The following is a 121,896-nucleotide window of genomic DNA, read 5'->3' on the forward strand; positions in this document are numbered from 1 at the left end:
GTACTTATTTTCTGAGAGTTTTTTTGGCGCAAACATGAATTTGATAGGGTGTGTGTGTGTGTGTGTGTGTGTGTATGCAATCTTTCATCACTCTGTGCCTACCTCCTCTACACTTTCTTGAATCCACTGGTTAAGAGAATAGTGTCCTGACTACCTATTAGCCATTTGTACTTTACCTTATTTGCTTTTAGAGGAAAAAACTTAGGGTGCCCAATGTACTTTGCCACTTTTATTCTGGTTTACATCTCAGCATGTTCTGTTCCTTTCAAACCTGTAGCTATGGAAACATTTATCATTTTTCTTGCTTTTCACGCAATAGTTGGACATAATGTTTCCTTTTATTCAGTGACATTTAGTAGTATTAGATGGTAGAAGTGAACTCAAATTCTGAATGAAGGATCAGACAAGTATTATAGTTCCTGAAAGTACCTGGAACTGCTGATCATGATGATAAATGGCTCACTGTGAGTTGGTAGAAGAAGTACAATGGATTGTCATTAGATGCCTTTTGAGTTACAATTGCTTTTAAGAATGTTAATAGTACCTGACCAAATGCCAAAATGGAGAGAATCACAAATGAAGAGGCTCTTATACCTATGTTTTGCTTTATCTTGTTTTGAATTAGAATGCACAAACCATGCCAAAATACATTTATTTTTAAATCAGCCAAATTTCAAATTATTCTATACCTTCTCTTTATTTAGAACAATGTGGCCTGAGTATCAGTAGCCCATGAAAATATATGAATTGGGAAGACTTTTTTTTTTTTTTTGGCAATCATTACCTCCAGTGTACTACTGATGAATAATTCACATGGAGTATAGCAGGACCTTGGGGTAGATTTACTCTTTTTTAATTTAAAAAAATTTTTTTTAGATTTACTCTTGATAATTTCTTGAGGTGGAAAATGTTATTCTCAGTTGATAGATGAGGAAACTGAGGTTAAGAGAGATTTAAATGATGTACTGCAGAGCAGTACAATATATGTTTCCTGATACATCATAATTTTACAGTATATGTTAGGTTCTTTTCCTTCTGATCAACTCATCAGTTTAAGGTTCTATTTAGTTCTGTCATGAACTATGTGGATGCCAATTGGGGGACTGTTTCCACAGAAAATGTAACCAGATGCTCCTTATAGTCTCCTTATATTCTCTAATTCCAATTATTCAGACTTATGGACAGGATTCTAGACTCAGAGGTACTATTTCACAAGCAAATCTATTTGGACACAAGCAGGAGAAAAGAACAAAGCAAAAACAAATGTCACAAAACAAATATTAACTTTTAAAAACTCACTAAATGGGGACTTCCCTGGTGGTCCAGTGGTTAAGATTCCATGCTTCTAATGCAAGGGGCACAGGTTTGATCCCTGGTCAGGGAACTAAGATCCCACATGCTGTGCAGCGTGGCCAAAACAAAAATAAAATAAAAAATTTTAAAAACCCCACTAAATGCATGTATATAATTCAGAGGAGACCCTTTCCACACCTCACTTGAAATCACTTTCAGTTGTTTTCAAAATGTGCTGAACATCACAATTACATGTAAAATGTTGTCATCCACACCCCAGCCCTCTGCTGTGGAAGAGGCAGTAAATCCAAGTGGTAAGAAACCCAGTGCCTGAGTCAGACAACCCAGGTTTACATTCCAACTTTACGCTAATTAACTCTTAAAGCTTCAATTTCCTCATCTGTATAAAAATCACAAAGCCAGGACTATAAGAGGACTATCATTCTATCTTATGTGTAATTCTAATGAAGCTTTTAGATTAGAGAGTTGCTGCCAAAAGTTATTCATACTGCCAGCAGAAGTGCCAACCCATAAGGCAGGAGACAGAACTACTACACAGGACACACACACACACACACACACACACACACACACACACACACTTGCTTACTCATGCATATACACTCATGCATATGCATATACATCCACAGAAAGAAAGAAAGAAAATGATAGGTTTAATACTGAGATTGTCTGCAGTTTTATTAGTTATATACTCAAGACTACAGTTATTGAGTTTATACGTATTGAGTTGTATTACATATTGACAGGCCAGAGAAGAGCATCAGCAGGATAGAACTATGTGCTTTGGAGCAGATAGTCCTTAATTCCTCAGAAAATCCTGAGTAGATCACTCTATCCCTCTCTATATAATACCATTGTATACATGATTGTTCCCAATAAGCAAAAGCAAAAGCTTATATACATATCTACTTTCAGAATTAAATGTGGTAAAATACTCATTAACAGATTTTGGAAGTATTATATTTAAAATATTCTATTTCAAAATTTTATTTTAAGAGACATTTATAAAACCGAGGTATCTAGACTGACGTGCTTTGAATGGGCTAGTTGACCAAGGATTTGATGACACCATAGGAGAAAAACACATATTTATATGGGACCCTTACTAACAGGTATTTATATTTTGTTCTAGGATCGAGTATAATTAGGTCAAACATCAGGCATTTATAATTTTCAGAATCTCCAAACACCACATCTTTTTTCTTATTTCCTTCTTTGTCCCCTAATTAAATTCTTGCATGTATTTAATTAAGGCTTTGAACATCTAACCTCTACTCTCACAGGTACAGATCTATAAAGAACTTGTCATTGAGCATGTCAGAAGCAGGTATAGTTTGAGGTCTTTTAACATATATATACTTTATGTACCTGTGAATAGAGGAACTTTGGGTAGCAGTTGTTTCAACTCCTACAATTTTGTAATCTTGAGTCATGCTTTTCACTTTTATACAATTGACATTACTCTAATGAGACACTGCATACCATTTCTTTGAAGGTGAAATCGCAGAATAGGAAAAAAAAGATATTGTAAGACACTTGAAAGTGCATATATTTTTTGTGTGAGACAGTTTATACAAATTAACTTGTCAGTTTTTGCACTGAAAGATCCTAAGTGTGTTGCTTTGTAAGTTGGCCACAAGTGTCTAAATTCCCAATTATTGCTCTGGTCTAATATTCTCCAACACTAGTAGACATGATAATTACAACAAGAGAGTGTTCTGTAAATAATAATAAATAATAAAATAATAAGAGCGTGTTCTACATAATAAATATTCTGTAGCTTCACCATCAAACTTTGATTCTTGTGAAATAAAGAAATAAGTGTTTTTTAAAAAAAGGAAATAAGTGTTTTTACCAGTTGTCTCAAGTGATTCTGATACTTCAGGCTTGTTAACTGACTGACAACTACCCTCTAAGAAGCTCTGGGTTAGTCCTCGCAGAAGCTCTGTGTTGCCCAGTATTTACAAAGCCATTTACTCACTTTCATCTCAAAATTAAAGAGTTTAAGCACCTAACTTACTCTCTCATGTGATCAGGTTACTTTAGGGAAAATTCCCACACTTTCTGCAGAAAAGATGGGCAGAAATGCATGACAAGCCTTCTGGAGTGCAGGTTGTCAGTAGGATTGTTGCTTTCCTTGTCCAACATTTATTTTTCTAAGTCAACCTGTTTGTTTAACTGGGGCATGAAATATATATCCATATATCCAAAATAATATTTATCATAAAAATTTGGAGATACGTAAACTACAAACGAAAACTATCTTATTTTTTTGCTGGCTAGAGAAAGAGGGAAATGATTACTCAGAGTAAATTACCTTTTTTTGAAGGCACAAAATAAAATAGCCTCCCTAACACCACCCAAATAGCTAGTCTCTCTGTGAAACTAAAATTCAGAAAAGGAGATTTTTTTTTTTTTTAATTATTAGCACCTTTAATTATTATATATTTATTTATTTATTTTGGCTGTGTTGGGTCTTCGTTTCTGTGCAAGGGCTTCCTCTAGTTGCGGCAAGCGGGGGCCACTCTTCATCACGGTGCGCAGGCCTCTCACTATCGCGGCCTCTCTTGTTGCGGAGCACAGGCTCCAGACGCGCAGGCTCAGTAGTTGTGGCTCATGGGCCCAGTTGCTCCGCAGCATGTGGGATCTTCCCAGACCAGGACTCGAACCCGTGTCTCCTGCATTAGCAGGCAGATTCTCAACCACTGCGCCACCAGGGAAGCCCCAGAAAAGGAGATTTTTTAGCTGCATTTTTATAGTTTGATTGCCATATCTACAATTTCCTTTCTCTTGCAAAATTCTGAACATATATTCTGTTATGTTCCATGCCTCCCAGATGAACAAGGAGTATGACTTGTAGTAAATGTAAATGGAGATTTGTTCTCAAGGTTTTATATAAATAGAAATAAGGAAAAAATATCGCTAGCCTATGAAACTTGGAAGGTTGTTTGGTAGTTCTTAAAGAAATAATATCAAAGATTATATGGCCTAGACCCTTCCAAATCTCATTATTAATTTAAATTGTGAAGATGTAGCCCTTTAGGAACTTTGGACACCGAGGCACATCAGAAATTTGATAAATATTATATACCAAGTTTCAACACTTGGAAGTCTTAAAGGTGTAGGATTCACACATTTAAAAATTGTCTTTATTCTATACGAATGTATCTATCATATTGGTTTTATAAAGGAACTTTTAGGTCATCATGAATTTTACAAACTTGTGGAGACAGATAGAGTGTATGGGATCTTCTTTTGCAAATAGGACAGGATGTATTTTTATTTAATCCAGATGTTCTGTCAAACTAGAGATGGCACAGTGGATTTCTTACAGTCTTTCCTAATAATCATATGCATACTTGTGTATTCTTACATTTCTTTAAGAAAGAGCAATGAGGTAAATGCAGCAAATTGGAAGAATTTTGTAAAAAAATAAGTATGTGTTTCACAGAGAACACTGAACCATTATTTACTAATAGAATTGCAAGCATCATGGCCTGAATGAGCTAAGCACCACACAAATATGAGTTATTCTGTTATAATTGTTATTATTTTAAAAATTTCCTAAATACTCTTGAAACTGTTTACTATCACTTAAGATTATTTAAAATAAATAGGAGGTTGTTAAAACATTTATGTTAGGGTACTTTAATAAGTCCACTCCATCTGTCATAGTGAAAGGTCATCCACATATCACAGAAACAGGGAATGTATACTATAATCCCAACCTCTGCAATTTTATTGTCTTCTGTTTCTTTCTCCGGAAAGTTTAGTTGTTCTCTTCAGCGTCCATGAATCTTCTGGTCGGGCAGACAGGGCCCGGGGTTGGTAGTAACGTGGTCCAAGTCCTTGTCCTATCAGTACCACTCTTCCTCTCATGGTCCCGAGTATCTCAGGCAAGTCTTTTAACTTCTTAGAGCTTCATGTTGTTTTGCCATAAAAAGAGAGCATTAATATTTAGCCCCTTCCTAACTCTAACCATCAAAGCTTCCATGATCCCAAGACACTTTTCATGGTCTTTTATTCTGGCTCTCTTGAGTTATCTGCTTACTGTCTTTTCTTTGATAACTTAAACCCAATTTTTACAGCTGATTCGCTTTGTTATAAAGCAGAAACTAACTCACCATTGTGAAGCAATTATACTCCAATAAAGATGTTAAACAACAACAACGAAACCCCACTGGTTTGCTAATAGTTCTCAACATTTTCTTTAACAAATTTAATAAATTTGAAAAGTTGTAGACAACTGCAGTTTCTGTCAATACACATAAAGAGAAATGAAACTCTGACATCATAAGGTCCCATGAAATAAATGTGCTAGTGCATGCATGCATTTGTGCGCTCTGGGGCGTTGGGAGGGCCATGTGGCTGGCAGGCTCTGTGGAGTCAGAGCCTTGAAGTCCTGCTGCTTTATGTCCTTCTTTTCAAATTCCAGTCCCTGCCCTCTCAGCAACATGATGTACAACAGAAGCTCCACACACACAGGTGACATTACCATTGCATCCATGCTCTGATCCCCTGCCTGCAGAAAGCCAGTTAAAGGAGCCAGTCGACCGTGTTGGTCCTTAGATATGTATTTTCTAGCTTAAACAGTTCATGGTGATCTGGAGCAGAAAGGACTGTGATGAATTCAGAATATTAGGCTCCTTTCTTGCCTCTGCCTGGTGGGCAAAATCAGAGAAATAACTTAGAAAGTTCCCACATGCCTCTTCTCCTTTTCCCTCTTGCTTCTTTCCCTCTTCCAGCCTTTTGACCCTTACTGAATTAGCAAGTGAATTTGGTGTTCCTCTTAAATATACCGGTTGAGATCCGGATGATCCAGGTGTGGGAACTGCTCTACAAAAAGGTGCTTTGCTTTGACAAAGCACTTAAAATTTCACACACACACACACACACACACACACACACACACAAAAACACTTCTCATCCATTGCAATCAATAGGAAGATTGCAGTGTGTGTCAAATATGTTTTATATTTATTTATAATTGCTTCAAGGACAACAGAAATTACATGTATGTTCACTTAATGCCAGAGAATAATGTTGAAAAACTAGAGAGTAGTAAGATGTGTTTATATTTGTGTGTGCGATGCAAAAATTAACCAGTTTGGGTCTTCCCTACCCTCTACCCCACCCCAGCTGCCTATTTGATTGAACAGTTCTTATTCTTGGGGTTTTTTTTTAATCTTTTCTGAGACAGAAATCTAAACTTAATCAAAAAATTTTTTAAAAGGGCGGTTTACCAAACATTGATATAAACCGCATTTAAAATTTGATTATAAGCCAAAACATTACTTAGAAACTGTTTTCTTTGGTTTTCTACAATCAAGTATAATCAGTCACCATTTTTAATATAGTATTCCTCTTTTTAATTAAAAATGTCACTTCTCTCTAACTATACATTCTTTACCTACATGTCTACATAAATATCCAGTTCCAGTTAGTCATCAGAAAATCTGCTAGATTGGGGCAATTCTTTCAATTATTTTCAAACAGTATGTTGCAGGAAATTCAGCATCTTCAGCTTCTGCCCACTAAATGGGTGACAACCAAAAAACCTCCCACAAACTTCCAAATACCCTTAGTGGGTATTTTCTCTATCAAGAACTACTGTTTTAAACTTGGGCATGGGGGTATAATTTTCCTAAAGGGAAGTGAACACCCTGTGGACTCTAAGAAGGAAGTACTCTCAGAGATAATAGTGAGACCGAGGTCAGGAAAGTGGAGCCAGGGTCTGACTTAAGCATGCAAGGAGGATCTTTTTGAAGGATTTGCTCTTTTTGTCTGTTTTTCTCTTAAATTGCCAGGGTTGAGATGGGATGGTAGGCAGTCATGATTAGGCAATATTAAGTTTTCCCTTTTGTATGGGTAATTTTCTTTAGTCCACTCATACTTTGACTTAACTAATCATAGCCTGATTTGAATTCTCTCCCTCTCCATTAAAGATGACCCATACACATAAACTTATATAGAGGTGTGTGGGAAAGATTCGGAAGAAAAAGAAAAGCATCTCATCCCACTTACTCTCCTTTCCTGAGGCCCAAGGGAAATTGACTGCCTCTTATGGAGGACCAATATTCCAACATTCTGCTCAGTGACCGGCATGAAATGAGAGGTGGCTCAGAAACAGCAGGGAGGAGCATGTGGTTAGAAAAGGAGCTGTCAAGTGAAGGACTGTGGGCATATGGGAAACAAAACTCTTCATCCCAAAGGTTCTAGGTCCTGCTCTGTCCAATGTGGTAGCCGCTAGCTGCAAAGGCTTTTGGGCTAGTTCAAACTGAGATGTTCTTACGTGTAAAACACATATAGAATTTCAAAGACTTACTGTAAAAATAAAGATGCAAATTATCTCATTAATATTTGTCATTGATTTCATGTTAAAATGGCAGTACGTTGATATGTTGCAGCGGTCCCCAAACCTTTTGGCGCCAGGGACCAGATTCGTGGAAGACATTTTTTCCATGGATGGAGTTGGGGGTGAGGGGGTGGAGGGGATAGTTCAGGCGGTAATGCGAGCGATGGGGAGAGGCAGATGAAGCTTCACTTGCTTGCCTGCCGCTCACCTCCTGCTGTGCAGACCGGTGCCAGTCCAAAGCCTAGGGCTTGTGGACCCCTGATATATTGGGTTAAATAAAACATATTATTAAACTAATTTCACCAGTTATTTTGTACTTGTGAACTGTGGCTACTAGAACATTTTATATTACCTACGTGGCTCATATTGGACAATATTGATCTAAATGAGGGAAACTTTTCAAGGGAAGGAAGGAAGGTTAATACTGAGTTATAATTCATTCAACAACTACTAACTGGGCTTCTTTTCTAAGTCAAGCACTGAGCCAGGTGTTGGATAAATAGCTGTGAATGAAACAGACAAGTTTCCTGTACCAGTACTGTCAACAGTGTCCTCAGGGGACAGAAGCTAAATGTGTAATTATAAAATTATAAATTTTGATAAGTATCATTAAGTAAAAATAATAGAAAGACTATAACAGAGGCTACCAGCTTAGATCAGAAAGTCATGGAAGAGTTTATGCTCAGTGAAATAAGTCAGTCAGAGAAAAACAAATACTGTATGACATCACTTATATGTGGAATCTAAAAAATAAAACAACCTAGTGAACATAATGAAAAAGAAACAGATTCACAGATATAGAGAACAAACCAGTGGTTCCCACTGGGGGGAGGGAATGGAGGAAGGACAAGATAGAAGTAAGGAATTAAGAGGTACAAACTACTATGTATAAAATAAGTAAGATACACGGATGTATTTTACAACACGGAATATGGCCAATGTTTTATAATAACTATAAATGGAATTTAACCTTTAATATTTGTGAATCACTATGTCATACACCTGCAACTTATATAATATTGTACATTAACTATACCTCAATTAAAAAAAAAAAAGTCATGGAAGACCTTTCTGAGGAAATGACATTGGTTGAGAACTGAAGTGTGATTGGAAGTTAGCCAGGAAAAAACATTGTAGGAGGAAGAGCATTAGATACAGAGGTAACAGCATGTGCAATGATCCTGGGGCAAGAAAAAGATGACTAGGGCCATGTGCTGAGGTGATGCAAAAGAATGTGTCCACAGATGGTCGATATAGAGATAGACATGGACTAGATCACTGTTGACCATTTAACATTTCGGAGTGGATTTAAGCAATAAAGTAAAATGTTTTGCCTTATATTTTTAAAACATTCCTCTGTGTGGTGGTGAACTGTCAGAGCAAGCAAGCATGAGTGTGGGAAGAGCAACGGGAGGATGACTGCAGTTGGCCCAGGTGAGAGACCAGATGTTTGGTCCAAGCAGAATGGATGGTGCCGTTATTCTCTGCCTTGGCACATGCTGCCTGATTTTGTTAACTTAGGTCAGATATTTCTCTCCCTTGGGTGGTGATTGCTCCATATTATACTTCTTTCTGTCCATGTTCTATTAGTCTTCAGAAATTACTCCTTTATTTGTCCTCTTTGGATTTTTGCCAAAGACAGAATGCAAATTTTTGATTCCCCTGTGCCTTATTATACTTGATTAAAGCCTCTTTGCCTCCTTTCTCAAAAGGGACATGTGAAAAAGAAGCATATTTTCTTTGTTTTTGTCCTGAGTAGGTACTACGAATTTCATGGAGTCAGAACACCACAGAACCTGATTGCTAATACCTGGTGCTAGCCCAGACCAGGGATTGATTTTTTGTTGTTAAAAGTGCTTGGAAATATTGTATTCTCCTTACACTGGATGATGGAAGCTTTCAAAACATGTACCAAATGAATAAACTAATTTAAAATATATTTATCAGTTTATTAGGTAATGTTTTACATGGTTAAAAAATTTAGAAATTATAAAAATGTCTTCAGAGAATAATTCTCTTTTTCTGCTCATTTCATGATCCAATCAACCCCTGAACAGGTTAGCATTGCTATTTGTATCTTGTATATTCTTCTGGAAATTATTATTTCATACAAAATAGAGTATTTATCTAAACAAGAAAGCCCCCCTTATATTCTTCACACATGGGGGCTTATCATAAAAATTGTCCTGCACAGTGTCTTTATTATTACTTTTATTTTTACTGAGACATAGTTTCCATATGGTAAAATACACAGATCATAAGTGTACAGCTCATTGAGTTTTGGAAATTGCATATACCTGTGTAACCCACGGACCTAGCCAATCCATCAGTAAATTACCTCAGCCCCACCTTCAAATTCTATCCTGATTCTGACAGCAGCCCCACTATTACCTACACTGAGTTTCCATCATCTCTCACCTGGATTAGAAATGACCTCCTAACCCATTTCTAGGCTATCTCAAAACAACAGCAGAATCCTTTAAAAATATAAAGAAGATTATGCTGTGTCCCTACCTCTTCTCAAAAACTTTCAGGGAATGTCCTTAAAACGAAGAGGCTGTAAGGTCCTAAATAATCTGGCCCTCCCTTACCTCTCTGCAGGACTGGCTACATAATTTGTGAAGCTCAGTGCAAAATGAAAATGCAGAGCCCCCTTACCTACATTTCTAAGTTCCGTCAAAGTACTGAAATATAGTTTTTTTTTTCTTTCTTCCATGGTCCCTCTCAACCTGTCATGGTGTTCTTAAATTGTTATTTAATGTGACACTCCCTTGGGCAAGGGAAGGCCCTCACTGGTGCCCAGGAGCCCTGCCCCACTACTGAGTGTGCATGATACTCACTGGCTCCTGGGTTCCCTTTCCCTTCTTTCCATCAGCTGCAGGACCCAGAACCTGTGCGCCAGCTGGGAGCAGGAGACCCCACCCAGGCATCTCCCCTTCCCACAGGCCCACTGCCGCAATCCACAGCTACAGCCAAGAGTTGGGCGGCAGGCAAGAGTACTGCAAACTCTGTACCAAGATACCATAGGTACCCGGATGTGGGATGGGTGAGAGGCTTTCCCTACCAAGTCACCCATGGAATGCACGGGAACCAGATGGCCACTGCTGTGCTCCACCTGGAGACACCTCAGAATGTGCTTGTCCAACCTCAACCCTCCCCACTCCCCATCCAGGCCTCACCTGGCTCCCAGGGTGGAGGGGAATAGGCAGAGAAGTCAAGGAGGCCCCGGAAGACAGGACCATGCATGTACTGAGGCTCCAGACTCTTACTAATGCTCCACTGTCTCATCAGTAGGCACTTATAAAACACAGGTTCAACAACAAAATTATTAATAATTTTAAGAAAGTGGCCACGGAGCTTTCAACCTGAAGCTCAGGGCATTTCTGGGTACAGGGGCCTGTGTGACTACACTGGTCACACACTCGTGCATCTAGCACGGCCAGGTCTAACTCAACCCTATTCCTAGCTCCATCTCTCTCCCTCTTTACGTACAGTGGCCTCTTGGCTATTCCTTAAGCTTTTTTGCCTTTTTCAAGTCTGTATTCACATGCCACTCTCTCAAGGAGACCTTTTGTAACCAATTAATTTACAGTTAACACTCCCCAGTACTCTATCCCACTTACTCTATTTTTTCAAGGTGCTTATCATCTTCTAAAATTCTATAGACTTTAATTATTTATTATGTATATTATTTATCATCTGCATCACCTACTGAAAGATACGCTCCATGAATATAGGAGCCACTTTCTGTTCTGCGTACTGGTGTATCCTGAGGGATACTGACTGCATGAATGGCATGTGGCAGATGCTCAGTAAATTTTAGTTGACTAAATGAGTAAATAATGAGTGAAAGATTTCTATCTGGAAACAAAGTGCTGTAACTCTCCCAGGAAAGACTGTTGCTTGTGTGTGAATGTGTATGAGTGTGTGAGGGTGGGGAGTGAGGTGAGGCAGGGGGCTGCCTAGAGAGGAGGAGGAATGGGTGTCAGTATTTGGAAAAGAATGCATAGCTTAGTGGGGAAGAAGCCATTTGTAGTTACTCAACAACAGCTGGTATTTTCCACTATATTGAAGGGAGCAAGTCTCTGTAAAAATCAATTGATAAATAATAGCTGCTTTCCAAAGTCACATGAGTAATAAATGGCAGAACCAGAATTCAAGTACAGATATATGTGACCCCAAAGCCAGTGCTTAATCTTCTCAGGGGTTATTTGCATTTAGAAAGAGATACTTCTACTTCATAGTGGATTTCTCTTGGCAGGCTGCGTGAGGGACGTATTTTTGACTGGAGGGTCTTCCCTAGTGTCTAGAGCTTTTTGTTCGTTTCCACTGTGCTCCCTTCTTTTCCTATACTTGTAGAGTACACAGGTAGACAGACACAGATAGGCTGTTAATCCCTGAGTTTCATGCACCCCAATGTGTAGCTCCAATTTCAGATTAGTTTACATCTAAAATCATATCATTACTGATATCAATGGAAATTTTGGATGATACAAATTATCCAAAGCAGTGGGTAATTCAAAATTCATTTGGCCCAGGGACATAAGAACATGCTCAGTCTGGAAAATCTCTCTTTTCTCTCTCTCTCTCCCTCTCTCTCTACAATTAAAACTTTTCAAGATAGACTTTTACAACATATTTTCTAAGTGATAGTTAAAACCTTTGGTAAATATTACTGATTCTTATTAAAGGGTCAACTCTAAATACATTTTTTCTAACAGTTTTACTCAAAATTGTTTCATGATAGAGTAGAAAAGAAATCTCCATCCATAGTGTATATTTCATACTCACAACATCCTGTTAATCATTGATTCAGTATTTATAGCTCTACAAATTCTAATTATTAGTGAGGGTTTACATTAAATAGCATTTTCATGAGAAGTTCTAATGTAGATTATTTTAAAATTTTAAATAATGGATGAATAATTGTAGGGCAGTAGAGAATGAACAAGTGGTCAACAGGGCTGGTGGATCCATATGTTAATATGCTGCAACTTCAAATTCAAATGAATAAATATTTACGGAGCATTTATTATAATCTCAAGGCATTTATTTTCTAGTTGAGGCATAGATAATATTCTACTCAAACCTCATGAGACAACAACAATTTATATTGACTATGACCACTAGTTCTAGTTTTATTATAAATGTATTCTAAAATATTTTACTGTTCCTTTTTATTTATTGAGTTTTCATAATAATCCTCCTCCAAATATCTATCATTAAATCCCTCTAGTTTTCCTTTTGCCATCTCTTGACAGATAACCTTGCCCTAATTACTTTTAATAATGCCTGGATTATTACACTAGCCTCTTTGTCTCCACTTATAAATTTAGTCTCAACACAGCAGCCAGAAGGATCCTTTTAGAACGTAAGACAGTGCATGTCCCTCCTCTGCTCATATGCTCCTAAATGCTTCCCATCTCACAAAAAGGAAAAGTCAAGGTCCTTACAATGGCCTTAAAGGTCTATGTGATTTCCCCTTCCTATTCCCTTCTGCCTTCCCTTGCTGCCTACTGCTGGCTTACTTCCCTCTATCTACTCTGCCCTCCTTGTTCCTCTAACATGCAGGGCATCTGCCATGCCAGGGCCTTGCTCTCTTTGTCCCCTTGACTGATACTCTTCTCCCAGGGATGTCGCCTATTCTTCAGGTCTGTGCAGTTCCCATTTCTCAGTGAGGCTTGCAATCTTTTCCTTATTTAAATTGTAACTCCTACCTTCTGTCCAGCATTCCCTTATCCTTCTTCCCAAATTTACTTTTCCCCACATAGCAACATCTGACATGCTATATATTTGAGTAGTTGTTTGTTTATTGTATATGTCTTCATCCTCCTCCATCACCAATAAAAAATGAGTTTCAGGAGGGTGCGGCTCTCTTCACTGTACATCCAGTGCCTAAGATAGTCCTTTGCACAGAATATGTGCCCAGCATACAGGGCATCTGTTTTCTTTTGGTCGTTTCAGCAGAAGTTCAAAATAATGAGAGAATTTGAAAGTGCTTATTAAAGTTTTCTTAGCTTCTCAGTGGATTTTGTTGTGTAACAAATATTTTGTAATCAATGATTCATTTCTACCACATGTGAAACTCCAGAATGATTTGAATAGTGCTGGTAGGTTGATATGTATAAACAGATAAAACTAAACATAGAATTAAATAATAATAACATGTTTAAATGAACTGAATACATTTGGAAATATATCATGAGTTAATACATAAGTAAGTGATATTCTTATTGCTCTACACTCAGAGAGCTGACTCATTTTAATGATTTCATCTATTATTTCTGTAGAGGCAAGTCTCACAACTATGGCTGTATAGTTTTTCCTTAGTTTCAGGTTCTTCCGGATGACTCTATATTTCTATATAGGTTTCAAACATGAAGTGTGTAAAGCTAAGTCACAAGCTTTTTTTTTTTTTTTCCAGTCAGCTCTCTTCAGAATTTCCTATTTATTATAATGGCATCATTATTTTTTCTAGTTTTCCAACCCTGAAACACTGTAGTTAGTTACTTTGGACTCTAATCAATAGAAGAAAGGAATAATATACTTTTTATGCTACCAAGGTAATGAAGAATACTTTATCAAGGGTAAATTTTTCACCAGGATAAAATGATTAAACGGATTCAGAGCAAAGTTCTTTGTTTGGGAGAAAAATAACAGTTAAATAAGATTTGGGGGTCATCAATTTAAGAGTGAGGTCCAGGAATAGGATTTTATAAAGTGAACTCATTAGACCAGCAATGAATATGCAGTGGAGATTCCTTATTAGAATAAAGGACAATGGCCTTACCATATATTCATTCTCTCTTTCCAATCAACGAAGAACTGAGGAATGGAAGATGTTCTCAGACCTTACGAGCCCAGGATATAGATGCTAACACACCTAGAATGATACCTGTTATTGGTGCCCACTTACTGACCTTTCAGTTAGACTTTAAATAATAAGTAAGATTGGGCCGTCCAAGGGGGTTAGGCGTCCTGAGTGAAAGACTAAAGAGTTAGGCAACCAGAGGTCAAACATGTAGCAAGGATAAATATTTCCTTAGAAAAGTTAACCCGTGTTCTTGTGACTCATTTATCAACTCTGCAAGGTATTGAGAGACTATGGTTAGGGGCATGAGATTTGGCTGAAAATTTTCCCAGCCTCAAATAAACACTTCTACCATAGAAAGAAGTTTTGTTTAAACTTTGTAGAAATTCCAGCAGCAAGCAATTCTTGAAAATCAACCAGAGCACATTTCTCAGGTCTGATATTACTTGGCGCCTGGATAAAATCATGTCAAGGCAGGATTGATCAGAACTTGTGAACTGGGTCAGTGTTAGGTTAGTGATTTCTATAGTCTCTTAGTCCTCAGGTTGCCATGAGTTCAACCACAGAGTCACCCTCTGTGGCCATTTAGACCATTGCCTTTCTTTTCAGAGTATGCATTGCATTTTCCAGTGCGAAAAAAGGCCACAACCCTTTTTAAGTAGGCTTCTAAGCACAGAAATAGTTGAAATATATATAAGCCACAACTCCCATTGCCTCTGCTATGATTACTTAATTGTAAAATAAATTACCCCCAAACTAAGTGGTGTAAAACAACCATTTATTATGATCATGGATTTTGCATGTCAAGAATTTGGACTGGGTACAAGGATAGCTTCTTTTCCTGTTCCAGAGTCCTGGGGTCTTAACTGAAAGACCCCAAAGGCAGGGGGAGAAATTATCCAAAGGTGTGTGTGCATGCGACAGAGAGACAGAGACAGAGAGAGACAGGCACAGACAGAAAGAGAGAGAACTCCAGGCAGTTGCCATGAATCTTTAAGACTTGGACTCAGAGCTACACAGTATCTTTTTTGCCCCATTCTCTTTATCACAAAGTCACAAGGTCTGCACAGAATCAAGAGAAGGGGAAATAGATTCCAACTCACCATAGGGAGTGGCAAGTTCCTAGAGGAGCATGTGGGTCCAGAAATATTGCTGTGGCCCTTTTAGAAAAATAGAATTGCCATATCCTATTTCAAACTAAATTGAAGGAGGAAAATTATAATGGATATGTGTGTGCACCTCCTTGTGTGTATATGATAATGTGTGTGAGTGGGTGATGATATCCCACTATATTAATAATAAGCTTATTCTAATGTCAATTTAAGGACAAAGACACATAACTCAGGTGGTTTCTCTTCTGCAAAGTTGTAAACTCTGATGGTAACTAAGTTTATTGCCCTTCTCTAGTTGGAAATCTTTCACAAAGTTTTCTGTTCTTGCTGTGATACTTGCTTAAGTATGTTGTGGATTACCGTGGTCAGAAACATATTTGTATATACTGAGGAATCTGCATTTGCTATTCTAAGGAAGATATTTTTCCACATGTGCATTGGGGGAACAAAATCCTCAAAGGAGAGTAAGCAGAGCTGCTGGCATTTTGCCTTACAATATATATGTCACTCACCATCCTCCATTCACAGCACTTTCCAACCTTTATTTCATCCTTACTAGAAAAGAGGAAGGTAACAAATTGTATTATTGGTATTCACTGCAGACCAAGAATTGTGCCAGGCACAGCTTTAGGTATTTTTGCAAAGGCTATTATATTGAATATGTTCTTTGTTTTTATTTTTTATTTATTATTTTTTTAATTTTTAAAAATTTTCATTGGAGTATAGTTGATTTACAATGTTATGTTAGTTTCAGTTGTACAGCAAAGTGAACCAGTTATACATATATCCATACTTTTTAAGATTCTTTTCCCCTATAGGCCATTACAGAATATTGACTAGAGTTCCCTGTGCTGTATAGTAGGTCCTTATTAGTTATCTATTTTATATATAGTAGTGTGCGTATGTCAATTCCAATATCCCAATTTCTTGCTCCCCCACCTTATCCCCTGGTAACCATAAGTTCGTTTTCTACATCTGTGACTCTACTTCTGTTTTGTAAATACGTTCATTTGTACCCTTTTTTTAGATTCCACATATAAGTGATATCATATGATATTTGTCTTTCTCTGTCTGACTTACTTCACTCAGTATGACAATCTGTAAGTCCATCCATGTTGCTGCAAATGGCATTATTTTGTTCTTTTTGATGGCTGAGTAATATTCCATTTTATATATGTACCACACCTTTATCCATTCCTCTGTTAATGGACATTTAGGTTGCTTCCATGTCCTGGCTATTGTAAATAGTGCTGTAAAGAACATAAATATATTCTTAATCAAAGAATTATGTATAGTTGGCAACTCTAACTGCTAGTGTGGGAAACCTTAATTTAAATGCTTAAAGGACTCAGGGAGATGACTTAAATGTGTGAATCTGACCAAGTGGTACAGAGCGAGTGATGGCACCTGCTACATAGCCCCCTGGAAGGGTTATGAACACTTAAGGTATTCAGTGCAACTGAAAATCAAATGAAAAATAAGACACTGATCATGCCAAACATAAGGCAGGTGATGCTGGATTTGACCTACTGGCTGTTAATGTGTAACCCTTAAGTCTAGGGAGAATTGAATGCCTTGCTTCCCCAACCTGAATTCTCAAAAGGAAAGGGTTTAACTTGGGGACAATGATCTTGGGATAAGGGGAAGGTGGAATGCTGAACTTTGTAAGGGAACCTTAGAGGCCTGGTAGATTCTCAAGTGGGAGTGGTAGAGACATTATAACTAAGATTGCATGAGGCAGCTCTCTATCCCTATGTCATCTGAGTGGTAAGAATTCAAATAGACCAGGGTAGGGCCTACTAGAGAGGAGGCTCACTCAGTTCCATTGCTAGTGCAGGCCTTAAAATAAAGTAGTCCTGAAAATCTAGCTTGGTTCAGAGGAGTTGAGACTAGAAAAGGCATTTGGGTTGAAGCCCTACATAGTAACAATATGCATAGTACCTTACAATAAGGACCCATAGATTTTAATATAAAAAAAGGTTAAGTGTACATTATGGGCAAACAGGGAGAGCCCACAGAAGTCAGACTTCTAGAATGAAGGCATCTTTCATTGTAATTGCCTATCATTATCTTCCTGCTTTAAAGTACATATTCACTAAAGCTTCCACTTAGGTAACTGTTTTGGGGTAAAAATCGTCCTAGCTCTCAGTTCATTTTGTAGAGCAGAACAAAGCCATGCCCTGAGTTTATCAAATGATAGAGACTACCCTCCTGATGGTGTTAAACTTTCCCTCAGCTTGATGAAACTTTAGACAGATTTCTTCCTGACTCTAGGCCCCTAACTTCCCTTTTCTTAGAACATTTTCTATAGAAAGCTTGTAATTGTGAATTCTTTCTCTGCCCATTTGGGATATACATAAATCTTTTTAAAAGCCTCTTGCCAGGTTTATAACCGGAAATGCCTTTCTCAAGGACCTGGGAGCCATCTCTTTGAAATGTAATCATATAGCATCCCTGTCTCCTGGGAGGGTAGGAATCTAACTTCAGTGGGCACCAATTAGCAAATACAGATGGCCTAACCACAGAGAAAAATATTTGCAAATTCAGGAAATAACTCAATGCGCTCATCACATCCCATTGATCAACCTCTCGCTAGTTTTGTCCAGTACTTTTCCACTAGTTCATCCCAACCTTTAAAAGCACTCTTAGCCTTTGTTCCAGTGGAGTTAAATTCTGATTTAGTTCTGATCTCTCTCCCCTATTGCAATAGCTTTGAATAAAACCTTGCCTGTTTAGCTTTGCCCAGGGCAATTTTTGCATCGACACTTCTCTGGATACAGCCTTCTCTATTTGCATTGCCTGGGATCTGAGTGATTCACTGAAGAACCAGCATCTCTTTTTTTCTCCCTCCTTCCTTCTTGGTTCCTTGCTTCTTTCTTTTTTCTTCCCCCTTCCAGGCTCTACAATTGTTTTCCAGAGCCAGTCACTCTAGGTTTATGCTATAAAAATATCATCAACATATAATAATAGTGAGAAGCAATTTGCATAGGAGAAAATTTTCTTTATACATAATTTGAGATAACAATGAGGAATCATAGGTTAAACACGTCTAGACAGATGATCTTGCTCTGCTAACTTAAAAAATATACTGTGCTTATCTCAGAAAATTGTTATACTCTTAAAATGACTTCAAATCATACAAAGTGTTGGGACTTTATACAGAGAGAGTCAAATAGGACATAAAGATTTTGAAGCAAACTACTTAAAAGAAGAAGAGAGGTCGGCTGTGCGGAGATTTGCTTTTTCTAGCTTATTCTGAGCGAACTGTTCTGGCAACACTCACCTGGCCTCAAACAATCCCAGTTTCAGCCTTTGCCAACTTGTGGAAGAATGTTTACATCTGCCCTTGCCTGGCTTCAAGGTTCTGCTGTGGGGAGTTCTGTGCTGCTGGGAGATAAATGTTCCTCCTACTAATTATAGGTCCAACTCTCTTCCTCCCACTTCAAGTGTAAATTACCTCGTCATAAAGAATTCCTTTTAAAACAGGATGTAATTCCCTGTCACCACCAATTGCTTCGCAGCACTCCAGGCAAGCCCCAAATTGTTTGCAAAGTCTGTATCCTCCAAAGAGAAGAAAGGAAACAGAAGAATGATGGAAAAATGCAACAAGGACTCAAAATAAACACACCAAAATCCATAGTCTCCTGCCAATATTTTAGAAAGACACTTTACAAGCTTTTGGAACATTGCCGTATCTGAGTTTCACAGGAATTCTTATTGTCCAGGATAAAATAAAATACACCCTTACAGCAAAACAAATGCCTATGTTCAAATGAAGACTACCCAATTGCATTACATACGTATGGATTACACTTTTTAAAGAAAGTGTTCTTATTAGTAGTAAATAGAAATAAAATTTTTATGAGAGCTAATCTAGTCAAGTATCAAAATTTGAAAATATATTCTGATAAGTGTACTGAATCAGCCTGTCTTTACCCTGAGTAGAACAGGGTAAAATGCTTTTGAGTAGTTTTTTCCAGAATTATATGATTATGAACATGTTGTAAGTTATAATGTATTGGTGAAGTATCCACCAGAACTTCTGGGCTCTAATAGTCACTTGAAATAAATGGACAGAAAAGAAAGTGAGCCAGCAGAATTACTGTGATAAAATGATCAAAATTTGATTCATAGAATTTCTTATTTTGTAACAAACAAAAATTAAAAATTAATAGAATTAAGTAATATATATTTTTTACTAAGGACAATATGACATATAGAGCAATAGCAACCATACCAAAAATATTGGACAGTTCAGGAATGCTGTTTCTGTGGGCAATTTATAACTGTGAGTACTTGGGTGTGGTGATTTTCTGTTTCCTGGTTTTCAGAGTTGTGGCACTCTGTCTTTTTAAAGACAGAGTCTCTCATAATAATAAAGTTATGTCAAACAGAATTTTCATAAATAATTATTTTAATAGATTTTGGGGAAAATATCATTAGATATGGTATGGAATAGTAGAATAAATGCAGTTGCATACTTAGGAAGCACTACTCTAAATCAGAGAGATTAAAAGTGCAGTCCTTGGACCAGTAGCATTGCATCATGAGGGAATTTAGAAATGCAGATTCTTGGACTCCACCCAGACTTACTGAATCAGACACTCTGGAGGTGCAGCCCAGGATCTGTGTTTTAACAAATCCCCAAGTGATTCTCCGAGGTGCGCTAAGGTTTGAGAACCACTGTCTAAAAGAGGGCCGACTTGGGATAAAGTAAAGAGGAGTTTCCCAGGCAGGGACACCTTGTGAGAACTCAGTAATAAACTGATGGGTAGCATGGATTTGGACACTGCCAGCAGCCAAAAATTGGTACTTGAGAAGTCTAGATAGGTCTACATTTTAAAACTACTATCTGGAAAATTTCCTATTAAACCCTAAAATGATGCTGTTGTTTTCCTACATTTATCATCACATATTTTGGAGCTCGTTATATATTCTGTTGAGTTTAAAAACACAGTTAATTTACATGGAGGAAAATTCTGTACTTGAGAACCAAAAGAAGCTACCTATTAATTCTGTCTATAAAACCCTGCATTTTCTTTTCCATTCTAAAAATAGCTTCTGATAAAAAGAGAAACACAGTTTACTTTCCTGACAGTCATTCCCCCTGGATGCAAGGGATTCAGTAGGACACAAACATAAAATTTTAGGGCAACTGGATGCTGCAGGGGAAAATCTTCACATTCTCTTTAGCGAGAAGCAGAAATCATGCCCGTCTGGATGGTATCTAAATTGTCGGATGGTTAAACTATCTTGGCATTGATTTACCCATCCATCCATTTATCTATCTATTCATTCTTTCATTCTATATTCTTTGAGCATTTCTGTCTTCTCTGCATTGGCATCTATTGTCTTTTTTTTCCCTTCAGTTTGAGAGATTCCTGACTTTTGACATGGTCTGTGATTTTTCTATTGTAACCTAGATATTTTAGGTATTACGTTGTGGGTCTCTGGATGTTATTTACACCTTCCTTTTGAGATGGCATCCTCCAACCTGCTCCAGCAGAGGAAGGAAGAGGGACTGCCTCATTACTTCCAGGCAGGGTTAGAAGTCCAGGTTCCCCATTCAACATCTATTGACACATGGAGGGAGCTGGGGGGCTTCTTGTCACTGTAGAATGGAGGTGTGATTTTCAGCTCTCCATTAGAACTCTGCTGATACTTCCTTGGCTGATAGCAGGAGGAATGCCTAATAATTCCTCTCCAGGTGGCCTTCACTGACTTCCTGGGCAAAAGAGGGCAGAGGTCAGCCTCATTTTGGCTTGCTGGTTGTAAAAATCCTGACTCTCCTCTAGGCCTTCTCTGACATCTTTCCAGTGGAGGGGGGCCTCTTGTTACTTGCAGGTGAAGGTGAAAGTCCTGGTTCCCCATGGGGTCTCCACTGACCTTGTGTTTTGGGCAAGGCCTCCTTATCATCTGTTGGGATTGAAAGTTGTGGCTCATGTCTCTGACACCATCACAGTGAGAGGATAGGCTTGCCTTTTTATAGCCTGGTAGCATGGAGGTCTAGGCTTCCAGCTCAATTGCACTGATGTGGTGGGACACAGTTTTTCTGTGGTGTTTGGCTGGGGTAGAGCAGAGATCGACTAAGTGACCTGTCTTGTTTTGTGCTCCTTCCTGGTCCTGTGGCTAAGAGAAAGCAGACTTTAACTGGGGCTTTTTTTGGCTTGTGCCCCTTGGTGTTTTTGGGTTTCAGTTTCCTTAGCTCCAGGTCATGAGAAGGAAAAAAAAAATGTCAGGGGATTCACTACTATGCTATGACTTGAATTCTGAGTTTCATGGCTAGTCTACCTCATTTTTTCTACTGTTCGGAGTTTTGTTGTGCTTGTTTCATCTGTAATGTCCAGGGATTTTTGTTGTACTTAGCTGGAGGAATAGGGAACAGTATAGCTAATCCATCTTCCCGGAAGTGAAAGTCACTACTCTTTCATTTGTAAAAATTGTTATTTTTAAAATATTTGGTTACACTTACTTAAAAAATCAATTAAGTCCGATTGTGAATTAAAGGTAATGGTACTGCAATTTAAACAATAATATATTTGGCTATGGTTATATGATTTAAAGTCAATAATTTATCTCAGGCTAAAGAATTTTTATATTTATGTGAAGTTAACAGAAACCCAGAACACTTATTTACATGACAGTATTTTTTAAACAACAACAACAAATTTCCTGGTAAATCTCTACTTATTAGCATATAGTATTGGTGACACACTAGAGAAAATATGTTGAGTTAAATTTCCAGTAGAAAGCCACTAAAATCTTGATCAGAAAATGCCAGAAATGCTTGAATAAGTAGAATATGCTTTTGGAAAATACCAAATTCCAGACTTAGAGTAATATCTTAATATGATTCTACCTAAAGAGGTACTACAACTTCAGTTTGAATCTTAATTATTTCCTTGAAGGAGATAGAAGCAAGGATATGATAATTTATAAATCTGAAAATATTTGTTTAGTTTACAATTGTTTAGATTACAGTTGTTTAGCATAGCAATTGATAACTACATTCTGTTCATCTTGAACAGTAAAACAAAACAACTAGTTTAAAAGAAAAGGCAAACATCTGAAGTGCTTAAAATAATCAAACTTCTACAAGTAAATACAATTCATCATCAAAATTTATCTTAAATAAATAAATGTATAAATTTGGATGTGTACATAAATATGTCCAGATTATTTATAAAATAATCAGGTTATTCTTGTTCACTTATTTTTATAAATTTTCCCTATTGACTTCCACCTTTTAAAAAGTCCTGTGGATGGATTTGAGATAATGCTTGTGTGGCCAAGTGCCCACTTTGATGAGTAATACCACTTTTACGCTCTCAACCAAAGAAAAATATTTCTTTAATTTTATTTATAATTAATTTTTCAACAAAGTTGATGTAAGGTTGTTTATAAAACAACCTTACAGTAAAATGATATTTACATGATTTAAGAAGTAGGGGTGCAGGAAAATAAGAATTATTCTAAATAAGATAAAGCTAGTGGTGATATCAGCAGACAGATATCAGTAGACAAAACATATGGCAACTATATACTTCATTAGAAACAGACTATAAAATACAGAGAAATACCATCAGTAATATGATTCAAGTGTTCTTAAAACCACAGCTATTCAAAGTACCAAAGCTTAAAAGAAATTTCTCCTGTGGGTCCATAGTATTGAGCTGAATTATTGTTCTCAACATCTTCTTTACAAAACTTCCAGCATAGATTTATTAGATTTTTTGAAATTAAAAATGTAAATATTATTTATTTATTTAAAAATCAAAATGCACATTACTAATTTTATAAATAATTGCTTTTAAACAAATGTTAATAAATAATATAGCATTATGTAACATAATATTATATAACATATATAATATAAATTGTCAATGCCTTCCTGCAAAGAGCACAAGAGTCATATCTGTAGTTTTACAAACTTGGGTTCATTACTCATTGTAACAAGGGAAAACACATTACATAGAAAACCATATGGTGTCCCAGTAAAAGGGTGTTAGAAAGGGCTTACTGTAGGATTTGGGCAAAGTGATTTGGGGGAACAGTCAAGGAAGTTGAGATTTCCTCTGAATTGGAGGCTGTGAGGAAGCATATTAATTCTATGATCTTGGTTAATCTTCTCTAGAAGGAAGGAAAAACCTGGTGAGATGAAAGCTATAAGGACACCACAGTCAGTCATGTTAGTCAGGAGAGAAGGACATTTAGTATTGTGGTTTGCACAGTGACCATGTTTGTGCCCGTGTTTAGACAAGACTAAGAAGCAGTATTGCTTGTTTGTTTGATCTCCCTTCATTGCAGTCAGAGTGACCTCATCTGAGGTTAGTGTTCTCTGAGATTATCTGGGTTCAACAGGGCAACACCATGGCCTGCATGATAATGCCGGGCTAGCACTTAACAACACCAACGTACTACTGCTAGTATGAGGCCAGTTTCTGAACATCAGGATCTACTCTTCTCTTGTTAACCCTCTCTCTATATAATGTTTTCATAATAGCTATGAGTATACATATTCATATTTGCTTAAAAATAAAATTACAGCACGGTGATACATGTAGAAATATAATTTGCTTTTCACTTAACAATATATTACTAAAACATTTCCACATCAACAAATATGGAAACAAAGTTTTCTAAATTCTCACTTTTAATGAGAACCTGGTACTTGATCATATGCATGCAACATGATTTTTTTAACTTATATTTTGATATCTAGCTTGTGAGGTAAACTTTCAAGTGCATTTACTTTTGCTAACTTTCTCTGAGGATAAATTCCTAGAAGTGGAGTTTTCTAGGCCAAAGAGTAGCAATATTTTTAAGACTTTTAATTCATACAACAAGTTGTCTAAATTATGTCACTTTATACACGTATCATCAAAGTATAAGGTGGACCTTTTGTTCCTACTACCTCTTCAACACTGATTGTCGTAAGATTTTTTTAAAACACATCTCTCTAGGTAGATTAGTGATAAAGTTTATCACATAGTTGCTCTAATTTGCTCCAGTAATTCTAATACTAAGTAGATAGTATTTATTGACTGTGTGCTGGGCATTACGCTAAATACTTTACAAATCTCAGAGAGAGGTGGAAAAAATACATATTTCAGTTGAGTAACGAATGGCTATATGCTAAAATCAACAATCTCAAATGAAGCCACAGTCGAATTCTACCAAATGAATACTAAAATTTCATTTAAAGGAACAGCTAATTTTAGAATTTTCCTTCATCATTATTTTATTAATTATTAAAAAGTTTAGCAAATAACATTTATTTTCCAGAAGCAGTAATTTCTCAAAACTTTTAGCTGGTACACTGTTCCTATGATCACTAATTACAAGAATGACAAGATGCCCACTTCAGCTAGAATGTTTTACCACTAACCTCTTTTGCACAGAGCAGAATATATTTCTGGAAGAATATATATATATTTTTAAAAATTATTTATTTATTTATTTATTTATTGTTGGCTGTGTTGGGTCTTCGTTTCTGTGCAAGGGCTTTCTCTATTTGCGGCGAGTGGGGGCCACTCTTCATCACGGTGCGCGGGCCTCTCACTGTCGCGGCCTCTCTTGTTGCGGAGCACAGGCTCCAGACGCGCAGGCTCAGTAGTTGTGGCTCACAGGGCCTAGTTGTTCCGCGGCATGTGGGATCTTCCCAGACCAGGGCTCGAACCCGTGTCCCCTGCATTAGCAGGCAGATTCTCAACCACTGCACCACCAGGGAAGCCCCCTGGAAGAATATTTTTTTAGTGGAATATTTTCTAGAACAAACTTTGTTCTTAAGATTCCCAGCTTAGGAAAAAAATCCCTTTTTTTTCAACTACTGAAAATTGCTGATGGTCTCAAGTAATTACTTAAAAATCAAATTTTTGTTTAAATTTTTAGCTACTATAATGCAAATCTATAAGGAGTGTCTTAAAGCAATCTTGTCAAATTCACTGTTTTAACAATTAGTAAGCATAAAATATGATTTGAGTATTTCTTTTTTCTCTGAATTTTCTTCTTTTCTTCTTACTCTATTGTGTCTGGATGTAGATGATTAATCATAGTTTTTATTGTACATGACATTAGAGTTTTTCATAAAATTTTAAAGTGGCAGAGTTGCTATTTATTCGCCCTCAAAAGATGTCAAGAATACCAGATTTCTTGGAAGACTTATAATTTAAATAAAATTTAAGAAATAAGTATTAATTAGAATTCACAAAGGTTAATTTTTTATGTGGTAATATACCAAAAAATTATAAATATTTAAGAATATGATAAAATCTAATTTTAATTCTGCTGGCATGCCATATTATATAAGTTTGGTAAGCATTTCTTTTATTTAGGCAATCTAGCTAAAAGATTCTACTTACCATAATTTAGGTAGATAATATTTCCTTTCTTTTACCTATTTATTCTCTTTCAATCCAGTTTTGTTAGGATAATCTGGAAATTTCTATCTAGTTTACTATCTTCCAATTACTTTTTATAATAAACCTTCTCTTTTTAGAAACACTGACATCTGAACACTCTCCTATAATTGTATTTACAGCAGTTAATCTAATGCAATGCTTTGGTTTCTTTGTTATTTTAATTCTCATTTTTGTTTGTTTTTATATTTCTTTTTTCTTGGTTTTGTTTTTTTCAACAAAGACTAGCAAAAGACAAGTACAGTCAATTTTGATGTTTGGAACAAAAGATTATTTCCTTTGGAAGTATAAATATTATCATTTGGATAGTCTCAGCATATAAACAATAATTAAAGTCATGGGGGCTGATGATATCACTCAAGGAAATTGTACATTAAAAAAAGAAAAGTGATCCTAGGGCTGAATACTGAAAAACAACATTTGAGGGGAAAAAATGCAGAAGAGAAAACCTAACAAATAAGACTAAAATGGGATTCCTGCTTTTATATCATAAATTTTATTTTTTTCTGTTTCCTTACCATATGACCAAGATGGGCTTTAATGTTTCCCTTAGATTGACTAAATTTTAGCCAAGTTTCTTCTTGATGGTAGGTCCTTTTTTTATAGCATTTACTTTAGAAAATTGCAACTGTAAATTGTTTCTTTGCTCCTTGAGGTATAAATCTTTTTAATAGTCTCTTGACAGTTTTAAAACCCAGAAATACCTTTCTGGACCTGGGACCCACTTTTCTGAAATGTAATCATTATGAAAGATAGCACCTTTATTTCCCTGTCTCTGTGGGAGGGTAGGAGCCTAACCTCATGGGTGCCTTGCTCTAAGTTGTAAAACGACCTCTTCTCATGAAGATATGAGGAACTTTGCTCTTCCTGTGGGTAAGGTCAGTGAACAAACACACATGGCCTCAGATCCCTCATGCCATCTCTTAAAACCACTTCTGCCTTTTGTTTCAGCGGGAGCTCAGACTGGCTTCTCTACCCTTTTGCAATAGCCTTGAATAAAATGTCTTCCTTGTCTGTCTAACATTGTCTTATGTAGTTTTTGCTTGACAACTGTGCCTGCCAAAATCTTTTGGTTTGTTGTAGACCTCATTGCTTGATGCCACAGACATTCTTAAATTCTGCTAACTCACAGCAGATAAAAGGACTTGAATGGAGGTTTCTTTGTAGGTTTTAAGACCTCATTAGTGGGACTTCCCTGGTGGTGCAGTGGATAAGAATCCGCCTGCCAGTGCAGGGGACGCTGGTTTGAGCCCTGTTCCGGGAAGATCCCATATGCCTCAGAGCAACTAAGCCCGTGTGCCACAACTACTGAGCCTGCGCTCTAGAGCCCGCGAGCCACAACTACTGAGCCCGTGCACCTAGAGCCCGTGCTCCACAACAAGAGAAGCCACCGCAATGAGTAGCCTGCGCACCGCAACGAAGAGTAGCCCCTGCTCACCACAACTAGAGAAAGCCCACACACAGCAACAAAGACCCAACGCAGCCAAAAAAATAAAAATTAAATTAAATCTTAAAAAAAAAAAAAAAAAAGACCTCATTAGTTTTCATTCCTTCACCTCCTTCTGGGATTTCTTGGACTAGTGCTTTGCCTTCCAACTTGTAAGGTCTGGTCCTACTTGTGAGAAGTATCCTGTGTGCCAGAATTTTGTTTTCCTCTTCAATCTGATTCCATCTGCACTTGAACTGCCAACTTCTTCAAAGTTTCTGGCTTGTTCTCATCTCAGGCTTCCAATCCCAGAAGATGTTATTCTCCAAACTACATTTTCTAGGTGATTTCTTTTCACAGTGAAGAAGTATGAATCATATGTGTCCTCAAGATGCCATCATTTTCCTGGAATTCATCCTGGGAACCAAGAAACCCACTCAAAAAGCAAATAGAAATGATAGACACATTTTAAATTCATGTTTACTTAAATAACTTATATTCCTTCTTTAAAATCAATCTTTACCCCTTTCCTCCACTCCACCCCAACTCTAGGGCTCAATATTTTACAACTTTATAGCTTCTTTCTGGGCAACCTTTTCTACATACAACCTTTTCTTCCTTGACTGATGTTTTGTAAATGATATTCTATTGTCTTCAAGCTTGTCTTCACTGGCTAAGGTAGTGGGGAAGACAGTGCTGAGACTGACTTTGCATCACAGCAACATTATCTTCATCTACATCTTTGGGCGAAACTTTATGGTTCTGTAGGCATGTACTTTCACCGTTTATAGGAGCCATGTTTTAGTAGATTTCCTTCTTGTCTATGTACATAGATATTCATCTGGATTGTTGAGTGTTTAGAAATCTGAGTGTGGCTGGAAGGCCAATCAAGTGACCTTCTCTTGTTATTTCTGGAGCTTCTGATTTAACAGATTGAAAAATTATTGAGGAAAACAATTCTGAATTACTCGGTAAGCTGTGAGCATGTATGCCAATCATGTTTAGAGAAATCCTTGCCTTATTACTATTCTATTTTTGTTGCGGTGGTGGTTAAAATAAACATTAATCTCTCTATGTCCTCTGTTTCCTCATCTTTGAAAATGGGAATCGTTATGATTACCCCTGGTTTGTTATGAGGACTCAATTATATAATGCGTGAAACTGATAACACTGGTCTTGGCACCTATTATATAATCAATAAATAGTAGCTACTGTGAGTATAATCATAAGGCTGTCCATGAGGAAGGGGTAAAAGAAGAGTATCTGTAGAATTTTAACTTCTCTTTTCCTTTCTACGGAGAAGTTTTTTGTTTTGTTTTTAGCTTAGAGTTGAAGTATTTATAAGGGAATATGTAGTCAGAGAGAGGGAGGAACGTTTTCTTTTTTTTTTTTGGTCGCATGAAGCGGCATGTGGGATCTTAGTTCCCTGACTAGGGATCTAATCCGTGCTCCCTGCAGTGAAAGCACAGAGCCCTAACCACTGGACCAGCAGGGAATTCCCAGAAACATTTTCTTAAATTCTAAGTTTATGTGCATTCAAGTTTTAAAAACATCTTTCCTCCAAATAAAGTTAACTGGAAAACTCTATTACTCACATCTAACTAGAAAAATACTACCATTGCTAACGGCAAATTAATAAGGTAAGTAATAGTTTAGTAGGGGTACTTATGTGGCCATTAAGGCATGTAAATCATTTAATCCCCATCTGTGTGTTGAGCATCATGTTGGATTTAATAAATACATGAATTAGCACTAAAGAGTTTATAGAGTAGATGAGGACATAAAACAAATTATACAAAAGCTAAAATAAAAGCTTAAGAATAACAGAAGCATGAAAGAAGAGAGTTCTCTCTAAAGAAGCTGGAGACAATAGTGACAGGATCTTACATATTCACACTGTACAATGTATTATAACATTAATTCTTTAATTTAAATCTCACCAAAACATACTATTTTTAAATTACGAACTAAAGATTAGAGATGTTAATTCACTTCTAAAATTCACATACACGAAAAGTTCTAGAGCTGAATTTATAATCTAAGCTTTCTGATTACATACCTATACATTTCATCGGCTTGGCTTTATAACAAATAATCAATATGACTCAGTCAGATTCTTCTTGGCTGCTTCTTGACCCATAGTTCTTTGACATTACAAGACAATACTTATACTTTGGTCAATTTTTTTCTTTTACCACAAAACCATTTTGTCAAATATTATTAAGAAATGGCATGTGTTTAATAATTATTATTCAAAGGCTCTGTTAAGATTTTTTTTGCAATTCTCAATTGCTAAAATCTGAACATTTATTTTATAATCCACTCACTTTCTTATACATTCCATTTTATTTTGTTGCACAGTGAAATAGAGCACATTCAAAGTGTTAAAAGAATTCCCTGTTTCTACATGGTTGTCACTGATAAGGAAATTTTATTTCATATAGCCTATGAAAACAGCAAATGAGGGTCAACTCTGAAGGCCATGCTGATGAAGATACATGATGCCTGAAGGCAGAGTCCCTAAATTAGGGGTCAAAGCATCAGTGAAACTTTTACCACAGTAATGAAGAATTCACTTTCTAAAACCCTTCTTCAGCTTTGAAAATCATTGTAAAGATACATTACTTGGCAAATGGTGGAGAGAACACATCATTTTACATTTTAGGATAAGATTACGTTATTAATGACCTCAGTGCTGAGTAAAGAAATTAAAGAGAAAAAGGGAAACTAGGGAATTCTACGCAGTGATATTTTTGTTTAGCATTCATAAGGAAAAACTATGAGTTGTTTATAAAAATTTATATTTTGACAGTACATTTATACTAGTATATTATTAATCTATTGAATAGACTTAGGGCTATCATTTTACAAAGTGGTTTTAAATTCAGTAGTTCTTAACCCTTTTCAGCCCCTGTCTTCTGTGAACACTTAATGAAAGCTATGAATTCCCTCCCCCTAATACTTACACATGCATATACAATTTTATTTATAAATAGACATGGGGCTCATAGAACCTTCTGAAGCCCTGACCATTGAACTATGCAGAATACATCTGAACATATACTATGTAATCACTGAAGTCTCTTCTCTAAATAATTCAAAAGCATTTCTGACAATTATTTCTGATAGACCCAATATAATTTTATGATATTGCAGCATGGGCTGGCTATTGCTCTTTGTGAACTGTTGTGTTTACTTCAGCTCTTCTTTCTAAAAGTAATGGAGACTAAATTCAAAGGTCACTTCAAACTCAAAAAAACAAAACAGAACCCAAAACCCAAACCAAAAAAATGCCAAACATAGTAATGCCCACAATTACTTACTCATTTCAATTTTTAAAAATTTATTGAAGGACTTCATGATGTTAGAGTCCATTGCAGATAACCTAGAAGACATTAGTGGCCCCAGATATACAGCCCTCTATCCAGCGTAATTCCAAACTACTATCTTTCAATATGTTGCTTCCCTTAAATACATACAGGCAGTTGTGGTTAGAAGACTGAAGAGATTAAATTACAAAATTCGAGAACATCCTTCATACAAACAAAATGCAAATAGTTAGGTTTTGAAAAGGCAAAATATTCACTCAGCTGACACAGATTTGTAATGATAATCTTAGGGATGGTGAAATAGCTAAACCTAATATCCAATAAAATTCAAAGACTAAAAACCTGTTAATTGTAAGCAGCAACAATCTTGAGACTGGTGTAACAAGACTGAAGATCTTTGGTTAGGTAATTGTATAGACAGAGAAACTGAGGGTGTCATGTACTAATAGCCCTACTCTTATTTTCCATTTGATCACATAGAGTGATTGACTTTAGTAATCTCAAGGCGTGTATGAAATTTATTGAACGCTAAATTCTAAACACATAGTGTTAACTTATTTACTTTGTAATAATTTTTATTCATTCATTCAAAAAATATTTACTGAGAGCCTACCATATGTCAGGAATTATGACTGATGAAGGAGGTAAAATAATAAATAATACACAATCTCTGTCTCAGCCTCAGGCAAGTGAGAAAGATAGCATGAATACTGGAAAATTTCATACTACGTGACACGTGAAGTGATAGAGGAAAACTCAGATGATAGGTGGGCTCATAGAAGATGAACTAACACTACTGCAAACAGGAGATTAAAATAAGACTTTAACTATCAATAGAAAATATCCATGGAAATGATGGGAATAAGAATAAAGGGGGGCAATGTGTTTCAGACAGAGGAAAAAGCATATGAAAACCTCTGGAGACAGAAGTGAAGGAGGTTCTTGAAATGCTGAAGCTTATAATTCAAGATGGGTGTATTAGTTTTCTACTGCTGATGTAACAATTTACTATGAACATAGAGTCTTGAAACAGTAGAAACTTATCTCCCAGTTCTGTAGGGATAAGTCTTCTGACAGAGTCTTATCTCAGACTTCTGACAGTGATCTCATAGTGTTAAAATCAAGATGTCATCTTTCATTAAATTTTTTGACACTTTTGAAAATTGGATATCTTTAAATGATTATTTTCCAGTTGTTTGATAAAAAAATACAAAATAAAATTGATCTAGTTTATTTGACTTTTATTCTGTGAACTTGCTAAATTCATTTAATTTTAGTTTTTATTTTGTAAATGCCTTAAATGTTTTACATAAATATTCATGAAATCTATAAATACAGACTATCTTAAGTTTTCCTTTGCAACCTTTCTGATTTCAATTTATTTTTCTTGCCTTAGTAAAATTTCTAGGATAACTCTAGCATAATGTTGAGTAGAAGAGTAAGATTGAATGTTTTTGCCTCGTTCCTGATCTTATGGGGAAAGCATGCATTATTTTACTACTAATTATGATTTGATATGTAGGGTCTTTAAAGATGACCTTTGTTATATTAAGAAAGTTTTTTGAATTCCTAGTTTGCAAGAATTTCATTTTTGAATCTATTGAAATGATCAAATATTATGTTAATATGTTAAATTATATTTATTTTTGAATATTAAACAACTCCTGTATTCATGTGATAAATTACATTTGGTATGAATATATTAAACCTTTTATATGTTTTGGATATTTTTGCTAAAGTTTTCGTGATTTAAATTCATGTGGGATGTTGCTCTCTATTTTCTCAAAAGAGGAGGTATGTTTTTGTCAGATTTTGTTAGTTATTAAAGTTAAGCAGATCTCATTAAAAGAGTTGAGAAGTGTTTCCCTCTTCATTTTCTGAAAAAATGTGCCTAAAATTATTTTATTCCTTAGTTAAAAGTTAGAAGTTATCAGGGAAATTATCTCAAACTGGATTTTTTCTTATTGAAATAACTTTTATAAAGCCCATTAGGGATAAATATATATCTTATTATCCTTGATATGGTTATTTGCCTTCTTCCTTTATTTTTTATTGATCTGTTTATCTTGAGGGTTATAAATTTGGTTGATTTGTCAAAAGAACAACTTTTGTTTTTACTAACCTCTACTGTTTTTCTGTTACATATTTTATTGGTTACTACTCTTTGTGTTTATTTTGTGTTTCCTTCTTCTTAATTTGTGTTTATTTTGCATTTCTTACCTAGTTTCTGATGTAAAATCTTGTCATTGATTTCAGACCTATTTTTTTCTAATATGGTATTAATTTCCCTTTAGTCAGTGCTTTAGAGGCATCCAAACGTTTTGATATATTTTCATTATTTTTAGTTCAAAAAGTTTTCTAACTTCCCTTTTGAATTTTTTTCATAGACACATGGATTGTTTAGAATTGTGTTCTTTAATTACTGATACTTAGAAAATTCCTGTATATCCTATTGATTTTTAATTTAGTTTTGTTCAGTAAACATGCTTTGTATGGTTCCAGTTCTTTTAAATTCATTGTTTTATAGACCATCATAATGTCTGTCTTGGTGAACTGATCATATGTCCTTGAAAAGAATGTGTCCTCTGCAGTTATTGGGTATAATGTTCCATAAATATCAATTAAGTCGAGGTGACTGATAGTGTTCTTTACGTCATCTATATTTTTAGTGATATTTTTTAATCTAATTTTTTGCAATTTATGAGAGAAGGGTATTAAAACCAACTATTATGATTGTGACAGTGTGTATTTCTCCCTTTCTCTGATTTTTGCTTAATATATTTTGAAGCTCTGTAATAGGAATACATACAATCATGATTATTATATCTTCCTAATAAATTGACTCTTTTTTTATGAAATACCTCTGAATATCTTTGGTGCTACATTTATCTATCTATCTATCTATTTATTTATTTATTTATATTGACTATCTTTTTAGAGCAGTTTTAGGTTCACAGAAAAATTAAGAAAAATGTACGGAGATGCCCCATATACCCCTAACCCCCATGCATGCATAACCTCTCCCGTATCAATGTCCCCTACCAGAATGCATTTATTTTTGAAGTTCACTTTAATTATGCTTACTGTTTGCACACTGTATCTTTTTGTTATTCATTTACTTTCATTTCCTCTTTATTTTATATTTGAAGTATATCTCTTTTTACAATTTGTAATTAATTGATTCTTGCCTTTTTATACATTCTGACAGGCTTTGCCTTAATTGGAATGTCTAACTACCAACACTTAATGTCATTATTGGTATGATGGATTTGCGTCTATCTTTTTATTATATGTTTCCTGCTTATACCTTCATTTTTTTCTTTGTACACCCTTTCCTATCTTATTTTTGGATTGTTTGAATGATATTTAGAATTTTATTTTAATTTAAATATTAGCTTTTATTTTCTACTTTTTTTTTTTTTTTGGCCATGCCACGTGGCTTGCAGGATCCAGTTCCCTGACCAGGGATTGAACCCGGGCCATGGCAGCAAAAGCCAGGAATCCTAACCACTAGGCCACTTCTAACTATATTTTTGCCTCATTTTTTGGTGGTTAGTCCAGGAATTGATATACGTCATCAACTTAAAAAAATTTTACACCTCAATTGAAGTATAATAAATAGAATATATTTAAAGAATACAATACAATGTGTTTGACATATGTATACACCTCTGAAAATATAGCCACAATCAAGGTAATAAGCATATCCATCATCCCCAAAAGTTTTCATTTGCCCATTTATATTCCGTCCCTTCCCTCTCTACCTCCCCTCTTCTCTCCTAGAAAGCACTTATCAACTTTTTACTACTATAGACTAGTTTGCACTGTCTAGAATATTATATAAATAGAATAGAATCTTTGCTCTTTTTTATTGACTGGCTTATTGACTTAGCATAATTATTTTGTTGTATGCATCAATAGTTGATTCCAGTTGCTGAGTAGCATTCCATGTTATGAATATGACATAATTTGTTTACCCTTTCACCTGTTGATGGACATTTGACTTTTTTTTGATATGGGACTATTGCAAATAAACCTGCTATGCATATTCAGATACAAATGTTTGTGTGCACATATGACTTCATTTCTCTTGTCTAAATACCTAAGAGAGTAATTACTGGGTCTAAGGCACTCCCCAAATTGCATGTCTTTCATTACTCTCAAGTAATGAACCTGGGCACTTCACCTATGGTATAAAAACCTTGCAATTTTCTGGGTTCATTTAATACCTCTGCCCTTTACACTACAGTTGCCATATGCATTATAAGTATGTATATTATAAACCCCTCAAGATTATAATTTTTGTTTTAAACCAGCCTATACATTTTAGGTAGAGTAAGAAGACAAATTGTCTTTAATTTTACCAAGATATTTACCATTTGCAATACTCCTCGTTCCTTCTTGAGGATCCAAGTTTTAAGGATTTGCAGTAATGCAGGCCTTTGGTGAGAAATTCCTAGTTTTTTAATCTGAAATATATTTATTTTGCTGTTGCTTAAATGTTATTTTCTCTGGACAGAGAGTGGAGGGTGGATCGTATATTGTTGTTTTCCAGCATTGCTAGGATGTCTCACTGTCTTCAGCCCTTCATTCCTTCTGAGGAGAAGTCAGTGGTTATCTATGTTGTCATTTCCATCCACATAATTTTCATCTTTGGTATTTAGCTGTTTATACACAGAATTGGGGTTCCCCCTCACAGGCTTTCTCATTTCTGAGATTCACACCTCAATTTCTAGTATCTATGTTTGCAGTGAAGTCTGTTCTCTAATTCTCCATGATAGTAAAACATGGATTTCTGAGTTCCAGCTACCTTCTTGTAGCCACCTGGCAGATCTCAGATCCGAAGCTGTAAAAAAAAAAAAAAGATGAGAAAAAGTGAAAACTTACTCCATGCTCTTCTTTTCTAAATGTTAATGCCTCCATAATATCGATCTAATTTTATTCACTCTCCAGTGTCTTCAGGTAGTTCTTTAATAAATTTTGTCCAGGGTTTTGTTTTTACATACTTAAAGGTTAGTCTGACAAGGAACTTAGTCATGATGAGAAGGGAAAACTTATTTGTTTTTAATGTGGAGAGATTTGAAGACATTTAAAGGATTATGGGAAATAAACAGAAAAGAAGGGGATTTTAAAGATAATGGAGAGCAAGGGAACTGGTGGAGCCTGGGCACTAAAGGAGAAAGACAGTGAGACATCTAGTGAACAGATATATGAGCCTTAGACAGGAGGACACAAGTGGTGAAAGGAGTAAGGGAAGGGATGCTTTATGAAGATAAAGTTTGTAGGTATTTTCAAATAGATTCAGAGTGCTTCTATCGTATTCTTTCTATTATCTGAAGTATAAAAAAGTGTAAGCTGTATTTATGGTGTACAGTCATGTTGGTAATACTATAGAGTACCTTCTGTTAAAAAAAGACATGTTTAAGTATTCCATAATTCATATTCTTTTCTCTAGCTCCCTAACTGAGCCTTCACATAGCTTCCTACACCTGAGATTGGCTTCACAGTGGGATGGCATGTCTACCTACATGAGGTGTTTCTCTACCTGAAACACTCAGGTACCTCACATTTAACATCTTTGTTCACAAACTGGCTCCTAACAAGCAAACTAGCATATGAAAAAAAGAAGGAATAAATGAAACAAAATGAAATAAAACATCCATTAATGATGCAAAAGACCTCAGAAGACATTTACTCTCTTCTTTGAAGAAATTCTTATGAACTGATTTGCAGACCTTTAATCCCTTCACAGCACAAGTGGGAGAAAATTCCATGTCTTTCAGACAGATGGATGAGAAGACATGCCAAAAACAGTCACTTCACTGGGTCTAAAAGAGACCAGCCAAGCTACTGGTGATGACAGGGACAGATGGGAAAGACTGAAGTCTGCAGTATACCCAAAATGCAACAATATTTTGGTTGGTGTTATACCTATCTATACTTATCCCAATTTTGCTGAGAAAAGGGCAATAAAATTGGAATTGAACAGGAGAAATAATATGGACAGCCTCACCCAATTCCCCAGTGTCTGGAACATCCAAAGGTAATTCCTTGGCTCAAAAAGACTTCTGGCTTCAGACTAACACACTATTAAGGCCAACAAGACTATGGTCTCCCAGCAGCAGTAACAGCATAGACTGGTGAGGGTTGGTTTATCCAGAATGACGTCAATCTTCCTGTTACTATGGCTCAGTCCCAGACGAACTGAACACTCGGCTGCTCAGCTTAGTGCAAGACATAGAAATGAGCTCTTCCTGTTGAACAGAACACAAATTATTTCTATACCTGTCTCGTTGTTCTTCTACATAAAACATCCTGTACAATTTTTTTTAAAAGCATAGGAAATAAAAAGAAGCATGTAATATGATATACAATCAAGAATAAAATTAACAGAGGTTAACCTCCAAATGACCCAATCATTGGGATTAGTAGACAAAGACTTTAAAACAACCATTATAAAAATGTTCTCAAATATGCAGGAAAAGATGTAAACAATTGGTGAATAGATGTGGAAATCTTAGAATGAAAAATGAACGATAAAAAAGAACAAACTAGAATGTGTGCTTCAAGAAACCTAAGTAAAACTAAAACCCCTGGACACTATATATGGAAGAAACACAAGAAGATTCTGAAAGGTAAAGAGAAGAAGAGAGGCTGTCTAGGGACATGGTAGTGAATTCTCCTGGGTTTTCTTTTATGTCTCACAGATCCCAGACATGGAGTTGAAGAAAACGACAACCCAGAAATGTCAACAGGCACAGAGAGCAAAAGCCCTGACAAACCCTACTCTCTAATCAACGGACCAGGAAAGGGGCAGTGCAGCCAGATATAAAACTTTTTGCCAAACCCTACAGAAAAATGTATGGCCTCCTACCCACCCGTGCCAGCAAAAGCCAGGTAGGGAGCCTAGACTTGTGCCCTCATGAGGCTACACTGAGGCACTCCCAGCCACTACTGTGGTTCAGAGAAGGCAAGGAAGAGAGCTGAGAATTTCATTCCCATTGGCCAGCAATGAGACTTCCACTGCCTCCCTGCTCCTCAGCCCCACCCACCACTGGAGATCACATGGGGAACCCGGACTTCCACTCCCATCAGGCAGTAACAAGGCACCCCTTTCTCTCTCTGCTGGGATGGTTTTGAGAAGGCCTAGTGGAAGGTCAGTACTTTCACCATCGTCCAGTGGTTATGAGGCCATCTCCACTGTGGTGTCAGTGGAAACAACTTGGGGCACCTGAGCTCCTACCCCTCCCCAGCAGTAATGAAGGACACCTCTTTTCACATGTCAATGGAAGCCAAATGGGGAACTTGGACTTTTACTGCCACCACAGTCATGAAGTTGCATCCCACCTTCCCCAGCTAGAGCAGTGTCAGAGGAAGCCAGCTAAAACTGAAGATTTACATAAGATACAGAGTTTTATAATATAATACAGAAGTGTCAAAGTTTCAGTCAAAAATTACTTGTCATACAAAGAACCAGGAAAATTTCAAAATGAATGAGAAAAAATAAGCACTAGATGCCAATACCAAAAAGACAGATATATTAGAATCATCGGACAAATGTTTTAAAATGGTCATCATAAAAAATGCTGCAATGAGGCGTTACAAACACACTTTTAACAAATGAAAAAATAGAAAACTTCAACAAATAAATAGTCTCCATAAAGAAACAGAACATATAAACAAGACCCAAATGGAAACTTTAGAACTGAAAAACATAAAAGCTAAAATAAAAAGCTCAGCAGATGAGTCAACAGCAGAAAAGAAGGGACAGAGGAAAGAATCAGTGAACTGCAAGATAGAACAATACATATTACTCAAATTGACAACAAAGAGAAAATAGATTTTTAAAAAAAAAGACTCAGAGATCTGTGTGAGTACATCAAAAATTCATGTCACTGGACTCCAAAACGAAAGGTGAATAAGGAAAGGACTGAAAAAGTACTAAAAAAATGATGCCTGAAAACTTCCCAAACTGGGCAAGAGACATAAACATAGAGATTCAAGAAGCTGAGTGAACTGCAAACAGGATAAACCCAAATAAACCCATGTCAAGGCACATTTTTATTAAATATAAGAAAACTAAAAACTAAAAAGAAAAAAATTATTGAAAGTCACCAGAAAATGGCAATGACAATAGGGGAATTTTTTTGAAAGGTAGCAGATTTCTCATCAGAAACCATGGAGGCCAGAGGAAGGAACATAACATTTTTTAAGTGCTGAAAGGAAAGTACTGTCAACCCAGAATCCAATACAAGGTGAAAATATACTCCGTAATTGAAGGGGAAATCAAAGCATTCTCAAATGAAGAAAATGAAGTGAATTTGTCACCAGCAGACCTACTCTAAAAGAATAGCCAAATGAAGCTCTTGAAACAGAAAGGAAACAATAAAGGAATAAAGCTTGGAACATCACAAGAAAGGACGCAGACGAGACTTCCCTGGTGGCACAGTGGTTAAGAATCTGCCTACCAATGCAGGGGACATGGGTTCGCACCCTGGTCCGGGAAGATCCCACATGCCGCGGAGCAGCTAAGCCCCTGCACCACAACTACTGAGCCTGCGCTCTAGAGCCCGCGAGCCACAACTACTGAAGCCCACGTGCCACAACTACTGAAGCCCACACCCCTAGAGCCAGTGCTCCACAACAAGAGAAGCTGCCAAAATGAGAAGCCCGTGCACCACAATGAAGAGTAGCCCCCATTTGCCACAACTAGAGAAAGCCCGCATGCAGCAACAAAGACCCAATGCAGCCAAAAATTAATTAATTAATTAAAATATATATATATATTCATTGTAAAAAAAAAAGAAAGGATGCAGACAGTAAGCAAGGTGCATAAATAAAATTGACTTCCCTTCTCCTCTTGAGTTTTCTAAATTATTTTTGATAGTTGAAGTAAAAATTGTAACACGTTATGAAGTGGTTCTAAATATATGTAAAAGAACTATTTCAAATAATTGTATTACAAATGCTTGAGGATAAAGAGATATAAAGGGATGTAAGTTTCTACACTTCACTTGAACTGATAAGTACCAGTATACTAAGTTGTGTGTATATAATGTAATAACTAGAGTAACCACTATAAAATCTGTACAAACAGATACACTGAAAAACAGAATACACAGATCACAATAGAATTCTTAAAAACAAAAAAAACTGAAGTAATCTACAGAGAGGGAGAATAAACAATACAAAAAATAACATGGTAAAATTAAACCTTAAAACCTCAGTAATGACATTAAATGCAAACAGTCGAAATACAATAGTTAAAGACAGAGATTATATTTTACCAATCTCTGGATAAAAAACATGATAAATCAAACTGTATGCTGTCTACAAGAAACTCACAAATATTATATTGGTTGAAAAAGAAGGATGGAAATAGATGGAACATATATGTTTGTTTTATACATACAAACATATAATATATATTATTTATGTATATTAAATATATAGGTATATATTTAGAATATATATAACAAATATTAGTCAAAAGAAAGCAAGAGTACTGTATTAGATAAAGTAGTCTTTAGAGCAAATAAAGTTACAAGAGACAGAGAGGGATATTATATATAAGAAAAAGGTAAATCTACCAAGAAAATATGGCTATCCTAAATGTGTTTGCAACAAACAACAGAGGTAAAAATATATGAAGCAAAAAGTAATAGAACTTCACCACTATTAATTTTTTAATATTCAAATAGATAGCTAGTGGGAACCTGCGGTACAGCACAGGGAGCTCAGCTCGGTGCTCTGAGATGACCTGGATGGACGGGATGGGAAGGGGTGGGAGGTCCAAGAGGGAGGGGATATATGTATCCATATAGCTGATTCACTTCGTTGTACAGCAGAAACTAACACAACATTGTAAAGCAATTATACCTCGATTAAAAAAATATAATATAATAAAAAGTGATAGAACTACATTGCTTAGACACGTTTAAAAAGTGATTTGAAAACTAGTAACAGGAACTGTTACTTTGTTTTGTTTTTGGCCGCACCGTGTCGCTTGCGGGATCTTGGTTTCCTGACCAGGGATGGAGACCAGGGATTGAACCCACGCCCTTGGCAGTGAAAGCGCAGTCTTAACCACTAGACCCCCAGGGAATTCTCACTTTTTTGACTATAATTAAAGGAAAAGGAAGAGAAATATGAAGACAAAAGACTGTATTATGATTTTGTAAAAAAAAAAAAAGAAAAGAAAAGAAAAGAAAACGATGGAGGCAAAAGCTTTAATCAAATGTTTACTCATATTTTCCTAAAATAAAAGAGATGAGGGGAAGAGTAGGAGGAGAGAGAGGGAGAGAATATAGGTTTTATTTTGGAGGAATGTTTTAGGACTCAGATAAATTTGAAAAATGCCTAGGGTTAATGTAAAGTGGATCCAGAATTGGCAACTAACTGTGCAGAAACTACTCTAAGTACTTTATAGACCTTATCTCCTTTAACACTAACTATATTCTTTCTGAGTGAGAAGTTATTCCCTTTCTGAAGATGAGAAAGCTAAGGGCCAAAAAAGGGAAAGTAACTTGTTCAAGGGTTATAAAACCTAAAAAAAGTTTGTTTTTTTTTTAACTTGCATTGTTTCATATACACATCTTTTCTTACGTGTACATTTCACTGTTTTTTTTTTGTTTTCTTTTGTTTTTTTATCTATTTTTGGCTGTGTTGGGTCTTTGTTTCTGTGCGAGGGCTTTCTCTAGTTGCTGCGAGCGGGGGCCACTCTTCATCGCGGTGCGCAGGCCTCTCACCGTCGTGGCCTCTCTTGTTGTGGAGCACAGGCTCCAGACATGCAGGCTCAGTAGTTGTGGCTCACGGGCCTATTTGCTCCGCGGCATGTGGGATCCTCCCAGACCAGGGCTCAAACCCGCGTCCCTGCATTGGCAGGCAGATTCTCAACCACTGTGCCACCAGGGAAGCCCCATTTCACTGTTTTGACAGATACGTTCACCTGTGTAACAGCAGCCCAGTCAAGAGACAGATCATTTCCATTACCCCAGGAAGTTCTCTAGAAGGTTATGTGATTCCTGAGAGACACTTTGGACATCTATCTTTTTACAACTACACCTCCACATTACTTGCATTAAAAGGGAGATGGAAGTTGTTAGAGATAAGCAGTGTGAGAGCAGCAGTGTTCATAGCTCATGTAAATAGCTCATGGAGAGCCAAGTGATAAATGTTGAAAAAGTAAAAACAAAACCTCAAAAACATACTTAGGCAAATTCAACTCTGTTCTTCATAGTTCATGAGATTATTACTGTTTTGTAAACTAGTTCTACTTTTTAGTTTCATATTAATACTCATACACATTAAACTAATTTATTGAGTGCTTTCTATGTACCAGACACTATACTAGGCGTCTTCTATACATTCCCATTCAATACACCAGTCATTTGAGATAATTACCATTTATTATTCCCATTTTACAAACAAAATTGATGCCCAGAGAGCTTACACAGCTTCAGGATCTGCACCTAACTCTAAAATCAGAAACCAAATTCTTAACCCTGATGGTGTTCCATGGATCATTCTGTAATACTAAATTATATCTGGTACTTTGTTTTTTAGGAGGCAATAAATTATGTACTGTCTAGGAAATATGTAATACCTTTCCAGTAGTTGACTTCAAATCTAGTCAATATGTCTTTGCTTAGTATCTGCCATCGTATACACTAGGCAGTAATTACGTAAAGGTGAAAATATAATCTCAAGGAGTTCAGCATATTTGATGAATTGAAAAACACCATAGTATTTTCAATTAAAAATCCTGTATTCAGGGACTTCCCTGGTGGTCCTGTGGTTGGGACTCCATGCTTCCAATGCAGGGGGCACGGGTTCAATCCCTGGTTGGGGCACTAGGATTCTGCATGCCATGAGGCATGGCCAAAAAGTGAAAAAAAAAAAAAAATCCTGGATTCAATTTCTGAATTATTTTTTTGTCTTTTTGAGTTTTCTTAAACTCTATGACCTTAGATCATATTGCTTCTGTTTCAGTTTCCCTGTCTGTAAAATAGAAGTAACTACTTCACAGGGTTGTTTAGATGATCAAATGAGATAATATGTATAAGAGTAAAATTCTAAAGTGTGAAGTAAAATCTCATGGATTATTGTACTAATAACTACAATAAATTTGATTAATTCTATATGAGAGGCATTGGTTATGAAAGTGCTTGAGTAGCTAAGGAGTAATTCATTTTACTGAAGAAAATAGTATGGGGAGTAAACGTAAATGGTTGGTTAGTAAACATTTTACGGAAGAAGTGGCAATTAAGATTGACAGATTAAAACACTGTCTGTGCGTAAAGAACGGATAAGGTTATCTATTGTTTTTTTTTTTTTTTTTTTCACACCCACACACTGTATTTTATTTTTACAAGAGATAAATAGACTGACACCAAGCATTGTACATGGATGACCACAACAAAAGCAACAATGATTGCAATTACCAAACATGAAACACACTCATACTATGTCATAATATTGACATTCAGTCCAGTAATCCTCCACTGTAACAGCTCCTTTTCTTTGCAGTGAAAATTGATTTGTATATTCTTTGCCTCTGAGTCCTTGTGGGATTTTTTTTTTTTTAATTCAGACAGAAAGTCACAAAAATTATACTCATCCTCATCAGTTCACTCAGTCCCATGTAATTAATTTTTTTTTTCATCTTGATCTTTTGTTAGCACTTTTATGAGTTCATCAGTTTTTCATTAGAGTTCTGAAAATGCTTATTCATTCAGTTCAGCAGTACAGTCAGTTACCAGAAACCTGTACTTGTCAGAGTCTTTTCCATGAATTTCTTGAAGATGAAACCCTTTTATAGGAACATATTTGCAAAATCATCAGAGTACACCCAGAACTGTCTTTAAATGACAAAAGACTTAAAAATGACCACGGTTAAAGATTTGATGAAAGTTCATAATAATGCAGTTGACAAGAAAATTAGTTATTTCTGAGATATACATTTTAAAGTAATAACTAGGATTATTACTTATAACATTATACCAGAACATATAAGATTTTTAGAAATTTCATGCAATGTCTGAAACATTTATATTAACATATTTCCATACATATTTCCATACAAATACAAATATAAGATTTTTAGAAATTTCATGTAATGTCTGAAACATTTATATATTAACATATTTCCATACATATTTCCATACAAATACAAATATAAGATTTTTAGAAATTTCATGTAATGTCTGAAACATTTATATATTAACATATTTCCATACATATTTCCATACAAATACAAATATAAGATTTTTAGAAATTTCATGTAATGTCTGAAACATTTATATTAACATATTTCCATACAAATAACCCAATGAAAGTTTAGTATTAGTTGTTTTGTTTGTTTTTTTATTGTTTGTTAATTGAGATAACTTACTCCTCTTGTGTTTGATAAAAAGTGTGTCGCTATAATTTATAAATTAGAGCTTGAATAAAGATTCTACATGAGGGGGGAAAAAAAAGAAGGAAAAAAAGTGATAGAACTGAAGAGAAATAAAGTCCACAATTATATTGGAGACGTCAATAGTCCTCTCTTAACAACTGATAAAAACAACTGGCAGGCAATTAACATGGATTTAGGAGAATTCAAAACGATTAACAAGATGATTTATTCAACATCTATAGAATACTCCACTCAACAACAGCAGAGCACACATTTTTTTTCAAGAGCTCATAGAACAAATTCTAAGATAGACCATATCCTGGGCCATAAATCAAAGCTTGACAAATTTAAAAGAAATGAAATCATACAGAGTTTGTTCTCTGATCAAGCAATGGCATCACATTTGAAGTCAACATAACTAACATAAGGAAATCTCCAAAGACTTGGAGACTAAATCACATACTTCTAAATAATCCATGAATCAAAGGGTAAGTCTCAGAAGAAAGAGCAAAAAACATTATCAGTAACCTAAATGCCCATTAACAGAATAATGGATACACAAATTATGGTATATCTATACAATAGAAGACTATTCAGCAATAAAATAGTAATGAACTACTTGAACACTCAGCAACAGGAATTAATATCAAAAACATGCTGAGAAAAAGAAGCTAGACACACACAAAAAAGTTAAAGATAAAGAGCACTAACCCAACGATATAGAAATCAGAATGGCGGTTCCATATGGAAGGCGAGGGATGGACAGAAAAGGGGTAGAGGGAAACTTTCTCAGGAGACAGGGATGTACTACATCTTGATTAGAGTGTAGGTTATACAGTTGTATATGTTTTCAAAACTCATCAAACTGTATACTTAAGATCTCAACATTGTATGAAATGGAGTCCTACTTCAATAAAGATACAAAAAATTAAATAAAACAGAATAATTCTTAACTGCATCCTCTTTTCCCTTTTCTTATATATTCTATTTCCAAATGCTGTTGATCTATCCTTCAAAGTATCTCTCAAAGTGTATCACATTCTATTAGCCCTGCTATCACTGCCCTGGATGAGATCTTCGTTTGGATGGGGACAATCTCCATAGTTATCCCCTTGACTTCAGTCCTTCAGTCCTGTTAGTCTTAAACCATTCTCCCCAAAGTTTCCAAATGATTAAAAGAAAAAAAATGTTAATGTCTCCCATAGATAGAGTTCCAGTGCCTTAGCACACAAGGCACACCTTGATTTGCTGTTTGCCAATGACTTTATTTTGTAATCATCTTTTCATATGCTTGCCTTCTCTTTAGACTATGTGCTTTATGAAGACAGGACTAAATCTTATTTTTTTAAGTAAATCTTAATTAATGTTTGCTGAAAGGATAAATAGAGTACATTAGTTGATTCCCCTGAACTGGCTACTCTCTGCTGTGATTTTGAGGTCTTATTTTATCAAAGCAGATTAGATCTCATTGTACAGATGATGCAAAATTTTTGTTAGAACAATATGCTTTAACCTTACCTAACATTTTGACTGCCAGCCAGAGAATGAACCTAAGTTTTTCTTTCTCAAAATTAATTTATCACAAATTGCAATTGGTGAAGTGATTAAAAAATAGCTGTCAATCCACCAAAGGAATAATTTCTAATTGAAATCTATACATTGGCAACACAAAAAGTGTCCTAACAAATTTCTTCATATTTGATTTCTCTCCTCTTATAAAAATTGATTTAAAAGGCTTTGTATTAGTTGGCAATACTAGTCATTTAAGAAAATTAAACAAAGAAAATCCATGCACTAATACCATATTAAATATAAGTACAGCTCATAGCTTGAAACTAACATTCTTTTTAAAAAAATCCTTCAAACTATCAGGATTAAAAGTATTTTAACCATATGTATTCATCCTATATTCTCAAAAGCGTAAGCCTATAAACATTTCAAAGTCTAAAATATTTTGCCAGGTTCCTGATATTTTTTATTAAATTTATATTTTCATAAATAAAGATTAGTATTAAACAAAATCAGTTATTTTGGACACTTTGCTAATTAAACCAAAATTTGCACTCAAGATTTATTAATCTTTTGATGAACTCTACACCACCTGAAGTCTTTGAAGATGAATTGTCACAAGTCCAACGAGATTAATGATTCCTTTTCTATGCTTCAAGAATATAAGAAAACACTGATGAGTATGTGATAAAGCTGTACTTTCAGCATCCTGTAGAACTGAACTTCAATGCAAATGTGGAGGTCTATTTTTGGCCAAAGGATTTTTTTCCTTTAGCCTAAAAAATACACGTGGTGATAAATTTTTGACAGTAAAGAATGTCTCAGTGTTCATTCTTAGGAAACTTTTAGATTTCAAAAATCTAAGATTATCAGGCAAATGATCTTAAATGAAGTGTGTAGTATGTGCCTGAGGTTCTTTTCCATTAAGTAAATGGGAAATAACTGAAGAAATGGCTTAGAGACCCAATGAGATGTAATGTCAGCTACGGGAAAACCTGTGTTCTTGCTTTGGCTTCGCTGCTTATTAAGGTCTGGACTCTGAAGCAAGCCACTCTACTGATCAAAGTTTAGTTTCAATATTTGAAATATGTTTATAATAAAGTTTACTTTCTTTAAAGTGAGGTTCTGTAAAAAAGGGGCCTCTGAGTCAGATAAACCTAGTTTTAAATCCTAGCTTTGTGCTTGCTGTTGCCTGTGTGGCCGTAGGCAAGGTAACAACCTCTCCAAATTTTGTTTCCTCACGGTATACAATAAGGATGATAGTTTCTACATAATGAGGTTGTTTTGAAATTAAATGAAATAATAGTTTTCTAATCCAAGTGTTCCTCTAAAATCTTGAGATATGAACAACATGTTCCCTAGTTTATAAACGATAGAGTCCTCAAACTGCAGCACATGAAATATTGAGCAATTTGGCAGGAAGTCTAGTCTCCTGTCCTTTCATCCTCTTAACCTGCTCCCCCAGTGCTGAAGTCATAGAAACTCCCCGGGTTCACACTGTCCTTTCTCATGTCCAAAGGACCAGTCTTGTTTGTACTTTCTAAGAACTGAATGCTTGACCTTGAACTCAGCTACCCCCTTTTTCTGGAGAACTTCCCAATCATACCTCAAGCTCATTGCTCCAAAATGATCCAGCTCCCAGCTGCTCTGCAGCCACAACAGGAGCCCGGTGTGGCCCCTGAAACAGTCAGAAGAGGTCCCTGTTCACAGGTGCTGCTGCGTCCCTTGGAGTAGCATCTGTACCACTATGAAGTGGTACAGATACTACTTTGCATCAGAGAAGGGAGGTGGGAAGTGAACCTTACAGTCAGTTTATGGCCTCCATAACTAATAAAGCTCACCCTGGCCTGCATTGGTCCCACAAGGTATAAGGTAGGACCATCTTCTGCCAGTGTTGTACTTTGCCAAAATTGAGCCAATGTCAAAATGGAACTGTTTTCCAAACTGCAGCTCTTTAAATAAATCACTCACCTTTCCTCTTAAGCATTGCTTTCTTTCAGGATGATGCATTTGAGAAAATTTTGGTGTCTGTCCTGAGAAACTTCAGGCCATGATTCATCAACTTTGTATTTTCAGCATATCTTTCCCACCTTGATACTTACTACTCTTGCCAGATACCGGTTTTGAAAGAGATCAGCTCTATCCACAGGACAGAGTTTAGTAGCCTCGAGTTTGTGGGAAAGAGGGTACCAATTTAACCTCCTTTCTTCCTAGAAGGTCCTTGGTTCCTTATATAAATTTGAATATGTCCTCAACAAAAACTATAAAAAAAAGTAAAGAGAAGAGTAAGCTTTCATTACCAAACAATAAAATCCCAATTATATTCCATATATACTACAGTGTTAAGCAAAATACTATAGCACATTTTAAATAAATACAATCATATTAATATCTCAAATGATTTAGGTAATACCCAAATAAGTATGGGAAAAATTGAGAAATACATGCATTTTTCATAGTCAGAAAATTGATTAGATATGCCCCTTTTCCTTCTGAAATATCTCATATTCAGCAAGGTGCATAGTGTCCTTGAAATAACATTGATGGCTTCACAAGACCAAGTGAAACCCTTTGAGGTTAAACTTTCCAATAAAATAAAAATGTTCCTACACTTATCTTTTAACATCATTGAATTCTGAATCTAAGATTATCACCGAGTAACAGCCAATTACTTAATAATTTGGAACTTAATACTTTCACAAGAATTATGCTGAACTAAAATTCAGAGTAAAAGTATGGAAAACAACAAAACATATGTATAGAATTCCCTTTCTGGACTAAACATTTAATTAGACAGATTTATTTTAAAAAATGAATATATTCTCCTTTTTCAAATCAACACAGAAACATATTTTTTAAATGCTTGATCCTCTTCTCACCTATTCTACTTTCAAATAACCAAAATAAACAGTTTGATATACATTATTGCAGGTACATATACATTCAGACATATATACACACATTATTTTATTAGTATTAAAGGCTATTATACTGAAAATGTTTTAGAAATATATATCATATTACAAGATGAAAAGATTTTAAAGGGGTGAATTTAACAAAATATTTGTCAGGCCAAAGAGATAGACATTTATTTTATTTTATTTTATTTTTTTGAATTTTAGTTTATTTTTTATACAGCAGGTTCTTACTAGTTATCCATTTTATACGTATTAGTGTATATATGTCAATCCCAATCTCCCAATTCATCACACCACCAACCCTCTGCCACTTTCTTTTATTTTAAATAAAAACAAATTCAATGCAAATTTATAAGTGAGGTCTAGTTTTTATAGAGTGCTATTGAATACACTACCTACTTAAACAGGCTTTTTAAAAAAATACTTGATAAATAACAGAACAGGCCCTCATTTATTTATTAAACACAAAATCATCAGATGTTTGAAAATTCAAAACAAAATTAAACATTTACCATATACCTCTTAAGCATATACCTAGAGTAGGTCCCTGCATACTTCTAAAGATTGCATCCTTTGTATTATTAGTCAACCTGAAATTAAAGTGGCCATGAAATTGTTATTAACATTTCTTTTTTTCTGAGTAAAATGGTCAAATAAATGAATTATTGAATTTATATCATAGTATATCATGATTTCAGTGAGATTTGATTGTTGCTCTAAGTTAATTCAAAATTGGTGAATATTCACATTCTGCCTTTGAAACTTATTTTTTCATTAAATTTTTCCTGAAAATAATGTTTTCATTCTCTGAGTATATTTGCCTCTCTCTATCTCTCTCTATTGTGCTTGAGTAGAGATTATTTAACAATTGTTCATGCCTGAATTCTCCTTGATATCTACAATCAAAAGTTTTAAAATGTTGGCTTCTATCTGTAAATGTACAAATTTCTGAATGTGATAAAAAACTAATTAAATGAACGATATTTCATTCAAATATATTTTCATTGGAAGAGGCTATATAATTAAAGTACAATATATTGTGACAACATTTAACATCAATTCTGACCTTGATTGTACTAATTTTTACAGTGTTCACTCCCCCTTCTCAGTAAGATTATACATCCTTGCCCATTGCCATGTGATTTACTTTTCACCTGTGAAAAGAATACTCATACCTGCCTCAATGCACTCTGACTTGACTGTGACTTACTTTGGCCAATGGGAAGTGAGCCACCATGACATACACCATGTCTGAACAGCAGCTTCAAATACTATTGCATGGTTTGGCTCAGCCTCTGCTCTTCTCTACTGTGGAGACACGCATGTCCCACAAAGAGGCTGCTTCTACAGGGTGGATGTTTTAAGCCACTGAGATAGGGGACGAAGGGCTTATAACACAACAAAGCTAACTAATACTAATACAAACTTTGAGAAATAAATCTGACTGATACCAATTTTGAAAAAGAAAACCAGGTGTTTAGTTCCAAAATAATTATAAGTAAATATGCTTTGTATGGAAATGGAAGCTTGTTCATGGGGCTTGCTCTAAACTACCCCCATTCTCTTCCCTGAGCATCTGACTAAAGTACAGCATACCCAAAATATGTAATTTACCTTTAAATAACAAGTTAGCAGCTTAAAATGACTTCCAGTTGCAAGGACTATAGTCAGAGGTGTAACCATAACATATTCTTCTACCTTTTTATAAGATTATATAAGGTAAAGATGGTTTAAAATACAGAACAAATTGTTTCAAAATCACACAAATTGAGTAATAACTGATAATAGTTTAGAATCTATTGAAAACAATATAAGACACCTAAACAAAGTGATATTACTAATATTTATTTTACCACGATGCATGAAATTTGTGACGAATTCCTGCCATCTTTTTATACTGAGAAGTTGGAAGCAGTTTTCTGAGTTGCATTTAGAAACTATAAAGTCTTACAATGCATAGGAAAGTGGCAATTGGAAAGGCCAATTGGTATTTTAAAACTACTGCTTCTTGATACTCTATATTGGCAATGAAAAATCCTGGTCATGACTGGTTTCTCAGTTCAGCCTGATATCTTATTTCAGGATGTGAAGATCTGAATGTTGCTTTCCTGTTGCTACTTCTCATATATGCCCAGATGTTACCATTTTAGTGCTAAAAAAACATTGCCAACTTTTTCATTGGCATCCTTTTATGTGATGAAGTAGCTAGTCTTGCTTTCTAAGATTATGCATTCTCCCCCTGATCTCCCATAAAATCTTGAATCAGGCCAGGGAATCATGGCCATGTGTAAACAGTCAATGCATTCCCCCTCCCCCTGGAATTCAAAATGATTTTTAAAAGATAAACACTGCCAGCAAATAACTCATCTGTTTACCAGGTCCCTCCAATGAGATGACCGTTTCTAACCTCTGCTCTTTGGAAAAAGAATATTGGATCCTTGATATGTTCATATCACTACAAAAGATATTTTGTCCCTCCCTCAAATTTCTTCTTTGAAGAGCTATATGAGCTTAACAATCTTCAGGAAGTTAATCACTACTGAAAAAACAATAGAGTAGAATTAATTATAGTCACCAATATATTGGGCCCTTCATGCTGCCTGGACACATTTCTATAAATCTGAATCTCATAAATTTGAATCTCCTTCTTCCTACTCACTGTTTCCCCTTACTTCGCAGAGAGATAAACACACTTCAGTTATCAAAAATGTTATCAATGACCTCCTTGATATTTTTGGTCTTTGTCTACTTGAATTCTTGAAGGAATTCTATATAGTTACTTATACCCTCTTCTTAAAAAAATCTATATCTTCAATACTTCCCAAGTGAATCTTTTCTTAAAACCCTGATCTCTTCCCTAAGCTTCCGACCCATCATAAATGCATGGACCTACAAAATTTGAAGTTTCAAAAGTACTCTGAACTCTTTATGCCCATAAGATCTAACCCATCAAATCTGGTTCTCTACTTACGTGAGTAAATAGAGTGAATGGATTCCATTCACCATATGCTTCAACCAGAATCCCAAGAGCCATTCTTCACAACTCCTACTCCTTCACCATATCTAATCTGTCATTAGACTCCTTTGATTTTACTTCCTAAACATATCCCAAACTTGTCATATTTTCTTCATGTCAAATACTCCCTGGTCTCCTAACTATTCATCCTAACTTAGGTTTCCCCCATTTGAATCCATTTCTTTCAAAAATAAAAATGTGACCATGTCGCTAATTTGATTACATCTTCAATTGCTTTTATGTCAATATGTAAAACTTTTTCATGGCCTACGGAGCTGGTGTAGTCCAGACCTTTCCTACTCTGCAGACTCATTTAATGCCACTGTTCACTTTTCTCTCTGAGCTCACACCTTTGGCTTTATTTCTGACCCTCAGACACAACACGCTTGAGTTGTTTGCATGGCCTTTGCATATGATGTTTTAGTCTTTTGGCATGAATTCTTTTCTTCTGGTGATTTCCGCTATTTGCTATTGATACTTAGAGGTAAACTCAAATGTCATTTCTTCAGGAAAGACTTCCCTGATCTTCCAGTCTAGATAGCGTCCCAATTTTATCCTCTCAAATGATTTTTATTGTTAGAGTATTTGCCAGAGTTTACTGATATATACTGTTTAGGTGACTATACAAGTTATGACAATCTCTTACACTGGACTGTAAACACCATGGACCAAGGACCATCTATTTTACTCAAGAATGTATCCTCATTGCTAAGCAGCAACAGGTACTTAATGAATATTTGTGATGAATTTTTAAAAGTGGATGACTCAGTGAATTCAAGAATGAGGAATTGTCACCACATTTTTGTCAAGCTCCTCTGTTTTTTCAGGTAGATGTTATGCTTACTCCTAGATTGGCTTCTAATTTTTAAAAACTGGCACCACACCTATTTTACAACCCATGATTAGTGTTATTTCACAGCCTTTTCAATGAGAATGTCGTGTTGAATTCAGGACTATTAACTACTTTTAAAGCTTCAGTTGGAAGAAATTATATCTGTAGAGACTTGCCTTAAAACTAAGTATTTCAACAATTTTCTAGATCAAAGATGTCAATCAATGGGTCTACATTTTTTCATGGGTATGCTGGTGGGTAGGAGTGGCCTGGGTTGAGGTAGGGAGAAAATACGAAGTAATTGCAGAGAATTTCCAAAATCACACCAGGAATATTAATTAGAGTGAATAATAAAGTTAGTATATGTTTTAAATTTTTAAGTATATAAAGACAGTGTTGTGAAAAACAGCATGTAACTTTCTAAAAATTTTCATTTGATTTATAGTAGTTTTCTCTCTAATGCTTTTTCTGTATCAACTGATAATAACAGCATAATTATATCATGTAAGGACATAGAACATTTTTTAATATCATAAAGCCTATTTAATCATATGTGGGCATTACACAGCCTAATAAACAGCTCCATGATTCAGTGGCTTAAAACATAATAATGTATTTGCACTCATATGTCAGCAAGTCACCCACTGGTTGGTTGCTCTATGTTGGGTTTTTCTGGGCCTCAAACTGTGGGTTAGATCAGGTCTGCTGTGGATCTCTCTCATCCTCCTCAGGCAAATGAACAAGTTTGGGCATATTCTTTTATTAGCAATGACAGAAAAGCCATATATATGAAAGCAAACCCTTGATATTTCTTAAGGAATAGGCTCACACCTGGCACAGTCTTAGTTCTGCCCATATGTAATTGGCCAAAGAAGACTACATGGCTAAGCCCAATCTCAATGGTGTGGAGAAAGAGAATCTGATTCCAGGGCAATAAACTATGGAGTCACATAGAAAGGTATGAAGAATCAGGAAAAGAAAATGCAATCCATTCCACAAAATATTTCTCCTAATTGAGAAATTTGAGATCCATTATTTCGGATGTTTTATGTTCTTCTATAATTAAGCCAGGGCAACAGAGGGGTGTATTCTTGAATTGCATCACCAGTTCATTTATTTATTTATACATTACTCAGTAAAATACACTCTTTTTCAGTGTATTATTTTGTGGGTTTTAACAAGTACATCATTATACAACATTTATCATAATCAGGATGCAGAACAAGTTTGGCTGTTACCCTAAATATTCCCACAAACAGCTTCACTTTTATACTCTGTTAACCACATATATATTAGTTTGGGATTTTCTTCCAGACTGTCATATAAATGCAGTCATACAACATGTAACTTTTCCAAATGAACTTCTCTCACTTAGCATAACACTTTTGAGATTCATTCGTGTTGTATATATCAAAAATAGATTTTTCTCTTTCTCCTTTCAGTTCTGTCAGTCTTTGCTTCACATATTTTGCAGCTCTAAGTTTCTTTAAAATTGCTCTGTCTTCTTAGTGAATTAACCCTTTTATCATTATTTAATGTCTTTTTATTCCTGACTTTTTTCCCTCTTCTGAAGTTTCCTTTTTTGATAATGATATAGCCACTCCAACTTTTGATTAGTGTTTGCATAGCACATCTTTTCCATCCTTTTTCTTATAACTTTGTTATTTCATTACATGTAAGGTTTCTTATATGTAAAAAATATCTTGACTTATCTAATCTGACACTCTTTCTCTTTTAGTTGGTTTGTATGTACCATATTGGATTTAGACCTTCTATTTTACGAATAGTTTTTAGTTTGTCCCCTCTGTTTATTTTTTCAAATATTTTTTCTGCACTGCATTCTTTTCCCTGTACTTCTGGGACTACCAAGATTTGGATGCTAACACTTTTGATACTGTCACACAGGTCTCTTAGGCTTTTTTTCATTATAATAGCTATTTTGCAGTTATATATATAGAATAATTTCTATTGATCATTTGCAAGTTCAATGACACGTCATTTTTATTCTGCTATTGAATTCCTCTGGTTTTGATTTCTTTTAATTTATTTTTCTTCCTAAAGTGTCCATTGTTACATTTTTATAGTTTCTATTTCTTTGCTGATAAGCTCTATCTTCCCATTAATTTCAAGGGCTTTCACTCTTCATAAAAACATGGATACAATAACTACTTTGAAGTGTTTGTCTAACAGTTTCAACATTTGAATTATTTATGGTTGCTGTCTATTGATTATATTTTTTTCTTCAGGATTTTTGACATTGTTTGCTCTTTTTTATGTTGAATAATTTTGTTTTACATCCTAGAAATTTTGAATGTTATGTTATGACTCGGTATTGTTAAAATCATCTGGTGAATGGGTACTTTCTGTCTTTTAGCAGTTAGCTATAGACCACTTGCGTCCAGATTCGCCTTCTGTGTGGCCTGTGATTCCAATCTCAGCTTTGATTTCAAAGTCTTGAAGTGTTATTCTCATCCATTCTGTGTGTCCAATTCTCAGGAGTCAAAATGGCACCTAGGTGGCCATCTACACTGTATTTCCATTCTCAAAGGCTTTGCTCTGTTGTTTTGTATCATTTCCTCACCTCCACAGATCAGAAATGAGTCCAGGACTTTAAATAAACAGGGTTTTAAAAGATCCCTTTATCCAGCTCTCTCCTCTCTGTAATTCTCTCACATATTTTAGCTTCCAGGGGACTGATTTTGGTGCTTTGGCTAGAAAGCTGAAGTTTTTGTCCTCTGTGCTATTTCAAGCTTTCTGTGATTAGGTGTGTTTTGAGGAAAAGTGATGAGAGAAAAAATAGAGAACAAGTAATGGAGATTCCCTGTATGTATTTTGGCCACAGGAGCCTCTTTCTTCAGTTTCACTTGTCAGAAAGGAGGATATTTTTATCAGTATTTTAGGTGCCTGGGTGACTGCCATTTCTACTGCCATGACCATCATCATCGCTGTTGCCCTCCTGACACAGGAGTGCTGCTTCTTAAGAGGGACTTGCTTTGAGGCAGTGCTGAGAGTACAAAGAGAAAGAAAACAAAAAGATGTCCTCCCACTCATATACAGAGGTGGCCCTTCCAACTTCTCTGACCTGAAAGAGGGTGTTTCTCTTGGAGATCATCTGTCGATATCAACTGAACATTTTGGGTCAAGGTTTTTAGCTTTAATTCATGGGAAAGAGAGTATACTTTCTTCATATTACCCTGATCCAGAAGTTGGGCTAAATCATTCTGATTGCTAAAAGGATTGCTCTCATTATGCTTTCAGCCTTCCCAGAAGGATATTATCCAAAAGTCCCTTTAAAAATTTCATTGCTGTGTTCACTGCAAGTATGGTGGTGAGGAACGTGTTTTGTACCACTGTTCTCTTTCTGAAAACTCACAGGACATTTTCACTACCTTCAGCATGTGGAATAATTAGGCTACTTCTGTGCACCTAACTTATCTTTTATTACAGGTGATATGATTTGTGATTTGACCTTGTCTGACATTGCAAAGAAGTATATTTTTCTCCCACATTTGGCAAATTTATTGACTAAATTTTATATTAATCTCACTTTTGACTTTATCATAATCTGCCTCTTTTAATTTTTCTTTTGATTAACTTCATTCATCTGATTTAAATTTTATTTTAACATGTTGTGCTATAGGTATTTATGTAGACAATTTTAACTCTGAAAAAAGAAAGGACATAAACAAATAAATCCATGTACTATAATTAGACTGCGTATCATAACTGAGAAGAAGTCAATGTACATGACTGGAACAGAAAAGACATGAATATTTTAAAACAAATATTATTTTGAACTGTATTAATTTAGTCTGCATTAAATCATTTGAAGTTTACCTTTGTTTTAGAAAGCTTTTATTAATAGGCTCTGGAAATTAATTTTCAGAAAAAGGCATTCAGGTAAACGTTTAAAAGAGATGGAATAAAATTATTTTATATTCTCTTGAAGCTCATCAGAATCATCATTTACAAGTCAATAGCTAATATTATTATGTAATCAACAGATGACTAATGCTTAAGTAGTTGGGACCAATAGGCAATATGCAATTAATTTAATTTAAATGACTACTTTTCAAAATTAAAAACCTTATTAAAGAGTAAAGCACTTTCCGTAAATCAAGTCTACCAGCCTCCTATTGATAGCTCTCCCCAACACCCATCATGCTTACTCTTCCATATTACAGCAAGGTATATATATTTTTTCATGCTGACATTGAGCTTATAGGCACAAACTCTTGATCCGCACATTTTAGAAAGAAATTAAGCAACTAAGTTGTCTAGGAAAAGCAATTCTACAACTTCTCACTATAACTGTGTCAAACATACTTAAAGGAATATCCCTGTGCTTTGCCCCATTATAACCTGTTATTTTTATCTCTAGCACAGAGGATTGGCCTCTTTTCTTAAAACAGACCTTGTTCTTCCATCTACACAAACTTCTTCCTTATTTATGTGTCATTATCAGCTTAAGGGGTTTAAAATCCAGCTTTCATACCATCTCCTCTTTGATGCTATCATGGGATAAAAGTTTTTATCTTCAGAATGGACAATCCCACATATCTTTGAGAATTCTATGGGGTTTTCAAATAATAAACATGAAATGGCGACTTAGCTATAAGCATGAACTAGGAACTACAGTAAAGTGTAAACCAGTCATTTTAAACTCACATCTAAAAGTATCCTATCAAAATTATATTTGCAAGGTCCTATGCTGGGCAGACAAGTCATCTCATGTACTGTTAATGTGTAGACTAAGAGTTGGTAAAGAAAGTGATGTTACAAAACAAGAAGAACAACATGATTCTCGATGTAGATGGCATTACATGTGTGAACTGACCAATAAGGGATTCCCTGATCTCTGACAAAAAAGTAAAATAACAACAAAATGCCTATTGAGTTGAGGGTCGAGGAAATGGATTATTTAAGTTCCACTAAAACCTAACCCTAATCTTTAATATCCTTTTGAATTATGAGAACACAGCAAAATTGTTCCAAGAAGAGTTATTTTTATTGAATCTGTTTTCTTTTTAATTAAGAAAATATGTGGGGGGTGTGTGTGTGTGTGTGTGGCAGGGGAGCTAGAAGCCTGTGTGATAGCCCATGTCTAGGATGGGGGAAAGAAAAATGAATATGACTGCCTCCTGCATTAACTGTGAAAAACCTCCATGGAGAGACCTCAGCTCCAAGAACCTGGGTGTCATTGGTGCTTAATTTAATTTACCCTGCCATCTGTGAAAAAATTAGAAGCCCCTGGCAAGTTTTTACTATCATATTCTTCTGCTAGGACGCCCCCCCCCCCCACAAGTCCTGACTTATCAATCAGAATTCTCCAGAGAAATAGAACCAGTATGATATCTATCTATCTTTCTATCTATCTATCTATCTATCTATCTATCTATCTATCTATCTATCTATCGAGAGAGCGAGTGCCAGAAGGAGACAAAGAGAGACAGAAACACAGAGAGCAACAGATCAGAAGTCAGCAGATTAACTGATTGTAGATGTTTTACCTTCACAACAGCACTTAGATTAGTGTTTGATTAAATAACTGGGAACTATATTTAGCCAAGTGCACACATAAGACTACCCATCACACCTGCCATTTTCTAATATTAAGCAATGTAGCCTTCTCCATGTCCACATCTCAGCTTTAGATGATGATATATTTAGGATTTCAATTTTGTCATTTTAATTTGTAAAGACAAATTGGATTAATTTCATAGGCAAAGGTGCCTTCCTCTCCAATCTCTAGGATAAAAGTGCATATCATCACTTATAGAAATATCTATATACTACTCCATGGAGCTGAAAAAACAGCCTAATAATATAATAAATATTCATCAATTTCTAACTTTGATTTATTTTTATTGGGTTAATATCTAACAAAAATTACTCTATCAGTTTTCTAGGTAATTTTTCTGTGGTCTCTTTTTTGGTGGAGATAAATAATTGCAGTCATCCATAAGTTATATAGCCCAACTAATGTGGGTGCCACCCACCTTAGATAGATAGGGAGGTGGTAGAGAAAATTTATACACTTGGACGAAGGGACTGGATTTGATATTATAGTCTCAAAGGAACTGTTTAAAGTGGGGATTTAAATTTCTGAAATGCTATTTGTTGATGATTATTTCAACTTCAACAATGTGTGGAGAAAAGGAACACAAGAAGTTCAGGCATCATTTAAAACAAGGGTGAGCAAACTTTGTAAAAAAGAATGATGAAGAAATCTACACACTGGATTAGATCCTTAATTGTTTTTAAATTAATTTTTATTGGAGTATAGTTGATTTACAATGTTGTGTTAGTTTCAGGTGTACAGCAAAGTGAGTCAGTTTTACATATACATATATTCACTCTTTTTTAGATTGTTTTCCCATATAGGTCATTATGGAGTATTGAGTAGAGTTCCCTGTGCTATACAGTAGGTTCATATGTTATTTTTGGACTTTCCATGTCTTAAATAGGATTGGGAGAAAAGACGAAACTGTGTGTAGTCACCCTGCCACTTAGGCTATCTCCCTTGACACAGTTAATCATACAAAGAACAAACAGGTAGTTGCCAGAAGGGTAGATCCTTCATTTTGATAGAATTGAATTGTACCAAGGAGCAAATGCTTCCAGGGGACAATATCTCAAAGATCTAGGCACAAACTCAAGGCTTAAGGTTGAAAAGGATTGACTGATAGTAATAATGGGTGCAAATGTCAATATGTAACTGTGCAACTCTTTTGATTAAGATATATTTCCTAATAAAAAGAGTGTATATATATATATATGTATATGTATTTTTATATATGTGTATATATTTGTATTTATCTATAAATATTTTATATGTATACATACATATATGTGTATATATACATGTATATACATGTATATATACACGTATATGTATGTATATATACACATATATACATATGTGTATGTATATCTATATGATTTGATTATGAAGCTTTATCTTTTACTAAGTTTTATTTATTGATTGATTGATTTTTTTAAACATCTTTATTGAAGTATAATTGCTTTACAATGGTGTGTTAGTTTCTGCTTTATAACAAAGTGAATCAGTTATACATATACATATGTTCCCATATCTCTTCCCTCTTGCATCTCCCTCCCTCCCACCCTCCCTATCCCACCCCTCTAGGTGGTCACAAAGCACCGAGCTGATCTCCCTGTGCTATGCGGCTGCTTCCCACTAGCTATCTATTTTACATTTGGTAGTGTATATATGTCCATGACACTCTCTCACCCTGTCACATCTCACCCCTCCCCCTCCCCATATCCTCAAGTCCATTCTCTAGTAGGTCTGTGTCTTTATTCCCATCTTGCCACTAGGTTCTTCATGGCCTTTTTTTTTTTTTTTCCCCTTAGATTCCATATATATGTGTTAGCATACTGTATTTGTTTTTCTCTTTCTGACTTACTTCACTCTGTATGACAGACTCTAACTCCATCCACCTCATTACAAATCCTCCATTTCATTTCTTTTTATGGCTGAGTAATAGTCCATCGTATATATGTGCCACATCTTCTTTATCCATTCATTTGTCAGTGGACACTTAGGTTGCGTCCATGTCCTGGCTATTGTAAATAGAGCTTCAGTGAACATTGTGGTACATGACCATTTTTGAGTTATGGTTTTCTCAGGGTATATGCCCAGGAGTGGGATTGCTGGGTTGTATGGTAGTTCTATTCATAGTTTTTTAAGGAACCTCCATACTGTTCTCCATAGTGGCTGTATCAATTTACATTCCCACCAACAGTGCAAGAGGGTTCCCTTTTCTCCACACCCTCTCCAGCATTTATTGTTTGTAGATTATTTGTTGATGGCCACTCAGTGTGAGGTGATACCTAGTTGTAGTTTTGATTTGCATTTCTCAAATGATTACTGATGTTGCGCATCCTTTCATGTGTTTGTTGGCATCCTGTATATATTCTTAGGAGAAATGTCTATTTAGGTCTTCTGCCCATTTTTGGATTGGGTTGTTCGTTTTTTTAATATTGAGCTGCATGAGCTGCTTGTAAATTTTGGAGGTTAATCCTTTGTCAGTTGCTTCATTTGCAAATATTATCTCCCATTCTGAGGGTTGTCTTTTCGTCTTGTTTATGGCTTTCTTTGCTGTGCAAAAGCTTTGAAGTTTCATTAGGTCCCATTTCTTTATTTTTGTTTTTATTTCCATTTCTCTAGGATGTGGGCCAAAAAGGATCTTGCTGTGATTTATGTCATAGAGTGTTCTGCCTATGTTTTCCTCTAAGAGTTTTATAGTGTCTGGCCTTACATTTAGGTCTTTAATCCATTTTGAGTTTATTTTTGTGTATGGTGCTAGGGAATGTTCTAATTTCATTCTTTTACATGTAGCTGTCCAGTTTTCCCAGCACCACTTATTGAAGAGGTTGTCTTTTCTTCATTGTATATTCTTGCCTCCTTTATCAAAAATAAAGTGACCATATGTGCGTGGGCTTATCTCTGGGCCTCCTATCCTGTTCCATTGATCTATATTTCTGTTTTTGTGCCAGTACCATGCTGTCTTGATTACTGTAGCTTTGTAGTATAGCCTGAAGTATGGGAGCCTGATTCCTCCAGCTCCGTTTTTTCTTTCTCAAGATTACTTTGGCTATTCGGGGTCTTTTGTGTTTCCATAAAAATTGTGAAATTTTCTGTTCTAGTTCTGTGAAAAATGCCATTGGTAGTTTGATAGGGATTGCATTGAACCTGTAGATTGCTTTGGGTAGTATAGTCATTTTCACAGTGTTGATTCTTCCAATCCAAGTACATGGTATATCTCTCCATCTGTTTGTATCATCTTTAATTTCTTTCATCAGTGTCTTATAGTTTTCTGCATACAGGTCTTTTGTCTCCTTAGGTAGGTTTATTCCTAGGTATTTTATTCTTTTTGTTGAAATGGTAAATAGGAGTGTTTCCTTAATTTTTCTTTCAGATATTTCATCATTAGTGTATAGGAATGCAAGAGATTTCTGTGCATTAATTTTGTATCCTGCTACTTTACCAGATTCATTGATTAGCTCTAGTAGTTTTCTGGTAGCATCTTTAGGACTCTCTATGTATAGTATCATGTCATCTGCAAACAGTGACAACTTTACTTCTTTTCCAATTTGGATTCCTTTTCTTCTCTGATTGCTGTGGCTAAAACTTCCAAAACTATGTTGAATAATAGTGGTGAGAGTGGGCAACCTTGTCTTGTTCCTGATCTTAGAGGAAATGATTTCAGTTTTTCACCATTGAGAACGAAGTTGACTGTGGGTTTGTCATATATCACCTTTATTATGTTGAGTTAAGTTCCCTCTATACCTACTTTCTGGAGGGTTTTTATCATAAATGGGTGTTGAATTTTGTCAAAAGTTTTTTTGCATCTATTGAGATGATCATATGGTTTTTTTTTTTTTTTTTTTTTTAAATATAAACTTTATTTATTTATTTATTTATTATTATTATTTGGCTGTGTTGGGTCTTCGTTTCTGTGCGAGGGCTTTCTCTAGTTGTGGCAAGCGGGGGCCACTCTTCATCGCGGTGCACGGGCCTCTCACTCTTGCGGCCTCTTTTGTTGCGGAGCACAGGCTCCAGATGCGCAGGCTCAGTAGTTGTGGCTCACGGGCCTAGTCGCTCCACGGCATGTGGGATCTTCCCAGACCAGGGCTTGAACCCGTGTCCCCTGCATTGGCAGGCAGATTCTCAACCACTGCGCCACCAGGGAAGCCCGATCATATGGTTTTTGAGACTTGATATCAATTACAGGAAAAAGTCTCTAAAAAATACAAACACATGGAGGCTATACAATACACTACTAATAACCAAGAGATCGGAGAAGAGATCAAAGAAGAAATCAAAAATACCTAGAAACAAATGACATTGAAAACATTACGACCCAAAACCGATTGGATGCAGCAAAAGCAGTTCTAAGAGGGAGGTTTAGAGCAATACAATCCTACCTCAAGAAACAAGAAACATCTCAAATAAACAACCTAACCTTACACCTAAATCGGTTAGAGAAAGAACAAAAAAACTCCAAAATTAGCAGAAGGAAAGAAATCATAAAAATCAGATCAGAAGAAATAAATGAAAAAGAAATGAAGGCAACAATAGCAAATATCAAAAAAAATAAAAGCTGGTTCTTTGAGAAGATAAAATTGATCAACCATTAGCCAGACTCCTCAAGAAAAAAAGGGAGAAGACTCAAATCAATAGAATTAGAAATGAAAAAGGAGAAGTAGCAACTGACACTGCAGAAATACAAAGGATCATGAGAGATTACTGCAAGCAACTATATGCCCATAAAATGGACAACCTGGAAGAAATGGACAAGCTCTTAGAAAAGCACAACCTTTTGAGACTGAACCAGGAAGAAATAGAAAATATAAACAGACCACTCACAAGCACTGAAATTGAGACTGTGATTACAAATCTTCCAGCAAACAAAAGCCCAGGACCAGATGCCTTCACAGGCAAATTCTATCAAACATTTAGAGAAGAGCTAACACCTATCCTTCTCAAACTTTTCCAAAATATAGCAGAGGGAGGAACACTCCCCAACTCATTCTTTGAGGCCACCATCACCCTGATACCAAAACCAGACAAAGATGTCACAAAGAAAGAAAACTACAGGCCAGTGTCACTGATCAACATAGATGCAAAAATCCTCAACAAAATACTAGCAAACAGAATCCAAGAGCACATTAAAAAGATCATACACCATGATCAAGTGGGGTTTATCCGAGGAATGCAAGGATACTTCAATATATGCAAATCAATCAATGTGATAAATCATATTAACAAATTGAAGGAGAAAAACCATACTCTTTTTTAAAAATTTTTTCTCAATATTTTCTGTTTTTTCAGATTGGTAGAAGTGTAAGCACTTAAGCTGGAGAAGGCAATTAGATATACAAGATATATGTCTGATGAGATCTTTTAGAATAGAATGAGTACTGTACTCTTTAGTGAATAGGTGCTAACTAAGTATTCAACACCAGTCTGTGCTCCTGGAAGGTTAAGCATTTTGCAGTGGAAGTGGCTATAGTAGCCTAGGTGAGAGGGGACACCCACAATGGTACATGCATAACCACAACCCCTGCCATCACAGTCACTCCATTCAGATGTCCACAGTACAGACACTAGAGTGGTCAAAGGAAATGTCTGGTCACTGCCACATATCCTTTTTTCAAATTAGTTTGTTCCTTCTATTCTAGAGTCTTTCTAGACTCTAACCATAACTAAGCCATTTACCACTGCCCATGGGTTTATGTGCATCTGTATTTTAGGCCACTTCTCCTTCCATTTCTACTATTTCTTGTAAATGTCCTGGAACCCCAAATCATGTGGGAGTTTTTTTTTTAAATGAAGACTGATTACTTCAGAAGTAAGTAAGGCCTTAGATCTGGACCTTAGGGATCTGCACTGTGGCTTTTGTATCAGAAATTGACAAAGACAGTCTACAAGTTTTGTTATCTACTACAGATATCTTAAGCATCATTGGTTCTGTTAGATCACATATTCTGAATGACCATAGGGCATCTTATTTTGTAACCTAAACCTGCTGCATAGTTTCATCGTGTTGTAGGCCAGACTTGAAACTGGGAATCTGAGTTGACCAATAAATGAATTAGAATATCTTTTCATGTTTGTTGCCTCTCATATCCAAATAGGTTTACCAGGGGCTGCAGGTCTTTCTTAGTGATAGAGGAATAAGATGCAACTACTTGAAATTTTCTTTAGAGAGGATTCTGTGACATGCTCTATACCATTGGGCACCTAAAAACATTACTGACATGATTATTTACAATATTCTGTCAGACATGTGTCTTACTATGAGACATCACCATCACACTAGCAATTGAATCCATATAACTATTAAAGAAATGAGTGACACAGCTCCCAAATCCTATTTTTTGGGTTTTCTTTTTAGGGTCAATTTGGTAACAAACATCCTCACCATGATTCCCCAAAAAGGAGAGCCTGAGGTAAAGACTTAAATGATGCTACTTTATTTGGGACTATAAACATAGGAAACAGGAGTAAGGGAAAATGCAAGTGAGCAAGGGAATGAGAGACAAAATTACATAGTTACATTAATAATCTGGCTATCACAAAGAAACCTGAATAGCCCGTGCAATCTTGAGAAAAAAGAGCAAAGCTAGAGGTATCATGCTCCCTGACTTTAGAGTATACTGCAAATCTACAGTAATCAAAACAACATGATACTGGCACAAAAATAGACATAAGACTATACAATGGGGAAAAAGTCTGTTCAATAAGTGGTGCTAGGAAAAGTGGACAGCTACATGGAAAAGAATGAAATTAGAACATTTTCTCACATCATATACAAAAATAAACTCAAAATGGATTAAAGACCTAAATATAAGACTAGAAACCATAAAAGTCCTGGAAGAAAACATGGGCAGAAGGCTCTTTGACATAAATTACAGCAATATTTTTTTGGATCTGTCTCCTAAGGCAAAGGAAACAAAAGCAAAAATAAATTGAATGTAATTCAAATTAAAAGCTTTTTCACAGCAAAGGAAACCATCAACAAAACAAAAAGACAATCTACTGAGCAGGAGAAAATATTTGCAAATGATATGACCGATGAGGGGTTAATATCCAAAACATCTAAACAGCTCATACAACTCAATATCAAAAAACAAACAACATGATTTTAAAAATGGACAGAAGACCTGAATAAACATTTTTCCAAAGAAAATATACAGATGGCTAACAGGCATGTGAAAAGATGCTCAACTTTGCTAATCATCAGGGAAAGGCACATCAAAACCACAAAGAGATACCACCTCACATCTGTCAGAATGACTATGATCAAAATGTATACAAATAACAAATGTTGGCAAGGAAGTGGAGAAAAGGGAACCCTAGCATGCTGTTGGTAGGAATGTAAATTGGTGGAGTCACGATGGAAAATAATATGAAGTTTCCTCAGAAAACTAAAAATAGAACTACCATTTGACGCAGCAATTCCACTCCTGGGTATATATCCAAAGAAAATGAAAACATTAATTCAAAAAGATAAGTGCACTCCAATGCTCCTAGTAGCATTATTTACAAAGCCAAAATATGGAAGCAACCTAAGTATCCATCAACAGATGAATGGATAAAGAAGATGTGTGTGTGTGTATATATATATATATATATATATATATATATACACACACACACACATACACAATGGAATATTACTCAGCCATAGAATGAATTTCTGCTATTTGCAACAACATGGATGGACCTAGGGGGTATTATGCTTAGTAAAATAAGTCAGACAGAGAAAGACAAGTACTGTTTGTTATCACTTACATATGGAATCTAAAAAATAAAGCAAACTAGTGAATATAACAAAACAGAAGCAGACTCACAGATATAGAAACAAACTCGTCTCTTAGGGGAAAGCATAGGCAGAACACTCTATGACATAAATCACAGCAAGATCCTTTTTGACCCACATCCTAGAGAAATGGAAATAAAAACAAAAATAAACAAATGGGACCTAATGAAACTTAAAAGCTTTTGCACAGCAAAGGAAACCATAAACAAGACCAAAAGACAACCCTCAGAATGGGAGAAAATATTTGCAAATGAAGCAACTGACAAAGGATTAATCTCCAAAATATACAAACAACTCATGCAGTTCAATATCAAAAAAACAAACAACCCAATCCAAAAATGGGCAGAAGATCTAAATAGACATTTCTCCAAAGAAGATATACAGATTGCCAACAAACACATGAAAGAATGCTCAACATCATTAATCATTAGAGAAATGCAAATCAAAACTACAATGAGATATCATCTCACACCGGTCAGAATGGCCATCATCAAAAAAATCTACAAACAATAAATGCTGGAGAGGGTGTGGAGAAAAGGGAATACTCTTGCACTGTTGGTGGGAATGTAAATTGATACAGCCACTATGGAGAACAGTATGGAGGTTCCTTAAAAAACTAAAAATAGAATTGTCATACAACCCAGCAATCCCACTACTGGGCATATACCCTGAGAAAACCATAATTCTAAAAGAGTCATGTACCAAAATGTTCATTGCAGCTCTATTTACAATGGCCAGGACATGGACGCCACCTAAGTGTCCATCATTGGATGAATGGATAAAGAAGATGTGGCACATATATACAATAGAATATTACTCAGCCATAAAAGGAATGAAACTGAGTTATTTGTAGTGAGGTGGGTGGACCTAGAGACTGTCATACAGAGTGAAGTAAGTCAGAAAGAGAAAAACAAATACCGTATGCTAACACATATATATGGAATCTAAAAAAAAAAGAAAATGGTCAGAAGAACCTAGTGGCAAGACGGGAATAAAGACGCAGACCTACTAGAGAATGGACTTGAGGACACAGGGAGGGGGAAGGGTAAGCTGGGACAAAGTGAGAGAGTGGCATTGACATATATACACTACCAAACATAAAATAGATAGCTAGTGGGAAGCAGCCGCATAGCACAGGGAGATAAGCTCGGTGCTTTGTGACCACCTAGAGGGGTGGGATAGGGAGGGTGGGAGGGAGGGAGATGCAAGAGGGAAGAGATATGGGGACATATATATATGTATAACTGATTCACTTTGTTATAAAGCAGAAACTGACACACCATTGTAAAGCAATTATACTCTAATAAAGATGTTTTAAAATTTTTTTAAATTAAAAAATTTAAAAATTGAAAAAAAAAGAAACAAACTAGTGGTTACCAGTGGGGAGAGAGAAAGGGCGAGGAGCAAGATAGGAGTAGGGGATTATGAGGCACAAACTACTATGAACAAAATAACTAAGCTACAAGGATATATTGTACAGTACAGGGAATATAGTCAGTATTTTATAATATTAAATGGAGTGTAATCTATAAAAATATTGAATCATGTTATATACCCCAAAATAATATGATATTTTAAACCAACTCTACTTCAATTAAAAAATAATAATCTGGCTGCAACCTAGTGTCAAGTGTGACTACTTGGTGGTCTTGTGACTTATGAGAAATATATATATTTTTTCAGATGACTAAAATATATTTCTCATATATATTTGGTCTTTGTTCACAATTCCTGGCACACAGATCCCAAGATCCTTGGAATTTTCTGAGCAACTAGAGCTATGGGACTATCTTTTTTATATTATCTGGTCTCTTGACTTCAGTTCTTAAGTTGCTTCAGAGCCATAAAGTTGAAATGGGTGTCTTGTTTTTCATAACAAGCCCCTTTTCACCACAACCGGGTTTGTGTTATTGAGGTGACTTTTCACCTAAGGATGGAGGCTTGTTGCCAAGGGAACCAACCATGAATAGAGGGTTGGAAATTTCAGTCGCACACCCCTGACTTCCAGGGAGGGGAAAGGGGATGGAAGTTGAATTGATCACCCATGGCCAATGATTTAATCAACGATGCCTGTGTAAAGAAGCCCCTATAAAAACCCAAAAGGTGAGCGTTCAGAAACCTTCCAGGTTGGTGAACACACGAAGATTTGAGGAGAGCGGCATACTCAGAGAGAGCACGGAAGCTCTGTGCCCTTTCCCCGTACCTTGCCCTATGCCTCCCTTCTGTCTAGCTGTTCCTGAGTTATATCCTTTTATAATAAGCCAGAAATCCAGTAAGTAAAATGCTTCTGTGAGTACTGTGAGCCGCTCTAGCAAATTAAACAAATCCAAGGAGGGCTTCTTTGGAACCGCCAATCTACTGTCAGTCTATCCGAAGCACAGGTGACAACCTGGACCTGGAACTGGCAGATGCAGTGAGGGAGGAGCAGTCCTGCAGGAGCGACGCCTTAACTAATGGAATCTGATGCTGTCTTCTTACAGCAAGTGTCAGAATTGAGCTGAATTGTAGGACACTCAGCTGGTGATCGAGAATTGCTTAGTGATGGGAAAACACCCTCCCTCCTCCAACATTAAAATTGGATCCAGAACCATTACTGCCTAATCTTGGGACAATCTTCTGATGGCTTCTAAAAATGAAAGGCTTATAAATGCTTGCTTCTGAGGCCCATTCACCGAAGGAAGGGAAAGGAAAAACAAAGCAAAACAGACAAAACGATTCACTGGATTCTATATCTTATTGGTTGAAAGTTCGCCTTACGAGGTCTTAACCTCACTGAGTTTCTGGTTTGCACATGAGTGGGCACTGAGTGAGAGTACACGGCAGCTCATGTCTCAACATCGGCAGGGAAGCTCCAGGGCTGGAGGTGAGGAGTCATGCAGCGCGGACATCAAGCAGGACGCTCTTGGCTTGTGTCTGCGCGAAGTCTGTCAGGACCTACACACAGCTGGTCAACCCAGTAGCAGCTGCAAGAGAGATGAGGCTGAATGGACTTGAAGTGGTGCATAAAAAGTTTCTTATATATACACTAAGAAAGGAATAAGCCTTCTTTTCTGCTAGCATGTTTGCAACAGTTTTTGAGCATGATTACACCAAACTTGCCACCCCCTAATATGTGGGAGACTAAAATATAAATACTCCTAACATAGCAGTCTCTCACTTACTCTGACTGCAAAATTAAAACAATGAGATCAGTTAGAACTAGCCTGAGTCATTTACATAACGGATCCTGCAGCTGATTTGTGTGCTGGGTGTGATGCTGTAGGAAACTGCCCCTGTGCTGACAGATGACAGGAAGGTGTTTGTTGTGGGCGGTCATGCAAACAGCTCCCTTGGTGGGAACTTGATGTCTTTCTAAATTTCTAGCCCAGAAATTCTTATTTTTATTTTTATTTTTATTTTTTTGCACAATACACCTTCTCCAGAATATCCAGAACATGCTTCACTTACCTCTTTCCTTGACAATCTCTTCTCCAGGCAACTTTTCCCTCAACTCTCCCTGAAAACTCCATCATGATTTCCTGCCTACAAAAAAAGATATAACTATTTTCTTCCTCCCCTCAGCTTTGGACAAAATTCTGCTGTCATGTTCTTCATGTAATTTTTACTTACACTTATTTACTTTTAATACTTTCATCATAAATCAATCCAGACTTATCATATGACTCTTCATGATCTGACCAAATAAGGACATCCGCAGACCCCAAAATGTATTTAGAAAAGGCAAATTCACTTTCTGTCTGCCTTTACTCTTGCATATCGCAGTGTATCTGTCGCAGATTGCTCTCCTATCACTCACTAACCTAGAATCCCTTCACAGTTAAAAATTTTAAATAAAACCCACTACAAAACTTTGGCTTTCTGAGCCACCTATCTTCATTTCTTCCTATTTTTATTGAAGAAGCTAGTTCTCAAAATGTAATTAATTTTTCTACTCCCATATAGAATTTTTTAAAATATTCCTGACCTGCTGCAATTCTGAACCCCGTATTAATCAACACACTCACAAGTTTTAATAAACTGTGTTCTTGTACTTTCACTTATGACTGCTTTCTTAGCTACTTCTTTTTTATATCGCTAGCTCATACTAGACCTTCTCTCTACCACACCTCTCTCACTTTGCCAGGGCCAGCACTGTTACTTCGATCTTACCTTTTCAGAGTTTTTAACCCCTCATTCCACAATGGAATTAATTTCCTTCCAACTACCATGGGAGTGGGTGTTTGTTCTGATTAGTATAACATATTTAATATATGTCTGGGATTGTTCTAATTTCTTTCAGTGTATTAACTCATTTAATTCTCAATATCATTCTAATGGTTGAGAACTATTTTAGTCACATTTTACCAAATGAGGAGATGGATTGTTTACACAGTGAATAAGTGACAGAGGTAGAATACCAACCTAAGTAGCTTGCCTCCAGGCTGTTCATAATCTCCACAGAAACTAGATGACTGAGGCCAGGGTAGAAAGGGGTGGGATTAAGCACAGTAACCCTAGCAGAGGGTTTAGACAAGGAGACTGGCCACTTGGTCTTAGGGGTGAAGTCATGTAAAGTGCAAGACGTCTGGCTCTTACTGACCCACAGTCTGGTCAAAGTAAAGCTAGTTTGAGAAAGGGTTGGTATTAGCTGATGAATAAATCCTCTTTCAGAAAGAAGAAATCCATTTTATAAATGTAGCTATAACTGTATAAAAAAGAAACATTTCACAATTTGTAAAGGTTAAAGGTCATGACATGGAGAATGTATGAAAGAAAGAAATGATAATTTTTATACTATATTTATACTACATTTAATGGCTATTGCTGTGACTGAGGAATTAGTGGCAGTGACTTCCCAAACAGTGGCTCTGGGAGTGGGGACCAGGGATGATCAAACAGCTTAAGGTGAGAAGGGCAGCTGGTAGCAGTAGTAGCCCTGCTAGTGAAGGATGTGCCTATCTCGAAGGGGGCCAAGATAGGGGCAAGCTGTGATGGCAACAAAGGGGCAGTGATGGAGAGGCCATCAGGATTTGTGGACAAGGCAGAAATTCTTGTTTTTTCTAAGTCAATTTGTCCTGGGGCAAATTGTTGACACTGAAGTATGTCCTTAAAAAAATTCTCATTATAAAAAAGGAGCAGCATTCAATTTCAGTTTATATTTTGTTTACCTTTCCTGAAACCTAAATGACGTTCGGTTTTGTTACAACACTTGTTCAAGTGGTTGCATATGTAGGGTTCCAAATTGTACAGGACAATAATGTCTGCGTAATTTCTTCACTCCTGTCTCAGAAAAAATTCTGTTGAACTTCGTTCTATCTCATCCTCCAGCATCTAGCATAAGGGCATTATTTATTATTTTCCTCTAATAAAATAAAGGCTGCCCTAGAAGGTTTTCAATATAGAACCAAGGCTGTTTTCAGGAAATTGCAAGTAAAAGATTTTAAATGGGTTTCCTAACGATTAAGGCATTCATTATGAGGCTAGCTAAGAGAAAAAATACCCTTCCTTCAAGTCTGCAATTCTTCCCAGAAACAAAAATCTTAAATCATTTTTCCATGGCTTGACAGAAAATGCCAATACTGTTGCAAATGGTAAGTTTTCTAGGGTTATTACAAATCTCTTAATTTTAAACAAACAGCTGTTTCTACCACACTTCTGGAAAGCACTGAATACAGTAACACTTGCTCAGGCCTGATAAAGACTGATGCTTATAATTGTGTATTCAGATGATGGCATTTGCCATGAACGCATTGATCATTGTTCAATGCATGCACACTCTTATTTTAAAGTTCAATTTTAGAGGCAAAGACTTTTCAGCACACCAAGTTTTTATGGCTTGTTTTGATTGATTACTCTGTTTCTCATTTAATACCTGTTGGTTACTAGCATGCTTTCTTTCTATCAATGTATATGACTTACTGAATTTTACTTTCATTGGCCTAATAATTTGATGTATACCTGTCTTTCCTGGCCAAAACAATAACAATAACAATGAGAATAATGCTTTGGCTCTCTTTAGGGTTATAGAGTTTAACGTGGGAACAGAATGCTTTTCAGTTTGAAATCCAATGATTCTGTGTAGGGCTTCAGCTTGGGTGAAGGTGCTGAAAGTTATTTGTCAGAATCACTTAGAGAGGCTTTGCAAACCACATATATCAGTTTACCCCTTCCTTGTTCCCCTTTAGACAATTCCTTTTGTAGAGGACTACCATTAATATATCCTTAGGGGTACTGAATTGAAAAAAATTACTAGCCAAGAATCAATATGGAAACAGAAAAATGACTTAAGCAATTTCCCAAAGAAGAAGCAAGTTTTGAATATTTTTGTTTTTAATCTAAATGATAAAAAATGGTCTTCACTGAGAACTTGAACCCATCCTCCCTGTAGAGAAAAATAATAGACTGTTCATTGATTTCACAGAGACTACCCAATTTAATTAATGATGGGACTGAGCAATAATCTATGTTGGTATGGTGAAAAACCAGCAATGTCTGGAGAGCTGCTCTGTCCTTATATTTTTGTTCATAAAGAAGTTAGTTTACATAAAAAAAAAGACTTTTACGCATGAACTACAGACTTACCCCAGGTTTCAACTATAACAGAACTAAGAGAGATGATTAAATTCTGACACTTTACCTGTAATTATGGAGATCTCATCTTTAAAAATTCTTTTTTTCCTTCAATGCTGCTTGACAAGCAGCTTGATAGTTTGTTTAAGGAGTTATCACAATATTCTAGGAAATGATCCATTTAAGATATGGTCCTTATCTTTAAGTAGTCACAGCTAAGAAAACTTATTGACAATATAAATTATGAAACTTCATTCCATTATTGAGTATCTATTTGTGCCAGACTCCACTTTAGCCATATGAAGACCAACATAGGAATGATGATATGGGCTGAATGTTTGTGTTCCCTGCCCCTCAAATTTATATGCTAAAGCCCTAGTTATCAATATGATGGTATTTGGGGGTGGGGCCTTTGGGAGGCAATTAGGTTTAGATTAAGTCGTGAAGGTGGTGCCCTTATGGAGGTAGTGCCCTATAAGAAGGTGAGGAGACAGGAGAGCTCTCTCTTTCTGCACGTGTGCACCAAGGAAAGGCCATGTGAATGCACAGAGAGATGCCAGCCATCTGCAAGCCAGGAAGGGGCCCCTCATTCAGAACAGAATCTGCTGGCACCTTGATCTTGGAATTTTCACCTTCCAGAACTATGATAAATAAATGTTTCCCTTTAAGGCACCCAGTCTATGGAATTTTGTTATAGCAGCCCGAGTTGACTAAGACAAATGGTTTCTGCTCTGAAGAAACAATCTAATGATTAACCAACCTTGTGTAAGTATATTATGCTTAAAAACCTCTAAGATTCAAGAGGGCACAGCATCCAAAGCATTTGTGGTAATCTTGATCAGGAATATTTTGTCCTTTAAGACAGAAGTGATGGAAAAAAATCTAAAAATCATGTCATGGATCGTGTCGTAGAAGATTCAGTGGAATATATTAGGACTGCAAGGACATGTGACTCAAGGAGAAAAATGAAGTACCTCTTCAAGAGTTCGGAAGGCTCTCAAATGGAGCAAAGAAGAGGTTGATTTATGCTCAAGTGCTAAACTAGGATCAATAAGTGGAAATTCCTGGAAGATGATTTTACTTTCATAATCAAAAAGAATTTTCCAATAAACAGAAGTGTCCACTATTGGAAAGTACTGCCTGCACAATAATTTACTAGTTACTGAAAAAGACATTTTGAAGGTTATTCATGCCTTAGTTGGGGAAATTGGGTTACAGTGCCTCTAAGTTCTCCTCAAATTCTAAATTGTAAAATTTAATTCTGGGATTTTGCATTTTGATTTTAAAGCATGGTATCAGACGCAAGTTGCATTTTTATAGACTGAGCACCTATAAATCATGGACAATGATGTTAAAATAACAAAAGATGATAACTCGATAAAAGAAGTTTAAAAATCATTTCATGTTTTATTTTTTTTATTTTATTTTTTTTTAAAATATATTTATTTATTTATTTGTGGCTGTGTTGGGTCTTCGTTTCTGTGCGAGGGCTTTCTCTAGTTGCGGCAAGCGGGGGCCACTCTTCATCGCGGTGCGCGGGTCTCTCACTATCGCGGCCTCTCTTGTTGCGGAGCACAGGCTCCAGACGCGCAGGCTCAGTAATTGTGGCACACGAGCCTAGCTGCTCCGCGGCATGTGGGATCTTCCCAGACCAGGGCTCGAACCCGTGTCCCCTGCATTGGCAGGCAGATTCTCAACCACTGTGCCACCAGGGAAGCCCCTCCTGTTTTATTTTTTTAATGAAGCTGTTGGAGTCTATTGAAGTCTGTGTGTGTGTGTTGGGGGGTGTGGATGTACGTGGGGAGGTGGTATTTAAGTACACTGTTGTTTTCTGGCTACCCATTTGTGATATAGTTTGCTGATAGACTATAAAAAAAGACCAAAAGAAAGTCAACCTCACCTTGAAAAAAGTGCATGCTTTTTTTCTAGAGAGTTTATGTTAGTATTATTTTGCTGTATCTGTTTGTCATTTAAAACATGATATTCATATAAAGTTTTATTGCTAGTGGCCTACTGTCAGCTGTCACAAAACTGGATGTATTGTGCTATTGCAAGCTTTGTATAGGTGAGAACTTTACAAAAGTAATTAACAAAGCACATTGAGTATAATAATCAATGCTAACAACAGTCATGTAGATAAAATTATTTACATAAACAAAATATCCTAATTATGAATTATTTCTTGATGAAGCATGAGAACTATAGATGATAACCTTTTCAATATCTTTGATTCTCTGAAGCACTTCTAGTTCTGGTAATAGTTTCAGAAATCTGTCATACCAACTGCTTTGGGAGATTAACATCTCTAATGCCTTCTTTGTACTAGTAATATTAAGCTTTCAATAACTGTCTTTTGGATGGTTGCCACTTAACTCTATACTGCATGTAAATTTTAGTCAATGTCTTTTAGGTAGCTGATTCATTCAAAAAATATGAATGCATACTATATGTATCTACACATCAAAGATATAGCAGTTTTTAAAAATAGAATTCTTTACCTTTATTAAACTTATATGACCGTATTGGTCAATTGTCAAAATACTTTATCAAGTTGTTAAGTGATAATAATTTTCTTCATTTCATTTTTTGAGTTCTGCTGGCTATCTTCATCATGAGAGGAGTATCAGTCATGGAAAAAAAATACTTCTCCAAGTATTTAAACAAAAATGAATTTAATAACAGAATATAAATTTGTACAAAATTATTGACATAGAATCATAGAAGAGGTTAAAAATGATTGTTGATTGCTAACTAATTACCAGTGCAGATTACAAAAGCATATATATATATATCTCTCTCACAATTACTAAGTTACTAAATATTAGTATATTAAAGAAGCTGACAATTGCTTACCTCCTCAGACTCCTTTGTCAGAGAATGCCCTTCTCATCATTGATAGCATCATGTGACTTTGATACTTCTGGGCATAGCATTTGGACCAGAACTGGACATTTGACCAAAGGTGAACCAACTCATAGACTGGAATAAACCAATTATATTTGATTCATTCTTTTTTTCTTCCAACTTTATTGAGATATAATTGATTTATAGCCAAATAAGTTTAAGGTATAGAGCATAATGATTTACATATATTATGAAATGATTAGCACAGTAAGTTTAGTAAACATCCATCATCTCATATAGATAAAAAATTAAAGAAATAGAAAAATATTTTTCCTCATAACCATTGGTTTGGCCAAAAAGTTTGTTCGGGTTTTCACAAGCTCTTACAGAAAGACCCAAACAAAATTTTTGGCCCAACCATGGAGTGCTTAGGGTTTACTCTTTTGACAACTTTCACCTATAACACACAACAGGGTTCATTATGGTCATCATGTGGTACATGACATCCCTAGTGCTTCTTCATCATATAACTGGAAGTTTATACCTTTGACTGCCTTCATCCAGTTCCCCCTCCCCCCACCTGCCCCTGCCTCTGGGAACAACAAATCTGACCTCTTTTTCTATGAGTTTGTTTGTTTTTGAAGTATAACTGACCTACAACACTATGTTAGTTCCTGTTATACAACAGAGTGATTCGATATTTCTATACATTTCAAAATGATGATCTATCTGATTCATTCTTTTGGTAGTTTGAACCATGAGATATCATATCCTGAGTTATTTCATTAGGGAATATTTTTTTGGAACCACTGATGTTGACAACTTGGTTCATACACTTCCAGGATTCTGTTTGTTTGGCTTGTTTTATCCTTGAAATTTTTAAAACTTTTTTTTGTGTTCTAAGATATTTATAATCTTACAGGATCTTCCCTCCTCCTCCCTCCTGCCTTGAACAAATTTAAATCAATTTCTCTTCCTTGAAATAATATTTGTTCTGATTAATAAAATAAGTCCTAAATTTGCATTTTTGAATTATGTTTGATCTTCACAAGTGCTAAATCATCGAGTTCCTATAATTCAACATATACCTGTATGGATATATATAGATTTACAGACATACTTTTATGTAGCTTAAGAAACTTTATTTGTTCAAACTTGTTCAAAATTTCCAAGTAGTTTTGATTGTGAAATGAGTTCTTGTTTGTATGAGACTAAGGTCTTCCATTGATATATCTATCTATGTAGGTAGATAGATGGATAGATATATCAATATCTATCTATATATCTATCTATAAAGATATTGATATCTATCTTTCTATCTACCTACACTTCTGGAAACACTACATTTCTGAAAAAGTGATAACTGATACGGTACAGGTTACTGTCTGTCATGCCTTACTTAAATAATCATTGAAACATTTCAAAATATATATATAGTTAGCCTGTCCTAAAAACCACAGATAAGTGGTTTTTGGTGGTCATTTCAGAAAGTTCAGAGGTTGAGTTGGAAGAACAAAGTACAGAGCTACTTAAAAGGGATTCTCTTTTAATGTCTGAAAAAGATATCTGGGAAAGAACTTTGGAATAGGAAGCTGAGTAATTCTATTTTAGTAATTTACATATTTAAGTGTTCTTCTTTTAATGATAAAATCATAGATCTTTAAATTAGGGAACTTGTTAGATATAACCCATTTCAACATCCTCAGAAAATTAAAGTCAAGATTATGTGGTTTGTGCAAGAACACAAATAATGGTCAACATTTATTGACTTTTTATTGATATTATGTACCAGGAAACCCTTTAAATATGTTATTGCATTTGATCTTCACAACAATTCTATGAAATTGATACTTATATTATCTCTTTTTAGAGATGAGGAAACTGGTGAACAGAGAGGAAAAGTACATTGCCATGTTCACAGGGCCATAAGGATTCTGGGATAGACCTTGAATCCTGCAACAGGATTCAAAGCCCTCATTTGTGACCACCAAACATGCTTTCAGTCGTTCGTTAGTACAGAGAACAGTCCCAGACTTAAAGCTTGGAAATGATGATTTTAAATCTGGATCCTTCTTCTGCTGCCCAGTGTGACCTCATTAGGGCATCTGGAGTTCCACCTGCTTTTGCCTCTGGCCTATCTCTCCTACTTCTAACATCACCCTCCAGGAATTCCTAGAGCTATTCTTCAACTTTTCAGGCTCCACTCTGACTGTTGACCCTTAAGATTACCCCGAATAACTTTTCTGAAACTCTGGCTCTCTACAGCATTTCTCTCTTCTGCAAACTTCATTGCCTGTGTTAAAAACAAGACAACAGGCTCAAAACAGAGTTGCTTATGTTATGCCCCATGTCAACAAACTGAGAATTTAATTAGCTCTGGCTGTCACTGAAATAGAATCTTAAACCGGTCAATCAGGAATTGCCTAATCAGTATTAGTTAGATAATCTGCCTGATAGACCCCTGCCAGCCCCTAAAGGAAACTAACCTTGCAATAACCAGCTCACATTTTTGCATAGTATAATTTCCTTGTTCCTGCTCCCTTTTGCTTGTAAGTCTTTCATTTTGTATAGCTCCTTCAGTTCCTTTCTATCTGCTAGACTGGATGCTGCCTGATTCAAATTGATTTTGCTCAAATAACTCTTAAAATTTTTAATATGCTTCAGTTTATCTTTTAACACGTGTAACCTCAAAACTCCCCTTTTCTCAAACCTTTTCCTAATCCCTTACTTTCAGGCTCTCACCACTCTTCTTCCACATTCCATCCTCATCCCCTTATGGTGGTTTGACCCCGGCCAATGTCATTGGCATCAACCCTTACTCTCTATCCTCAACTATTTTTAAGAGTCAAGCTGGTCTTGCAGGTCCTGCAGAGCAAAATGGTTCTTTCCCACCAGGGCCTTCAGGCTTGTTAATCCCTCTTATGAACTATTCTCCATCCCTTTCCATTCGTCAATTAAATCCAGCCTACAGCATTGGCACCACTTGGAAGTTTGCTGGAAATACAGAACCTCAGGCCTCTGTCCCAGGTAAACTGTACCAGAATCTGCATTTTAATAAGATTCCCAAATGATTCAAATGCACATTAAAGATTAAGAAGCCCTATCCTTTCAGAGCACTCCTCATAATTATAAGGACATGATTGGAATCTATTGTTTATATAGATCTTCCTCTTATGAAGGTGAGCCCCAGGAGGGCAAAGGCCTCATCTTTCACTTTCACTGCTTTATTCACACTTCCTGGTACAGTGCCTTGCACAAAATAAACTCAAAAATAATTATTGAACAATCATCAACAAATTTCATATATTTTGTATTGAGCAAAAAACTCTCACATATCTAAATGATCAGAACAGCCTAGTGAAGATGAGCTACAGCCATAAAATTGCTTAAATTTGTATTCTCTCCAAAGAATAAAATAGTGTCATTATTATAGCACCTTAGATAGAGCATAATATTTTAAGCTATATTCAATTCCATGTAAAAAAAAAAATCTAAACTTTGGCATGTATTAAAGTTTTAAGAGTTTGCCAAAATACCCAATAATTGTATTATCAAATGACTATAGTTAAAAAATAAATGGATTCTAGCTAGTGCTCAAAAGACAATAGAGAATACATTTTTCAATATGCTGTTTGTTAGCTATAAGATTGAAATCAAATAATCTTTTTTGGGGGGGCAGTGAGAGGAAATGCTATTTTTTTCTACCTCTCAAAATATATTTATAGGAATGAGACTTAAATCTGTATTTGAAAGTCTGATATCCTACTAAAAACACTGTAAGAAACTGAAAGTTTATTTTTCCCATAAATTATAATGGAAACTACTAGTTCCTAATTGCTACTACTACCATAAAACATAAAATTAAGTGATAACTATTTCGGATACTGTTAAAAGCATATCTAGTGGACAAGATGAATTTCCTCTTTAAGGTTATCGTCGCTATTAAATCAAAGCCTCTCGAACAGCAAGAAAGTTGGGGTTGGTATTTCTTGCATGTTCTCTCCAGCTGGGTGTGATATGGATTTTTAAAGGTTCTGTGTTAGTGACACAACTATCCAATCCACTTTGATCTAATAAGAAACTGTCCTTGCATGAGCCCATAGTTTGTCTTTGCTTTTGTTTTTCTGAGCAAGTCTTGCTGATTATCTCTTTCACCTTATACTTATGTTTCAGATGATTGGTGGTTCAGTCTCTGAATCACTGGACTGGACCGTTGTTTAGAATCCTGTTGTTACCTGCTTGACTTAAAAAGCCTTTCTCAATTTATAAGAGAAGCTTAGAAATGCGAAGTCCTCAGTGAAACATGTTTAGTAATTGAAGTTTCTGGCAAATTGCAGTCAAGCTCTCAGGCTTCCACAGGCCTCCTGAAGCTGACAGAGTTTCTGATGGAATAGCTTCTTTCTCAGGGGAAAATTAGGGGCCAGGAAAGGCACAGCTTATCAGGGATACAGGTACCAAGCCTCTAGGTCAGTACCTGTGATTTCAAGGGAAGTAAATGTGGAGGTCTGGGCTTCCCAGCTAACTGGAAATTTTGCATTTCTTTTAAAAATGGAATCTACCATGTCAACATGTTTACATAATTGTTATACAAAAGTTTAAGTGGAATCATTTTACACTGTGCTTTTTGTTGTCATTTGTAGCTCATGCTTCTCAGAATAACATGAAATGTGCCTCATAAATAGCGGAAGTCAGAGATTTCTGAGTCACTTCATATTTTGTCTTATGCATCATTTTTCTCTTACAGGCAGCCACCCTAATATTGAGTTTATTATCTGCACCAGCACAGTATTTTCTCCATCCATTACTTACTTGTCTGTTGCTTGAAATACTTAATTTACCTTGGCGATCTCTACAGAAAATTGCAATACTGATGTGAATTACTTTAGTACTCTGCAGCATCAAGGAATTAGCTACAGAAGAAAAAAAAAAATATATGTAATTGCATCAAAGGGGTGACTCCCACATTTTAGCAAGCCCACTCCTTGGTTTCTTTCACTGTGGTCCTTGATCTGGTTAGTTGTTCTGCAATATGTTTCATCTTTATGACTTAGAAATTTTAACAAATATGGCTATGGCAGCCATCAGACGGATTAATTTCGCTAAAGCGAAATGATTATCTTGTTTGACACGTGCTGCTGTGAAATAGAGATGATTTGAATGGTCTGCTGAAACCCTCAAGGAGTGCAGTGGTGGAACTCCAGCTCATGTTCAACCAATCCGGTGAACGGCTTCAATCAGTTGAACTCTGCTATTGAAACACTCCTTTAAAAATGATCAAAATGATATCTGCATTTTATTAGAAAAAGAAAGCATTTATTCTTACAAATAGGACACCTAAAAATGCACTGACTTTGGCGGCAATGCTGCCCTCAGGTGTAATAAAGTTGATGAGACCATGTAATAAAATTTATGGAACCAGAGCGAGTTCAATTTATTTAAATATGCTCAGTTATGTTTTTGTTTATTCCCATAGCAGATGTTTAATTTACAAACCAGGCAATTACGACAGCTCTTCCAAACAAATAAGAGCAGATTAGTCAAACGTTCACATCAATTTTTATGTTTATCATTAGTTTTATGAGGTGTCATGAATATTCAGTGGTAAGAAAAACTATCATTATGGTACCTGGAAAACCTCAAAATGTTGTTTTGCTTCTCTAAATGCTATTTCCCCCTTTCTGATAAAGCTTTTAATGTGGGTTGTCTCTTATTACAAGTTGGGCTTACAGGCTGCAGTGAAAAAAGCACTCATTCTCTCCAGGGATCTTGTACATTCTAGTCAATGTGCTGATGGCATTTTTGTGGAAAGCATGTGACAAGGTATAGGTGATCATGTTTTGATTTTTAGTATGCAGATAAAGACATATTTGTGCATTCTGTAACATTACCATGCAGATTTTATAAAATTTTAATTTTACTTAAAAATAACTCACCATACTTTTATTTATAAGGTTAATTTGCTTCCTCTTCTTTGCAACCCCTTTTGTTATACCAAGGGAAAGTTTTACTTTTCCAGATATCAGACCTGTTGCAGCTCTTAATGTTTAATCTGTAGCTAGGAAGTCTTAATGTGAAGCCATTTATAAGGGAGGTCTTCACACAGCAGTTTTAGTTTTCTTTTATGTGCTAAACTGTCAGAAGAAAAAGGCTGTAGCTCCATTATGAATCAGTACAACTACATAGCATGATCCATAAACAAGGACGCGATATTTCCAGGCCGGCTGCCTTTGAATGGATTGTATGCATTTGGACAAGCTCTGCCCTAAAAGCAGTGATACATCCTCAATATCCTAAACTTGATTCCCACAATGCATTTTTTCCCAATCCATTGTAGTGGCAGGTTACCTGTCATCAATCAGCATTCAGCCAGAAAAGAAAATTAGGAGATCAATGTGTTAAAATAGCTCTAGAGAGAATAGCTTCACTAGAAATATTTTCAATGTTAAGTTACACCAAATGTTGAAATAGAAACTGGAGGAAAACATGATTTTACTGTTAAAGCTGCTTTGAACTGAACTATAATATCATAATTTTGTGGGGTTTTTATAATTCTCACTAGCATACCTTTTTTGACAGCAACCAAAATATCATCTGCTTCTTTGTCATTAGTTATAGTATAAATCTCCCAGGGGTGTTAACTTTATCATACACTTGTGATAATTATATGTTTTGAATTTGAATGTAGGCCACATCAGAATACTATTTAGCGTATAGTCACCTCTTGGATTCTTACTGAAGCTTCTAAAAGCATTAGTCATTTTGAATTCAAAACAGTCCGAATTGATTTACATATTCCTATGATATTTATCTGCAAGGTAATTTTTAACACACACACACACACACACACACACACACACACACACACACCCCTTTTGACTTGGCTTGCTTTATTCCATTTCTGTCGGTTAGGTGGAGGATAATAGACTTAAAGCTGATTTATAAGATGTTCCTTTTTAATCTTGCTTCTTAGATCCACTAATAACAATAATCTGAAGGAGATGATGGGGATGAGTGTAGGACACAAAAAGAAACATAAACCTTAAGCAAGAAAGCATGCAGAAATAGACTTCTTACAGCTCTGGGTCTACTGTTCAGCAAAGGCGATGCCAGTCTATGGAAGTAATGAACAACTTTTTGGGGGGAGGAAAAGCAGACACTGGGGCACGTAAACAGAAAGGGCCACTGATAAATAATTGCACACAATATATTGCTATGCAGTATTCTCTTGGGAATCCAGGAGATGCAGAAAATGGTATGCCACTGGTGTTTAGATTATAAAGTTCTTAGAGTATGAATTACTAGTGGGATTTGCTTTCTCTTAACAGGAATAAATCCTTTTAGATTGAAGGCTGGTAAGATTATCTAGTAATCTTGCACACCAGTCTGTTATAAAGAACATAATGACCTCTGTAAATGATAGAATGATATTTTTTGTAAAATGCAAACCAAGCAGTTCCCATTTACAGTTGCTAAACTAATAATAGTCTTCCGAATGGATTTCATAGTTTGCTTCTAACGTAATTTTCTTTGGACCTTTATAGTTCATCATTGTTCTGCAGTGGCAAACATTATAACTCTTTCTTTCCTATGAGACAAAAACTTTTGACTTCCATGATACATAGAAAAATTTCACAGTTTTAAGGGTCTTCATAATAACTATAGGTCAAAATTATTAAATATATTTCAAAAGCTGTCAATTTATACTAATAAGCACTAAAGTTCTTATGGATGAAATGTGGGGAATTTGTTCTTCTAATGCATTTACCACAAAATCCAGGTTATTTAGATTTCCCAATTGTTAGATTTTTGGTAGTTTCAAACTATTAAAATGATATAGTACAATTTATTTCCTTTTTTTAATACAATAAATGTGCTTAAGTAAAATAATGCAAATATAGAAAGAATAGAGTATATAAAACCTTTTGCATATTGGTGAATATCAATTTTTTTACTTTACCAAAGGTTGAATTGTTTTATGTACAGCAGTTTTTTTTTTATAAAATAATATTTTAGTCCATTGTCTTACATGTATGTCATAAGAAAAAGATTTACATTACACCTTTTCATGTATATAACATTAACTTACAAAAATTTACACATTAATATATTTTTAAGATTAAGATAGAGTTACTTTTTGTTTTATTAATTCCTGAAAATAGACAACAGCAACAACCTGAGAGATTAAAAAATTGTATGATAGATGGAACACAGCACAGAAAATGTGGATTGTCAATCAGGTTACATAATTTCTCATTCTTTCATGCATTCACTTATGCAACATTGAATTGATGATTATTCAGTTAATCCTTTACTTCACACTTACTACTTTTTAGTTAATGGACTATAAATATAAATACTTACCCTCCCTTCACTTGACGAAATCAAAGTATAGTGTGGGAAATAGACTCACCATGTGAAAACTGGGGGACCAAGTGTGTGAGCTTCAGTTTCCTTAGATGTGGAGTGAGAGGCGATACTGGATGTCTCTAAAACCTTTGTCTCTTTTTACATTCTTTAATTTGTCCACTTTGAATGGTTATTTTTCAAAACTTAAAATAATCAATACACTAATATTAAACATCATATTTAGTATTTATATAAACTTATTATATATATGTTAAGCCCATTTTGAATGTTATGAAATGTATTTATAATTCTCTCCAAATGATGTCTTCAATGATCAATCCTTAATGATTCGAGGGTTCTTTCATTGACATATAATTGATGTATAAGATTATATTAGTTTCAGGTGTACATCCCTAGGATTTATTTATCTTTTAACTGAAAGTTTGTACTTTTTGACCACCTTTACTAGTGGTAACCACCAATCTGTTCTCTTTATCTATGAGTTTATTAGATGTTACAAATTAACATATTTACATTTTCAAATTATGAAAATTAAAATTAAAGGAAAAAAACACACAACATTCAAAATGAGATTTTTCTACTTACTCATATATATTAGTATTCAGTTACTGCATTCCTCTAATGATATTTTGGACTACATCTGCTCAGTGGTAGAAAACATTACAGTAAAATAAAAAATAACATGTTTGCTGTCAACAATAGTTTTGAAATATGGAATTGGTCTTCTTTTTTAAATACTCTTTCAGCTTTATGTCAACTTCTTTATTGACCCTCTATGAATTTGTTTCCCAAGCTGCCTTCCTCTTAACGCTTGCTCCAGTTTTATGTAAATAATGTACACAGTTTTAAAGGATTATTTAAACTAGTTCATTAAAGTTGCTTTCTTCAACTTGACTCTTTAAAGGTCAAATGGCCACATGATATTGAAGTTGTAAAGGAATTCAGAGATCATCTGGATTCATTCTTTTCTAAAATGTCACTGGCAGACAGCAATCTTGTTCTTTCTGAAATAACTCGGGGGGGGGGGGGGAAGAGTATAGCCTTTTCACCCCTGGTCAGCTCTAATTGCTAGAAAATGTTTCTTTGGCTTTACTAAAGTCTGCTTTAGGAGAGAAAAAGACAATAAGTCATGGTCCCTACTTCCAAATGTTAAAGTTAATGAGGGACATATTTTTGCAAACACTTATCAACAGTAGCAGACAGTGAAAAAAGCCATCTCCACCTGAGGCAGAATGCCATAGGAGCCCAGGGGAGGGAGGGATGGCCCCTTCCACCTGAGGGAGGGGAGGTTCCCTGGATAGCGTGTCACATAATAAAGACCTTGAAGAGAATGGGCAGAATTTAGAAAAGTGATGTTTAAGGAAAAATCATTCCAGTCACAGGGAATAAAAGGAATATAACTTAGCTATTGTTAGCAGCATTATTATTAGTAGTAATAGTATTACTTAAATAAATTATCATTAAATTTATAAAACAAAATTTAAAATATAAATTAAAAGACCATAGGTTTAAAACAAACAAAAAATAAACTCCTACAACTCTAGAAACTAGCAAAAGTCATTAAAGGTTTGGAGTAAATGAATAACATGTTTTATTACATCATTCCCTCCCTTACTTTGTCTTTGAGACAAAATTACATCCCATCCCTAAACTTGTCATTTACAGCATAAGATTGACTTATGCTGGCAATGTTACTTACCAGCCCAACTAGCTTTTAGCAGTTTTGAAACCCAAAGGAACAGTTCTGGACGTGTTGTTTGATTTCCAAATAATCTGAGTCGGTTTTCCTCTAAGTCAGCTTTGAAGAGTTGACGCTACTCAAACAAAACTGGGTTACTTATGAATTGCCTTGGGTAAGGGATATGTTCAGTTTTATTATTTGCTGGGAACTGAAAAGACCGATTCATGGAAGTGGCCTACATACAGGAATTAACTTGCTTTAAGTAAAGAAAAATCCTTAATATGAAGGAAAAACATGTAAGTAAATATAAAATAAATCAAGCTGTGGTAATATAATGAAAACTATATTAGTTGCACACCTAAACTCTGTCTAATACTATATCCTAACTCCACCCCTAGAAGTGTAATTCAGAGCAAGTTAGGCTCGCTTTGCTTTTGTTCCTTCATTAGTAACAAAGGGACCATACCCTACCTACCTCATAATGTTGTGCTAGAATTTTTTTCAGGTGATCCATAAAAAGTGCTAACAACAGCATATGTTGACCATTATTTGGTTGTTATACAGTTTACATTGATACACTACAAACACTATTGATTTCTAAATTTACTTTAGTTGTTATGTAGCAATTTTTGTAATTGAGGTTTGGATAGTATGCAGAGAAAGAGAAACATTTAACAAACATAAAGCATAATCACCAGTCATAATAGCTGATGACAGGTACTTCTAAATCATCTCAGACCCTCCAACTTTTGCAGAGGCAAAAAGCTGTTGTGTTTATTCTTTTATTCAATTAGTATTTATTATGTACCTGACGTGTGTCAGGCATCCCACTTAGGCTGGGCATTTGTGGTAAATAAGCCACAGATTCTAGTGGCAATTCCAGTATCAGGTGTCTTTATTCTTTTGGACCACATCTTAAGGGCCTGTTCTTATAAGGTCATGAAAAAAAGAGAAAAATTTTATACAAAGCTGAGATTTTAAAAATTGCTTATTTTGGCTGCTGCTGTAATAAACCAATTTAAAACAACAAAGGACTTTCTGCTATCATTAGCCACTACACATGCCTTTCTTGTTAACCGTGCATCCCAAGCACGTAGAACACAGCAGGTACGCAGCAAATATACAATGAAAGAAAGAATTATAAAACATTAAAATAGCTAGTGATGTTCTGTTAATATTTAACAACCAGTTCTCTGGGAAAAGGGCTGATTTGTAGTATTTGCTGGTCAATTTCTGATTTTTGTGGTATGAAATCCACAATGGCCAATATCAAGCTACCAATGTAATATCAATTGACTCAACATTTCTGAAAATTTAACAATCAGCTCTCACAAGTCTGTCTAAACCAGCTGCAGCTAAAATATATATGTGTTTACTCCTGGTTAAACAGAGGCCATTATATATATATATATATATATATATATATATATATATATATATATATATATATACTGTCTCCATTTATCATTATAGAATGTTTTTTCAGATTATTAGACATTATTTAAACAGAAAGTCTCAAAGTATCAAAATTGTTCTAAAAATTTAAGCTTAATCCCATATCAACCCTCTGAGGTATGTTCAACAGTTTTACCTATTTTACAAATGAAGAAACTGAGGGCATAGAATACTTAACTTGCTTTAGGTCTCAGAGCTAGTAAATGACAAAACTGGAATTCCAACCCTAGTATCAATAATTTGGTTCCAAAGCCTGAATTCATAATCATCATGTTATATTGCCTCTTGAATGATGAAAATGATAAAATACATGTTTATGTTTCTTCTCAAAATTTTACTCAATAGGATTTGATGATTGATCAATTCCTTGTTGCTTTAGTCCCTCTCTTTGGTTACTTATTTGCTTGTTTCTTTGTTTTGATGAAAAATCTTAATAGGCAGGAGATAGTCAGATCCAGGAGGAAAAACAGAGATTGTCGAACCTCTGAAGATTCAGCTCTGGAATTGCTATAATAGTTATGTTATAGGGGAGAAACCACGTAAATATCTAACAGCCTAGTAAAATAGTACATATTGCTTCTATACACCAAAAATTCAACTATATTACAGGCCCATTATATTCCTTAACTGTGCTTCCCTAGAAACCAGAAGCATCACACTAATTGGGAAGGTCTTTATTTCTGTCTCTCAATACCTATAGCAAAAAGAGGCTATAATAAATAACCATCAATAATTACTAAGAGCTGAATTTTAAATTTCAAAATGTACTTTTTCTGATGCATTAACTGTATTTTACCTTTAGCCTAAAGTGAATACTAAATTTTCCACATATTAAACCACCCCTGATTTGCTCTTTGGTACCAAATTTATTTATATTTTGATCTGTGAACAGTCTGAGAGAATTTATTATCCATGTATTTATAGAATGTTCATCAAACAAGAGACCTTGGTACTTTGGGAAACACAGTAACTTGTGAAAAACCATATACATTAGACTTGTCAGTTGGATTCCCCAGGGCCATCCTCTCTAACTCTAAAGCAGAATTCCTACTGCTAGTTAAATACTATTTCACTCCCTCAAATTAATCATCATAGAACCTTTTTTCCACATGAATAGCAACCTTGTGCCATAAAAGTCCTTTTTTTTTTTAAGGGAAGGAGAAGCTGTTTTATTTTTTAATCTTTTTAACATCTTTATTGGAGTATATTTGCTTTACAATGGTGTGTTAGTTTCTGCTTTATAACAAAGTGTATCAGCTATACATATACATATATCCCCATATCTCCTCCCTCTTGCGTCTCCCTCCCACCCTCCCTATCCCACCCCTCTAGGTGGTCACAAAGCACCTTAAAAAACTAAAAACAGAACTACCATATGACCCAGCAATCCCACTACTGGGCATATACCCTGAGAAAACCATAATTCAAAAAGTCCTTTATATAGGATGTCAAAATTATTGAAACTTTGTAATTAAAAGATTTGTAGTATATTAGTTATTGTTATTACAGGGGCAAGTAAACATTTAAAATGGAATCCTGGTGTTAGAGGCTTTCTCAAGATTTAAGTTGTAGCCAAAAACAAATCGAATTCCTTGTGCAATAGTACGACTAAATTCACCTCTTACAACCTTAGTGTCTGATTGTTCTTTGGAGAGGTGGGGTTCGGAAGGCAGCCACAGCCAGGCAATTTCCAGGTAAGGACAAAAGGCACCAAGAAAACTCAAATCCTGAAAGGGATGCCAAGGTTAAATAAAGTCTAGACACAAACCTTAGACAAATAAGCCAAAAGGATGAGTGAGAGAGGGGGAGCCCAAAGTGCGAGATTAGAAATACCAGAAAAGGAGGGAGAGAGAAACAAAGCAGCACAGCAGATGCCTGGGTATCTCTGACAGTCTTCTCTGAGGATGCATTAGTTTGTGGAAAAGGGTCCATATGCAGCAGACACTATTCTCACCATAAGTAGAGACTTGGAAAAGATAGAGAATGAGATGTGGCTGAATATCTCACTTGTCCCTTAGGAAATCAAGAGGAGAATACATGCTTCATTTTTGTGTTTCTCAACCCATTGTAGAAATCAAGGGATCAGAAGGAGAGAAAATTATACAGGTATTAGCTAGAGTGAAAAAGTCCATATCCCTTAGGTGGTCTTTTCAACACATTAAACTACAGTGAGTGAACATCACAAGCATGAGGGTGTGCCCCACAGGCACATTACCCATGTATTACTTTTTCTTTGAATACCTAAATTCAAGTGCACACCATGTAATTTGACACAACTCTATTCTCTCTTGTATTTTTTATTGTTGTTTCAGATACTAACAATATGTGAAAATAATATTGTTTACTAATTGTGTTAGACAACTGGGAAATGCCTCCCCTTCTTCAATGTCTGATCCATCAGTTCCCTGTTCTGCTTTCCTATGGACACGCTCACAGCCAGATGCCATGGTCCTGATTCCTATCTACTGGCTGACACATTGCTGCCTTCTTGGGCCCTGTCCCTATGCTATTGCTACTGATTCAGTGTCTTCTCGCCCAGATCTCTCTTCGGTGTTGATTTTCCTTCACTATATATGCACTGTGTTGTTGGCTGTTACTGAATTTATTTAAAAGTACCATGTGAGGGACAGAGATTGTACTATACCCAGATGAATCACTTAATTCTCATGTTCTTGAAACTTAATTGCACATAACTACTGTACTTGGCATTTTTACTTGGATGTGATTCTTTTTGAGCATTGGCTAAGAAAGAAAGAAGAGTTTGCTTTCCTATGAGATTTACATTTCTTCTCCAAGAGAAGAGGTGCTGAAATTATTTATAATATAGATGTTCTGCAATTTCACATCAATCCCTTGAGAATTGCATTTCTCACAGGTCTGCTTTCTGCCTATAATTCTAAATATGGTTGACACAGAGTTTATATTTGTGCTGAAAAGGCTGATTTCAAAAGTTCACTTTCTTTCCTGGGAATATTGTGAAGAGTATTAGCAAAGTGCTTCTTTCCTCACCAATTCAGGTCATCAAAATGAGAGTGAACACTCAGTAGACAATATAAACCAAAACTCAAGTTTAGTAATTTACATGCATTATCTCATTTAATCCTAACAACAACACTTTGGTCAGGTACCCTTACTCCCATTTTATGATGATAAAATGGACTTGAAAAAATTACTTTGCTTACCCAGTGTCACTCAGCTGGTAAGTATCAAAGGTTAGAGTCAAACACAGTTCTTTTACAAATGAATTATTTGCTCTTACACATTATGCTATAGTTGTCTAATATTGCTTTGGTGCTTTCTAAAGTTTTATTTAATAATATAAGTTATTAATCAGAGGGGTTGCTGTTTAAAACCACTCCAGTTCAAGATCCAACATGGACATTGGTTTTACAATATCTCTAGAGAGAATTTATTAAAAAGCAGTAAATTAAGCATTTTTACACATGCGGAATGGGTTTGCCAATAATTCTGGGGAAGCAGAATATTCTTAATCTTTATTTATTTTTTCAGTTACCTAAAATCAGTTGTATAAATCCTAAATGAAGTTATTGTTTTGAAATTTAATTAATTACATATTTATTCTTTTGCCTCTGATATATTTGGCAATTGTGCCCACCCCCCCAAAAAAGGAAAGAAGAAATACAATAAAAGCATTGATTTCTAAAATATAATGTTAAATCTCTAATCCTAAAAAATAAGCTACTATAAAATGAAATGCTAGTTGTTATTAATAACATTATCCTAGTTAAAAAAAAAATGTTAGCCTAGCTGCTAACTGATATAACATAGTGGCATGAAAGAATATTCATAGAGAGATTAATCTAAAAAAAAAACAAGAATTTCTCTGGAGCAAAATGAGCATATGGCTTTATGTTCATAAAGTCTTCAGATTCAAATGTCTGATAAAATGAAGGACAGATTAAGAAAGGTGATTTTTCATTAGATAATGCATAGAAAGTACATGATATAATATCTTGATCACAATTTTACAAAATTCCTATTTATTTTTTCTTTTTCCAAATATTAATGAGTAATGAAAATACCTTACCCCTGGCACTTTTAATCCCTCTTCTCTATTTTGGTCTGTCTGGTTTTGTCCCTTATCATTTATTGCAATACAATGTACTACTTATTTTATTTATGTATCTCATTATTGTCTGTCTTCCCATTAGAATGAAGATAGGAATTTATGATTAATTTATTACTACTAGATTCCTAGTGTCTAGAATGATGCCTGGTCCACAGTAAGTGGTCAATAAATTCTAATTGAGTAAATAAATTTGCTTATTTTATGAAGAACTTACTCTGTTGGGAATAATAAAATCAGAGATTTAAAAAAATTTTATATCTGAAGAAGTCAGAATAAAAGGGTATTGTGTGGTTGTAATCTAGTAAAATATGGAGCGTGAATATGTGGAGATTTATAAATAAAAACGAAGAACTTCAGTGATATAAAAGCACTTTGAGACCAATTTGTATGTAAAAACTAAGCATTTAGCTGTCAGACATCGTGGGCAGTTCACACAGATTTCTCCATGTGTCACATTCTTCCCTCAGGAACCACGGGGGCCATACGATATCAGCTGTTTTACTCAGCAGGCGTGATTCAACAGCTCTTTCCGGTAAGGCACGTGCATCTGAGATATTTTTTTTTAATTCAAGAGATCTAAATGTAATCCGGTAAAATATAGTGGTTCTGTTTACAAAATTCTAAATGCTAGAAGCCATCGATCATTCTAATCATCATCACTGTTTTCCTCCTCATACCTTTTTCAGAGGAAAGGAGTTTTAAACGTGGGAAATGTCCCCACGTCTCAGAATGAGAAAGGAGAAAGAACATTTAGTTCTGGTTTTCTCTTCTCTTGTTTTCTCTAATTTCTTATTAGATAATAGATTCCTTATGAGATCGTGAATCTTTTATAAGCCTTTAAATGTATATGGAGGTTAAGAGTGTAGCTTTTGGAGGAAGAAAAAGCTTCACTTGAATTCCAGCTCTGCTGCTGTGGAAACATCTTTGGCGATTTTTCTGTTAGCCCCCTTCCCATCCTTCTCTGTGCTTCTTGAGCCTGAGTTCCAAGGGCTGCAGCACCAGGCTGCCTTGCTCTTGGGCTGCCAGTTGGGGTTGGCCAATGGGAAGCAGGAGGTGGAGGCTTGCTCCTGCCCAGCCTCACAGCCATTCTGGCAGTGGTAATGTTCCTGTCACTCACAACTCCTGTGGGTGTGGGGATCTCTTCTTCTCAGGTTCTAGTGCTCACAGGGTTCAGATAACACCATTCTCTCCCCTTGCTCTTTTAAGTGTGGAATATACTGGCTTCCTGCTGTGGTGCCTGCCTGATGTTTTTTTGTTGTTTTTTTGTTTTTTTTAAAGTTTAATTTTTATTTATTTATTTATTTATTTATGGCTGTGTTGGGTCTTCGTTTCTGTGCTAGGGCTTCCTCTAGTTGCGGCGAGCGGGGGCCACTCTTCATCGCGGTGCGCGGGTCTCTCACTATCGCGGCCTCTCTTGTTGCGGAGCACAGGCTCCAGACGCGCAGGCTCAGTAGTTGTGGCTCACGGGCCTAGTTGCTCCGCGGCATGTGGGATCTTCCCAGACCAGGGCTCGAACCCGTGTTCCCTGCATTGACAGGCAGACTCTCAACCACTGCGCCACCAGGGAAGCCCCTGCCTGATGTTTAACCACCCGATACTAGTTCCCCTAACCTTGCCCACCACTCTGGATATAGTCCCTTCTGTAGGGACACACCAACTGAAACATCAGTTTCTTTATGTGTAAATTGGAGGCAATGTCTACCTTTTGGCTTGTTGGGATGATAAAATGATATCACATATTTAAATTATCTAACACAATGCCTGGCATAAATTGAACTATCTTGGTGGTAACTGTGATGGCAGGGCTAGTAATAATAATGGTTGTTATCATCTAGCCAGAACAGCAATGATTTTCCCAGTTTTTGTGTTTATTGCATACATTTCTCAAGGGTAGAACACAGATGAGCATGATAAGATTTCAAAGGGAAAAAAAAATGCCTCTTTTATAACTGTTTTTATAATATCAGTTTCTATGACAGAAACAACAAACAAACACATCTTGGCTCCTAAGGAAGGCAATCCTACAGTCGTATGTCCATGTTGCCGCAAAAGCACAGTTATGAGTTCAGTGATTGCGTCTGGGTTTGTTGTGGCTAACCACCAGCCAGATCTTTTCTTCTGAAACTCCATGCACATATTCCTTGTAGCCTAACACTGAAGTATTGTGTAGGCCACTGACTATTTCCAGAAATTCAAATGGATGCCATCTGTTTGAATGGCACAGATGGAAACATCTGTTTCGAATGTTACTCTGGTTATTGTTATAGCCCAGATCCTCAGCATAGAAGACACTGAGATCACTACCCTTTAACTCAAGAATCCTACTTTGAAGCTAGGGCAGTACACACCATGAGCAGCTGTATCATAGTGATATTTTCTTCTGTGCTTCAATTTTCATAATTTGAATTAGGACATTGACAAATTTCCATCAGAATCACTATTAAAATGGTGCTCTGTAATTCAGAGCAGTTAGAAAACTCTTGGGTCTGTGGACTTGAGTAGTGAGATAAATTGTTGAGAAAGACAATTATTGACTTAATGGTATTATTTTCAAATTGGTATGTTTTACCAAACCAATAAATTAAAATTTGAAAACATTTTTATGAATAGAAAATAATCTTTTAGTATCAAGTGTGTCATGAGCTTGAATTAGGATGAGTTAAATGGGAGTGGTGTACTAGTAAGAATTGATGTATTGGAAAAGATACAATTACAGATACAACATTAATCCAATAGGTAAGTGGATTATCAAGAAAACAAATGAAATGCTTAGATAAGTATATTGGCATGTAGAAATAGAGGTGATTATCATTTCAATCCAGTGTCTTAACATATAAAGATCGTGGTTAATTTTTACAGAAAAAGCTACTTGAAAAAAGTAGATTCTAAAATTAGTTTTAAAACTCTTCCCTCAACTGATGAAGGAAAGGCAGGATATAATGTAAGAAATTTGCTTTTCCATGTAAACAATCATTTATGGCCACACGAGACAAGAATTTTGCCATAATATTTATAAATTTTTTAAAGCTTTTGCCATGGAAAGAGGAGAAGAAAAACTGGCATATTAACTCAATTTAAAAGCCACATATCTTCAGCAGCAATATTCATTGAGTAAATTTGCATTTTGTCATCATGTGGCTGATTTTGCTTTTGTTTGCTTGTTTTTGTTTTCCCTAAGGAAATATGCACAGAGCATAGTTTGGACTTGTTTTTCTCCCCCTCTTCCAGAAAAGCATGTTAGGTGGATAAGGACAAGATGGGAGGAGCAAGGCTAAATATGTGATTGTCGTGTTTATTGTCATCCACAACTTGGGGAGTAGCATGCTTTTCTTTTTTCATCAAGTCAAAAAGCAAGGCAATTTAAAATAAAATTAACATAATTTTGTCGATGTGTCAAAGTGAGTTTTTAATATCTGTCTAAAATGTAAATGTCAGTCAAAATAACAGTTGGATATCATTTTGGTGAATATTTTCCTTTTCTCTTGTTTCACCAGAAATAATTTTAACTATCCCCCACCTTTTTAAAAATTAAATATAAGACCTAATCATGCAGAAAAAGATGAAATCATGTTGGGTGCCCAATATATAGTATTACTTTTTCTGCTTTGGTATTCTAAAATAAAGTTGTGTTGAAGGAAAAGTTCTTAAAGAAATCTGATTCCAAGTCCTCTTAAAACAGTTGTAATTAAATTCACAGCTATCAGAACTAGTCTTGTTTGATAAGAATTGCAGCTAAAATGTTTCCCTTGCTTTCACTTTCAACTTACTTGCTGCATCTATAAAAGAAGAACAGTAGAAATGTTCTGTTTCCAAAAATAAATAAAGTTCAACTAGCACTTTACTTATTGGTTGTTAAATGGTTATTCGACTTGAAAAATGTTCAAAATCTCTATATGTATGCATTTTATCTCTCACAGAGGTAAGTCAGAGTTAGGAAGACTCTGAGCATGCTAATTTCTTTTGCAGGGTGGTGCAAATTAATTTGTCCATAAAAAATGTTTTAAATGTTTTTCAATGCATTTACTTCTACAGTAAATTGGTTAAGTAGTATCAAATACATATTCACTAGTAATAATTTATTTTTTCAGGATACAAAATTTCAAAGATTTTTTCTTGGTTCTGTAGAATTTTGCAAGAGTAGGTGACACAGAAACAAGAAAATGTTAACCCTAAAGAACTGTGTTATAAAGCTCTGTGATTTAGCTACTTCCACAATTTTCTAAAATAAAATCTAAAAATTTTATGAGAATACTTTAGTTATTTTAATAAGTTGTAAGTCATTATAAGAATCTTCTAATCTTATTGACACAAACTGACACTCCAGTTGTTTCATTAATTTGAACTTGAAATTGCAAGTATGTTCATAAAAAGCCTCAATTTTTTTTACAAACAAATATCATCAAAAAGCAATATTTTAAAACATCCACTAGGTTGGAGCATGGTATTTTGCTCAATTTGGAAAAAATATGGTTCTTACATTTTTGAAGATTAGCAAAATCTCTCTTCTTACAAATATGGCATCTGAAAACCTCCAACAGGGGAAAATGTCCAAAAATTCATTTTTCTAATCTATTACAATACTGTTTGCTTCTTGGATGAAGCCAGGTGGTAGGAGATGGGATTGGTTAGGTGATTTTGATTAAATATTCTTATAAAGCTTTTGAAATTTAAATTATGTGAGTAGAGTATTGACTCAAAAAGTCAAATTAAAATTTTAGAAAAATGAAAGCATTGTCTCTATTTCAGTTGTTATTTGTTTTCATAGTTTCACATAGTTATGAGGAAGCTACTATACTACCACTTCAAATTAATAGAAATGATTAAATGTTAGCTGGAAGGTTCTAGCAACATTTATCTGTATGTGGGCATAGAGAACTACATAATGCTTAGTGCCATGTCAGTTGGATAAGAGATGACTGTTTTTCCTTCTCCCTGAGGAAGAAAAATGTTAACACAAATCACAAATGCTTAGACACAGTCAATGCTTTTGGAAGGAAATAAACTATCTTTAAGTTCAAATAATAGTAAAGTCTGAGTCCCTTTATTGCTAATTCCAGATTTATTTCTTTACATTAACCAAGCCCATTAACTACCCTTCTGTTTGTATGTTTTGGGTCCTCTACTGTTTGAGCTCAGAACACAACATCATTTGAATGTTAGAAAACCCTACCCTTAACGTACAGTGATGCCAGATCAAGACAACTGACAAACATTAGCAAGGTGTCTGAATTTGAGTCTAATATCAGAGAGTGATAGAATGATGGGTACTAAAATAGTGCTTTTTCCAAGAAACACAAAATACCTTACTTTTTAAATTTATGTAGTCTTTATTCAGATACAGGTATTTGGCAGAAAGTTTCTCAAATGTTATTGATGTAGACTATAATTTCAAGGAAAATAACTGGCAAAATTTGTTGCCAATGATGAATTGTGAGTCAAGTGAAAATTAGGATTTTGGAAATTGTACCCACTATTGTGATCCCAATGATTTCTCAATCCTTAAAGCCTTTCCTGATGCGATAACTATAGGTGGTGATATTAACTAGCACATGTAATTAATATTGTATAATGAGATGTGCCAAAACTTGGAAGATTTGCATAAATAAGTGAACCAATATTTTTCCAAATGACCAATGGATAATGTTGCACTATCATGAATGGATAAAACATCCTTTCAGAGTACAAGCTAGATCAGTGGATGTTAGTGTAAAAAGCTTATTGACAGGGTTTCCGTTTCCACATTACTTGTCAAGTTTTGGTGTAGTAACAAGGAATAATATCCACAATTATCTGAAAAATCTATTAAAATACTCATCCCTTTTCCAACTACATATGTGTGTTAGATTGGATTGCCTTTGCATATGACAGCAACACAATATCTTATGCTGAAATAACTACAAAAGCTGATATGAGTCTCAGGTGCTCTTCCGTTAATCCAGACGTTAAAGAGTATTTGAAAAAAATGTAAATAATATCTTTCTCATTTCCATTTTGGAAAATATTTTTATAAAATAATATATTTATATTAACATGTAATAGGCTTATTTTAAATTTTAAATGAATTAATGAAATTAATGTTTTTTTGTGTTACTCTCTAATGTGCTAAATATCAATATATATAACCTGCATAACCAAAACTCTTTGGAGTCCTCAGCACACTTTAAGCATCTAAAGAGGTCCTGAGAACAAAATGGTTGAGAACTGCTATCCTACAAAATCCTCAACTGAGTACAGTGACAAGATTAATTATACAATTTATTTGAGAATATCTATTAAACTGAGATTATCCTAATAACAAATCAATCACTGAACATAGACTGACAATGAGCAAAACATCCCTAAACATCAGTCTGCTTAAATTAAATGAAATTATATATTGCTAATCCCTTTGAAAAGCTAAATAGATAAAAGTTAAATAGATAATCCAAGTTAATTAAAAATAACTACCTTTCCAGATATCCTGAATAATTTAACACCCTTTGGTGGTATTATTTACAGTGTTACATTTCTAAGCTTTGTTGTTGTTTTTTCTTGAGTGTTAGATGAAAAAGAAAAGGCTAATTTGCGTGTTTGCATATATTTGCATATCATCTTTAAAACTTTACTCCTCAGTATGTAAACTAAAAGAAAAAGAATGAATTAGCACAATTTACAGTGATTATATTCACAGCCCATACTCTGCATAAAACACCTAAACTTTTTTATAATTAACTGATGTAATACAATTTGAAATTGAGAATAGTAGACATGGATACAGATCTATAGTGTAAAACATGTATAAAGAACTCAATATAAGATGCAGATGACCTTGCCCAGGATGAGGATGGGGTAGCAGGTAAATAAAAGGAATGTAGGAGACAAGACATTCTTTATCTGCCCTAGCTCTGCTGTTAGACAATGTATATTGTAAACTTTGATAACCCTAACCTACATATAGATATATGCGTCTGCATATTTTCTATATTATACATCAATATTCTATACATTTTATATTAATATTGTATAGTTAACAAACACTTCAAGAGTTCTCAGCGTGGCCTTGACATCTTTGGCAGGTTGCCATCTCTGAAATGCAGTTTAGGTCTCACAATTATTTAAAGCTAGAGTATATTTTGCACTTATCATTTTATTAAAAATAATGGAAACCTGAAAAACTGTTTTTATTAGTGGAAATACAATCAAGACAAAGGCTCAAATCATTCCTCATGCCAAAATCAATGGATAGCCTCAGTAAAGTATTCCATAGATTTAAGCTTAATGCAAGTGTGAAGAAAGAAGGAAAATAGAATGTGTTCAACATACTATGATACATAAACATAAACACACACATAATATATATCATATACAAAAGTAGTATAGGATACTGTGTTTAACAGGTGACATGACAGGATGCATTAATAATCAGCCAGGGGATCTATGGAGATATTTGTAAGGACATAGCTTGGCTATAGATTCATTTTAAGGAGAAGATACTCTTGAAATATTTTTTTTCGGGGGGAGACAAAGTTTGTAAGAACATTTTAAACATGTCTTACCTTCTTCCCTAGTCCATTCTCAAGATATCAGCCAGCTATTCTTCAAACTGCAAAATGAATCAAAATTGACTTTTCAAATATTGCATTTGCACTCAGGATAAAATTCAAAACCTTTATTGCAGTATATGAGGTCAACAACTTGTTTCTTTCCAAGCACTCTGGGCTCACCCAGAATCCCTCTCCCTTCCCTCACTACAGATGGCCAGTGGGACTTGCCCAGTTCTTTGAATAGGGCATGCCTTTTCCTGTCTCAAAGCATATACCCAAGCCCAGTGCTTCTGTTGGAACCTCTCTCCTCATCTCTTTAATTTTTACTGATTGATAAATGTTTCCAATTGCCCTTCTCCCCCACCAGTACAGCCCTGCTCCAACCTAAATTATTTCATTTTACCTGATGCTTTCCTAAAAGCCTGTGATTTTCTTTCATAATTATTATCATACTATATAAGTTTATACAGTATTGTGAAAGTTTGGTTTGATATCTTTCTCCACTTTGGAGAATGTTTAAATTTTATTCACTGTTGTGTCCTCAGAATATAGAATCTTTCACATAGATAACAGTAATTTGTTGAGTGAATACAAAAATGAAAGTCAATATTACAATCGATGCTTAATTTCTTGCTCAATAACCTGAAGGATGCCCAACTCAGTGCCCTGCAGTTACCATCATTCTTTCTTTTTTCATATGTTGTGTTTGTTCTAATTATATTTACTGAAGTATAATCTTTTATCTTTTGAATTTAATAATAAAAATGTTGCCTTGCATTTTGAATGCCTGTCCTTTTTCTAAAAAAGCTTTATTTAGATGTAATTATCATATCATAAAATTAACCATGTTAAGTCTATAATTCCAGGTTTTTAGTATAGTTACAGAGTTCAACTATCACCCTAATCTAATTTTGGAACATTTTTACCACTTCAGAAGGAAACCCAGAAATCATTAGCAGCCCCTGACAATGCTCCCTCCAATCATAGGCCAACCACGAATCCACTTTCTGTCTCTCTGTATTTCTTCTGGAAGTTTCATATGAATGGAATAATTCAATATGTGATCTTTTGGGACTGGCTTCTGTTTTTCTTTTTAATTCATTTTCTTAGTCACTGATTTTTATTTACTTTTACAAAGATACCAATCTATGATTGATTGGGAATTTAAAAAGAGGGTCTTTACCCACAGGTAGGTTGAGAAGCACTATTTTAACAAATATGTACACATTGTGCATGTAATTGCTGGACAAATGACCACTTAGATCACTAGACGTCTTTAATATGTTCACATATATGATTAAAAGCAAGCTAAACACTCTTGTACATTTGATTTTCAAAAAAGCCTTCAGAAACCCATGATAGGTGAAAGCAGGATACGACTCCTATGTGGGTACTGTCTGGGTGCTAGAGTGGTAACGCAGGCAGCTTCTCTGAGATCTTCTCCTCGACCAAAGCTCTAAGCACTAAAATGTTTATCACAAATGCCGTCAGGTCATCCTAATTAAGCAGCATGTGTGTGTGTGTGTAATTTTTAAAAAAGATTTCTTCTACCTGTGATAAAGTTTACTTTTCTCAGATATGTCCACGTATTTGCATTTGTATATAATTTTTCAAACTTTATTTTCCAAAATATTTGAAGGCAAATCTTCATGCAGCAGAGGCTAGACTCAAAGGCTATGGTAGTGACTGCATAAAAGGTATGTCTGAGTAAAGCATGCATAGTGATGACATTCTCCAGAAAATTCAAGAAAGATTTGGTAGCAGAGTAGAGGCTTATCTGTGATTAATGTATATCAAAAACAAAACAAAACAAAACAAAACAAACTTATCTAAACACAAAGAGAAAGGGATAGAGGTGGTCATTTCACAGAATCCAAAAGTTGGTAGGTTATTTAGGATTATTCTTGTTTGAAGTGTTACTTATTTAACTGAAAAAATAAAGGCAAGGGAAACGTTAGCTCAATATTCTGTATTCTACATCTAATTAAAATTGTGCTTACTGTCTGCCACTGACTATTCTATTTTAAATATGCTAAACTTTTAATTCTTACAACAGTCCCATTTCTGTCATTCCAATTAAAAATGGTGTCACATGTACTAAGTGGTAGAATGGGCTTCAGAACACACAGATTCTGGTTCCAGAGTTGATGTTCTAATTATCATTCCCTATTTCTTTGTTAATATTAGGTTCTTCACACACACACACAAACACACACACACACGCACACGCGAAGGGGTTTATATATTATTCACTGAATTCACTGGCAAAGACGGAAAAATGTCACAACCCAATCTCTTACGCTTGGTTCCAGGGTAAAATATTCTCAGGATGTGAGATGATTTTTTCTCCTCTACACAAGCAATGTAAACACAAATAGTACTTGTAGGATATCTTCTAAAAGGTTTTGTTAAAACAATGGATTGTGAGATGAGTCCGTCCAAAAAATTGTTTCAACTATAACTAAAATGCCTCTAGTGGATAAACTGTATAACCAAACTAAAATTAAACTTATCTTTTTATTTGAAGATTCCCATCACGACGAAGATTCAAATTGATCATTTCTTTTATTTATTTATTTATTTTTGGCTGTGTTGGGTTTTCGTTGCGGGCTTTTCTCTAGTTGCGGCGAGCGGGAGCTCTCTTCATAGCAGTGCGTGGACTTCTCATTGCTGTGGCTTCTCTTGCTGCAGAGCACGGGCTCTAGGCGCACGGGCTTCAGTAGTTGTGGCACACAGGCTTAGTTGCTCCGCAGCATGTGGGATCTTCCCGGACCAAGGCTTGAACCCGTGTCCCCTGCATTGGCAGTCGGATTCTTAACCACTGCGCCACCAGGGAAGCCCTCTAATTGATCATTTCTGAAATTGAGATAAGTATGTAATTTGGAGTCTTAACAAATATTACAAGAGCCTCCTAACTTCTGCCTCCCCAAAATTGTTCTTTGGATTATATTATTTCTATACTACAAGCCAGGCCTATTAAACTGATGTTGACTATTTTTAAATTACAAACAAAACAAAAATCCTAGAAAGAATACCTGTCAAAGTAAAAATTTTTGTTTTCCTCTATGAAAATCTCCCTTCAATTGTCTCTGCATTTCAGATGTGAAACTTCATCTTCTCTGGGCCCCTAAACAACTTAAATGCCCTACTAATACCTTCATATCCATGCTTCATAGGTATCAATCAATACTATAAAAGGAAAAAATAAGAGGAAATGTTCGAATTGATAAATGTGTTCAACTCACAAGGGAGAGGAACACTGAATTTTCCTATGAGAAAAACTGTCCTTTCCATGAGCTTTAAAAGCATGAATCTCCTGGGCATATGAAGAAATTGGTAAAAATAGCAGCATCAGCTACTTTTACTGATAACTGGCTTTGATCGTGCTACTTAACTATCCCTTGTCTCAGGCTGAACTTTACATAAATAGTTAATTAAGTGTAAATTGCTAGGACATGAGATTTTCTTTTCTATCAGTTGGGGATATTTTAGTTATTATCAAAAAATAGCCTGAATAAATAGTCACATGGTTGTTTAGTTTAATAATTATATATTAATTATTTTTCAAGATTTTGCAGTCCTTGGTGATGCATGTTTCTAGAACATTACAGTACTTGAAATGGTAGTTTCTTTTAGAACAAGCATAATGCATTAATTACGTATCTCTAAAAGAGATACACAAAGATGATGAATAGATTCATAGCAATTAAGGCCAATTTATTTCTACCAAATAGATAATTTCAGGTCTATTACTAGTTTTCTAATTCTTTAAAAATCTTAAACACTGTTAACTTTGATCAAATTATTTTTTAGCAACTACTAAAATAATCAATGTTAATGTTTCCCCCTTTTCATGATTAATGTAGCTAAATATGGCATTGGATTTCTTACAGTGAGCTACCTTTGTATTCCTAGAATGAACACTGCTCAGTCATGGCCATTGGTCTTTTTTTTTTTTTTTTAAACATCTTTACTGGAGTATAATTGCTTTACAATGGTGTGTTAGTTTCTGCTTTATAACAAAGTGAATCAGTTATACATATACATATGTTCCCATATCTCTTCCCTCTTGCATCTCCCTCCCTCCCACCCTCCCTATCCCACCCCTCTAGGTGGTCACAAAGCACCGAGCTGATCTCCCTATGCTATGCGGCTGCTTCCCACTAGCTAGCTATTTTACATTTGGTAGTGTATATATGTCTATGCCACTCTCTCACCCTGTCACATCTTACCCCTCCCCCTCCCCATATCCTCAAGTCCATTCTCTAGTAGGTCTGTGTCTTTATTCCCGTCTTGCCACTGGGTTCTTCATGACCTTTATTTTCCCTTAGATTCCATATATATGTGTTAGCATACTGTCTTTGTTTTTCTCTTTCTGACTTACTTCACTCTGTATGACAGACTCTAACTCCATCCACCTCACTACAAATACCTCCATTTCATTTCTTTATATGGCTGAGTAATATTTCATTGTATATATATGCCACATCTTCTTTATCCATTCATCCAATGATGGACACTTAGGTTGCTTCCATGTCCTGGCTATTGTAAATAGAGCTGCAATGAACATTTTGATACATGACTCTTTTTGAATTATGGTTTTCTCAGGGTATATGCCCAGTAGTGGGATTGCTGGGTCATATGGTAGTTCTATTTTTAGTTTTTTAAGGAACCTCCATACTGTTCTCCATAGTGGCTGTATCAATTTACATTCCCACCAACAGTGCAAGAGGGTTCCCTTTTCTCCACACCCTCTCCAGCATTTATTGTTTCTAGATTTTTTGATGATGGCCATTCTGACCAGTGTGAGATGATATCTCATTGTAGTTTTGATTTGCATTTCTCTAATGATTAATGATGTTGAGCATTCTTTCATGTGTCTGTTGGCAATCTGTATATCTTCTTTGGAGAAATGTCTATTTAGGTCTTCTGCCCATTTTTGGATTGAGTTGTTTGTTTTTTTGTTATTGAGCTGTATGAGCTGCTTGTAAATCTTGGAGATTAATCCTCTGTCAGTTGCTTCATTTGCAAATATTTTCTCCCATTCTGAGGGATGTCTTTTGGTCTTGTTTATGGTTTCCTTTGCTGTGCAAAAGCTTTTAAGTTTCATTAGGTCCCATTTGTTTATTTGTGTTTTTATTTCCATTTCTCTAGGAGCTGGGTCAAAAAGGATCTTGCTGTGATTTATGTCATAGAGTGTTCTGCCTATGTTTTCCTCTAAGAGTTTGATGGTGTCTGGTGTTACATTTAGGTCTTTAATCCATTATATTTTTGTGTATGGTGTTAGGGAGTGTTCTAGTTTCATTCTTTTACATGTACCTGTCCAATTTTCCCAGCACCACTTATTGAAGAGGCTGTCTTTTCTCCACTGTATATGCTTGCCTCCTTTATCAAAGATAAGGTGACCATATGTGCGTGGGTTTATCTCTGGGCTTTCTATCCTGTTCCAGTGATCTATATTTCTGTTTTTGTGCCAGTACCAAACTGTCTTGACTACTGTAGCTTTGTAATATAGTCTGAAGTCAGGGAGCCTGATTCCTCTAGCTCCATTTTTCGTTCTCAAGATTCCTTTGGCTATTCGGGGTCTTTTGTGTTTCCATAAAAATTGTGAAATTTTTTGTTCCAGTTCTGTGAAAAATGCCAGTGGTAGTTTGATAGGGATTGCATTGAATCTGTAGATTGCTTTGGGTAGTAGAGTCATTTTCACAATGTTGATTCTTCCAATCCAGGAACATGGTATATCTCTCCATCTATTTGTATCATCTTTAATTTCTTTCATCAGTGTCTTATAATTTTCTGCATACAGGTCTTTTGTCTCCTTAGGAAGGTTTATGGTAAACGGGAGTGTTTTCTTAATTTCACTTTCAGATTTTTCGTCATTAGTGTATAGAAATGCAAGAGATTTCTGTGCATTAATTTTGTATCCTGCTACTTTACCAAATTCATTGATTAGTTCTAGTAGTTTTCTGGTGGCAGTTTTAGGATTCTCTATGTATAGTATCATGTCATCTGCAAACAGTGACAGCTTTACTTCTTCTTTTCCGATTTGGATTCCTTTTATTTCTTTTTCTTCTCTGATTGCTGTGGCTAACACTTCCAAAACTATGTTGAATAATAGTGGTGAGAGTGGGCAACCTTGTCTTGTTCCTGATCTTAGTGGAAATGGTTTCAGTTTTTCACCATTGAGGACGATGTTGTCTGTGGGTTTGTCATATATGGCCTTTATTATGTTGAGGAAAGTTCCCTCTATGCCTACTTTCTGCAGGGCTTTTATCATAAATGGGTGTTGAATTTTGTCAAAAGCTTTCTCTGCATCTATTGAGATGATCATATGGTTTTTCTCCTTCAATTTGTTAATATGGTGTATCACGTTGATTGATTTGCATATTTTGAAGAATCCTTGCATTCCTGGAATAAACCCCACTTGATCATGGTGTATGATCCTTTTAATGTGCTGTTGGATTCTGTTTGCTAGTATTTTGTTGAGGATTTTTGCATCTATGTTCATCAGTGATATTGGCCTGTAGTTTTCTTTCTTTGTGACATCTTTGTCTGGTTTTGGTATCAGGGTGATGGTGGCCTCGTAGAATGAGTTTGGGAGTGTTCCTCCCTCTGCAATATTTTGGAAGAGTTTGAGAAGGATAGGTGTTAGCTCTTCTCTAAATGTTTGATAGAATTCGCCTGTGAAGCCATCTGTTCCTGGGCTTTTGTTTGTTGGAAGATTTTTATTCACAGTTTCAATTTCAGTGCTTGTGATTGGTCTGTTCATATTTTCTATTTCTTCCTGGTTCAGTCTCGGCAGGTTGTGCATTTCTAAGAATCTGTCCATTTCTTCCAGGTTGTCCATTTTATTGGCATCGAGTTGCTTGTAGTATTCTCTCATGATCCTTTGTATTTCTGCAGTGTCCGTTGTTACTTCTCCGTTGTCATTTCTAATTCTATTGATTTGAGTCTTCTCCCTTTTTCTCTTGATGAGTCTGGCTAATGGTTTATCAATTTTGTTTATCTTCTCAAAGAACCAGCTTTTAGTTTCATTGATCTTTGCTATTGTCTCCTTCATTTCTTTTTCATTTATTTCTGATCTGATCTTTATGATTTCTTTCCTTCTGCTAGCTTTGGGGTTTTTTTGTTCTTCTTTCTCTAATTGCTTTAGGTGCAAGGTTAGGTTGTTTGTTCGAGATGTTTCCTGTTTCTTGAGGTAGGCTTGTATTGCTATGAACTTCCCTCTTAGCCCTGCTTTTGCTGTGTCCCTTAGGTTTTGGGTCGTCGTGTCTCCATTGTCATTTGTTTCTAGGTATTTTTTGATTTCCCCTTTGATTTCTTCAGTGATCACTTCGTTATTAAGTAGTGTATTGTGTAGCCTCCATGTGTTTGTATTTTTTACAGATGTTTTCCTGTAATTGATATCTAGTCTCATAGCATTGTGGTCAGAAGAGATACTTGATACGATTTCAATTTTCTTAAATTTACCAAGGCTTGATTGGTGACCCAAGATATGATCTATCCTGGAGAATGTTCCATGAGCACTTGAGAAAAATGTGTATTCTGTTGTTTTGGGGTGGAATGTCCTATAAATATCAATTAAGTCCATCTTATTTAATGTATCATTTAAAGCTTGTGTTTCCTTATTTATTTTCATTTTGGATCATCTGTCCATTGGTGAAAGTGGGGTGTTAAAGTCCCCTACTATGATTGTGTTGCTGTTCATTTCCCCTTTTATGGCTGTTAGTATTTGCCTTATGTATTGAGGTGCTCCTATGTTGGGTGCATAAATTTTTACAATTGTTATACCTTCCTCTTGGATCGATCCCTTGATCATTATATAGTGTCCTTCTTTGTCTCTTCTAATAGTCTTTATTTTAAAGTCTATTTTGTCTGATATGAGAATTGCTACTCCAGCTTTCTTTTGATTTCCATTTGCATGGAATATCTTTTTCCATCCCCTCACTTTCAGTCTGTATGTGTCGCTAGGTCTGAAGTGGGTCTCTTGTAGACAGCATATATATGGGTCTTGTTTTTGTATCCATTCAGCCAGTTTGTGTCTTTTGGTGGGAGCATTTAATCCATTTACATTTAAGGTAATTATCGATATGTATGTTCCTATTCCCATTTTCTTAAATGTTCTGTGTTTGTTATTGTAGGTGTTTTCCTTCTCTTGTGTTTCTTGCCTAGAGAAGTTCCTTTAGCATTTGTTGTAAAGCTGGTTTGGTGGTGCTGAACTCTCTCAGCTTTTGTTTGTCTGTAAAGGTTTTAATTTCTCCATCACATCTGAATGAGATCCTTGCTGGGTAGATTAATCTTGTTTGTAGGTTTTTCTCCTTCATCACTTTAAGTATATCCTGCCACTCCATTCTGGCTTGCAGAGTTTCTGCTGAGATATCAGCTGTTAACCTTATGGGGATTCCCTTGTGTGTTATTTGTTGTTTTTCCCTTGCTGCCTTTAATATGTTTTCCTTATATTTAATTTTTGACAGTTTGATTAGTATGTGTCTTGGCGTGTTTCTCCTTGGGTTTATCCTGTATGGGACTCTCTGTGCTTCCAGGACTTGATTAACTATTTCCTTTCCCATATTAGGGAAGTTTTCAACTATAATCTCTTCTAATATTTTCTCAGTCCCTTTCTTTTTCTCTTCTTCTTCTGGGACCCCTATAATTCGAATGTTGGTGCATTTAATGTTGTCCCAGAGGTCTCTGAGACTGTCCTCAGTTCTTTTCATTCTTTTTTCTTTATCCTGCTCTGTAGTAGTTATTTCCACCATTTTATCTTCCAGGTCACTTATCCTTTCTTCTGCCTCAGTTATTCTGCTATTGATCCCATCTAGAGTATTTTTAATTTCGTTTATTGTGTTTTTCATCATTGCTTGGTTCTTCTTTAGTTCTTCTACGTCCTTGTTAAATGTTTCTTGCATTTTGTCTATTCTATTTCCAAGATTTTGGATCATCCTTACTATCATTATTCTGAATTCTTTTTCAGGTAGACTACCTATTTCCTCTTCATTCGTTAGGTCTGGTGTGTTTTGACCCTGCTCCTTCATCTGCTGTGTGTTTTTCTGTCGTCTCATTTTGCTTATCTTACTGTGTTTGGGGTCTCCTTTTCACAGGCTGCAGGTTTGTAGTTCCCGTTGTTTTTGGTTTCTGTCCCCAGTGGCTAAGGTTGGTTCAGTGGGTTGTGTAGGCTTCCTGGTGGAGGGAACTAGTGCCTGAGCTCTGGTGGATGAGGCTGGATCTTGTCTTTCTGGTGGGCACGTCCACATCTGGTGGTGTGTTTTGGGGTGTCTGTGGCCTTATTATGATTTTAGGCAGCCTCTCTGCTAATGGATGGGGCTGTGTTCCTGTCTTGCTAGTTGTTTGGCATAGGGTGTCCAGCACTATAGCTTGCTGGTCGTTGAGTGAAGCTGGGTCTTGATGTTGAGATGGAGATCTCTGAGAGATTTTTGCCGTTTGGTATTACGTGGAGCTGGGCGGTCTCTTGTGGACCAGTGTCCTGAAGTTGGCTCTCCCACCTCAGAGGCACAGCCCTGATGCCTGGCTGGAGCAACAAGAGCCTTTCATCCACACGACTGTGTGCCACTCACGTCAGCCTGGGCAGGTGGCTCAGTGCACGGAGACCGGCGTCCAGGATGTTCCTTCACGTGGTCGGTGAGTTAGGGCTGCTCTCAGGTCCCCTCCAGGTGGGGCCTTCCCCAGAGCTGCTTCTCACACGTAATGGTTGTTGTGATCAAGGACTGCCAGTGTCTTGAGATGTGGACAGAGAAGCCAGCACAGCATGACTTCTGCCGTCTTCTGTGGCTCAAGCCGTCCCCAAACCCAGGTTCAAGAAGAGGGAACATACACCCACTTCTAAATGGGAAGATCTTTTTTTTCCTTTGTGCTCAGTCTAGTTTCGTTGCTCACAGGGGGCAGCATGCAGAGGTCTCACCTCTGGACCTTCAGGCCAGAGTTCCTGATGCAAAACGGCTGTGCCGGCACCTCAGCTCCGCGGGCCGTGGGCGGAAGTTCATGACCATTGGTCTTTGAAAATATTTTTGAAGTTTAATTGCTAACATTTTATTTGGGACTTTTTTTCCTAGTTTCCAGAATTAATATTGGTGTTTTTGTGTGTGTGTGTGTGTGTGCGTGTGTGCATAACCTGTATGGTAAGTTAATAAGACTTCAAAGAATCAGTTCTATTTTTAAAAAAATTTTATTGGATTAGAGTTGACTTACAATGTTGTGTTAGTTTCAGGTGTACAGGAAAGTGATTCAGTTATACATATACATATATTAATTCTTTTTTCAGATTCTTTTCTTATATGGGTTATTATAGAATACTGAGTAGTTCCCTGTGCTATACAGTAGGTCCTTGTTGGTTATCTATCTTATGTATAGTAGTATGTGTATGTTCATCCCAAGGCCCTGATTTATCCCCCCACCCACGTTTCCCCTTTGGTAACCATAAGTTTATTTTCTATATCTTTAAGTCTGTTTCTGTTTTGTAAATAAGTTCATTTGTATCATTTTTAAAATTTGATTTCACATATGAGAGATATCATATGATATTTGTCTTTCTCTGTCTAACTTACTTCACTTAGCATGATAATCTCTAGGTCCATCCATGTTGCTGCAAATGGCATTACTTCTTTCTTTTTTATGGCTGAGTAATAGTCCATTGTATATATGTACCACATCTTTATCCATTCCTCTGTCAATGGACATTTAGGTTGCTTCCATGTCTTGGCTACTGTAAATAGTGCTGCAATGAACACTGGGATGCATTTATCTATCTTTTCAGATTATGGTTTTCTCTGGATATATGCCCAGGAATGGGATTGCTGGATCATGTTGTGTAGTTCTATTTTTAGTTTTTTAAGGAACCTCTATACTGTTCTCCATAATGGTTGTACCAATTTACATTCCCACCAACAGTGTTGGAGGGTTCCCTTTTCTCCACACCCTCACCATCATTTACTGTTTGTGGACTAGTTCTATTTTTTACGATATGTAATTAATTTCTGCGTTAGCTTGTTCTATTTATTATTATTTTCCTAATTTTATTTATTTATATTATAGCTTCCTGAATTAAATCTTTTATTATTTATTTTTTCTGTTATTATAGCAATTTTTATAAGTTTTTAAGTTATGAATTTTTCACTATAGATTTGTCCTTATTCTAAAAATTTATTGGCCTATGCTCATTGAACAACAAACTTCTGTCTTTTTATTCAGTTCTTTTAAATTGTACTGATTAAAGTTCTTGAAAAAAAATTGATCAAAATGGTCTTTAGTAGTTTTTGTCATTCATTCTTCATTTATATGTTACACCTCTCTCATTAGAGATATTACCAAATTTAAACGTAATTTGGGGAAGTACAGTGTCAATGTTAAACCTAAGAGTTCTAATATCAATGTCTACTTTTGAAAACAATCATAGTAATTATTACATTACTCCAAAAATTGGTTTGGGGAGCAGTAAAAGTGACTTTGTTTCCTACTAACAAAATACAACTTTAAAAGGTAATTTTTTAATTTACAAAATACAATTTTACAAAAAAATCAATTCAAAATGAATTAAAGACTTGAACGTGAGATCTGAAACCATAATAGTCCTAGGAGTAAACATACCCTCTTTGATATGTCTTAGTAATGGTTTTTTTGGACTTGACACCAAAATCAAAGGTAACCAAAGCAAAAATAAACAAGTGAAATAAAATCAGACTAAAAAGTTTCTGCACAGTAAAGGAAACCAGAAACACCTATTTTTTTCTGGGGGGGGGCTACTTTTTGCTTGGAGTATCATCTTCCATCCCTTTGCTTTAGCCTATGTTTGTCTTTAGAGCTGAGATGAATCTCCTGGATGCAGCACACAGTTTGGTCTTATTTTTTAATCCGTCTAGCAACTCTGTGATTTTTGATTGGTAAAGTCAATCCATTTACATTTTCGGTGATTAATGATAAATGAGGACTTAGTACTGACATTTAATCTTTTGTTTTCTGGTTGCTCTTCATTTTCATTGTTTCTTTTTCCTTGTGGTTGTCTGCCATTTTAGTGTGGTGGTTTTCTATGATGTTTTTATCAGTTTCCTCTTTGTTGATGTTTTGTGTCTCTGCTCTAAATGTATGTTTTGTGGTTACCATGAGGTTTGTATATAATATCTCACAGATAAAATAGTATTTTTTTCTGCTGATAGCATCATTTTATCTTCATTTGTCTATATGCGCTCTATCTTTTCCTCTTCCCCTTCTATGTTTTTGTTGTCTCAAATTATTCCTTTTTATATTGTGAGTTCATTACCAAATTGAAGTAGCTATAGTTATTTTTACTGCCTTTTTCCCTTTAAGCTTTATGCCATAATTAAGTACTTAACAACCTATTCTGATGTAGAGTTGCAATTTTCTGATTCTGCTGGTGTATTTATTACCTTAATCAAAGTTTTGTGTACTTTTGCCTTTTTGTTTCAGGTAGAAGAGCTCCTTTCAACATTTCTTTGTAAGGCAGTTTTAGTGATAATGAACTCCCTCCGCTTCTGTTTGTCTGGAAAAGCCTTTTTTTTTTCTCCTTCATATCTGAAAGATAACTTTTCTGATTGATAGACTACTATTGGCTGACAGTATTTATCTTTCAGTATTTTGAGTATGTTACATTACTCTGTCCTGGCCTGTAGAGTGTCTGCTGAGAAATCTTCTGACAGCCTGATGGGGATTACTGTCTTTTTTTCCCCTGGCTGCCTTTAAAATTCTTTATTTTTCATGAACTTTTGACTGTTTTAAGCTAATGTGTCTTGGAGAAGGTCTTTTTGCACTGAGGTTATTAGGTGTTCTCTTAGCTTCATGAACTTGTATATCGTTTATTCCCCAGGTTTAGGAAGCCCTCAGCTATTATTTCTTTATAACTCTTTGCTCCTTTCTCCCTTTCTTCTCCTTCTGGGATACCCATTATTATTATGTTACCCCTCCTAATGGAGTCATGTAGTTCTTGAAGATTTCTTTATTTTTTTCACATCTTAATCTTCTATTCCCTTCTACCTGTATCATTTCTAGATTTCTGTCTTCAAGCTCATAATTCTCTCTTGCATATATTGTTATTTCTATTGCTTTCTAATGCACTCATCTCATTTATTGCGTTTTTCAGCTCCAGAATTCTATCTGGTTCTTTTTTAGAGTTTTGATTTCTTTTGTAAAATATTCCTTATGTTCCTTAATTTTATTCCTGAGCTCACTGAACTGCCTTTCTGAGTTTTCTTGTAGCTTATTGACTTTCTTCATGACAGATATTTTGAATTCTCTATCAGATCACAATATTCTGTGGCTTTAAGTTTGGTTTCCTGAGAATTGTCATTTCCTTTTTGTAGTACTGTGTTACCATGGTTTTACTTACATGGTGCTTGATGTGTTGTTCCTCTCCTCATGCATTTAAGGTAAGGAACACCTTCCTTATTTAGATAAAGCTTTTTTTTTTTAAAACTTCGATTCTAACCATTCAACAGGTTGGTAATTAGAAACCTTTCTTTTGCCTTTCAGTAGGTGGCGCTACAGCACAAATTTTTGGTTCCACTTACCTGCGCTGCCTCTGGCTATATTTGAGAATCTACACTTTCCACCTTCCACTGCCACTGCCAGATGTGTCGCTAGTTCTCTCCTTGTCTTTGAATGTGCCTCTGGGGTTGCTGGTGCCTTGCTTCTGCTGGTGCTGCTATAGCTGGCATCACCACTGGGAGCGCTGGGATGGCAGGTGCCTCCGCCATGTCCAGGGTTGTGGGCACCTATGCCTTTCTGGGGTCGTAAGGTTTCCGAAGGCCACCAAAGCAGGCAGGCGCCAGAGTCATATGTGCAGCTGCAGCTGGAGAGACAAGGTTGTGGCCCCACCAGTGCTGTTACCCAATTCCCTATGCGCACCGCTGTGGCCAGGAGGCCAGAATAGTGTGCTGTTACTGGGTTTTCTGGGGCTGTAGGCTTAGCCACCTGGGCTGGGGCACTGGGATCACAGGCATTGCCTCCACCATTTCACATCCTCTGTGTGTTTCAGTCTACCACCTCGATGTACAGATGTGCAGATCTCTCTGGTGTCCTGGTGTGTTGAGAAAGAGAAACCTTTCCTGAGGGCAGAAATTAACTTGGTTTGTAAATACTTTTTTTAAAGCCCTTTCTCCAACACAAAAGTATTTAAAGACATTATGTCATCTTTAAGTAAAATTTATTTTGTGTTGGCTTTTCACTAAAAAATGCCATATCTAAAGTTATAATATGTAAAAAGTTTTAAATAATCAACTTTAAGGATATTTGCTTTTAGAAAATATCAATTGTGTAAAATATTATTCATCTACATTGTGAAAGACTTAATAGGTTTCTTTTCCTTTGGGTCAAGAGCTTTTGCCATTTGAAGTAGTGCCCATTAGCCTAGGAGTATTGATCTTTTCAACAACTACAGTAGACAAAAGGCAAAATCCTTTCTCTTCAACTTGAGTAAACATTCTAGGCAAAAAAATTCAGAAACATATAAACAAAAATTATATGTATAAACTTCTAAAAATATATAAACTTTTAAAAACTACTGAGATAACTTTCTTTAGTGTTTTTCTTTTCTTTTATTGGGGAAAGAAAAGCTACAAGGCATGCTCTAACTTCAAAAAACTCTGTCTTTACTGAAATCACGTTGAAATATATTAGCAGCTCTGCACCCATATTTTATAAGTTTACAAGACTATAATTCCAACTTTGCTTCAAAAACATAGCATCAGCAAAATACCTTCTTGTTTACATCAGTTTATGTATTCAATTAAACCACCTGGTTTTACAACAGCAAAACATTTCTACACAGTTCACAAGCCCCATCAAGGAGGAATAGTTTTGTGAAACCAGGTGTAAGAGTCCCACTGTTTTTAAATGTATGATTTAACTGGAATTATTGAAAGGAAAGGATTGCAGCAGCATCGTCACAGATAAATCTGGGCCCCCAAAGATGATCTGCTATTTGTTTTGTAAAGGCTAAAGGTCTAATAAAATGCCTTCTGAATTAAAACATTTAGCCCCTTTGATATCTTTATTCAGTATCTCCACTTCCAGTCATATAGTTCGTCTCCTTGGAATATGGCATGCCTCCGAATAAAAAATATTTCAATAATTCACTGGCTGTTTGCATATTTTGCAAGTAAGATTCCAGATTTTTAAATTGGATTTTTAGATGAGGTTACTTAAGATATTTGTTATTGCCAAAAAATTATTTTGCTCATTTTTTGTGCTATTTATGCTAAAATGATTGAAATAAAATTGCCTGCAACATGTCATTGTCCTAGTACAGGTTTCTGGTAACTGACTATACTGCTGAACTGAATGAATAAGCATTTTCAGAACTCTAATGGAAAACTGATGAATTCATAAAAGTGCTAACAAAAGATCAAGATGAAAAAAAATTAATTACATGGGACTGAGTGAGCTGATGAGGATGATTATAATTTTTGTGACTTTCTGTTAGAATAAAAAAAAAATGTGATGTTAAAAAAAGAAAAATGTGATGTAAAAAAAAAAAAAGATAACCAACAAGGACCTATTGTATAGCACAGGGAACTCTGCTCAATACTCTGTAATAAACTAAATGGGAAAAGAATTTGAAACAAAAACAAAAACAAAAAAAAACAAATAACTCATTTTATCTATTCTGTACAGAAAAAAAAGACTGGTTGATGTCATTATCTGAAAATAAAAGTATGAGTGTGCTTAAAAAAATAAATAAATATCATTGTCCTATGCTGAAATGCTATCTCAACATAGGCTATTAAAGTCATGTCCTAATATGTATTCATATATAAGACATGCCAAATAGAAATATTGATCCTTTACATGTCTTTTGCCAACTTTTAATTTTTAGAAGTATGTAATGTTTATATTTTCATTTATCCCCCAAAAGATGAAAATAAGCCAGTTATTTGTAACTATTTTTTCAATGCTCTATTTTTTAAAATGCAATACCATAGATTTGTTAAAAAACTTTTTCCAATTTCCCCTTTTTCTCAAAACGTGAATCATCTTCTTTAGAAGGAAATAAGAAACGTTAAATTCCAACTTAAAATAAAACCAGGGCTGAAGATAAGATTCTAATGACACCTCAAACTTACTTACCCATCTTGATTTCTAGGATGAAATGGATGGAGTGATTTCTGCTTTAAAACTATAACTAGAACAGAACAAAGCTGGGATACATTTTCTTGAGGAAAGAACACAGGTAGATCTTGCAGCGTTCTCTTGGTGCAACATGACTTTTTTTTTTTTTTTTTTGTATGTGTTGGGTCTTCGTTGCTGTGCGCGGGCTTTCTCTAGTTGTGGTGAATGGGGGCTACTCTTCGTTGCGGTGTGCAGGCTTCTCATTGCAATGGCTTCTCTTGTTGCGGAGCATGGGCTCTAGGCATGTGGGCTTCAGTAGTTGTGGCACATGGGCTCAGTAGTTGTGGCTTGTGGGCTCTAGAGCACAGGCTCAGTAGTTGTGGTGCACAGGCTTAGTTGCTCTGCGGCATGTGGGATCTTCCTGGACCAGGGCTTGAACCTGTGTCCCCTGCATTGGCAGGCAGATTCTTAACCACTGCGCCACCAGGGAAGTCCCTTTTATTTAAGAAGAAGAAAAAAAAGATTATAATCTATCAAGAAAAAGGTGCATTAAAATTATATGTGTGTGCTATTTACTACAAGTTTCATGTGTCTTGTAATAATTCCAAATCTGTAACATATTTCCTGCTTCTCACAATTACAGCTCAGAATCCTTCCTTGGGACCACACATTGCCCAGTTCCCAGTGGTGAGTTTCTATGCAATTTCTATCCAATTAAGCCAATTCCTTCCAAATCAGGATGTTTTCTCAGCATTTACTGGAGGCTGAGCTTATAAGAAAATATCTGTCCAGTTCCCTCAAAAGTTTGGTCAGTCTTTGTGGCAACGAGTAGGAAAAACACTCATAAAGTTTAGTGGCATTTTGGACTGAACTGACTAGATTTGTTTTGCCATTGTGCTGTTCATACCTAATCAGGAGTTTCCGTGTGACAGGTGTGGCTACAGACCCTGGGCTCTTAGACAGGATCGTTTTCCCATTGAAAGAGCCATCATGAGCACCATCCATCAAGACCTCAATCCATTTATAGTAAGTCCCCTACATACAAACTTTCAAGTTGGGAATTTTCAAAGATGCTAACGTGCATTCGCATGTCCAATCACATAAGTTAGTTCACGTGTCTGGCATACATTGTCACGTGTGTGCATCCTCTACAAGTGGTTGTGCTTTTGTGTACTTTACTGTACAGTACTGTTGCTGTGCAACATGAGGAGCTTACTAACGAAGACCTGATAGAATTGGAGGCCCAGAGAAAGGATGAAGAGACACAAGAAGAAGAAGTAACTGAAGAACGGAAGAGATTCATGACGTGGGAAATGGCAAGAGGATTTTCTTTAGTTGAGGAGGCACTGTTAGTTTTTGAAGCACAGGACCCAAACGTAGAACGGTACATGAAGGTTGCAGTAGCTGTTCAGAATGCAATCCGGTGCTACTGTGTCATCCATGACAAGAAAAAAGCCACTCCCCAGACATCACTGGATCGTTTTTTCAAGAGGGTAGGTAGAATTGAATCCAGAAAGGAACCAGAACCTGTGCCATCATCAGGCGTGAGTGAAACTGCAGCTTGACCTCCGACTCCTATTGCTCACAATCCTTTAGCTGTACCATCTCCCACCTACTCTCCCTCCTCCAGTCAGTAACTCTTCTTGCGTGTTCACTCGATGCCAGCCCCTGTATGCCAGCTGTTGTACTGTACTATTGTACTTTTCAAGGTACTGTACTGTAAGATTAAAAATGTTTTATTTTTTGTTTTTTATGTATTATTTGTGTGAAAAGTATTATAAACTTATTACAGTACAGTACTATATAGCCGACTGTGTTAGTTGGATACCTAGGCTAACCTTGTTGGACTTACTAACAAATTGGACCTACTAATGCGCTCTCGGATGGAACTCATTCGTATGTAGGGGACTTACTGTATTCAAATGGAAGCCTGAATTGCCTTATTACCTGTACCTGTTGCCACCTCTATGGTCTTCATAGCCAAAACCAGAAGATGCAAAGACAAAGACTATAGCTTCTCAGAAACTTGAGGGGTACCTACTAGTTTATTGATGTAATTGGCATGAAAGTCTCATATTCTTCTTTGAAACAACTATCTGTGCTTATGTAGCATGGGAGTTTGGAGGAAAAGAACTATGTGCTTCTTGCTGGCTTGAAACAGGAAAATATCTCATTCTCGTCCATTCACTGCATTAGACTTTTACAACACCACAATTATACTTTTAACGACAAACAAGGGTATTAAAAATATTTCACTATTTCATTAAATCATCACATCAAGACTTAATTGATTATTAAAAAATAAGATAACTTTACCCTCAGGTCTTGTCTAATTTATGCCATTTTTATCATCACTTTTCTAATGCTCTGTCAAAATGTATAGTTTTTCTTTGATTGGTTGAAGTAAATGTTTCACTTGTGTTCCCATAACATGTATTGATATACTTTCTAAAATTGTTCTTCCTCATTCCTCTTCTCATTTTTTTTTCTGGGAAAATTTCTTAAACATGAGTAAATGGAAATTGAATTAACCTGTGACCTGCCAAGGTCAGTTTTAAGCATCGTTATTCCCTTAGCTGCACACATCAAAAAATGATTAAGTGTTTCATAAAAGGGACAGGGGCATAAAATGGAATAAATAATAAAGTTAGAATTTATTAATTTCTCCTCTGGCTCTATATTTAACCAATTTCTAGACAAATACTGGCTGTAAACTTTAGAAGCGTATGTATACAACAAATCAGCTAAGAGTCTAAACCTTTCCCATTTACCCAAACCAGAGACATTAGTAATCTCCTAGTTCTTCCCATTTTTGTGAGAAATAAAGAATGTAGGTAACTGGATGAGGGGGAGGGAATCTGAGTTATGTTATGGTTGTCATCTACTCTTTCCATTCAAGAAAGCATAATTTCCTCCTGGAAGGAAGCAGGTTTCATGCCTCAGGCTGGGCATAAATCAAACAGAAATGCTATAGCATAGACTGTAATTTTATAAACTATGTTGTGGAAAATAGAGTTAAGCTATAATCTATGATGAGCTACCATCCCTCTGAGGAATATTTGAGTAATGGGCAAGAGCTTTGGGTGCTGTGATCTTTTGGCACCTCTAGAGAATGGCCAGGCTCCTTCAGGTAAATGATTTGGGGGAAGTTTTCATAGTGCCTTTTATACCTTAAAGTGTTGCTTAGGGTTTCAGTAAAGCCATGAACATATCTTTTACAATATGAACAGATTTCTAGCTATTTAAAAAATAGCATTTCTCCCAAATAATATTTAAATTAATAGCTCTGAAAAATTGTGAGGCGTTTCTTACAAGAGTTTCCATTAAAAAAGGAGAGAGAGAAAAAGGAGAAAACTTTCATTACAAACTTCTAGAACAAAGTTAATTGTAATGAAGTAGGAAATATGTGTTATATTTGGTAAAGTTTCTGAATATCATGGTTTAGAATTATATAAATCTAATAGGTCACTGTGAATCAGCTCCAGCAAAACTGATCAGCTGGGACAAACAGATATTAAATAGTGATTTTTAGCATTTATTTTGCATTTTCAATATTCAAAGAATTATCAACTCTCAACTGTCCAGTGTGCTAACAGCTTATAGCTTTTCCATTCTCTGCTGCCTGCCTTCTGGGTATCTTACCAGTCATCAGGCATCTCTATCACAAGCTAGCCAGAGGAAAAGGGATGAGGGACTTTTAAATCAGTCAATTTCATTGTTCATTTCCAGTACGTTTTTTTTTAACAGACCAATGGAGGATAGTTTGAAATCATTGCCTAAACTCAAGTATTACATTAACTTCACCTGTTTGTTTCTTATCCATATTGTGCCACTTGAAATTACAAATATTACTCACTCTTGACAACTTGAGCACAAGTTAGGTTTTTAAGTTTTGTGCAACATACAATACAATTTAGAGAAGGCTTGGCAAATTCTTGCCTATCTACTCTGTCATAATCTCTGTTAGATATTTTAACTGTAAAATTATATGTTTATTATAAGGAGCTAAATCATAATAAGGGTTATTAATTTTCCCAAGTTCTGTTCTTCCAAATCACCAAACTTCATTCCCTGGAAGAAATCATAGTGAACTCACGTTAATGTATATCCTTCCAGATGTTTTTCTTTCTTTTTTTTTTTTAGAATATGTGATCTTCTGTATTCTGTTTTCAACTTGATTAATTCTTAACTACATAATAAAAATGGGTATTTTTCCATGCTGAGTCATATAGAACAATTAAACACCTGGATATTATTGTATTATTTGCATACACAAAAATTCATTTGTCTAAAATTTTAAAAAATAAACTTTTAGGTCACGAAGTTTTTCATGCTTATGAACCATGCCACAATAATGTCTATATCTACCTACCTTCATTTCTCTATCGATAATATATGTGTATCTGTTGAACAAATTCCTAGAAGTAAAAATATTGAGTCAACAGTTATGAATATTTAAAATGTTTATAAGATCTTGTCAAGTTGTTCTTCAGATAGTTAAATTTACTTTTCAAATGTTACAAAATGTCTGCTATAGTTGTTTTCTAACAAAACATAATGATGAAAATAAGAGCTGGAAGGGGTAATGATAGTAAATGTTAAAGTAAATGAATTTTTATCTGTATCAATTTAACTCACCAGAATAAAAGTATCTTGGCACTAAGTTTTCATACATATACTCAAGTGTCTCTATATTCTGTGTGTGTGTGTGTATGTGTGGGCATCTCACTATTGGTAAAGAATAAGGTTTACTAAATGCTTAAAGTTATGTGACTTACTTGACTCAACTAATATATAAATATAAACTAAAATTTAAGGACATCTTCAAAACAGTGTGGAGATATGAAAAGATCTCCAGTGTGGATCTACAAAAGATATGAATCTTTTGTCTGACTTTTTAATATTTTTCTTACTGATTTTTAGGAATTATTTATACATACTAGAAATCAATTCTTTGCCAGTAGTATGTTTTGTTAATAACTTTTCCAGTGTTTTGCTAGTCTTTTGGTTTTACATTTGTTGAACAGAAGTTCTTAATTTTCATGCTGACAAATGTAACCATAATTTCTTTTAATTGTAGGGATTTTAATGGCTTCTATAAAATCTGTCCATGGAGCATGATTTTAAATATATCTTTCTATATTTTAGTCTAATTTTTAAAAATTTGTCTTTTATCAATCTAAATTGATTGTGCTGTATTTCATAGGAAACCAATCTATGATTTCAATACTTTAGCTAAGACTCTCTCCTTCCATAAGAATTCTGCCATACCACTTCAATTATTTAATAAGTTCATGCATATACATAGATCATCTCTGAGCACTCTATATTATTTTATTAGTCAATGTGTCTACTTCTGTACCTTTGACAATATCATAGTCTGTATTTATTTTAAGTCATGATGCATGGTAGGACAAGTCCTAGAGGTCACTTTCTTTTTTAAAAAAATTTATCAAAAGTAGTGTTTAAATGGTGATTGTCTAATAAGTAATAAGAGTTTCTAAAAATTTGAAGAGAATTCTGAAGATAGGTGAAAGTGAGAAAAAAGTGAAAGCGTAAAAAACTATAGTAAACTTTCTGACAGTGGCAGAGAAAGCAAATAATGATAAGATACAAACACAGGTATGAAACATGGAAAACAACCAATCCTATTTAGATTACCTGATGGGGGAATTCCCTGGCGGTCCAGTGGTTAGGACTTCTTGCTCTCACTGCTGAGTGCCTGGGTTCGATCCCTGGTCAGGAATTAAAATCCCACAAGCTGCTCTGCATGGCCAAAAAAAAAAAAAAAGATTACCTCATGAGATTGCTGTATTATAATTCATAATCATTGGTATTTATGTTCTATTTCCTTGAATGAACACCTTTTAATTAATAATATACTTACTTAACAAAAAGAAACTACAGAGGCAAATTCAAGCCACAGTTTGAATTAAGACATTCAGGCCCTAAGAAATGCCCTTCTAAGGCCCTGTTCCTTCAGCCACGATGTCATGAACAAAGTGAGAAGCACATCTTTCAGAGTCGTGGAATTTCTGAAGTTTGTCATGCACAAAACTGACTTTTATGGATTTTTTTTTAAGAAAAAAAATACACTTTGTAGATAAAATATTACAAAGGAAAACCCTTCGTATTGCTTTATTTTCTATTTGGATCTCTAAGTATGTTATGTTTGGGAATTCAAATCCATTTCAACCCTTTCCTACATTTGGGACATAGTCACTGAAGTCTGTAAGACCCCTGAACAAAATCAGGAATGAATATCATCACAAGGACTACTTCTTTTTCCAAATATAACTAAGGTTTTACAATCTCAATAGGAAAGCAAATATCACTTTTGCTAATAGACCATGTCAGGGTGCTCTTCCAAGGGTAAGTGGCTTTGCCTTGAAGGACATTTTAGGAAGTGTCCTTCCCAGATGGGTCAAGCATCTAAGGGCAAAAAGCAACAAAGCATCATAGGAAACTTGGCTAAGAATCTGAGGTTCCTTGTTCATATAGTTTTATTCACACGGCTATCATCTCCAAATTGTGAAATCCTTGCATTTCTACATGATGCCAGTCTCACTGTGGAAGTGTTTCTTTGTCTTACTTTAGTTCCTCAGACGATGTTCAAAATCTTCCATAGGTGCAAATAAATTTTAGTTCCTCAGTAGGACAGCTTGGATAAGCTCAATATAAAATAAATATGAGAAAGGAGATGCTTATCAGTTTGAAAGAGTTCTAAAGAAATGACTTAAGAAGAATGAGCAAGAAGCCTTTTGGCAACTAACTGGAGATAACTAGACAAGGGAGGGGGACAGTACAGAACTGGAGAAATCAGGTCAAAACAAACTCAAAGGGTGTAGTGTGGGTACACGTTAATACTAGGGAGGGAGAAGATAGAGAGTTTTAATAAGAGGAAATTAGAGAACTACCTTAGCACCATAAAGCACATTGAATGTATGTGAATATTGACATAATACAGTTTGAATGTGGCTTCTATTCCTTTCAGCCAGTGCATTAATACAAGGAACCCACATAAAACAGTTAATCTTAATTGATGTGACACTAAATTAAGGGAGATTCCTTGATCTGTCTGTGTGAAAATTACCAGGATAGCTGCTTCATTTGTAACAAATTCTAACAATAAAAATAGTTAAAATATCCTAAAATCACTAGTTGATATAAAACCTGCATTTGTCACATGTTAAAATGAGGTGAAATGAAATATTAATTGATCATGTTGCCTTGAAGAATTGCAACCCTCATCTGAGACTTTGAATCCTCAAAAAAAAAAAATGAAAAACGTCAAAATTTTTTTTCTTTCTAAGTCATTTGGCAGAAAGACTGACTTTAATTTACTTGGTGGCAAAAGTTGAACCCAAACTATAATAAAGCTACTCTTCTGTCTCTATTGCATTTAGTGTAAATATTCATATATTTGGCTGCAGAAATATTAATGTGTTTGATTATGTAGCACTATCTCTGGTCATGTTGGGGTTATTACACAATGCATAGCATGTGTGCCACACAACCT

General features: G+C 35.5%; 1 long non-coding RNA gene across 1 annotated transcript; it reads right to left on the reverse strand.

Moving 5' to 3' along the window:
- Positions 1-74,075: 74,075 nt before the first annotated feature.
- Positions 74,076-119,060, reverse strand: LOC309634621. The gene is made up of 4 exons (XR_014248252.1): positions 114,396-119,060; positions 111,839-112,347; positions 98,316-101,159; positions 74,076-75,322 (listed from the first exon to the last, which is right to left on the reverse strand). It is a non-coding gene; the product is annotated as an uncharacterized lncRNA (long non-coding RNA).
- Positions 119,061-121,896: the final 2,836 nt, after the last annotated feature.

This window comes from Balaenoptera borealis (assembly GCF_965194805.1).
Source record: "Balaenoptera borealis genome assembly, chromosome: 9".
Classification (NCBI taxonomy): Eukaryota; Metazoa; Chordata; class Mammalia; order Artiodactyla; family Balaenopteridae; genus Balaenoptera; species Balaenoptera borealis.